This window comes from Phyllobates terribilis, unplaced genomic scaffold, assembly GCF_046119375.1.
Source record: "Phyllobates terribilis strain yellow unplaced genomic scaffold, ASM4611937v1 Scaffold_8__6_contigs__length_399053987, whole genome shotgun sequence".
NCBI classification, from domain to species: domain Eukaryota; kingdom Metazoa; phylum Chordata; class Amphibia; order Anura; family Dendrobatidae; genus Phyllobates; species Phyllobates terribilis.
In genome coordinates, this window is record NW_027362768.1 from 226,559,654 (window position 1) to 226,703,832 (window position 144,179).

A 144,179-nucleotide genomic window follows, 5' to 3' on the forward strand; every position below is an offset into this window, starting at 1 on the left:
CTCCAGAAAAATGACTAAGTCCAAAAAAAAATGTTTTTAAACTTTTTTCAATTTTACCCCCGTGGGATATATATTCTACCCACACACATTTGGAACTCTCCTGGGGTACCCTCACACATATTATTCCCTCATTTAGTGGATATTTTCACAAAAAAAGTGAAATTTTCAAAAATCCAGAAAATTGGCTGAAAACGACTAAATATCAAGGACTCATTGGGTGAATCGCTCTGGAACTGAAATCGGAACGCCCACTGACATTTGGCTATCTGAAAGTCTGATAAACGCCGGAAAAATGACTGAGTCCAAAAAAAAATTTTTTTAAACTTTTTTCAATTTTACCCCCGTGGGATATATATTCTACCCACACACATTTGGAACTCTCCTGGGGTACCCTCACACATATTATTCCCTCATTTAGTGGATATTTTCACAAAAAAAGTGTAATTTTCAAAAATCCAGAAAATTGGCTGAAAACGACTAAATATCAAGGACTCATTGGGCGAATCGCTCTGGAACTGAAATCGGAATGCTGACTAACATTTACCCTATCTGAAAGTCTGATAAACGCCGGAAAAATGACTGAGTCCAAAAAAATTTTTTTTTCAACTTTTTTCAATTTTACCCCCGTGGGATATATATTCTACCAACACACATTTGGAACTCTCCTGGGGTACCCTCACACATATTCTTCCCTCATTTAGTGGATATTTTCACAAAAAAAATGAAATTTTCAAAAATCCAGAATATTGGCTGAAAACGACTAAATATCAAGGACCCATTGGGCGAATCACTCTGGAACTGAAATCGGAACGCTCACTGACATTTGCCCTATCTGAAAGTCTGATAAACGCTGGAAAAATGACTAAGTTCCCAAAAAATTTTTTTTCAACTTTTTTTAATTTTACCCCCGTGGGATATATATTCTACCCACACACATTTGGAACTCTCCTGGGGTACCCTCACACATATTATTCCCTCATTTAGTGGATATTTTCACAAAAAAGTGAAATTTTCCAAATCCCAGAAAATTGGCTGAAAACGACTAAATATCAAGGACTCATTGGGCGAATCGCTCTGGAACTTAAATCGGAACGCTCACTGACATTGCCCCTATCTGAAAGTCTGATAAACGCCGGAAAAATGACTGAGTCCAAAAAAAAATATTTTTCAACTTTTTTCAATTTTACCCCCGTGGGATATATTTTCTACCCACACACATTTGGTACTCTCCTGGGGTACCCTCACACATATTATTCCCTCATTTAGTGGATATTTTCACAAAAAAAGTGTAATTTTCAAAAATCCAGAAAATTGGCTGAAAACGACTAAATATCAAGGACTCATTGGGCGAATCGCTCTGGAACTGAAATCGGAACGATCACTAGCATTTACCCTATCTGAAAGTCTGATAAACGCCGGAAAAATGACTAAGTGCCAAAAAAAAATTTTTTTCAACTTTTTTGAATTTTACCCCCGTGGGATATATATTCTACCCACACACATTTGGAACTCTCTGGGGTACCCTCACACATATTATTCCCTCATTTAGTGGATATTTTCACAAAAAAGTGAAATTTTCAAAAATCCAGAAAATTGGCTGAAACCGACTAAATATCAAGGACTCATTGGGCGAATCGCTCTGGAACTGAAATCGGAACACTCACTGACATTTCCACTATCTGAAAGTCTGATAAACGCCGGAAAAATGACTAAGTCCAAAAAAAAATTTTTTTCAACTTTTTTCAATTTTACCCCCGTGGGAAATATTTTCTACCCACACACATTTGGAACTCTCCTGGGGTACCCTCACACATATTATTCCCTCATTAGTGGATATTTTCACAAAAAAGTGAAATTTTCAAAAATCCAGAAAATTGGCTGAAAACGACTAAATATCAAGGACTCATCGGGCGAATCGCTCTGGAACTGAAATCAGAATGCTCACTGACATTTGCCCTATCTGAAAGTCTGATAAAAGCCGGAAAAATGACTAAGTACAAAAAAAAATTTTTTTAAACTTTTTTCAATTTTACCCCCGTGGGATATATATTCTACCCACACACATTTGAAACTCTCCTGGGGTACCCTCACACATATTATTCCCTCATTTAGTGGATATTTTCACAAAAAAGTGAAATTTTCAAAAATCCAGAAAATTGGCTGAAAACGAATAAATATCAAGGACTAATTGGGCGAATCGCTCTGGAACTGAAATCGGAACGCTCACTGACATTTGCCCTATCTGAAAGTCTGATAAACGCTGGAAAAATGACTAAGTCCCCAAAAAAATTTTTTTCAACTTTTTTTAATTTTACCCCCGTGGGATATATATTCTACCCACACACATTTGGAACTCTCCTGGGGTACCCTCACACATATTATTCCCTCATTTAGCGGATATTTTCACAAAAAAGTGAAATTTTCAAAAATCCAGAAAATTGGCTGAAAACGACTAAATATCAAGGACTCATTGGGCGAATCGCTCTGGAACTTAAATCGGAACGCTCACTGACATTGCCCCTATCTGAAAGTCTGATAAACGCCGGAAAAATGACTGAGTCCAAAAAAAAATATTTTTCAACTTTTTTCAATTTTACCCCCGTGGGATATATTTTCTACCCACACACATTTGGTACTCTCCTGGGGTACCCTCACACATATTATTCCCTCATTTAGTGGATATTTTCACAAAAAAAGTGTAATTTTCAAAAATCCAGAAAATTGGCTGAAAACGACTAAATATCAAGGACTCATTGGGCGAATCGCTCTGGAACTGAAATCGGAACGATCACTAGCATTTACCCTATCTGAAAGTCTGATAAACGCCGGAAAAATGACTAAGTACAAAAAAAAATTTTTTTAAACTTTTTTCAATTTTACCCCCGTGGGATATATATTCTACCCACACACATTTGAAACTCTCCTGGGGTACCCTCACACATATTATTCCCTCATTTAGTGGATATTTTCACAAAAAAGTGAAATTTTCAAAAATCCAGAAAATTGGCTGAAAACGAATAAATATCAAGGACTAATTGGGCGAATCGCTCTGGAACTGAAATCGGAACGCTCACTGACATTTGCCCTATCTGAAAGTCTGATAAACGCTGGAAAAATGACTAAGTCCCCAAAAAATTTTTTTTCAACTTTTTTTAATTTTACCCCCGTGGGATATATATTCTACCCACACACATTTGGAACTCTCCTGGGGTACCCTCACACATATTATTCCCTCATTTAGCGGATATTTTCACAAAAAAGTGAAATTTTCAAAAATCCAGAAAATTGGCTGAAAACGACTAAATATCAAGGACTCATTGGGCGAATCGCTCTGGAACTTAAATCGGAACGCTCACTGACATTGCCCCTATCTGAAAGTCTGATAAACGCCGGAAAAATGACTGAGTCCAAAAAAAAATATTTTTCAACTTTTTTCAATTTTACCCCCGTGGGATATATTTTCTACCCACACACATTTGGTACTCTCCTGGGGTACCCTCACACATATTATTCCCTCATTTAGTGGATATTTTCACAAAAAAAGTGTAATTTTCAAAAATCCAGAAAATTGGCTGAAAACGACTAAATATCAAGGACTCATTGGGCGAATCGCTCTGGAACTGAAATCGGAACGATCACTAGCATTTACCCTATCTGAAAGTCTGATAAACGCCGGAAAAATGACTGAGTCCAAAAAAAAAATTTTTTTTAACTTTTTTCAATTTTCCCCCCGTGGGATATATATTCTACCCACACACATTTGGAACTCTCCTGGGGTACCCTCACACATATTATTCCCTCATTTAGTGGATATTTTCACAAAAAAGTGAAATTTTCAAAAATCCAGAAAATTGGCTGAAAACGAATAAATATCAAGGACTAATTGGGCAAATCGCTCTGGAACTGAAATCGGAACGCTCACTGACATTTGCCCTATCTGAAAGTCTGATAAACGCCGGAAAAATGACTTGAGTCCAAAAAAAAAATTTTTTCAACTTTTTTCAATTTTACCCCCGTGGGAAATATTTTCTACCCACACACATTTGGAACTCTCCTGGGGTACCCTCACACATATTATTCCCTCATTTAGTGGATATTTTCACAAAAAAGTGAAATTTTCAAAAATCCAGAAAATTGGCTGAAAACGACTAAATATCAAGGACTCATCGGGCGAATCGCTCTGGAACTGAAATCGGTACGCTCACTGACATTTCCCCTATCTGAAAGTCTGATAAAAGCCGGAAAAATGACTAAGTACAAAAAAAAATTTTTTTAAACTTTTTTCAATTTTACCCCCGTGGGATATATATTCTACCCACACACATTTGGAACTCTCCTGGGGTACCCTCACACATATTATTCCCTCATTTAGTGGATATTTTCACAAAAAAGTGAAATTTTCAAAAATCCAGAAAATTGGCTGAAAACGAATAAATATCAAGGACTAATTGGGCAAATCGCTCTGGAACTGAAATCGGAACGCTCACTGACATTTCCCCTATCTGAAAGTCTGATAAACGCCGGAAAAATGAATTGAGTCCAAAAAAAATTTTTTTTCAACTTTTTTCAATTTTACCCCCGTGGGAAATATTTTCTACCCACACACATTTGGAACTCTCCTGGGGTACCCTCACACATATTATTCCCTCATTTAGTGGATATTTTCACAAAAAAAGTGAAATTTTCAAAAATCCAGAAAATTGGCTGAAAACGACTAAATATCAAGGACTCATCGGGCGAATCGCTCTGGAACTGAAGTCGGAACGCTCACTGACATTTCTCCTATCTGAAAGTCTGATAAACGCCGGAAAAATGACTAAGTGCCAAAAAAAAAATTTTTTCAACTTTTTTGAATTTTACCCCCGTGGGATATATATTCTACCCACACACATTTGTAACTCTCTGGGGTACCCTCACACATATTATTTCCTCATTTAGTGGATATTTTCACAAAAAAGTGAAATTTTCAAAAATCCAGAAAATTGGCTGAAACCGACTAAATATCAAGGACTCATTGGGCGAATCGCTCTGGAACTGAAATCGGAACACTCACTGACATTTCCACTATCTGAAAGTCTGATAAACACCGGAAAAATGACTAAGTCCAAAATAAAAAATTTTTAAACTTTTTTCAATTTTACCCCCGTGGAATATATATTCTACCCACACACATTTATAACTCTCCTGGGGTACCCTCACACATATTATTCCCTCATTTAGTGGATATTTTCACAAAAAAGTGAAATTTTCAAAAATCCAGAAAATTGGCTGAAAACGACTAAATATCAAGGACTCATTGGGCGAATCACTCTGGAACTGAAATCAGAATGCTCACTGACATTTGCCCTATCTGAAAGTCTGATAAACGCTGGAAAAATGACTGAGTCCAAAAAAAATTTTTTTTCAATTTTACCCCCGTGGGATATATTTTCTACCCACACACATTTGGTACTCTCCTGGGGTACCCTCACACATATTATTCCCTCATTTAGTGGATATTTTCACAAAAAAAGTGTAATTTTCAAAAATCCAGAAAATTGGCTGAAAACGACTAAATATCAAGGACTCATTGGGCGAATCGCTCTGGAACTGAAATCGGAACGATCACTAACATTTACCCTATCTGAAAGTCTGATAAACGCCGGAAAAATGACTGAGTCCAAAAAAAAATTTTTTTCAACTTTTTTCAATTTTACCCCCGTGGGATATGTATTCTACCAACACACATTTGGAACTCTCCTGGGGTACCCTCACACATATTCTTCCCTCATTTAGTGGATACTTTCACAAAAAAAATGAAATTTTCAAAAATCCAGAATATTGGCTGAAAACGACTAAATATCAAGGACTCATTGGGCGAATCACTCTGGAACTGAAATCGGAATGCTCACTGACATTTACCCTATCTGAAAGTCTGATAAACGCCGGAAAAATGACTAAGTACAAAAAAAAATTTTTTTCAACTTTTTTCAATTTTACCCCCGTGGGATATATATTCTACCCACACACATTTGGAACTCTCCTGGGGTACCCTCACACATATTATTCCCTCATTTAGTGGATATTTTCACAAAAAAGTGAAATTTTCAAAAATCCAGAAAATTGGCTGAAAACGACTAAATATCAAGGACTCATCGGGCGAATCGCTCTGGAACTGAAATCGGAACGATCACTGACATTTCCCCTATCTGAAAGTCTGATAAAAGCCGGAAAAATGACTAAGTACAAAAAAAAATTTTTTTAAACTTTTTTCAATTTTACCCCCGTGGGATATATATTCTACCCACACACATTTGAAACTCTCCTGGGGTACCCTCACACATATTATTCCCTCATTTAGTGGATATTTTCACAAAAAAGTGAAATTTTCAAAAATCCAGAAAATTGGCTGAAAACGAATAAATATCAAGGACTAATTGGGCAAATCGCTCTGGAACTGAAATCGGAACGCTCACTGACATTTGCCCTATCTGAAAGTCTGATAAACGCCGGAAAAATGACTTGAGTCCAAAAAAAAAATTTTTTCAACTTTTTTCAATTTTACCCCCGTGGGAAATATTTTCTACCCACACACATTTGGAACTCTCCTGGGGTACCCTCACACATATTATTCCCTCATTTAGTGGATATTTTCACAAAAAAGTGAAATTTTCAAAAATCCAGAAAATTGGCTGAAAACGACTAAATATCAAGGACTCATCGGGCGAATCGCTCTGGAACTGAAATCGGTACGCTCACTGACATTTCCCCTATCTGAAAGTCTGATAAAAGCCGGAAAAATGACTAAGTACAAAAAAAAATTTTTTTAAACTTTTTTCAATTTTACCCCCGTGGGATATATATTCTACCCACACACATTTGGAACTCTCCTGGGGTACCCTCACACATATTATTCCCTCATTTAGTGGATATTTTCACAAAAAAGTGAAATTTTCAAAAATCCAGAAAATTGGCTGAAAACGAATAAATATCAAGGACTAATTGGGCGAATCGCTCTGGAACTGAAATCGGAACGCTCACTGACATTTCCCCTATCTGAAAGTCTGATAAACGCCGGAAAAATGAATTGAGTCCAAAAAAAATTTTTTTTCAACTTTTTTCAATTTTACCCCCGTGGGAAATATTTTCTACCCACACACATTTGGAACTCTCCTGGGGTACCCTCACACATATTATTCCCTCATTTAGTGGATATTTTCACAAAAAAAGTGAAATTTTCAAAAATCCAGAAAATTGGCTGAAAACGACTAAATATCAAGGACTCATCGGGCGAATCGCTCTGGAACTGAAATCGGAACGCTCACTGACATTTCTCCTATCTGAAAGTCTGATAAACGCCGGAAAAATGACTAAGTGCCAAAAAAAAATTTTTTTCAACTTTTTTGAATTTTACCCCCGTGGGATATATATTCTACCCACACACATTTGTAACTCTCTGGGGTACCCTCACACATATTATTTCCTCATTTAGTGGATATTTTCACAAAAAAGTGAAATTTTCAAAAATCCAGAAAATTGGCTGAAACCGACTAAATATCAAGGACTCATTGGGCGAATCGCTCTGGAACTGAAATCGGAACACTCACTGACATTTCCACTATCTGAAAGTCTGATAAACACCGGAAAAATGACTAAGTCCAAAATAAAAAATTTTTAAACTTTTTTCAATTTTACCCCCGTGGAATATATATTCTACCCACACACATTTATAACTCTCCTGGGGTACCCTCACACATATTATTCCCTCATTTAGTGGATATTTTCACAAAAAAGTGAAATTTTCAAAAATCCAGAAAATTGGCTGAAAACGACTAAATATCAAGGACTCATTGGGCGAATCACTCTGGAACTGAAATCAGAATGCTCACTGACATTTGCCCTATCTGAAAGTCTGATAAACGCTGGAAAAATGACTGAGTCCAAAAAAAATTTTTTTTCAATTTTACCCCCGTGGGATATATTTTCTACCCACACACATTTGGTACTCTCCTGGGGTACCCTCACACATATTATTCCCTCATTTAGTGGATATTTTCACAAAAAAAGTGTAATTTTCAAAAATCCAGAAAATTGGCTGAAAACGACTAAATATCAAGGACTCATTGGGCGAATCGCTCTGGAACTGAAATCGGAACGATCACTAACATTTACCCTATCTGAAAGTCTGATAAACGCCGGAAAAATGACTGAGTCCAAAAAAAAATTTTTTTCAACTTTTTTCAATTTTACCCCCGTGGGATATGTATTCTACCAACACACATTTGGAACTCTCCTGGGGTACCCTCACACATATTCTTCCCTCATTTAGTGGATACTTTCACAAAAAAAATGAAATTTTCAAAAATCCAGAATATTGGCTGAAAACGACTAAATATCAAGGACTCATTGGGCGAATCACTCTGGAACTGAAATCGGAATGCTCACTGACATTTACCCTATCTGAAAGTCTGATAAAATCCGGAAAAATGACTAAGTACAAAAAAAAATTTTTTTAAACTTTTTTCAATTTTACCCCCGTGGGATATATATTCTACCCACACACATTTGGAACTCTCCTGGGGTACCCTCACACATATTATTCCCTCATTTAGTGGATATTTTCACAAAAAAGTTAAATTTTCAAAAATCCAGAAAATTGGCTGAAAACGAATAAATATCAAGGACTAATTGGGCGAATCGCTCTGGAACTGAAATCGGAACGCTCACTGACATTTGCCCTATCTGAAAGTCTGATAAACGCCGGAAAAATGACTTGAGTCCAAAAAAAAAATTTTTTCAACTTTTTTCAATTTTACCCCCGTGGGAAATATTTTCTACCCACACACATTTGGAACTCTCCTGGGGTACCCTCACACATATTATTCCCTCATTTAGTGGATATTTTCACAAAAAAGTGAAATTTTCAAAAATCCAGAAAATTGGCTGAAAACGACTAAATATCAAGGACTCATCGGGCGAATCGCTCTGGAACTGAAATCGGAATGCTCACTGACATTTCCCCTATCTGAAAGTCTGATAAAAGCCGGAAAAATTACTAAGTACAAAAAAAAATTTTTTTAAACTTTTTTCAATTTTACCCCCGTGGGATATATATTCTACCCACACACATTTGGAACTCTCCTGGGGTACCCTCACACATATTATTCCCTCATTTAGTGGATATTTTCACAAAAAAGTGAAATTTTCAAAAATCCAGAAAATTGGCTGAAAACGAATAAATATCAAGGACTAATTGGGCGAATCGCTCTGGAACTGAAATCGGAACGCTCACAGACATTTGCTCTATCTGAAAGTCTGATAAACGCCGGAAAAATGACTTGAGTCCAAAAAAAAAATTTTATCAACTTTTTTCAATTTTACCCCCGTGGGAAATATTTTCTACCCACACACATTTGGAACTCTCCTGGGGTACCCTCACACATATTATTCCCTCATTTAGTGGATATTTTCACAAAAAAGTGAAATTTTCAAAAATCCAGAAAATTGGCTGAAAACGACTAAATATCAAGGACTCATTGGGCGAATCGCTCTGGAACTGAAATCGGAACGCTCACTGACATTTCCCCTATCTGAAAGTCTGATAAAAGCCGGAAAAATGACTCAGTACAAAAAACATTTTTTGAAACTTTTTTCAATTTTACCCCCGTGGGATATATATTCTACCCACACACATTTGGAACTCTCCTGGGGTACCCTCACACATATTATTCCCTCATTTAGTGGATATTTTCACAAAAAAGTGAAATTTTCAAAAATCCAGAAAATTGGCTGAAAACGAATAAATATCAAGGACTAATTGGGCGAATCGCTCTGGAACTGAAATCGGAACGCTCACTGACATTTGCCCTATCTGAAAGTCTGATAAACGCCGGAAAAATGACTTGAGTCCAAAAAAAAAATTTTTTCAACTTTTTTCAATTTTACCCCCGTGGGAAATATTTTCTACCCACACACATTTGGAACTCTCCTGGGGTACCCTCACACATATTATTCCCTCATTTAGTGGATATTTTCACAAAAAAGTGAAATTTTCAAAAATCCAGAAAATTGGCTGAAAACGACTAAATATCAAGGACTCATCGGGCGAATCGCTCTGGAACTGAAATCGGAACGCTCACTGACATTTGCCCTATCTGAAAGTCTGATAAACGCTGGAAAAATGACTAAGTCCCCAAAAAAATTTTTTTCAACTTTTTTTAATTTTACCCCCGTGGGATATATATTCTACCCACACACATTTGGAACTCTCCTGGGGTACCCTCACACATAATATTCCCTCATTTAGCGGATATTTTCACAAAAAAGTGAAATTTTCAAAAATCCAGAAAATTGGCTGAAAACGACTAAATATCAAGGACTCATTGGGCGAATCGCTCTGGAACTTAAATCGGAATGCTCACTGACATTGCCCCTATCTGAAAGTCTGATAAACGCCGGAAAAATGACTGAGTCCAAAAAAAAATATTTTTCAACTTTTTTCAATTTTACCCCCGTGGGATATATTTTCTACCGACACACAATTGGTACTCTCCTGGGGTACCCTCACACATATTATTCCCTCATTTAGTGGATATTTTCACAAAAAAGTGAAATTTTCCAAATCCCAGAAAATTGGCTGAAAACGACTAAATATCAAGGACTCATTGGGCGAATCGCTCTGGAACTTAAATCGGAACGCTCACTGACATTGCCCCTATCTGAAAGTCTGATAAACGCTGGAAAAATCACTGAGTCCAAAAAAAATTTTTTTTCAATTTTACCCCCGTGGGATATATTTTCTACCCACACACATTTGGTACTCTCCTGGGGTACCCTCACACATATTATTCCCTCATTTAGTGGATATTTTCACAAAAAAAGTGTAATTTTCAAAAATCCAGAAAATTGGCTGAAAACGACTAAATATCAAGGACTCATTGGGCGAATCGCTCTGGAACTGAAATCGGAACGATCACTAACATTTACCCTATCTGAAAGTCTGATAAACGCCGGAAAAATGACTGAGTCCAAAAAAATTTTTTTTTCAACTTTTTTCAATTTTACCCCCTTGGGATATATATTCTACCAACACAAATTTGGAACTCTCCTGGGGTACCCTCACACATATTCTTCCCTCATTTAGTGGATATTTTCACAAAAAAAATTAAATTTTCAAAAATCCAGAATATTGGCTGAAAACGACTAAATATCAAGGACTCATTGGGCGAATCACTCTGGAACTGAAATCGGAATGCTCACTGACATTTGCCCTATCTGAAAGTCTGATAAACGCTGGAAAAATGACTAAGTCCCAAAAAAAATTTTTTTCAACTTTTTTTAATTTTACCCCCGTGGGATATATATTCTACCCACACACATTTGGAACTCTCCTGGGGTACCCACACGCATATTATTCCCTCATTTAGTGGATATTTTCACAAAAAAGTGAAATTTTCAAAAATCCAGAAAATTGGCTGAAAACGACTAAATATCAAGGACTCTTTGGGCGAATCGCTCTGGAACTAAAATCGGAACGCTCACTGACATTTGCACTATCTGAAAGTCTGATAAACGCCGGAAAAATGACTGAGTCCAAAAAAAAATTTTTTTAAACTTTTTTCAATTTTACCCCCGTGGGATATATATTCTACCCACACACATTTGGAACTCTCCTGGGGTACCCTCACACATATTATTCCCTCATTTAGTGGATATTTTCACTAAAAAGTGAAATTTTCAAAAATCCAGAAAATTGGCTGAAAACGACTAAATATCAAGGACTCATTGGGCGAATCGCTCTGGAACTGAAATCGGAACGCTCACTGACATTTCCACTATCTGAAAGTCTGATAAACGCCGGAAAAATGACTAAGTCCAAAATAAAAATTTTTTAAACTTTTTTCAATTTTACCCCCGTGGAATATATATTCTACCCACACACATTTATAACTCTCCTGGGGTACCCTCACACATATTATTCCCTCATTTAGTGGATATTTTCACAAAAAAGTGAAATTTTCAAAAATCCAGAAAATTGGCTGAAAACGACTAAATATCAAGGACTCATTGGGCGAATCACTCTGGAACTGAAATCGGAATGCTCACTGACATTTACCCTATCTGAAAGTCTGATAAACGCCGGAAAAATGACTGAGTCCAAAAAAAAATTTTTTTCAACTTTTTTCAATTTTACCCCCGTGGGATATGTATTCTACCAACACACATTTGGAACTCTCCTGGGGTACCCTCACACATATTCTTCCCTCATTTAGTGGATATTTTCACAAAAAAGTGAAATTTTCAAAAATCCAGAAAATTGGCTGAAAACGACTAAATATCAAGGACTCTTTGGGCGAATCGCTCTGGAACTAAAATCGGAACGCTCACTGACATTTCCCCTATCTGAAAGTCTGATAAAATCCGGAAAAATGACTAAGTACAAAAAAAAATTTTTTTAAACTTTTTTCAATTTTACCCCCGTGGGATATATATTCTACCCACACACATTTGGAACTCTCCTGGGGTACCCTCACACATATTATTCCCTCATTTAGTGGATATTTTCACAAAAAAGTTAAATTTTCAAAAATCCAGAAAATTGGCTGAAAACGAATAAATATCAAGGACTAATTGGGCGAATCGCTCTGGAACTGAAATCGGAACGCTCACTGACATTTGCCCTATCTGAAAGTCTGATAAACGCCGGAAAAATGACTTGAGTCCAAAAAAAAAATTTTTTCAACTTTTTTCAATTTTACCCCCGTGGGAAATATTTTCTACCCACACACATTTGGAACTCTCCTGGGGTACCCTCACACATATTATTCCCTCATTTAGTGGATATTTTCACAAAAAAGTGAAATTTTCAAAAATCCAGAAAATTGGCTGAAAACGACTAAATATCAAGGACTCATCGGGCGAATCGCTCTGGAACTGAAATCGGAATGCTCACTGACATTTCCCCTATCTGAAAGTCTGATAAAAGCCGGAAAAATTACTAAGTACAAAAAAAAATTTTTTTAAACTTTTTTCAATTTTACCCCCGTGGGATATATATTCTACCCACACACATTTGGAACTCTCCTGGGGTACCCTCTAACATATTATTCCCTCATTAGTGGATATTTTCACAAAAAAGTGAAATTTTCAAAAATCCAGAAAATTGGCTGAAAACGAATAAATATCAAGGTCTAATTGGGCGAATCGCTCTGGAACTGAACTCGGAACGCTCACTGACATTTGCCCTATCTGAAAGTCTGATAGACGCCGGAAAAATGACTTGAGTCCAAAAAAAAATTTTTTTAAACTTTTTTCAATTTTACCCCCGTGGGATATATATTCTACCCACACACATTTGGAACTCTCCTGGGGTACCCTCACACATATTATTCCCTCATTTAGTGGATATTTTCACAAAAAAAGTGAAATTTTCAAAAATCCAGAAAATTGGCTGAAAACGAATAAATATCAAGGACTAATTGGGCGAATCGCTCTGGAACTGAAATCGGAACGCTCACTGACATTTGCCCTATCTGAAAGTCTGATAAACGCCGGAAAAATGACTTGAGTCCAAAAAAAAAATTTTTTCAACTTTTTTCAATTTTACCCCCGTGGGAAATATTTTCTACCCACACACATTTGGAACTCTCCTGGGGTACCCTCACACATATTATTCCCTCATTTAGTGGATATTTTCACAAAAAAGTGAAATTTTCAAAAATCCAGAAAATTGGCTGAAAACGACTAAATATCAAGGACTCATCGGGCGAATCGCTCTGGAACTGAAATCGGAATGCTCACTGACATTTCCCCTATCTGAAAGTCTGATAAAAGCCGGAAAAATTACTAAGTCCAAAAAAAAATTTTTTTCAACTTTTTTCAATTTTACCCCCGTGGGATATATATTCTACCCACACACATTTGGAACTCTCCTGGGGTACCCTCTAACATATTATTCCCTCATTAGTGGATATTTTCACAAAAAAGTGAAATTTTCAAAAATCCAGAAAATTGGCTGAAAACGAATAAATATCAAGGTCTAATTGGGCGAATCGCTCTGGAACTGAACTCGGAACGCTCACTGACATTTGCCCTATCTGAAAGTCTGATAGACGCCGGAAAAATGACTTGAGTCCAAAAAAAAATTTTTTTAAACTTTTTTCAATTTTACCCCCGTGGGATATATATTCTACCCACACACATTTGGAACTCTCCTGGGGTACCCTCACACATATTATTCCCTCATTTAGTGGATATTTTCACAAAAAAAGTGAAATTTTCAAAAATCCAGAAAATTGGCTGAAAACGACTAAATATCAAGGACTCATTGGGCGAATCGCTCTGGAACTGAAATCGGAACGCCCACTGACATTTGCCTATCTGAAAGTCTGATAAACGCCGGAAAAAATGACTGAGTCCAAAAAAAAATTTTTTTAAACTTTTTTCAATTTTACCCCCGTGGGATATATATTCTACCCACACACATTTGGAACTCTCCTGGGGTACCCTCACACATATTTTTCCCTCATTTAGTGAATATTTTCACAAAAAAGTGAAATTTTCAAAAATCCAGAAAATTGGCTGAAAACGACTAAATATCAAGGACTCTTTGGGCGAATCTCTCTGGAACTGAAATCAGAATGCTCACTGACATTTGCCCTATCTGAAAGTCTGATAAACGCCAGAAAAATGACTAAGTCCAAGAAAAATTTTTTTTTAACTTTTTTCAATTTTACCCCCGTGGAATATATATTCTACCCACACACATTTATAACTCTCCTGGGGTACCCTCACACATATTATTCCCTCATTTAGTGGATATTTTCACAAAAAAGTGAAATTTTCAAAAATCCAGAAAATTGGCTGAAAACGACTAAATATCAAGGACTCATTGGGCGAATCACTCTGGAACTGAAATCAGAATGCTCACTGACATTTGCCCTATCTGAAAGTCTGATAAACGCTGGAAAAATGACTGAGTCCAAAAAAAATTTTTTTTCAATTTTACCCCCGTGGGATATATTTTCTACCCACACACATTTGGTACTCTCCTGGGGTACCCTCACACATATTATTCCCTCATTTAGTGGATATTTTCACAAAAAAAGTGTAATTTTCAAAAATCCAGAAAATTGGCTGAAAACGACTAAATATCAAGGACTCATTGGGCGAATCGCTCTGGAACTGAAATCGGAACGATCACTAACATTTACCCTATCTGAAAGTCTGATAAACGCCGGAAAAATGACTGAGTCCAAAAAAAAATTTTTTTCAACTTTTTTCAATTTTACCCCCGTGGGATATGTATTCTACCAACACACATTTGGAACTCTCCTGGGGTACCCTCACACATATTCTTCCCTCATTTAGTGGATACTTTCACAAAAAAAATGAAATTTTCAAAAATCCAGAATATTGGCTGAAAACGACTAAATATCAAGGACTCATTGGGCGAATCACTCTGGAACTGAAATCGGAATGCTCACTGACATTTACCCTATCTGAAAGTCTGATAAACGCCGGAAAAATTACTGAGTCCAAAAAAAAATTTTTTTCAACTTTTTTCAATTTTACCCCCGTGGGATATGTATTCTACCAACACACATTTGGAACTCTCCTGGGGTACCCTCACACATATTCTTCCCTCATTTAGTGGATATTTTCACAAAAAAGTGAAATTTTCAAAAATCCAGAAAATTGGCTGAAAACGACTAAATATCAAGGACTCTTTGGGCGAATCGCTCTGGAACTAAAATCGGAACGCTCACTGACATTTCCCCTATCTGAAAGTCTGATAAAATCCGGAAAAATGACTAAGTACAAAAAAAAATTTTTTTAAACTTTTTTCAATTTTACCCCCGTGGGATATATATTCTACCCACACACATTTGGAACTCTCCTGGGGTACCCTCACACATATTATTCCCTCATTTAGTGGATATTTTCACAAAAAAGTTAAATTTTCAAAAATCCAGAAAATTGGCTGAAAACGAATAAATATCAAGGACTAATTGGGCGAATCGCTCTGGAACTGAAATCGGAACGCTCACTGACATTTGCCCTATCTGAAAGTCTGATAAACGCCGGAAAAATGACTTGAGTCCAAAAAAAAAATTTTTTCAACTTTTTTCAATTTTACCCCCGTGGGAAATATTTTCTACCCACACACATTTGGAACTCTCCTGGGGTACCCTCACACATATTATTCCCTCATTTAGTGGATATTTTCACAAAAAAGTGAAATTTTCAAAAATCCAGAAAATTGGCTGAAAACGACTAAATATCAAGGACTCATCGGGCGAATCGCTCTGGAACTGAAATCGGAATGCTCACTGACATTTCCCCTATCTGAAAGTCTGATAAAAGCCGGAAAAATTACTAAGTACAAAAAAAAATTTTTTTAAACTTTTTTCAATTTTACCCCCGTGGGATATATATTCTACCCACACACATTTGGAACTCTCCTGGGGTACCCTCACACATATTATTCCCTCATTTAGTGGATATTTTCACAAAAAAGTGAAATTTTCAAAAATCCAGAAAATTGGCTGAAAACGAATAAATATCAAGGACTAATTGGGCGAATCGCTCTGGAACTGAAATCGGAACGCTCACAGACATTTGCTCTATCTGAAAGTCTGATAAACGCCGGAAAAATGACTTGAGTCCAAAAAAAAAATTTTATCAACTTTTTTCAATTTTACCCCCGTGGGAAATATTTTCTACCCACACACATTTGGAACTCTCCTGGGGTACCCTCACACATATTATTCCCTCATTTAGTGGATATTTTCACAAAAAAGTGAAATTTTCAAAAATCCAGAAAATTGGCTGAAAACGACTAAATATCAAGGACTCATTGGGCGAATCGCTCTGGAACTGAAATCGGAACGCTCACTGACATTTCCCCTATCTGAAAGTCTGATAAAAGCCGGAAAAATGACTCAGTACAAAAAAAATTTTTTGAAACTTTTTTCAATTTTACCCCCGTGGGATATATATTCTACCCACACACATTTGGAACTCTCCTGGGGTACCCTCACACATATTATTCCCTCATTTAGTGGATATTTTCACAAAAAAGTGAAATTTTCAAAAATCCAGAAAATTGGCTGAAAACGAATAAATATCAAGGACTAATTGGGCGAATCGCTCTGGAACTGAAATCGGAACGCTCACTGACATTTGCCCTATCTGAAAGTCTGATAAACGCCGGAAAAATGACTTGAGTCCAAAAAAAAAATTTTTTCAACTTTTTTCAATTTTACCCCCGTGGGAAATATTTTCTACCCACACACATTTGGAACTCTCCTGGGGTACCCTCACACATATTATTCCCTCATTTAGTGGATATTTTCACAAAAAAGTGAAATTTTCAAAAATCCAGAAAATTGGCTGAAAACGACTAAATATCAAGGACTCATCGGGCGAATCGCTCTGGAACTGAAATCGGAACGCTCACTGACATTTGCCCTATCTGAAAGTCTGATAAACGCTGGAAAAATGACTAAGTCCCCAAAAAAATTTTTTTCAACTTTTTTTAATTTTACCCCCGTGGGATATATATTCTACCCACACACATTTGGAACTCTCCTGGGGTACCCACACGCATATTATTCCCTCATTTAGTGGATATTTTCACAAAAAAGTGAAATTTTCAAAAATCCAGAAAATTGGCTGAAAACGACTAAATATCAAGGACTCTTTGGGCGAATCGCTCTGGAACTAAAATCGGAACGCTCACTGACATTTGCACTATCTGAAAGTCTGATAAACGCCGGAAAAATGACTGAGTCCAAAAAAAAATTTTTTTAAACTTTTTTCAATTTTACCCCCGTGGGATATATATTCTACCCACACACATTTGGAACTCTCCTGGGGTACCCTCACACATATTATTCCCTCATTTAGTGGATATTTTCACAAAAAAGTGAAATTTTCAAAAATCCAGAAAATTGGCTGAAAACGACTAAATATCAAGGACTCATCGGGCGAATCGCTCTGGAACTGAAATCGGAACGCTCACTGACATTTCCCCTATCTGAAAGTCTAATAAAAGCCGGAAAAATGACTAAGTACAAAAAAAAATTTTTTTCAACTTTTTTCAATTTTACCCCCGTGGGATATATATTCTACCCACACACATTTGGAACTCTCTGGGGTACCCTCACACATATTATTCCCTCATTTAGTGGATATTTTCACAAAAAAGTGAAATTTTCAAAAATCCAGAAAATTGGCTGAAACCGACTAAATATCAAGGACTCATTGGGCGAATCGCTCTGGAACTGAAATCGGAACGCTCACTGACATTTCCACTATCTGAAAGTCTGATAAACGCCGGAAAAATGACTAAGTCCAAAATAAAAATTTTTTAAACTTTTTTCAATTTTACCCCCGTGGAATATATATTCTACCCACACACATTTATAACTCTCCTGGGGTACCCTCACACATATTATTCCCTCATTTAGTGGATATTTTCACAAAAAAGTGAAATTTTCAAAAATCCAGAAAATTGGCTGAAAACGACTAAATATCAAGGACTCATCGGGCGAATCGCTCTGGAACTGAAATCAGAATGCTCACTGACATTTGCCCTATCTGAAAGTCTGATAAACGCCAGAAAAATGACTAAGTCCAAAAAAAAAATTTTTTCAACTTTTTTTAATTTTACCCCCGTGGGATATATATTCTACCCACACACATTTGGAACTCTCCTGGGGTACCCTCACACATATTATTCCCTCATTTAGTGGATATTTTCACAAAAAAGTGAAATTTTCCAAATCCCAGAAAATTGGCTGAAAACGACTAAATATCAAGGACTCATTGGGCGAATCGCTCTGGAACTTAAATCGGAACGCTCACTGACATTGCCCCTATCTGAAAGTCTGATAAACGCTGGAAAAATGACTGAGTCCAAAAAAAATTTTTTTTCAATTTTACCCCCGTGGGATATATATTCTACCCACACACATTTGGAACTCTCCTGGGGTACCCTCACACATATTATTCCCTCATTTAGTGGATATTTTCACAAAAAAGTGAAATTTTCAAAAATCCAGAAAATTGGCTGAAAACGAATAAATATCAAGGACTAATTGGGCGAATCGCTCTGGAACTGAAATCGGAACGCTCACTGACATTTGCCCTATCTGAAAGTCTGATAAACGCCGGAAAAATGACGAGTCCAAAAAAAAAATTTTTTCAACTTTTTTCAATTTTACCCCCGTGGGAAATATTTTCTACCCACACACATTTGGAACTCTCCTGGGGTACCCTCACACATATTATTCCCTCATTTAGTGGATATTTTCACAAAAAAGTGAAATTTTCAAAAATCCAGAAAATTGGCTGAAAACGAATACATATCAAGGACTAATTGGGCGAATCGCTCTGGAACTGAAATCGGAACGCTCACAGACATTTGCCCTATCTGAAAGTCTGATAAACGCCGGAAAAATGACTTGAGTCCAAAAAAAAAATTTTTTCAACTTTTTTCAATTTTACCCCCGTGGGAAATATTTTCTACCCAGACACATTTGGAAATCTCCTGGGGTACCCTCACACATATTATTCCCTCATTTAGTGGATATTTTCACAAAAAAGTGAAATTTTCAAAAATCCAGAAAATTGGCTGAAAACGACTAAATATCAAGGACTCATCGGGAGAATCGCTCTGGAACTGAAATCGGAACGCTCACTGACATTTCCCCTATCTGAAAGTCTGATAAACGCCGGAAAAATGACTAAGTGCCAAAAAAAAATTTTTTTCAACTTTTTTGAATTTTACCCCCGTGGGATATATATTCTACCCACACACATTTGGAACTCTCTGGGGTACCCTCACACATATTATTCCCTCATTTAGTGGATATTTTCACAAAAAAAGTGAAATTTTCAAAAATCCAGAAAATTGGCTGAAACCGACTAAATATCAAGGACTCATTGGGCGAATCGCTCTGGAACTGAAATCGGAACACTCACTGACATTTCCACTATCTGAAAGTCTGATAAATGCCGAAAAAATGACTAAGTCCAAAATAAAAAATTTTTCAACTTTTTTCAATTTTACCCCCGTGGAATATATATTCTACCCACACACATTTATAACTCTCCTGGGGTACCCTCACACATATTATTCCCTCATTTAGTGGATATTTTCACAAAAAAGTGAAATTTTCAAAAATCCAGAAAATTGGCTGAAAACGACTAAATATCAAGGACTCATCGGGCGAATCGCTCTGGAACTGAAATCAGAATGCTCACTGACATTTGCCCTATCTGAAAGTCTGATAAACGCCAGAAAAATGACTAAGTCCAAAAAAAAATTTTTTAAACTTTTTTCAATTTTACCCCCGTGGGATATATATTCTACCCACACACATTTGGAACTCTCCTGGGGTACCCTCACACATATTATTCCCTCATTTAGTGGATATTTTCACAAAAAAAGTGAAATTTTCAAAAATCCAGAAAATTGGCTGAAAACGACTAAATATCAAGGACTCATTGGGTGAATCGCTCTGGAACTGAAATCGGAACGCCCACTGACATTTGCCTATCTAAAAGTCTGATAAACGCCGGAAAAATGACTGAGTCCAAAAAAAAATTTTTTTAAACTTTTTTCAATTTTACCCCCGTGGGATATATATTCTACCCACACACATTTGGAACTCTCCTGGGGTACCCTCACACATATTATTCCCTCATTTAGTGGATATTTTCACAAAAAAAGTGAAATTTTCAAAAATCCAGAAAATTGGCTGAAAACGACTAAATATCAAGGACTCATTGGGTGAATCGCTCTGGAACTGAAATCAGAATGCTCACTGACATTTGCCCTATCTGAAAGTCTGATAAACGCCAGAAAAATGACTAAGTCCAAAAAAAAATTTTTTTAAACTTTTTTCAATTTTACCCCCGTGGGATATATATTCTACCCACACACATTTGGAACTCTCCTGGGGTACCCTCACACATATTATTCCCTCATTTAGTGGATATTTTCACAAAAAAAGTGAAATTTTCAAAAATCCAGAAAATTGGCTGAAAACGACTAAATATCAAGGACTCATTGGGTGAATCGCTCTGGAACTGAAATCAGAACGCTCACTGACATTTGCCCTATCTGAAAGTCTGATAAACGCCAGAAAAATGACTAAGTCCAAAAAAAAATTTTTTTAAACTTTTTTCAATTTTACCCCCGTGGGATATATATTCTACCCACACACATTTGGAACTCTCCTGGGGTACCCTCACACATATTATTCCCTCATTTAGTGGATATTTTCACAAAAAAGTGAAATTTTCAAAAATCCAGAAAATTGGCTGAAAATGACTAAATATCAAGGACTCATCGGGCAAATCGCTCTGGAACTGAAATCCGAATGCTCACTGACATTTGCCCTATCTGAAAGTCTGATAAACGCCAGAAAAATGACTAAGTCCAAAAAAAAATTTTTTAAACTTTTTTCAATTTTACCCCCGTGGGATATATATTCTACCCACACACATTTGGAACTCTCCTGGGGTACCCTCACACATATTATTCCCTCATTTAGTGGATATTTTCACAAAAAAAGTGAAATTTTCAAAAATCCAGAAAATTGGCTGAAAACGACTAAATATCAAGGACTCATTGGGTGAATCGCTCTGGAACTGAAATCGGAACGCCCACTGACATTTGCCTATCTAAAAGTCTGATAAACGCCGGAAAAATGATTGAGTCCAAAAAAAAATTTTTTTAAACTTTTTTCAATTTTACCCCCGTGGGATATATATTCTATCCACACACATTTGGAACTCTCTGGGGTACCCTCACACATATTATTCCCTCATTTAGTGGATATTTTCACAAAAAAAGTGAAATTTTCAAAAATCCAGAAAATTGGCTGAAAACGACTAAATATCAAGGACTCATTGGGTGAATCGCTCTGGAACTGAAATCAGAATGCTCACTGACATTTGCCCTATCTGAAAGTCTGATAAACGCCAGAAAAATGACTAAGTCCAAAAAAAAATTTTTTTAAACTTTTTTCAATTTTACCCCCGTGGGATATATATTCTACCCACACACATTTGGAACTCTCCTGGGGTACCCTCACACATATTATTCCCTCATTTAGTGGATATTTTCACAAAAAAAGTGAAATTTTCAAAAATCCAGAAAATTGGCTGAAAACGACTAAATATCAAGGACTCATTGGGTGAATCGCTCTGGAACTGAAATCAGAATGCTCACTGACATTTGCCCTATCTGAAAGTCTGATAAACGCCAGAAAAATGACTAAGTCCAAAAAAAAATTTTTTTAAACTTTTTTCAATTTTACCCCCGTGGGATATATATTCTACCCACACACATTTGGAACTCTCCTGGGGTACCCTCACACATATTATTCCCTCATTTAGTGGATATTTTCACAAAAAAGTGAAATTTTCAAAAATCCAGAAAATTGGCTGAAAATGACTAAATATCAAGGACTCATCGGGCAAATCGCTCTGGAACTGAAATCCGAATGCTCACTGACATTTGCCCTATCTGAAAGTCTGATAAACGCCAGAAAAATGACTAAGTCCAAAAAAAAATTTTTTAAACTTTTTTCAATTTTACCCCCGTGGGATATATATTCTACCCACACACATTTGGAACTCTCCTGGGGTACCCTCACACATATTATTCCCTCATTTAGTGGATATTTTCACAAAAAAAGTGAAATTTTCAAAAATCCAGAAAATTGGCTGAAAACGACTAAATATCAAGGACTCATTGGGTGAATCGCTCTGGAACTGAAATCGGAACGCCCACTGACATTTGCCTATCTAAAAGTCTGATAAACGCCGGAAAAATGATTGAGTCCAAAAAAAAATTTTTTTAAACTTTTTTCAATTTTACCCCCGTGGGATATATATTCTATCCACACACATTTGGAACTCTCTGGGGTACCCTCACACATATTATTCCCTCATTTAGTGGATATTTTCACAAAAAAGTGAAATTTTCAAAAATCCAGAAAATTGGCTGAAAACGACTAAATATCAAGGACTCATCGGGCAAATCGCTCTGGAACTGAAATCCGAATGCTCACTGACATTTGCCCTATCTGAAAGTCTGATAAACGCCAGAAAAATGACTAAGTCCAAAAAAAAATTTTTTAAACTTTTTTCAATTTTACCCCCGTGGGATATATATTCTACCCACACACATTTGGAACTCTCCTGGGGTACCCTCACACATATTATTCCCTCATTTAGTGGATATTTTCACAAAAAAAGTGAAATTTTCAAAAATCCAGAAAATTGGCTGAAAACGACTAAATATCAAGGACTCATTGGGTGAATCGCTCTGGAACTGAAATCGGAACGCCCACTGACATTTGCCTATCTAAAAGTCTGATAAACGCCGGAAAAATGATTGAGTCCAAAAAAAAATTTTTTTAAACTTTTTTCAATTTTACCCCCGTGGGATATATATTCTATCCACACACATTTGGAACTCTCTGGGGTACCCTCACACATATTATTCCCTCATTTAGTGGATATTTTCACAAAAAAGTGAAATTTTCAAAAATCCAGAAAATTGGCTGAAAACGACTAAATATCAAGGACTCATCGGGCGAATCGCTCTGGAACTGAAATCGGAACGCTCACTGACATTTCCCCTATTTGAAAGTCTGATAAAAGCCAGAAAAATGACTAAGTACAAAAAAAAATTTTTTTAAACTTTTTTCAATTTTACCCCCGTGGGATATATATTCTACCCACACACATTTGGAACTCTCCTGGGGTACCCTCACACATATTATTCCCTCATTTAGTGGATATTTTCACAAAAAAAGTGAAATTTTCAAAAATCCAGAAAATTGGCTGAAAACGACTAAATATCAAGGACACATTGGGCGTATCGCTCTGGAACTGAAATCGGAACGCCCACTGACATTTGCCTATCTGAAAGTCTGATAAACGCCGGAAAAATGACTGAGTCCAAAAAATAATTTTTTTAAACTTTTTTCAATTTTACCCCCGTGGGATATATATTCTACCCACACACATTTGGAACTCTCCTGGGGTACCCTCACACATATTATTCCCTCATTTAGTGGATATTTTCACAAAAAAAGTGAAATTTTCCAAAATCCAGGAAACTGGCTGAAAACGACTAAATATCAAGGACTCATCGGGCGAATCGCTCTGGAACTGAAATCGGAACGCTCACTGACATTTCCCCTATATGAAAGTCTGATAAAAGCCGGAAAAATGACTAAGTCCAAAAAAAAATTTTTTTCAACTTTTTTCAATTTTACCCCCGTGGGATATATATTCTACCCACACACATTTGGAACTCTCCTGGGGTACCCTCTAACATATTATTCCCTCATTTAGTGGATATTTTCACAAAAAAGTGAAATTTTCAAAAATCCAGAAAATTGGCTGAAAACGAATAAATATCAAGGTCTAATTGGGCGAATCGCTCTGGAACTGAACTCGGAACGCTCACTGACATTTGCCCTATCTGAAAGTCTGATAGACGCCGGAAAAATGACTTGAGTCCAAAAAAAAATTTTTTTAAACTTTTTTCAATTTTACCCCCGTGGGATATATATTCTACCCACACACATTTGGAACTCTCCTGGGGTACCCTCACACATATTATTCCCTCATTTATTGGATATTTTCACAAAAAAAGTGAAATTTTCAAAAATCCAGAAAATTGGCTGAAAACGACTAAATATCAAGGACTCATTGGGCGAATCGCTCTGGAACTGAAATCGGAACGCCCACTGACATTTGCCTATCTGAAAGTCTGATAAACGCCGGAAAAAATGACTGAGTCCAAAAAAAAATTTTTTTAAACTTTTTTCAATTTTACCCCCGTGGGATATATATTCTACCCACACACATTTGGAACTCTCCTGGGGTACCCTCACACATATTTTTCCCTCATTTAGTGAATATTTTCACAAAAAAGTGAAATTTTCAAAAATCCAGAAAATTGGCTGAAAACGACTAAATATCAAGGACTCTTTGGGCGAATCGCTCTGGAACTGAAATCAGAATGCTCACTGACATTTGCCCTATCTGAAAGTCTGATAAACGCCAGAAAAATGACTAAGTCCAAGAAAAATTTTTTTTTAACTTTTTTCAATTTTACCCCCGTGGGATATATATTCTACCCACACACATTTGGAACTCTCCTGGGGTACCCTCACACATATTATTCCCTCATTTAGTGGATATTTTCACAAAAAAAGTGAAATTTTCAAAAATCCAGAAAATTGGCTGAAAACGACTAAATATCAAGGACTCAATGGGCGAATCGCTCTGGAACTGAAATCGGAACGCCCACTGACATTTGCCTATCTGAAAGTCTGATAAAAGCCGGAAAAATGACTAAGTCCAAAAAAAAAATTTTTTCACCTTTTTTCAATTTTACCCCCGTGGGATATATATTCTACCCACACACATTTGGAACTCTCCTGGGGTACCCTCACACATATTATTCCCTCATTTAGTGGATATTTTCACAAAAAAGTGAAATTTCCAAAAATCCAGAAAATTGGCTGAAAACGACTAAATATCAAGGACTCATCGGGCGAATCGCTCTGGAACTGAAATCAGAATGTTCACTGACATTTGCCCTATCTGAAAGTCTGATAAACGCCAGAAAAATGACTAAGTCGAAAAAAAAATTTTTTTAAACTTTTTTCAATTTTACCCCCGTGGGATATATATTCTACCCACACACATTTGGACTCTCCTGGGGTACCCTCACACATATTATTCCCTCATTTAGTGGATATTTTCACAAAAAAAGTGAAATTTTCAAAAATCCAGAAAATTGGCTGAAAACGACTAAATATCAAGGACACATTGGGCGAATCGCTCTGGAACTGAAATCGGAACGCCCACTGACATTTGCCTATCTGAAAGTCTGATAAACGCGGGAAAAATGACTGAGTCCAAAAAAAAATTTTTTTAAACTTTTTTCAATTTTACCCCCGTGGGATATATATTCTACCCACATACATTTGGAACTCTCCTGGGGTACCCTCACACATATTATTCCCTCATTTAGTGGATATTTTCACAAAAAAGTGAAATTTTCAAAAATCCAGAAAATTGGCTGAAAACGACTAAATATCAAGGACTCATCGGGCGAATCGCTCTGGAACTGAAATCAGAATGCTCACTGACATTTGCCCTATCTGAAAGTCTGATAAACGCCAGAAAAATGACTAAGTCCAAAAAAAAATTTTTTTAAACTTTTTTCAATTTTACCCCCGTGGGATATATATTCTACCCACACACATTTGGAACTCTCCTGGGGTACCCTCACACATATTATTCCCTCATTTAGTGGATATTTTCACAAAAAAAGTGAAATTTTCAAAAATCCAGAAAATTGGCTGAAAACGACTAAATATCAAGGACACATTGGGCGAATCGCTCTGGAACTGAAATCGGAACGCCCACTGACATTTGCCTATCTGAAAGTCTGATAAACGCCGGAAAAATGACTGAGTCCAAAAAAAAATTTTTTTAAACTTTTTTCAATTTTACCCCCGTGGGATATATATTCTACCCACACACATTTGGAACTCTCCTGGGGTACCCTCACACATATTATTCCCTCATTTAGTGGATATTTTCACAAAAAAGTGAAATTTTCAAAAGTCCAGAAAATTGGCTGAAAACGACTAAATATCAAGGACTCTTTGGGCGAATCGCTCTGAAACTAAAATTGGAACGCTCACTGACATTTGCACTATCTGAAAGTCTGATAAACACCGGAAAAATGACTGAGTCCAAAAAAAAATTTTTTTAAACTTTTTTCAATTTTACCCCCGTGGGATATATATTCTACCCACACACATTTGGAACGCTCCTGGGGTACCCTCACACATATTATTCCCTCATTTAGTGGATATTTTCACAAAAAAGTGAAATTTTCAAAAATCCAGAAAATTGGCTGAAAACGACTAAATATCAAGGACTCATCGGGCGAATCGCTCTGGAACTGAAATCAGAATGCTCACTGACATTTGCCCTATCTGAAAGTCTGATAAACGCCAGAAAAATGACTAAGTCCAAAAAAAAATTTTTTTAAACTTTTTTCAATTTTACCCCCGTGGGATATATATTCTACCCACACACATTTGGAACTCTCCTGGGGTACCCTCACACATATTATTCCCTCATTTAGTGGATATTTTCACAAAAAAAGTGAAATTTTCAAAAATCCAGAAAATTGGCTGAAAACGACTAAATATCAAGGACACATTGGGCGAATCGCTCTGGAACTGAAATCGGAACGCCCACTGACATTTGCCTATCTGAAAGTCTGATAAACGCCGGAAAAATGACTGAGTCCAAAAAAAAATTTTTTTAAACTTTTTTCAATTTTACCCCCGTGGGATATATATTCTACCCACACACATTTGGAACTCTCCTGGGGTACCCTCACACATATTATTCCCTCATTTAGTGGATATTTTCACAAAAAAAGTGAAATTTTCAAAAATCCAGAAAATTGGCTGAAAACGACTAAATATCAAGGACACATTGGGCGAATCGCTCTGGAACTAAAATCGGAACGCCCACTGACATTTGCCTATCTGAAAGTCTGATAAACGCCGGAAAAATGACTGAGTCCAAAAAAAAATTTTTTTAAACTTTTTTCAATTTTACCCCCGTGGGATATATATTCTACCCACACACATTTGGAACTCTCCTGGGGTACCCTCACACATATTATTCCCTCATTTAGTGGATATTTTCACAAAAAAGTGAAATTTTCAAAAGTCCAGAAAATTGGCTGAAAACGACTAAATATCAAGGACTCTTTGGGCGAATCGCTCTGGAAATAAAATTGGAACGCTCACTGACATTTGCACTATCTGAAAGTCTGATAAACGCCGGAAAAATGACTGAGTCCAAAAAAAAATTTTTTTAAACTTTTTTCAATTTTACCCCCGTGGGATATATATTCTACCCACACACATTTGGAACTCTCCTGGGGTACCCTCACACATATTATTCCCTCATTTAGTGGATATTTTCACAAAAAAGTGAAATTTTCAAAAATCCAGAAAATTGGCTTAAAACGACTAAATATCAAGGACTCATTGGGCGAATCGCTCTGGAACTGAAATCGGAATGCTCACTGACATTTCCCCTATCTGAAAGTCTGATAAAAGCCGGAAAAATGACTAAGTCCAAAAAAAAATTTTTTTCAACTTTTTTCAATTTTACCCCCGTGGGATATATATTCTACCCACACACATTTGGAACTCTCCTGGGGTACCCTCACACATATTATTCCCTCATTTAGTGGATATTTTCACAAAAAAAGTGAAATTTTCAAAAATCCAGAAAATTGGCTGAAAACGACTAAATATCAAGGACACATTGGGCGAATCGCTCTGGAACTGAAATCGGAACGCCCACTGACATTTGCCTATCTGAAAGTCTGATAAACGCTGGAAAAATGACTGAGTCCAAAAAAAAATTTTTTTAAACTTTTTTCAATTTTACCCCCGTGGGATATATATTCTACCCACACACATTTGGAACTCTCCTGGGGTACCCTCACACATATTATTCCCTCATTTAGTGGATATTTTCACAAAAAAGTGAAATTTTCAAAAGTCCAGAAAATTGGCTGAAAACGACTAAATATCAAGGACTCTTTGGGCGAATCGCTCTGGAACTAAAATTGGAACGCTCACTGACATTTGCACTATCTGAAAGTCTGATAAACGCCGGAAAAATGACTGAGTCCAAAAAAAATTTTTTTTAAACTTTTTTCAATTTTACCCCCGTGGGATATATATTCTACCCACACACATTTGGAACTCTCCTGGGGTACCCTCACACATATTATTCCCTCATTTAGTGGATATTTTCACAAAAAAGTGAAATTTTCAAAAATCCAGAAAATTGGCTGAAAACGACTAAATATCAAGGACTCATCGGGCGAATCGCTCTGGAACTGAAATCGGAATGCTCACTGACATTTCCCCTATCTGAAAGTCTGATAAAAGCCGGAAAAATGACTAAGTCCAAAAAAAAATTTTTTTAAACTTTTTTCAATTTTACCCCCGTGGGATATATATTCTACCCACACACATTTGGAACTCTCCTGGGGTACCCTCACACATATTATTCCCTCATTTAGTGGATATTTTCACAAAAAAAGTGAAATTTTCAAAAATCCAGAAAATTGGCTGAAAACGACTAAATATCAAGGACACATTGGGCGAATCGCTCTGGAACTGAAATCGGAACGCCCACTGACATTTGCCTATCTGAAAGTCTGATAAACGCCGGAAAAATGACTGAGTCCAAAAAAAAATTTTTTTAAACTTTTTTCAATTTTACCCCCGTGGGATATATATTCTACCCACACACATTTGGAACTCTCCTGGGGTACCCTCACACATATTATTCCCTCATTTAGTGCATATTTTCACAAAAAAGTGAAATTTTCAAAAGTCCAGAAAATTGGCTGAAAACGACTAAATATCAAGGACTCTTTGGGCGAATCGCTCTGGAACTAAAATTGGAACGCTCACTGACATTTGCACTATCTGAAAGTCTGATAAACGCCGGAAAAATGACTGAGTCCAAAAAAAATTTTTTTTAAACTTTTTTCAATTTTACCCCCGTGGGATATATATTCTACCCACACACATTTGGAACTCTCCTGGGGTACCCTCACACATATTATTCCCTCATTTAGTGGATATTTTCACAAAAAAGTGAAATTTTCAAAAATCCAGAAAATTGGCTGAAAACGACTAAATATCAAGGACTCATCGGGCGAATCGCTCTGGAACTGAAATCGGAATGCTCACTGACATTTCCCGTATCTGAAAGTCTGATAAAAGCCGGAAAAATGACTAAGTCCAAAAAAAAATTTTTTTAAACTTTTTTCAATTTTACCCCCGTGGGATATATATTCTACCCACACACATTTGGAACTCTCCTGGGGTACCCTCACACATATTATTCCCTCATTTAGTGGATATTTTCACAAAAAAAGTGAAATTTTCAAAAATCCAGAAAATTGGCTGAAAACGACTAAATATCAAGGACACATTGGGCGAATCGCTCTGGAACTGAAATCGGAACGCCCACTGACATTTGCCTATCTGAAAGTCTGATAAACGCCGGAAAAATGACTGAGTCCAAAAAAAAATTTTTTTAAACTTTTTTCAATTTTACCCCCGTGGGATATATATTCTACCCACACACATTTGGAACTCTCCTGGGGTACCCTCACACATATTATTCCCTCATTTAGTGGATATTTTCACAAAAAAGTGAAATTTTCAAAAGTCCAGAAAATTGGCTGAAAACGACTAAATATCAAGGACTCTTTGGGCGAATCGCTCTGGAACTAAAATTGGAACGCTCACTGACATTTGCACTATCTGAAAGTCTGATAAACGCCGGAAAAATGACTGAGTCCAAAAAAAATTTTTTTTAAACTTTTTTCAATTTTACCCCCGTGGGATATATATTCTACCCACACACATTTGGAACTCTCCTTGGGTACCCTCACACACATTATTCCCTCATTTAGTGGATATTTTCACAAAAAAAAAGTGAAATTTTCAAAAATCCAGAAAATTGGCTGAAAACGACTAAATATCAAGGACTCATTGGGCGAATCGCTCTGGAACTGAAATCGGAATGCCCACTGACATTTGCCTATCTGAAAGTCTGATAAACGCCGGAAAAATGACTAAGTCCAAAAAAAAATTTTTTTAAACTTTTTTCAATTTTACCCCCGTGGGATATATATTCTACCCACACACATTTGGAACTCTCCTGGGGTACCCTCACACATATTATTCCCTCATTTAGTGGATATTTTCACAAAAAAAGTGAAATTTTCAAAAATCCAGAAAATTGGCTGAAAACGACTAAATATCAAGGACACATTGGGCGAATCGCTCTGGAACTGAAATCGGAACGCCCACTGACATTTGCCTATCTGAAAGTCTGATAAACGCCGGAAAAATGACTGAGTCCAAAAAAAAATTTTTTTAAACTTTTTTCAATTTTACCCCCGTGGGATATATATTCTACCCACACACATTTGGAACTCTCCTGGGGTACCCTCACACATATTATTCCCTCATTTAGTGGATATTTTCACAAAAAAGTGAAATTTTCAAAAGTCCAGAAAATTGGCTGAAAACGACTAAATATCAAGGACTCTTTGGGCGAATCGCTCTGGAACTAAAATTGGAACGCTCACTGACATTTGCACTATCTGAAAGTCTGATAAACGCCGGAAAAATGACTAAGTCCAAAAAAAAAAATTTTTCAACTTTTTTCAATTTTACCCCCGTGGAATATATATTCTACCCACCCACATTTATAACTCTCCTGGGGTACCCTCACACATATTATTCCCTCATTTAGTGGATATTTTCACAAAAAAGTGAAATTTTCAAAAATCCAGAAAATTGGCTGAAAACGACTAAATATCAAGGACTCATCAGGCGAATCGCTCTGGAACTGAAATCAGAATGCTCACTGACATTTGCCCTATCTGAAAGTCTGATAAACGCCAGAAAAATGACTAAGTCCAAAAAAAAATTTTTTTAAACTTTTTCAATTTTACCCCCGTGGGATATATATTCTACCCACACACATTTGGAACTCTCCTGGGGTACCCTCACACACATTATTCCCTCATTTAGTGGATATTTTCACAAAAAAAGTGAAATTTTCAAAAATCCAGAAAATTGGCTGAAAACGACTAAATATCAAGGACTCATTGGGCGAATCGCTCTGGAACTGAAATCGGAACGCCCACTGACATTTGCCTATCTGAAAGTCTGATAAACGCCGGAAAAATGACTGAGTCCAAAAAAAAATTTTTTTAAACTTTTTTCAATTTTACCCCCGTGGGATATATATTCTACCCACACACATTTGGAACTCTCCTGGGGTACCCTCACACATATTATTCCCTCATTTAGTGGATATTTTCACAAAAAAGTGAAATTTTCAAAAATCCAGAAAATTGGCTGAAAACGAATAAATATCAAGGTCTAATTGGGCGAATCGCTCTGGAACTGAACTCGGAACGCTCACTGACATTTGCCCTATCTGAAAGTCTGATAGACGCCGGAAAAATGACTTGAGTCCAAAAAAAAATTATTTTAAACTTTTTTCAATTTTACCCCCGTGGGATATATATTCTACCCACACACATTTGGAACTCTCCTGGGGTACCCTCACACATATTATTCCCTCATTTAGTGGATATTTTCACAAAAAAAGTGAAATTTTCAAAAATCCAGAAAATTGGCTGAAAACGACTAAATATCAAGGACTCATTGGGCGAATCGCTCTGGAACTGAAATCGGAACGCCCACTGACATTTGCCTATCTGAAAGTCTGATAAACGCCGGAAAAAATGACTGAGTCCAAAAAAAAATTTTTTTAAACTTTTTTCAATTTTACCCCCGTGGGATATATATTCTACCCACACACATTTGGAACTCTCCTGGGGTACCCTCACACATATTTTTCCCTCATTTAGTGAATATTTTCACAAAAAAGTGAAATTTTCAAAAATCCAGAAAATTGGCTGAAAACGACTAAATATCAAGGACTCTTTGGGCGAATCGCTCTGGAACTGAAATCAGAATGCTCACTGACATTTGCCCTATCTGAAAGTCTGATAAACGCCAGAAAAATGACTAAGTCCAAGAAAAATTTTTTTTTAACTTTTTTCAATTTTACCCCCGTGGGATATATATTCTACCCACACACATTTGGAACTCTCCTGGGGTACCCTCACACATATTATTCCCTCATTTAGTGGATATTTTCACAAAAAAAGTGAAATTTTCAAAAATCCAGAAAATTGGCTGAAAACGACTAAATATCAAGGACTCAATGGGCGAATCGCTCTGGAACTGAAATCGGAACGCCCACTGACATTTGCCTATCTGAAAGTCTGATAAAAGCCGGAAAAATGACTAAGTCCAAAAAAAAAATTTTTTCACCTTTTTTCAATTTTACCCCCGTGGGATATATATTCTACCCACACACATTTGGAACTCTCCTGGGGTACCCTCACACATATTATTCCCTCATTTAGTGGATATTTTCACAAAAAAAGTGAAATTTTCAAAAATCCAGAAAATTGGCTGAAAACGACTAAATATCAAGGACACATTGGGCGAATCGCTCTGGAACTGAAATCGGAACGCCCACTGACATTTGCCTATCTGAAAGTCTGATAAACGCCGGAAAAATGACTGAGTCCAAAAAAAAATTTTTTTAAACTTTTTTCAATTTTACCCCCGTGGGATATATATTCTACCCACATACATTTGGAACTCTCCTGGGGTACCCTCACACATATTATTCCCTCATTTAGTGGATATTTTCACAAAAAAGTGAAATTTTCAAAAATCCAGAAAATTGGCTGAAAACGACTAAATATCAAGGACTCATCGGGCGAATCGCTCTGGAACTGAAATCAGAATGCTCACTGACATTTGCCCTATCTGAAAGTCTGATAAACGCCAGAAAAATGACTAAGTCCAAAAAAAAATTTTTTTAAACTTTTTTCAATTTTACCCCCGTGGGATATATATTCTACCCACACACATTTGGAACTCTCCTGGGGTACCCTCACACATATTATTCCCTCATTTAGTGGATATTTTCACAAAAAAAGTGAAATTTTCAAAAATCCAGAAAATTGGCTGAAAACGACTAAATATCAAGGACACATTGGGCGAATCGCTCTGGAACTGAAATCGGAACGCCCACTGACATTTGCCTATCTGAAAGTCTGATAAACGCCGGAAAAATGACTGAGTCCAAAAAAAAATTTTTTTAAACTTTTTTCAATTTTACCCCCGTGGGATATATATTCTACCCACACACATTTGGAACTCTCCTGGGGTACCCTCACACATATTATTCCCTCATTTAGTGGATATTTTCACAAAAAAGTGAAATTTTCAAAAGTCCAGAAAATTGGCTGAAAACGACTAAATATCAAGGACTCTTTGGGCGAATCGCTCTGGAACTAAAATTGGAACGCTCACTGACATTTGCACTATCTGAAAGTCTGATAAACACCGGAAAAATGACTGAGTCCAAAAAAAAATTTTTTTAAACTTTTTTCAATTTTACCCCCGTGGGATATATATTCTACCCACACACATTTGGAACTCTCCTGGGGTACCCTCACACATATTATTCCCTCATTTAGTGGATATTTTCACAAAAAAGTGAAATTTTCAAAAATCCAGAAAATTGGCTGAAAACGACTAAATATCAAGGACTCATCGGGCGAATCGCTCTGGAACTGAAATCAGAATGCTCACTGACATTTGCCCTATCTGAAAGTCTGATAAACGCCAGAAAAATGACTAAGTCCAAAAAAAATTTTTTTTAAACTTTTTTCAATTTTACCCCCGTGGGATATATATTCTACCCACACACATTTGGAACTCTCCTGGGGTACCCTCACACATATTATTCCCTCATTTAGTGGATATTTTCACAAAAAAAGTGAAATTTTCAAAAATCCAGAAAATTGGCTGAAAACGACTAAATATCAAGGACACATTGGGCGAATCGCTCTGGAACTAAAATCGGAACGCCCACTGACATTTGCCTATCTGAAAGTCTGATAAACGCCGGAAAAATGACTGAGTCCAAAAAAAAATTTTTTTAAACTTTTTTCAATTTTACCCCCGTGGGATATATATTCTACCCACACACATTTGGAACTCTCCTGGGGTACCCTCACACATATTATTCCCTCATTTAGTGGATATTTTCACAAAAAAGTGAAATTTTCAAAAGTCCAGAAAATTGGCTGAAAACGACTAAATATCAAGGACTCTTTGGGCGAATCGCTCTGGAAATAAAATTGGAACGCTCACTGACATTTGCACTATCTGAAAGTCTGATAAACGCCGGAAAAATGACTGAGTCCAAAAAAAAATTTTTTTAAACTTTTTTCAATTTTACCCCCGTGGGATATATATTCTACCCACACACATTTGGAACTCTCCTGGGGTACCCTCACACATATTATTCCCTCATTTAGTGGATATTTTCACAAAAAAGTGAAATTTTCAAAAATCCAGAAAATTGGCTGAAAACGACTAAATATCAAGGACTCATCGGGCGAATCGCTCTGGAACTGAAATCAGAATGCTCACTGACATTTGCCCTATTTGAAAGTCTGATAAACGCCAGAAAAATGACTAAGTCCAAAAAAAATTTTTTTTAAACTTTTTTCAATTTTACCCCCGTGGGATATATATTCTACCCACACACATTTGGAACTCTCCTGGGGTACCCTCACACATATTATTCCCTCATTTAGTGGATATTTTCACAAAAAAAGTGAAATTTTCAAAAATCCAGAAAATTGGCTGAAAACGACTAAATATCAAGGACACATTGGGCGAATCGCTCTGGAACTAAAATCGGAACGCCCACTGACATTTGCCTATCTGAAAGTCTGATAAACGCCGGAAAAATGACTGAGTCCAAAAAAAAATTTTTTTAAACTTTTTTCAATTTTACCCCCGTGGGATATATATTCTACCCACACACATTTGGAACTCTCCTGGGGTACCCTCACACATATTATTCCCTCATTTAGTGGATATTTTCACAAAAAAGTGAAATTTTCAAAAGTCCAGAAAATTGGCTGAAAACGACTAAATATCAAGGACTCTTTGGGCGAATCGCTCTGGAAATAAAATTGGAACGCTCACTGACATTTGCACTATCTGAAAGTCTGATAAACGCCGGAAAAATGACTGAGTCCAAAAAAAAATTTTTTTAAACTTTTTTCAATTTTACCCCCGTGGGATATACATTCTACCCACACACATTTGGAACTCTCCTGGGGTACCCTCACACATATTATTCCCTCATTTAGTGGATATTTTCACAAAAAAGTGAAATTTTCAAAAATCCAGAAAATTGGCTTAAAACGACTAAATATCAAGGACTCATTGGGCGAATCGCTCTGGAACTGAAATCGGAATGCTCACTGACATTTCCCCTATCTGAAAGTCTGATAAAAGCCGGAAAAATGACTAAGTCCAAAAAAAAATTTTTTTAAACTTTTTTCAATTTTACCCCCGTGGGATATATATTCTACCCACACACATTTGGAACTCTCCTGGGGTACCCTCACACATATTATTCCCTCATTTAGTGGATATTTTCACAAAAAAAGTGAAATTTTCAAAAATCCAGAAAATTGGCTGAAAACGACTAAATATCAAGGACACATTGGGCGAATCGCTCTGGAACTGAAATCGGAACGCCCACTGACATTTGCCTATCTGAAAGTCTGATAAACGCTGGAAAAATGACTGAGTCCAAAAAAAAATTTTTTTAAACTTTTTTCAATTTTACCCCCGTGGGATATATATTCTACCCACACACATTTGGAACTCTCCTGGGGTACCCTCACACATATTATTCCCTCATTTAGTGGATATTTTCACAAAAAAGTGAAATTTTCAAAAGTCCAGAAAATTGGCTGAAAACGACTAAATATCAAGGACTCTTTGGGCGAATCGCTCTGGAACTAAAATTGGAACGCTCACTGACATTTGCACTATCTGAAAGTCTGATAAACACCGGAAAAATGACTGAGTCCAAAAAAAAATTTTTTTAAACTTTTTTCAATTTTACCCCCGTGGGATATATATTCTACCCACACACATTTGGAACTCTCCTGGGGTACCCTCACACATATTATTCCCTCATTTAGTGGATATTTTCACAAAAAAGTGAAATTTTCAAAAATCCAGAAAATTGGCTGAAAACGACTAAATATCAAGGACTCATCGGGCGAATCGCTCTGGAACTGAAATCAGAATGCTCACTGACATTTGCCCTATCTGAAAGTCTGATAAACGCCAGAAAAATGACTAAGTCCAAAAAAAATTTTTTTTAAACTTTTTTCAATTTTACCCCCGTGGGATATATATTCTACCCACACACATTTGGAACTCTCCTGGGGTACCCTCACACATATTATTCCCTCATTTAGTGGATATTTTCACAAAAAAAGTGAAATTTTCAAAAATCCAGAAAATTGGCTGAAAACGACTAAATATCAAGGACACATTGGGCGAATCGCTCTGGAACTAAAATCGGAACGCCCACTGACATTTGCCTATCTGAAAGTCTGATAAACGCCGGAAAAATGACTGAGTCCAAAAAAAAATTTTTTTAAACTTTTTTCAATTTTACCCCCGTGGGATATATATTCTACCCACACACATTTGGAACTCTCCTGGGGTACCCTCACACATATTATTCCCTCATTTAGTGGATATTTTCACAAAAAAGTGAAATTTTCAAAAGTCCAGAAAATTGGCTGAAAACGACTAAATATCAAGGACTCTTTGGGCGAATCGCTCTGGAAATAAAATTGGAACGCTCACTGACATTTGCACTATCTGAAAGTCTGATAAACGCCGGAAAAATGACTGAGTCCAAAAAAAAATTTTTTTAAACTTTTTTCAATTTTACCCCCGTGGGATATATATTCTACCCACACACATTTGGAACTCTCCTGGGGTACCCTCACACATATTATTCCCTCATTTAGTGGATATTTTCACAAAAAAGTGAAATTTTCAAAAATCCAGAAAATTGGCTGAAAACGACTAAATATCAAGGACTCATCGGGCGAATCGCTCTGGAACTGAAATCAGAATGCTCACTGACATTTGCCCTATTTGAAAGTCTGATAAACGCCAGAAAAATGACTAAGTCCAAAAAAAATTTTTTTTAAACTTTTTTCAATTTTACCCCCGTGGGATATATATTCTACCCACACACATTTGGAACTCTCCTGGGGTACCCTCACACATATTATTCCCTCATTTAGTGGATATTTTCACAAAAAAAGTGAAATTTTCAAAAATCCAGAAAATTGGCTGAAAACGACTAAATATCAAGGACACATTGGGCGAATCGCTCTGGAACTAAAATCGGAACGCCCACTGACATTTGCCTATCTGAAAGTCTGATAAACGCCGGAAAAATGACTGAGTCCAAAAAAAAATTTTTTTAAACTTTTTTCAATTTTACCCCCGTGGGATATATATTCTACCCACACACATTTGGAACTCTCCTGGGGTACCCTCACACATATTATTCCCTCATTTAGTGGATATTTTCACAAAAAAGTGAAATTTTCAAAAGTCCAGAAAATTGGCTGAAAACGACTAAATATCAAGGACTCTTTGGGCGAATCGCTCTGGAAATAAAATTGGAACGCTCACTGACATTTGCACTATCTGAAAGTCTGATAAACGCCGGAAAAATGACTGAGTCCAAAAAAAAATTTTTTTAAACTTTTTTCAATTTTACCCCCGTGGGATATACATTCTACCCACACACATTTGGAACTCTCCTGGGGTACCCTCACACATATTATTCCCTCATTTAGTGGATATTTTCACAAAAAAGTGAAATTTTCAAAAATCCAGAAAATTGGCTTAAAACGACTAAATATCAAGGACTCATTGGGCGAATCGCTCTGGAACTGAAATCGGAATGCTCACTGACATTTCCCCTATCTGAAAGTCTGATAAAAGCCGGAAAAATGACTAAGTCCAAAAAAAAATTTTTTTAAACTTTTTTCAATTTTACCCCCGTGGGATATATATTCTACCCACACACATTTGGAACTCTCCTGGGGTACCCTCACACATATTATTCCCTCATTTAGTGGATATTTTCACAAAAAAAGTGAAATTTTCAAAAATCCAGAAAATTGGCTGAAAACGACTAAATATCAAGGACACATTGGGCGAATCGCTCTGGAACTGAAATCGGAACGCCCACTGACATTTGCCTATCTGAAAGTCTGATAAACGCTGGAAAAATGACTGAGTCCAAAAAAAAAATTTTTTTAAACTTTTTTCAATTTTACCCCCGTGGGATATATATTCTACCCACACACATTTGGAACTCTCCTGGGGTACCCTCACACATATTATTCCCTCATTTAGTGGATATTTTCACAAAAAAGTGAAATTTTCAAAAGTCCAGAAAATTGGCTGAAAACGACTAAATATCAAGGACTCTTTGGGCGAATCGCTCTGGAACTAAAATTGGAACGCTCACTGACATTTGCACTATCTGAAAGTCTGATAAACGCCGGAAAAATGACTGAGTCCAAAAAAAATTTTTTTTAAACTTTTTTCAATTTTACCCCCGTGGGATATATATTCTACCCACACACATTTGGAACTCTCCTGGGGTACCCTCACACATATTATTCCCTCATTTAGTGGATATTTTCACAAAAAAGTGAAATTTTCAAAAATCCAGAAAATTGGCTGAAAACGACTAAATATCAAGGACTCATCGGGCGAATCGCTCTGGAACTGAAATCGGAATGCTCACTGACATTTCCCCTATCTGAAAGTCTGATAAAAGCCGGAAAAATGACTAAGTCCAAAAAAAAATTTTTTTAAACTTTTTTCAATTTTACCCCCGTGGGATATATATTCTACCCACACACATTTGGAACTCTCCTGGGGTACCCTCACACATATTATTCCCTCATTTAGTGGATATTTTCACAAAAAAAGTGAAATTTTCAAAAATCCAGAAAATTGGCTGAAAACGACTAAATATCAAGGACACATTGGGCGAATCGCTCTGGAACTGAAATCGGAACGCCCACTGACATTTGCCTATCTGAAAGTCTGATAAACGCCGGAAAAATGACTGAGTCCAAAAAAAAATTTTTTTAAACTTTTTTCAATTTTACCCCCGTGGGATATATATTCTACCCACACACATTTGGAACTCTCCTGGGGTACCCTCACACATATTATTCCCTCATTTAGTGCATATTTTCACAAAAAAGTGAAATTTTCAAAAGTCCAGAAAATTGGCTGAAAACGACTAAATATCAAGGACTCTTTGGGCGAATCGCTCTGGAACTAAAATTGGAACGCTCACTGACATTTGCACTATCTGAAAGTCTGATAAACGCCGGAAAAATGACTGAGTCCAAAAAAAATTTTTTTTAAACTTTTTTCAATTTTACCCCCGTGGGATATATATTCTACCCACACACATTTGGAACTCTCCTGGGGTACCCTCACACATATTATTCCCTCATTTAGTGGATATTTTCACAAAAAAGTGAAATTTTCAAAAATCCAGAAAATTGGCTGAAAACGACTAAATATCAAGGACTCATCGGGCGAATCGCTCTGGAACTGAAATCGGAATGCTCACTGACATTTCCCGTATCTGAAAGTCTGATAAAAGCCGGAAAAATGACTAAGTCCAAAAAAAAATTTTTTTAAACTTTTTTCAATTTTACCCCCGTGGGATATATATTCTACCCACACACATTTGGAACTCTCCTGGGGTACCCTCACACATATTATTCCCTCATTTAGTGGATATTTTCACAAAAAAAGTGAAATTTTCAAAAATCCAGAAAATTGGCTGAAAACGACTAAATATCAAGGACACATTGGGCGAATCGCTCTGGAACTGAAATCGGAACGCCCACTGACATTTGCCTATCTGAAAGTCTGATAAACGCCGGAAAAATGACTGAGTCCAAAAAAAAATTTTTTTAAACTTTTTTCAATTTTACCCCCGTGGGATATATATTCTACCCACACACATTTGGAACTCTCCTGGGGTACCCTCACACATATTATTCCCTCATTTAGTGGATATTTTCACAAAAAAGTGAAATTTTCAAAAGTCCAGAAAATTGGCTGAAAACGACTAAATATCAAGGACTCTTTGGGCGAATCGCTCTGGAACTAAAATTGGAACGCTCACTGACATTTGCACTATCTGAAAGTCTGATAAACGCCGGAAAAATGACTGAGTCCAAAAAAAATTTTTTTTAAACTTTTTTCAATTTTACCCCCGTGGGATATATATTCTACCCACACACATTTGGAACTCTCCTGGGGTACCCTCACACATATTATTCCCTCATTTAGTGGATATTTTCACAAAAAAGTGAAATTTTCAAAAATCCAGAAAATTGGCTGAAAACGACTAAATATCAAGGACTCATCGGGCGAATCGCTCTGGAACTGAAATCGGAATGCTCACTGACATTTCCCCTATCTGAAAGTCTGATAAAAGCCGGAAAAATGACTAAGTCCAAAAAAAAATTTTTTTAAACTTTTTTCAATTTTACCCCCGTGGGATATATATTCTACCCACACACATTTGGAACTCTCCTGGGGTACCCTCACACATATTATTCCCTCATTTAGTGGATATTTTCACAAAAAAAGTGAAATTTTCAAAAATCCAGAAAATTGGCTGAAAACGACTAAATATCAAGGACTCATCGGGCGAATCGCTCTGGAACTGAAATCAGAATGCTCACTGACATTTGCCCTATTTGAAAGTCTGATAAACGCCAGAAAAATGACTAAGTCCAAAAAAAATTTTTTTTAAACTTTTTTCAATTTTACCCCCGTGGGATATATATTCTACCCACACACATTTGGAACTCTCCTGGGGTACCCTCACACATATTATTCCCTCATTTAGTGGATATTTTCACAAAAAAAGTGAAATTTTCAAAAATCCAGAAAATTGGCTGAAAACGACTAAATATCAAGGACACATTGGGCGAATCGCTCTGGAACTAAAATCGGAACGCCCACTGACATTTGCCTATCTGAAAGTCTGATAAACGCCGGAAAAATGACTGAGTCCAAAAAAAAATTTTTTTAAACTTTTTTCAATTTTACCCCCGTGGGATATATATTCTACCCACACACATTTGGAACTCTCCTGGGGTACCCTCACACATATTATTCCCTCATTTAGTGGATATTTTCACAAAAAAGTGAAATTTTCAAAAGTCCAGAAAATTGGCTGAAAACGACTAAATATCAAGGACTCTTTGGGCGAATCGCTCTGGAAATAAAATTGGAACGCTCACTGACATTTGCACTATCTGAAAGTCTGATAAACGCCGGAAAAATGACTGAGTCCAAAAAAAAATTTTTTTAAACTTTTTTCAATTTTACCCCCGTGGGATATACATTCTACCCACACACATTTGGAACTCTCCTGGGGTACCCTCACACATATTATTCCCTCATTTAGTGGATATTTTCACAAAAAAGTGAAATTTTCAAAAATCCAGAAAATTGGCTTAAAACGACTAAATATCAAGGACTCATTGGGCGAATCGCTCTGGAACTGAAATCGGAATGCTCACTGACATTTCCCCTATCTGAAAGTCTGATAAAAGCCGGAAAAATGACTAAGTCCAAAAAAAAATTTTTTTAAACTTTTTTCAATTTTACCCCCGTGGGATATATATTCTACCCACACACATTTGGAACTCTCCTGGGGTACCCTCACACATATTATTCCCTCATTTAGTGGATATTTTCACAAAAAAAGTGAAATTTTCAAAAATCCAGAAAATTGGCTGAAAACGACTAAATATCAAGGACACATTGGGCGAATCGCTCTGGAACTGAAATCGGAACGCCCACTGACATTTGCCTATCTGAAAGTCTGATAAACGCTGGAAAAATGACTGAGTCCAAAAAAAAATTTTTTTAAACTTTTTTCAATTTTACCCCCGTGGGATATATATTCTACCCACACACATTTGGAACTCTCCTGGGGTACCCTCACACATATTATTCCCTCATTTAGTGGATATTTTCACAAAAAAGTGAAATTTTCAAAAGTCCAGAAAATTGGCTGAAAACGACTAAATATCAAGGACTCTTTGGGCGAATCGCTCTGGAACTAAAATTGGAACGCTCACTGACATTTGCACTATCTGAAAGTCTGATAAACGCCGGAAAAATGACTGAGTCCAAAAAAAATTTTTTTTAAACTTTTTTCAATTTTACCCCCGTGGGATATATATTCTACCCACACACATTTGGAACTCTCCTGGGGTACCCTCACACATATTATTCCCTCATTTAGTGGATATTTTCACAAAAAAGTGAAATTTTCAAAAATCCAGAAAATTGGCTGAAAACGACTAAATATCAAGGACTCATCGGGCGAATCGCTCTGGAACTGAAATCGGAATGCTCACTGACATTTCCCCTATCTGAAAGTCTGATAAAAGCCGGAAAAATGACTAAGTCCAAAAAAAAATTTTTTTAAACTTTTTTCAATTTTACCCCCGTGGGATATATATTCTACCCACACACATTTGGAACTCTCCTGGGGTACCCTCACACATATTATTCCCTCATTTAGTGGATATTTTCACAAAAAAAGTGAAATTTTCAAAAATCCAGAAAATTGGCTGAAAACGACTAAATATCAAGGACACATTGGGCGAATCGCTCTGGAACTGAAATCGGAACGCCCACTGACATTTGCCTATCTGAAAGTCTGATAAACGCCGGAAAAATGACTGAGTCCAAAAAAAAATTTTTTTAAACTTTTTTCAATTTTACCCCCGTGGGATATATATTCTACCCACACACATTTGGAACTCTCCTGGGGTACCCTCACACATATTATTCCCTCATTTAGTGCATATTTTCACAAAAAAGTGAAATTTTCAAAAGTCCAGAAAATTGGCTGAAAACGACTAAATATCAAGGACTCTTTGGGCGAATCGCTCTGGAACTAAAATTGGAACGCTCACTGACATTTGCACTATCTGAAAGTCTGATAAACGCCGGAAAAATGACTGAGTCCAAAAAAAATTTTTTTTAAACTTTTTTCAATTTTACCCCCGTGGGATATATATTCTACCCACACACATTTGGAACTCTCCTGGGGTACCCTCACACATATTATTCCCTCATTTAGTGGATATTTTCACAAAAAAGTGAAATTTTCAAAAATCCAGAAAATTGGCTGAAAACGACTAAATATCAAGGACTCATCGGGCGAATCGCTCTGGAACTGAAATCGGAATGCTCACTGACATTTCCCGTATCTGAAAGTCTGATAAAAGCCGGAAAAATGACTAAGTCCAAAAAAAAATTTTTTTAAACTTTTTTCAATTTTACCCCCGTGGGATATATATTCTACCCACACACATTTGGAACTCTCCTGGGGTACCCTCACACATATTATTCCCTCATTTAGTGGATATTTTCACAAAAAAAGTGAAATTTTCAAAAATCCAGAAAATTGGCTGAAAACGACTAAATATCAAGGACACATTGGGCGAATCGCTCTGGAACTGAAATCGGAACGCCCACTGACATTTGCCTATCTGAAAGTCTGATAAACGCCGGAAAAATGACTGAGTCCAAAAAAAAATTTTTTTAAACTTTTTTCAATTTTACCCCCGTGGGATATATATTCTACCCACACACATTTGGAACTCTCCTGGGGTACCCTCACACATATTATTCCCTCATTTAGTGGATATTTTCACAAAAAAGTGAAATTTTCAAAAGTCCAGAAAATTGGCTGAAAACGACTAAATATCAAGGACTCTTTGGGCGAATCGCTCTGGAACTAAAATTGGAACGCTCACTGACATTTGCACTATCTGAAAGTCTGATAAACGCCGGAAAAATGACTGAGTCCAAAAAAAATTTTTTTTAAACTTTTTTCAATTTTACCCCCGTGGGATATATATTCTACCCACACACATTTGGAACTCTCCTGGGGTACCCTCACACATATTATTCCCTCATTTAGTGGATATTTTCACAAAAAAGTGAAATTTTCAAAAATCCAGAAAATTGGCTGAAAACGACTAAATATCAAGGACTCATCGGGCGAATCGCTCTGGAACTGAAATCGGAATGCTCACTGACATTTCCCCTATCTGAAAGTCTGATAAAAGCCGGAAAAATGACTAAGTCCAAAAAAAAATTTTTTTAAACTTTTTTCAATTTTACCCCCGTGGGATATATATTCTACCCACACACATTTGGAACTCTCCTGGGGTACCCTCACACATATTATTCCCTCATTTAGTGGATATTTTCACAAAAAAAGTGAAATTTTCAAAAATCCAGAAAATTGGCTGAAAACGACTAAATATCAAGGACACATTGGGCGAATCGCTCTGGAACTGAAATCGGAACGCCCACTGACATTTGCCTATCTGAAAGTCTGATAAACGCCGGAAAAATGACTGAGTCCAAAAAAAAATTTTTTTAAACTTTTTTCAATTTTACCCCCGTGGGATATATATTCTACCCACACACATTTGGAACTCTCCTGGGGTACCCTCACACATATTATTCCCTCATTTAGTGCATATTTTCACAAAAAAGTGAAATTTTCAAAAGTCCAGAAAATTGGCTGAAAACGACTAAATATCAAGGACTCTTTGGGCGAATCGCTCTGGAACTAAAATTGGAACGCTCACTGACATTTGCACTATCTGAAAGTCTGATAAACGCCGGAAAAATGACTGAGTCCAAAAAAAATTTTTTTTAAACTTTTTTCAATTTTACCCCCGTGGGATATATATTCTACCCACACACATTTGGAACTCTCCTGGGGTACCCTCACACATATTATTCCCTCATTTAGTGGATATTTTCACAAAAAAGTGAAATTTTCAAAAATCCAGAAAATTGGCTGAAAACGACTAAATATCAAGGACTCATCGGGCGAATCGCTCTGGAACTGAAATCGGAATGCTCACTGACATTTCCCGTATCTGAAAGTCTGATAAAAGCCGGAAAAATGACTAAGTCCAAAAAAAAATTTTTTTAAACTTTTTTCAATTTTACCCCCGTGGGATATATATTCTACCCACACACATTTGGAACTCTCCTGGGGTACCCTCACACATATTATTCCCTCATTTAGTGGATATTTTCACAAAAAAAGTGAAATTTTCAAAAATCCAGAAAATTGGCTGAAAACGACTAAATATCAAGGACACATTGGGCGAATCGCTCTGGAACTGAAATCGGAACGCCCACTGACATTTGCCTATCTGAAAGTCTGATAAACGCCGGAAAAATGACTGAGTCCAAAAAAAAATTTTTTTAAACTTTTTTCAATTTTACCCCCGTGGGATATATATTCTACCCACACACATTTGGAACTCTCCTGGGGTACCCTCACACATATTATTCCCTCATTTAGTGGATATTTTCACAAAAAAGTGAAATTTTCAAAAGTCCAGAAAATTGGCTGAAAACGACTAAATATCAAGGACTCTTTGGGCGAATCGCTCTGGAACTAAAATTGGAACGCTCACTGACATTTGCACTATCTGAAAGTCTGATAAACGCCGGAAAAATGACTGAGTCCAAAAAAAATTTTTTTTAAACTTTTTTCAATTTTACCCCCGTGGGATATATATTCTACCCACACACATTTGGAACTCTCCTTGGGTACCCTCACACACATTATTCCCTCATTTAGTGGATATTTTCACAAAAAAAAAGTGAAATTTTCAAAAATCCAGAAAATTGGCTGAAAACGACTAAATATCAAGGACTCATTGGGCGAATCGCTCTGGAACTGAAATCGGAATGCCCACTGACATTTGCCTATCTGAAAGTCTGATAAACGCCGGAAAAATGACTGAGTCCAAAAAAAAATTTTTTTAAACTTTTTTGAATTTTACCCCCGTGGGATATATATTCTACCCACACACATTTGGAACTCTCCTGGGGTACCCTCACACATATTATTCCCTCATTTAGTGGATATTTTCACAAAAAAGTGAAATTTTCAAAAATCCAGAAAATTGGCTGAAAACGACTAAATATCAAGGACTCATTGGGCGAATCGCTCTGGAACTGAAATCGGAACGCCCACTGACATTTGCCTATCTGAAAGTCTGATAAACGCCGGAAAAAATGACTGAGTCCAAAAAAAAATTTTTTTTAACTTTTTTCAATTTTACCCCCGTGGGATATATATTCTACCCACACACATTTGGAACTCTCCTGGGGTACCCTCACACATATTATTCCCTCATTTAGTGGATATTTTCACAAAAAAGTGAAATTTTCAAAAATCCAGAAAATTGGCTGAAAACGACTAAATATCAAGGACTCATCGGGTGAATCGCTCTGGAACTGAAATCGGAACACTCACTGACATTTCCACTATTTGAAAGTCTGATAAACGCCGGAAAAATGACTAAGTCCAAAAAAAAAAATTTTTCAACTTTTTTCAATTTTACCCCCGTGGAATATATATTCTACCCACCCACATTTATAACTCTCCTGGGGTACCCTCACACATATTATTCCCTCATTTAGTGGATATTTTCACAAAAAAGTGAAATTTTCAAAAATCCAGAAAATTGGCTGAAAACGACTAAATATCAAGGACTCATCAGGCGAATCGCTCTGGAACTGAAATCAGAATGCTCACTGACATTTGCCCTATCTGAAAGTCTGATAAACGCCAGAAAAATGACTAAGTCCAAAAAAAAATTTTTTTAAACTTTTTTCAATTTTACCCCCGTGGGATATATATTCTACCCACACACATTTGGAACTCTCCTGGGGTACCCTCACACATATTATTCCCTCATTTAGTGGATATTTTCACAAAAAAGTGAAATTTTCAAAAATCCAGAAAATTGGCTGAAAACGACTAAATATCAAGGACTCATTGGGCGAATCGCTCTGGAACTGAAATCGGAACGCCCACTGACATTTGCCTATCTGAAAGTCTGATAAACGCCGGAAAAAATGACTGAGTCCAAAAAAAAAATTTTTTCACCTTTTTTCAATTTTACCCCCGTGGGATATATATTCTACCCACACACATTTGGAACTCTCCTGGGGTACCCTCACACATATTATTCCCTCATTTAGTGGATATTTTCACAAAAAAGTGAAATTTTCAAAAATCCAGAAAATTGGCTGAAAACGACTAAATATCAAGGACTCATCGGGCGAATCGCTCTGGAACTGAAATCAGAATGCTCACTGACATTTGCCCTATCTGAAAGTCTGATAAACGCCAGAAAAATGACTAAGTCCAAAAAAAAATTTTTTTAAACTTTTTTCAATTTTACCCCCGTGGGATATATATTCTACCCACACACATTTGGAACTCTCCTGGGGTACCCTCACACATATTATTCCCTCATTTACTGGATATTTTCACAAAAAAGTGAAATTTTCAAAAATCCAGAAAATTGGCTGAACACGACTAAATATCAAGGACTCATCAGGCGAATCGCTCTGGAACTGAAATCAGAACGCTCACTGACATTTCCCCTATATGAAAGTCTGATAAAAGCCGGAAAAATGACTAAGTCCAAAAAAAAAATTTTTTCACCTTTTTTCAATTTTACCCCCGTGGGATATATATTCTACCCACACACATTTGGAACTCTCCTGGGGTACCCTCACACATATTATTCCCTCATTTAGTGGATATTTTCACAAAAAAGTGAAATTTTCAAAAATCCAGAAAATTGGCTGAAAACGACTAAATATCAAGGACTCATCGGGTGAATCGCTCTGGAACTGAAATCGGAACACTCACTGACATTTCCACTATTTGAAAGTCTGATAAACGCCGGAAAAATGACTAAGTCCAAAAAAAAAAATTTTTCAACTTTTTTCAATTTTACCCCCGTGGAATATATATTCTACCCACCCACATTTATAACTCTCCTGGGGTACCCTCACACATATTATTCCCTCATTTAGTGGATATTTTCACAAAAAAGTGAAATTTTCAAAAATCCAGAAAATTGGCTGAAAACGACTAAATATCAAGGACTCATCGGGCGAATCGCTCTGGAACTGAAATCAGAATGCTCACTGACATTTGCCCTATCTGAAAGTCTGATAAACGCCAGAAAAATGACTAAGTCCAAAAAAAAATTTTTTTAAACTTTTTCAATTTTACCCCCGTGGGATATATATTCTACCCACACACATTTGGAACTCTCCTGGGGTACCCTCACACACATTATTCCCTCATTTAGTGGATATTTTCACAAAAAAAGTGAAATTTTCAAAAATCCAGAAAATTGGCTGAAAACGACTAAATATCAAGGACTCATTGGGCGAATCGCTCTGGAACTGAAATCGGAATGCCCACTGACATTTGCCTATCTGAAAGTCTGATAAACGCCGGAAAAATGACTGAGTCCAAAAAAAAATTTTTTTAAACTTTTTTCAATTTTACCCCCGTGGGATATATATTCTACCCACACACATTTGGAACTCTCCTGGGGTACCCTCACACATATTATTCCCTCATTTAGTGGATATTTTCACAAAAAAGTGAAATTTTCAAAAATCCAGAACATTGGCTGAAAACGACTAAATATCAAGGACTCATCGGGCGAATCGCTCTGGAACTGAAATCAGAATGCTCACTGACATTTGCCCTATCTGAAAGTCTGATAAACGCCAGAAAAATGACTAAGTCCAAAAAAAAATTTTTTTAAACTTTTTTCAATTTTACCCCCGTGGGATATATATTCTACCCACACACATTTGGAACTCTCCTGGGGTACCCTCACACATATTATTCCCTCATTTAGTGGATATTTTCACAAAAAAGTGAAATTTTCAAAAGTCCAGAAAATTGGCTGAAAACGACTAAATATCAAGGACTCATCGGGTGAATCGCTCTGGAACTGAAATCGGAACACTCACTGACATTTCCACTATTTGAAAGTCTGGTAAACGCCGGAAAAATGACTAAGTCCAAAAAAAAAAATTTTTCAACTTTTTTCAATTTTACCCCCGTGGAATATATGTTCTACCCACCCACATTTATAACTCTCCTGGGGTACCCTCACACATATTATTCCCTCATTTAGTGGATATTTTCACAAAAAAAGTGAAATTTTCAAAAATCCAGAAAATTGGCTGAAAACGACTAAATATCAAGGACACATTGGGCGAATCGCTCTGGAACTGAAATCGGAACGCCCACTGACATTTGCCTATCTGAAAGTCTGATAAACGCCGGAAAAATGACTGAGTCCAAAAAAAAATTTTTTTAAACTTTTTTCAATTTTACCCCCGTGGGATATATATTCTACCCACACACATTTGGAACTCTCCTGGGGTACCCTCACACATATTATTCCCTCATTTAGTGGATATTTTCACAAAAAAGTGAAATTTTCAAAAGTCCAGAAAATTGGCTGAAAACGACTAAATATCAAGGACTCATCGGGCGAATCGCTCTGGAACTGAAATCAGAATGCTCACTGACATTTGCCCTATCTGAAAGTCTGATAAACGCCAGAAAAATGACTAAGTCCAAAAAAAAATTTTTTTAAACTTTTTTCAATTTTACCCCCGTGGGATATATATTCTACCCACACACATTTGGAACTCTCCTGGGGTACCCTCACACACATTATTCCCTCATTTAGTGGATATTTTCACAAAAAAAGTGAAATTTTCAAAAATCCAGAAAATTGGCGGAAAACGACTAAATATCAAGGACTCATTGGGCGAATCGCTCTGGAACTGAAATCGGAATGCCCACTGACATTTGCCTATCTGAAAGTCTGATAAACGCCGGAAAAATGACTGAGTCCCAAAAAAAAATTTTTTAAACTTTTTTCAATTTTACCCCCGTGGGATATATATTCTACCCACACACATTTGGAACTCTCCTGGGGTACCCTCACACATATTATTCCCTCATTTAGTGGATATTTTCACAAAAAAGTGAAATTTTCAAAAATCCAGAAAATTGGCTGAAAACGACTAAATATCAAGGACTCATCGGGCGAATCGCTCTGGAACTGAAATCAGAATGCTCACTGACATTTGCCCTATCTGAAAGTCTGATAAACGCCAGAAAAATGACTAAGTCCAAAAAAAAATTTTTTTAAACTTTTTTTAATTTTACCCCCGTGGGATATATATTCTACCCACACACATTTGGAACTCTCCTGGGGTACCCTCACATATTATTCCCTCATTTACTGGATATTTTCACAAAAAAGTGAAATTTTCAAAAATCCAGAAAATTGGCTGAAAACGACTAAATATCAAGGACTCATCAGGCGAATCGCTCTGGAACTGAAATCAGAACGCTCACTAACATTTCCCCTATATGAAAGTCTGATAAAAGCCGGAAAAATGACTAAGTCCCAAAAAAAAATGTTTTCACCTTTTTTCAATTTTACCCCCGTGGGATATATATTCTACCCACACACATTTGGAACTCTCCTGGGGTACCCTCACACATATTATTCCCTCATTTAGTGGATATTTTCACAAAAAAGTGAAATTTTCAAAAATCCAGAAAATTGGCTGAAAACGACTAAATATCAAGGACTCATTGGGCGAATCGCTCTGGAACTGAAATCGGAACGCCCACTGACATTTGCCTATCTGAAAGTCTGATAAACGCCGGAAAAAATGACTGAGTCCAAAAAAAAATTTTTTTTAACTTTTTTCAATTTTACCCCCGTGGGATATATATTCTACCCACACACATTTGGAACTCTCCTGGGGTACCCTCACACATATTATTCCCTCATTTAGTGGATATTTTCACAAAAAAAGTGTAATTTTCAAAAGTCCAGAAAATTGGCTGAAAACGACTAAATATCAAGGACTCATCGGGTGAATCGCTCTGGAACTGAAATCGGAACACTCACTGACATTTCCACTATTTGAAAGTCTGGTAAACGCCGGAAAAATGACTAAGTCCAAAAAAAAAAATTTTTCAACTTTTTTCAATTTTACCCCCGTGGAATATATATTCTACCCACCCACATTTATAACTCTCCTGGGGTACCCTCACACATATTATTCCCTCATTTAGTGGATATTTTCACAAAAAAGTGAAATTTTCAAAAATCCAGAAAATTGGCTGAAAACGACTAAATATCAAGGACTCATCGGGCGAATCGCTCTGGAACTGAAATCAGAATGCTCACTGACATTTGCCCTATCTGAAAGTCTGATAAACGCCAGAAAAATGACTAAGTCCAAAAAAAATTTTTTTTAAACTTTTTTCAATTTTACCCCCGTGGGATATATATTCTACCCACACACATTTGGAACTCTCCTGGGGTACCCTCACACATATTATTCCCTCATTTACTGGATATTTTCACAAAAAAGTGAAATTTTCAAAAATCCAGAAAATTGGCTGAACACGACTAAATATCAAGGACTCATCAGGCGAATCGCTCTGGAACTGAAATCAGAATGCTCACTGACATTTCCCCTATATGAAAGTCTGATAAAAGCCGGAAAAATGACTAAGTCCAAAAAAAAAATTTTTTCACCTTTTTTCAATTTTACCCCCGTGGGATATATATTCTACCCACACACATTTGGAACTCTCCTGGGGTACCCTCACACATATTATTCCCTCATTTAGTGGATATTTTCACAAAAAAGTGAAATTTTCAAAAATCCAGAAAATTGGCTGAAAATGACTAAATATCAAGGACTCATTGGGCGAATCGCTCTGGAACTGAAATCGGAACGCCCACTGACATTTGCCTATCTGAAAGTCTGATAAACGCCGGAAAAAATGACTGAGTCCAAAAAAAAATTTTTTTTAACTTTTTTCAATTTTACCCCCGTGGGATATATATTCTACCCACACACATTTGGAACTCTCCTGGGGTACCCTCACACATATTATTCCCTCATTTAGTGGATATTTTCACAAAAAAGTGAAATTTTCAAAAATCCAGAAAATTGGCTGAAAACGACTAAATATCAAGGACTCATCGGGCGAATCGCTCTGGAACTGAAATCAGAATGCTCACTGACATTTGCCCTATCTGAAAGTCTGATAAACGCCAGAAAAATGACTAAGTCCAAAAAAAAATTTTTTTTAACTTTTTTCAATTTTACCCCCGTGGGATATATATTCTACCCACACACATTTGGAACTCTCCTGGGGTACCCTCACACACATTATTCCCTCATTTAGTGGATATTTTCACAAAAAAAGTGAAATTTTCAAAAATCCAGAAAATTGGCTGAAAACGACTAAATATCAAGGACTCATTGGGCGAATCGCTCTGGAACTGAAATCGGAATGCCCACTGACATTTGCCTATCTGAAAGTCTGATAAACGCCGGAAAAATGACTGAGTCCAAAAAAAAATTTTTTTAAACTTTTTTTAATTTTACCCCCGTGGGATATATATTCTACCCACACACATTTGGAACTCTCCTGGGGTACCCTCACACATATTATTCCCTCATTTACTGGATATTTTCACAAAAAAGTGAAATTTTCAAAAATCCAGAAAATTGGCTGAAAACGACTAAATATCAAGGACTCATCAGGCGAATCGCTCTGGAACTGAAATCAGAACGCTCACTAACATTTCCCCTATATGAAAGTCTGATAAAAGCCGGAAAAATGACTAAGTCCCAAAAAAAAATTTTTTCACCTTTTTTCAATTTTACCCCCGTGGGATATATATTCTACCCACACACATTTGGAACTCTCCTGGGGTACCCTCACACATATTATTCCCTCATTTAGTGGATATTTTCACAAAAAAGTGAAATTTTCAAAAATCCAGAAAATTGGCTGAAAACGACTAAATATCAAGGACTCATTGGGCGAATCGCTCTGGAACTGAAATCGGAACGCCCACTGACATTTGCCTATCTGAAAGTCTGATAAACGCCGGAAAAAATGACTGAGTCCAAAAAAAAATTTTTTTTAACTTTTTTCAATTTTACCCCCGTGGGATATATATTCTACCCACACACATTTGGAACTCTCCTGGGGTACCCTCACACATATTTTTCCCTCATTTAGTGAATATTTTCACAAAAAAGTGAAATTTTCAAAAATCCAGAACATTGGCTGAAAACGACTAAATATCAAGGACTCTTTGGGCGAATCGCTCTGGTACTAAAATCGGAACGCTCACTGACATTTGCACTATCTGAAAGTCTGATAAACGCCAGAAAAATGACTGAGTCCAAAAAAAATTTTTTTCAACTTTTTTCAATTTTACCCCCGTGGGATATATATTCTACCCACACACATTTGGAACTCTCCTGGGGTACCCTCACACATATTATTCCCTCATTTAGTGGATATTTTCACAAAAAAGTGAAATTTTCAAAAATCCAGAAAATTGGCTGAAAACGACTAAATATCAAGGACTCATCGGGCGAATCGCTCTGGAACTGAAATCAGAATGCTCACTGACATTTGCCCTATCTGAAAGTCTGATAAACGCCAGAAAAATGACTAAGTCCAAAAAAAAATTTTTTTAAACTTTTTTCAATTTTACCCCCGTGGGATATATATTCTACCCACACACATTTGGAACTCTCCTGGGGTACCCTCACACACATTATTCCCTCATTTAGTGGATATTTTCACAAAAAAAGTGAAATTTTCAAAAATCCAGAAAATTGGCTGAAAACGAATAAATATCAAGGAATCATTGGGTGAATCGCTCTGGAACTGAAATCGGAATGCTCACTGACATTTGCCCTATCTGAAAGTCTGATAAACGCCGGAAAAATGACTAAGTCCCCCCAAAAAATTTTTTTCAACTTTTTTCAATTTTACCCCCGTGGGATATATATTCTACCCACACACATTTGGAACTCTCCTGGGGTACCCTCACACATTTTATTCCCTCATTTATTGGATATTTTCACAAAAAAGTGAAATTTTCAAAAATCCAGAAAATTGGCTGAAAACGACTAAATATCAACGACTCATCGGGCGAATCGCTCTGGAACTGAAATCAGAATGCTCACTGACATTTGCCCTATCTGAAAGTCTGATAAACGCCAGAAAAATGACTAAGTCCAAAAAAAATTTTTTTTAAACTTTTTTCAATTTTACCCCGTGGGATATATATTCTACCCACACACATTTGGAACTCTCCTGGGGTACCCTCACACATATTATTCCCTCATTTAGTGGATATTTTTACAAAAAAAGTGAAATTTTCAAAAATCCAGAAAATTGGCTGAAAACGACTAAATATCAAGGACTCATTGGGCGAATCACTCTGGAACTGAAATCGGAACGCCCACTGACATTTGCCTATCTGAAAGTCTGATAAACGCCGGAAAAATGACTGAGTCCAAAAAAAAATTTTTTTAAACTTTTTTCAATTTTACCCCCGTGGGATATATATATTCTACCCACACACATTTGGAACTCTCCTGGGGTACCCTCACACATATTATTCCCTCATTTAGTGGATATTTTCACAAAAAAGTGAAATTTTCAAAAATCCAGAAAATTGGCTGAAAACGACTAAATATCAAGGACTCATCGGGCGAATCGCTCTGGAACTGAAATCGGAACGCTCACTGACATTTTCACTGTCTGAAAGTCTGATAAACGCCGGAAAAATGACTAAGTCCAAAAAAAAATTTTTTTCAACTTTTTTCAATTTTACCCCCGTGGGATATATTTTCTACCCACACACATTTGGAACTCTCCTGGGGTACCCTCACACATATTATTCCCTCATTTAGTGGATATTTTCACAAAAAAGTTAAAAGTTTCAAAAATCCAGAAAATTGGCTGAAAACGAATAAATATCAAGGACTCATTGGGTGAATCAGTCTGGAACTGAAATCGGAATGCTCACTGACATTTGCCTATCTGAAAGTCTGATAAACGCCGGAAAAATGACTGAGTCCAAAAAAAAATTTTTTTAAACTTTTTTTAATTTTACCCCCGTGGGATATATATTCTACCCACACACATTTGGAACTCTCCTGGGGTACCCTCACACATATTATTCCCTCATTTACTGGATATTTTCACAAAAAAGTGAAATTTTCAAAAATCCAGAAAATTGGCTGAAAACGACTAAATATCAAGGACTCATCAGGCGAATCGCTCTGGAACTGAAATCAGAACGCTCACTAACATTTCCCCTATATGAAAGTCTGATAAAAGCCGGAAAAATGACTAAGTCCCAAAAAAAAATTTTTTCACCTTTTTTCAATTTTACCCCCGTGGGATATATATTCTACCCACACACATTTGGAACTCTCCTGGGGTACCCTCACACATATTATTCCCTCATTTAGTGGATATTTTCACAAAAAAGTGAAATTTTCAAAAATCCAGAAAATTGGCTGAAAACGACTAAATATCAAGGACTCATTGGGCGAATCGCTCTGGAACTGAAATCGGAACGCCCACTGACATTTGCCTATCTGAAAGTCTGATAAACGCCGGAAAAAATGACTGAGTCCAAAAAAAAATTTTTTTTAACTTTTTTCAATTTTACCCCCGTGGGATATATATTCTACCCACACACATTTGGAACTCTCCTGGGGTACCCTCACACATATTTTTCCCTCATTTAGTGAATATTTTCACAAAAAAGTGAAATTTTCAAAAATCCAGAACATTGGCTGAAAACGACTAAATATCAAGGACTCTTTGGGCGAATCGCTCTGGTACTAAAATCGGAACGCTCACTGACATTTGCACTATCTGAAAGTCTGATAAACGCCAGAAAAATGACTGAGTCCAAAAAAAATTTTTTTCAACTTTTTTCAATTTTACCCCCGTGGGATATATATTCTACCCACACACATTTGGAACTCTCCTGGGGTACCCTCACACATATTATTCCCTCATTTAGTGGATATTTTCACAAAAAAGTGAAATTTTCAAAAATCCAGAAAATTGGCTGAAAACGACTAAATATCAAGGACTCATCGGGCGAATCGCTCTGGAACTGAAATCAGAATGCTCACTGACATTTGCCCTATCTGAAAGTCTGATAAACGCCAGAAAAATGACTAAGTCCAAAAAAAAATTTTTTTAAACTTTTTTCAATTTTACCCCCGTGGGATATATATTCTACCCACACACATTTGGAACTCTCCTGGGGTACCCTCACACACATTATTCCCTCATTTAGTGGATATTTTCACAAAAAAAGTGAAATTTTCAAAAATCCAGAAAATTGGCTGAAAACGACTAAATATCAAGGACTCATTGGGCGAATCGCTCTGGAACTGAAATCGGAATGCCCACTGACATTTGCCTAACTGAAAGTCTGATAAACGCCGGAAAAATGACTGAGTCCAAAAAAAAATTTTTTTAAACTTTTTTCAATTTTACCCCCGTGGGATATATATTCTACCCACACACATTTGGAACTCTCCTGGGGTACCCTCACACATATTATTCCCTCATTTACTGGATATTTTCACAAAAAAGTGAAATTTTCAAAAATCCAGAAAATTGGCTGAAAACGACTAAATATCAAGGACTCATCAGGCGAATCGCTCTGGAACTGAAATCAGAACGCTCACTGACATTTCCCCTATATGAAAGTCTGATAAAAGCCAGAAAAATGACTAAGTCCAAAAAAAAATTTTTTTCACCTTTTTTCAATTTTACCCCCGTGGGATATATATTCTACCCACACACATTTGGAACTCTCCTGGGGTACCCTCACACATATTATTCCCTCATTTAGTGGATATTTTCACAAAAAAGTGAAATTTTCAAAAATCCAGAAAATTGGCTGAAAACGACTAAACATCAAGGACTCTTTGGGCGAATCGCTCTGAAACTAAAATCGGAACACTCACTGACATTTGCACTATCTGAAAGTCTGATAAACGCCGGAAAAATGACTGAGTCCAAAAAAAAATTTTTTTAAACTTTTTTCAATTTTACCCCCGTGGGATATATATTCTACCCACACACATTTGGAACTCTCCTGGGGTACCCTCACACATATTATTCCCTCATTCAGTGGATATTTTCACAAAAAAGTGAAATTTTCAAAAATCCAGAAAATTGGCTGAAAACGAATAAATATCAAGGAATCATTGGGTGAATCGCTCTGGAACTGAAATCGGAATGCTCACTGACATTTGCCCTATCTGAAAGTCTGATAAACGCCGGAAAAATGACTAAGTCCCCCCAAAAAATTTTTTTCAACTTTTTTCAATTTTACCCCCGTGGGATATATATTCTACCCACACACATTTGGAACTCTCCTGGGGTACCCTCACACATATTATTCCCTCATTTATTGGATATTTTCACAAAAAAGTGAAATTTTCAAAAATCCAGAAAATTGGCTGAAAACGACTAAATATCAACGACTCATCGGGCGAATCGCTCTGGAACTGAAATCAGAATGCTCACTGACATTTGCCCTATCTGAAAGTCTGATAAACGCCAGAAAAATGACTAAGTCCAAAAAAAATTTTTTTTAAACTTTTTTCAATTTTACCCCGTGGGATATATATTCTACCCACACACATTTGGAACTCTCCTGGGGTACCCTCACACATATTATTCCCTCATTTAGTGGATATTTTTACAAAAAAAGTGAAATTTTCAAAAATCCAGAAAATTGGCTGAAAACGACTAAATATCAAGGACTCATTGGGCGAATCACTCTGGAACTGAAATCGGAACGCCCACTGACATTTGCCTATCTGAAAGTCTGATAAACGCCGGAAAAATGACTGAGTCCAAAAAAAAATTTTTTTAAACTTTTTTCAATTTTACCCCCGTGGGATATATATATTCTACCCACACACATTTGGAACTCTCCTGGGGTACCCTCACACATATTATTCCCTCATTTAGTGGATATTTTCACAAAAAAGTGAAATTTTCAAAAATCCAGAAAATTGGCTGAAAACGACTAAATATCAAGGACTCATCGGGCGAATCGCTCTGGAACTGAAATCGGAACGCTCACTGACATTTTCACTGTCTGAAAGTCTGATAAACGCCGGAAAAATGACTAAGTCCAAAAAAAAATTTTTTTCAACTTTTTTCAATTTTACCCCCGTGGGATATATTTTCTACCCACACACATTTGGAACTCTCCTGGGGTACCCTCACACATATTATTCCCTCATTTAGTGGATATTTTCACAAAAAAGTTAAAAGTTTCAAAAATCTAGAAAATTGGCTGAAAACGAATAAATATCAAGGACTCATTGGGTGAATCGGTCTGGAACTGAAATCGGAATGCTCACTGACATTTGCCCTATCTGAAAGTCTGATCAACGCCGGAAAAATGACTAAGTCCCAAAAAAAAATTTTTTTCAACTTTTTTGAATTTTACCCCCGTGGGATATATATTCTACCCACACACATTTGGAACTCTCTGGGGTACCCTCACACTTATTATTCCCTCATTTAGTGGATATTTTCACAAAAAAGTGAAATTTTCAAAAATCCAGAAAATTGGCTGAAAACGACTAAATATCAAGGACTCATTGGGCGAATCGCTCTGGAACTGAAATCGGAACACTCACTGACATTTCCACTATCTGAAAGTCTGATAAACGCCGGAAAAATGACTAAGTCCAAAAAAAAAAATTTTTCAACTTTTTTCAATTTTACCCCCGTGGAATATATATTCTACCCAGAAACATTTATAACTCTCCTGGGGTACCCTCACACATATTATTCCCTCATTTAGTGGATATTTTCACAAAAAAGTGAAATTTTCAAAAATCCAGAAAATTGGCTGAAAACGACTAAATATCAAGGACTCATCGGGCGAATCGCTCTGGAACTGAAATCAGCATGCTCACTGACATTTGCCCTATCTGAAAGTCTGATAAACGCCAGAAAAATGACTAAGTCCAAAAAAAAATTGTTTAAAACTTTTTTCAATTTTACCCCCGTGTGATATATATTCTACCCACACACATTTGGAACTCTCCTGGGGTACCCTCACACATATTATTCCCTCATTTAGTGGATATTTTCACAAAAAAGTGAAATTTTCAAAAATCCAGAAAATTGGCTGAAAACGACTAAATATCAAGGACTCATTGGGCGAATGGCTCTGGAACTGAAATAGGAACACTCACTGACATTTTCACTGTCTGAAAGTCTGATAAACGCCGGAAAAATGACTAAGTCCCAAAAAAAAATTTTTTTCAACTTTTTTCAATTTTACCCCCGTGGGATATATATATTCTACCCACACACATTTGGAACTCTCCTGGGGTACCCTCACACATATTATTCCCTCATTTAGTGGATATTTTTACAAAAAAAGTGAAATTTTCAAAAATCCAGAAAATTGGCTGAAAACGACTAAATATCAAGGACTCATTGGGCGAATCACTCTGGAACTGAAATCGGAACGCCCACTGACATTTGCCTATCTGAAAGTCTGATAAACGCCGGAAAAATGACTGAGTCCAAAAAAAAATTTTTTTAAACTTTTTTCAATTTTACCCCCGTGGGATATATATATTCTACCCACACACATTTGGAACTCTCCTGGGGTACCCTCACACATATTATTCCCTCATTTAGTGGATATTTTCACAAAAAAGTGAAATTTTCAAAAATCCAGAAAATTGGCTGAAAACGACTAAATATCAAGGACTCATTGGGCGAATGGCTCTGGAACTGAAATAGGAACACTCACTGACATTTTCACTGTCTGAAAGTCTGATAAACGCCGGAAAAATGACTAAGTCCCAAAAAAAATTTTTTTTCAACTTTTTTGAATTTTACCCCCGTGGGATATATATTCTACCCACACACATTTGGAACTCTCCTGGGGTACCCTCACACATATTATTCCCTCATTCAGTGGATATTTTCACAAAAAAGTGAAATTTTCAAAAATCCAGAAAATTGGCTGAAAACGAATAAATATCAAGGAATCATTGGGTGAATCGCTCTGGAACTGAAATCGGAATGCTCACTGACATTTGCCCTATCTGAAAGTCTGATAAACGCCAGAAAAATGACTAAGTCCAAAAAAAATTTTTTTTAAACTTTTTTCAATTTTACCCCGTGGGATATATATTCTACCCACACACATTTGGAACTCTCCTGGGGTACCCTCACACATATTTTTCCCTCATTTAGTGAATATTTTCACAAAAAAGTGAAATTTTCAAAAATCCAGAACATTGGCTGAAAACGACTAAATATCAAGGACTCTTTGGGCGAATCGCTCTGGTACTAAAATCGGAACGCTCACTGACATTTGCACTATCTGAAAGTCTGATAAACGCCAGAAAAATGACTGAGTCCAAAAAAAATTTTTTTCAACTTTTTTCAATTTTACCCCCGTGGGATATATATTCTACCCACACACATTTGGAACTCTCCTGGGGTACCCTCACACATATTATTCCCTCATTTAGTGGATATTTTCACAAAAAAGTGAAATTTTCAAAAATCCAGAAAATTGGCTGAAAACGACTAAATATCAAGGACTCATCGGGCGAATCGCTCTGGAACTGAAATCAGAATGCTCACTGACATTTGCCCTATCTGAAAGTCTGATAAACGCCAGAAAAATGACTAAGTCCAAAAAAAAATTTTTTTAAACTTTTTTCAATTTTACCCCCGTGGGATATATATTCTACCCACACACATTTGGAACTCTCCTGGGGTACCCTCACACACATTATTCCCTCATTTAGTGGATATTTTCACAAAAAAAGTGAAATTTTCAAAAATCCAGAAAATTGGCTGAAAACGACTAAATATCAAGGACTCATTGGGCGAATCGCTCTGGAACTGAAATCGGAATGCCCACTGACATTTGCCTAACTGAAAGTCTGATAAACGCCGGAAAAATGACTGAGTCCAAAAAAAAATTTTTTTAAACTTTTTTCAATTTTACCCCCGTGGGATATATATTCTACCCACACACATTTGGAACTCTCCTGGGGTACCCTCACACATATTATTCCCTCATTTACTGGATATTTTCACAAAAAAGTGAAATTTTCAAAAATCCAGAAAATTGGCTGAAAACGACTAAATATCAAGGACTCATCAGGCGAATCGCTCTGGAACTGAAATCAGAACGCTCACTGACATTTCCCCTATATGAAAGTCTGATAAAAGCCAGAAAAATGACTAAGTCCAAAAAAAAATTTTTTTCACCTTTTTTCAATTTTACCCCCGTGGGATATATATTCTACCCACACACATTTGGAACTCTCCTGGGGTACCCTCACACATATTATTCCCTCATTCAGTGGATATTTTCACAAAAAAGTGAAATTTTCAAAAATCCAGAAAATTGGCTGAAAACGAATAAATATCAAGGAATCATTGGGTGAATCGCTCTGGAACTAAAATCGGAACACTCACTGACATTTGCCCTATCTGAAAGTCTGATAAACGCCGGAAAAATGACTAAGTCCCCCCAAAAAATTTTTTTCAACTTTTTTCAATTTTACCCCCGTGGGATATATATTCTACCCACACACATTTGGAACTCTCCTGGGGTACCCTCACACATATTATTCCCTCATTTATTGGATATTTTCACAAAAAAGTGAAATTTTCAAAAATCCAGAAAATTGGCTGAAAACGACTAAATATCAACGACTCATCGGGCGAATCGCTCTGGAACTGAAATCAGAATGCTCACTGACATTTGCCCTATCTGAAAGTCTGATAAACGCCAGAAAAATGACTAAGTCCAAAAAAAATTTTTTTTAAACTTTTTTCAATTTTACCCCGTGGGATATATATTCTACCCACACACATTTGGAACTCTCCTGGGGTACCCTCACACATATTATTCCCTCATTTAGTGGATATTTTTACAAAAAAAGTGAAATTTTCAAAAATCCAGAAAATTGGCTGAAAACGACTAAATATCAAGGACTCATTGGGCGAATCACTCTGGAACTGAAATCGGAACGCCCACTGACATTTGCCTATCTGAAAGTCTGATAAACGCCGGAAAAATGACTGAGTCCAAAAAAAAATTTTTTTAAACTTTTTTCAATTTTACCCCCGTGGGATATATATATTCTACCCACACACATTTGGAACTCTCCTGGGGTACCCTCACACATATTATTCCCTCATTTAGTGGATATTTTCACAAAAAAGTGAAATTTTCAAAAATCCAGAAAATTGGCTGAAAACGACTAAATATCAAGGACTCATCGGGCGAATCGCTCTGGAACTGAAATCGGAACGCTCACTGACATTTTCACTGTCTGAAAGTCTGATAAACGCCGGAAAAATGACTAAGTCCAAAAAAAAATTTTTTTCAACTTTTTTCAATTTTACCCCCGTGGGATATATTTTCTACCCACACACATTTGGAACTCTCCTGGGGTACCCTCACACATATTATTCCCTCATTTAGTGGATATTTTCACAAAAAAGTTAAAAGTTTCAAAAATCCAGAAAATTGGCTGAAAACGAATAAATATCAAGGACTCATTGGGTGAATCGGTCTGGAACTGAAATCGGAATGCTCACTGACATTTGCCCTATCTGAAAGTCTGATCAACGCCGGAAAAATGACTAAGTCCCAAAAAAAAATTTTTTTCAACTTTTTTGAATTTTACCCCCGTGGGATATATATTCTACCCACACACATTTGGAACTCTCTGGGGTACCCTCACACTTATTATTCCCTCATTTAGTGGATATTTTCACAAAAAAGTGAAATTTTCAAAAATCCAGAAAATTGGCTGAAAACGACTAAATATCAAGGACTCATTGGGCGAATCGCTCTGGAACTGAAATCGGAACACTCACTGACATTTCCACTATCTGAAAGTCTGATAAACGCCGGAAAAATGACTAAGTCCAAAAAAAAAAATTTTTCAACTTTTTTCAATTTTACCCCCGTGGAATATATATTCTACCCAGAAACATTTATAACTCTCCTGGGGTACCCTCACACATATTATTCCCTCATTTAGTGGATATTTTCACAAAAAAGTGAAATTTTCAAAAATCCAGAAAATTGGCTGAAAACGACTAAATATCAAGGACTCATCGGGCGAATCGCTCTGGAACTGAAATCAGCATGCTCACTGACATTTGCCCTATCTGAAAGTCTGATAAACGCCAGAAAAATGACTAAGTCCAAAAAAAAATTGTTTAAAACTTTTTTCAATTTTACCCCCGTGTGATATATATTCTACCCACACACATTTGGAACTCTCCTGGGGTACCCTCACACATATTATTCCCTCATTTAGTGGATATTTTCACAAAAAAGTGAAATTTTCAAAAATCCAGAAAATTGGCTGAAAACGACTAAATATCAAGGGCTCATTGGGCGAATGGCTCTGGAACTGAAATAGGAACACTCACTGACATTTTCACTGTCTGAAAGTCTGATAAACGCCGGAAAAATGACTAAGTCCCAAAAAAAAATTTTTTTCAACTTTTTTCAATTTTACCCCCGTGGGATATATATATTCTACCCACACACATTTGGAACTCTCCTGGGGTACCCTCACACATATTATTCCCTCATTTAGTGGATATTTTTACAAAAAAGGTGAAATTTTCAAAAATCCAGAAAATTGGCTGAAAACGACTAAATATCAAGGACTCATTGGGCGAATCACTCTGGAACTGAAATCGGAACGCCCACTGACATTTGCCTATCTGAAAGTCTGATAAACGCCGGAAAAATGACTGAGTCCAAAAAAAAATTTTTTTAAACTTTTTTCAATTTTACCCCCGTGGGATATATATATTCTACCCACACACATTTGGAACTCTCCTGGGGTACCCTCACACATATTATTCCCTCATTTAGTGGATATTTTCACAAAAAAGTGAAATTTTCAAAAATCCAGAAAATTGGCTGAAAACGACTAAATATCAAGGACTCATTGGGCGAATGGCTCTGGAACTGAAATAGGAACACTCACTGACATTTTCACTGTCTGAAAGTCTGATAAACGCCGGAAAAATGACTAAGTCCCAAAAAAAATTTTTTTTCAACTTTTTTGAATTTTACCCCCGTGGGATATATATTCTACCCACACACATTTGGAACTCTCTGGGGTACCCTCACACTTATTATTCCCTCATTTAGTGGATATTTTCACAAAAAAGTGAAATTTTCAAAAATCCAGAATATTGGCTGAAAACGACTAAATATCAAGGACTCATTTGGTGAATCGCTCTGGAACTGAAATCGGAACACTCACTGACATTTCCACTATCTGAAAGTCTGATAAACGCCGGAAAAATGACTAAGTCCAAAAAAAAAAATTTTTCAACTTTTTTCAATTTTACCCCCGTGGAATATATATTCTACCCAGAAACATTTATAACTCTCCTGGGGTACCCTCACACATATTATTCCCTCATTTAGTGGATATTTTCACAAAAAAGTGAAATTTTCAAAAATCCAGAAAATTGGCTGAAAACGACTAAATATCAAGGACTCATCGGGCGAATCGCTCTGGAACTGAAATCAGCATGCTCACTGACATTTGCCCTATCTGAAAGTCTGATAAACGCCAGAAAAATGACTAAGTCCAAAAAAAAATTGTTTAAAACTTTTTTCAATTTTACCCCCGTGGGATATATATTCTACCCACACACATTTGGAACTCTCCTGGGGTACCCTCACACATATTATTCCCTCATTTAGTGGATATTTTCACAAAAAAGTGAAATTTTCAAAAATACAGAAAATTGGCTGAAAACGACTAAATATCAAGGACTCATTGGGCGAATCACTCTGGAACTGAAATCGGAATGCCCACTGACATTTGCCTATCTGAAAGTCTGATAAATGCCGGAAAAATGACTGAGTCCCAAAAAAAATTTTTTTCAACTCTTTTCAATTTTACCCCGTGGGATATATATTCTACCCACACACATTTGGAACTCTCCTGGGGTACCCTCACACATATTATTCCTTCATTTAGTGGATATTTTCACAAAAAAGTGAAATTTTCAAAAATCCAGAAAATTGGCTGAAAACGACTAAATATCAAGGACTCTTTGGGCGAATCGCTCTGGAACTAAAATCGGAATGCTCACTGACATTTGCACTATCTGAAAGTCTGATAAACGCCGGAAAAATGACTAAGTCCCCCCAAAAAATTTTTTTCAACTTTTTTCAATTTTACCCCCGTGGGATATATATTCTACCCACACACATTTGGAACTCTCCTGGGGTACCCTCACACATATTATTCCCTCATTTAGTGGATATTTTCACAAAAAAGTGAAATTTTCAAAAATCCAGAAAATTGGCTGAAAACGACTAAATATCAAGGATTCATTGTCTGAATCGCTCTGGAACTGAAATCGGAATGCTCACTGACATTTGTCCTATCTGAAAGTCTGATAAACGCCGGAAAAATGACTGATTTCCAGAAAAAAAATTTTTTCAACTTTTTTCAATTTTACCCCCGTGGGATATATATTCTACCCACACACATTTGGAACTCTCCTGGGGTACCCTCACACATATTATTCCCTCATTTAGTGGATATTTTCACAAAAAAGTGAAATTTTCAAAAATCCAGAAAATTGGTTGAAAATGACTAAATATCAAGGACTCATTGGGTGAATCGCTCTGGAACTAAAATCGGAATGCTCACTGACATTTGCCCTATCTGAAAGTCTGATAAACGCCGTAAAAATGACTGAGTCTAAAAAAAATTTTTTTTCAACTTTTTTCAATTTTACCCCCGTGGGATATATATTCTACCCACACACATTTGGAACTCTCCTGGGGTACCCTCACACATATTATTCCCTCATTTAGTGGATATTTTCACAAAAAAGTGAAATTTTCAAAAATCCAGAAAATTGGTTGAAAATGACTAAATATCAAGGACTCACCGGGCGAATCGCTCTGGAACTGAAATCGGAACGCTCACTGACATTTGCCCTTTCTGAAAGTCTGATAAACGCTGGAAAAATGACTGAGTCCAAAAAAAAATTTTTTTCAACTTTTTTTCAATTTTACCCCCGTGGGATATATATTCTACCCACACACATTTGGAACTCTCCTGGGGTACCCTCACACATATTATTCCCTCATTTAGTGAATATTTTCACAAAAAAGTGAAATTTTCAAAAATCCAGAAAATTGGCTGAAAACGACTAAATATCAAGGACTCTTTGGGCGAATCGCTCTGGAACTAAAATCGGAATGCTCACTGACATTTGCACTATCTGAAAGTCTGATAAACGCCGGAAAAATGACTAAGTCCCCCCAAAAAAATTTTTTAACTTTTTTCAATTTTACCCCCGTGGGATATATATTCTACCCACACAGATTTGGAACTCTCCTGGGGTACCCTCACACATATTATTCCCTCATTGAGTGGATATTTTCACAAAAAAGTGAAATTTTCAAAAAATCCAGAAAATTGGCTGAAAATGACTAAATATCAAGGACTCACCGGGCGAATCGCTCTGGAACTGAAATCGGAACGCTCACTGACATTTGCCCTATCTGAAAGTCTGATAAACGCCGGAAAAATGACTAAGTCCCCCAAAAAAATTTTTTCAACTTTTTTCAATTTTACCCCCGTGGGATATATATTCTACCCACACACATTTGGAACTCTCCTGGGGTACCCTCACACATATTATTCCCTCATTTAGTTGACATTTTCACAAAAAAGTGAAATTTTCAAAAATCCAGAAAATTGGCTGAAAACGACTAAATATCAAGGATTCATTGTCTGAATCGCTCTGGAACTGAAATCGGAATGCTCACTGACATTTGCCCTATCTGAAAGTCTGATAAACGCCGGAAAAATGACTGAGTCTAAAAAAAATTTTTTTTCAACTTTTTTCAATTTTACCTCCGTGGGATATATATTCTACTCACACACATTTGGAACTCTCATGGGGTACCCTCACACATATTATTCCCTCATTTAGTGGATATTTTCACAAAAAAGTGAAATTTTCAAAAATCAAGAAAATTGGCTGAAAACGACTAAATATCAAGGACTCATTGGGTGAATCCCTCTGGAACTGAAATCGGAACGCTCACTGACATTTGCCCTATCTGAAAGTCTGATAAACGCCGGAAAAATGACTGAGTCCAAAAAAAATTTTTTTTCAACTTTTTTCAATTTTACCTCCGTGGGATATATATTCTACTCACACACATTTGGAACTCTCCTGGGGTACCCTCACACATATTATTCCCTCATTTAGTGGATATTTTCACAAAAAAGTGAAATTTTCAAAAATCAAGAAAATTGGCTGAAAACGACTAAATATCAAGGACTCATTGGGTGAATCCCTCTGGAACTGAAATCGGAACGCTCACTGACATTTGCCCTATCTGAAAGTCTGATAAACGCCGGAAAAATGACTGAGTCCAAAAAAAATTTTTTTTCAACTTTTTTCAATTTTACCCCCGTGGGATATATATTCTACCCACACACATTTGGAACTCTCCTGGGGTACCCTCACACATATTATTCCCTCATTTAGTGAATATTTTCACAAAAAAGTGAAATTTTCAAAAATCCAGAAAATTGGCTGAAAACGACTAAATATCAAGGACTCATCGGGCGAATCGCTCTGGAACTGAAATCGGAATGCTCACTGACATTTGCCCTTTCTGAAAGTCTGATAAACGCCGGAAAAATGACTGAGTCCAAAAAAAATTTTTTTTCAACTTTTTTCAATTTTACCTCCGTGGGATATATATTCTACTCACACACATTTGGAACTCTCCTGGGGTACCCTCACACATATTATTCCCTCATTTAGTGGATATTTTCACAAAAAAGTGAAATTTTCAAAAATCAAGAAAATTGGCTGAAAACGACTAAATATCAAGGACTCATTGGGTGAATCCCTCTGGAACTGAAATCGGAACGCTCACTGACATTTGCCCTATCTGAAAGTCTGATAAACGCCGGAAAAATGACTGAGTCCAAAAAAAATTTTTTTTCAACTTTTTTCAATTTTACCCCCGTGGGATATATATTCTACCCACACACATTTGGAACTCTCCTGGGGTACCCTCACACATATTATTCCCTCATTTAGTGAATATTTTCACAAAAAAGTGAAATTTTCAAAAATCCAGAAAATTGGCTGAAAATGACTAAATATCAAGGACTCATCGGGCGAATCGCTCTGGAACTGAAATCGGAACGCTCACTGACATTTGACCTATCTGAAAGTCTGATAAACGCCGGAAAAATGACTAAGTCCAAAAGAAAATTTTTTTCAACTTTTTTCCATTTTACCCCCGTGGGATATATATTCTACCCACACACATTTGGAACTCTCCTGGGGTACCCTCACACATATTATTCCCTCATTTAGTGGATATTTTCACAAAAAAGTGAAATTTTCAAAAATCCAGAAAATTGGCTGAAAACGACTAAATATCAAGGATTCATTGTCTGAATCGCTCTGGAACTGAAATCGGAATGCTCACTGACATTTGCCCTATCTGAAAGTCTGATAAACGCCGGAAAAATGACTGAGTCTAAAAAAAATTTTTTTTCAACTTTTTTCAATTTTACCTCCGTGGGATATATATTCTACTCACACACATTTGGAACTCTCATGGGGTACCCTCACACATATTATTCCCTCATTTAGTGGATATTTTCACAAAAAAGTGAAATTTTCAAAAATCAAGAAAATTGGCTGAAAACGACTAAATATCAAGGACTCATTGGGTGAATCCCTCTGGAACTGAAATCGGAACGCTCACTGACATTTGCCCTATCTGAAAGTCTGATAAACGCCGGAAAAATGACTGAGTCCAAAAAAAATTTTTTTTCAACTTTTTTCAATTTTACCTCCGTGGGATATATATTCTACTCACACACATTTGGAACTCTCCTGGGGTACCCTCACACATATTATTCCCTCATTTAGTGGATATTTTCACAAAAAAGTGAAATTTTCAAAAATCAAGAAAATTGGCTGAAAACGACTAAATATCAAGGACTCATTGGGTGAATCCCTCTGGAACTGAAATCGGAACGCTCACTGACATTTGCCCTATCTGAAAGTCTGATAAACGCCGGAAAAATGACTGAGTCCAAAAAAAATTTTTTTTCAACTTTTTTCAATTTTACCCCCGTGGGATATATATTCTACCCACACACATTTGGAACTCTCCTGGGGTACCCTCACACATATTATTCCCTCATTTAGTGAATATTTTCACAAAAAAGTGAAATTTTCAAACATCCAGAAAATTGGCTGAAAACGACTAAATATCAAGGACTCATCGGGCGAATCGCTCTGGAACTGAAATCGGAACGCTCACTGACATTTCACCTATCTGAAAGTCTGATAAACGCCGGAAAAATGACTAAGTCCAAAAGAAAATTTTTTTCAACTTTTTTCCATTTTACCCCCGCGGGATATATATTCTACCCACACACATTTGGAACTCTCCTGGGGTACCTTCACACATATTATTCCCTCATTTAGTGGATATTTTCACAAAAAAGTGAAATTTTCAAAAATCCAGAAAATTGGCTGAAAACGACTAAATATCAAGGATTCATTGTCTGAATCGCTCTGGAACTGAAATCGGAATGCTCACTGACATTTGCCCTATCTGAAAGTCTGATAAACGCCGGAAAAATGACTGAGTCTAAAAAAAATTTTTTTTCAACTTTTTTCAATTTTACCTCCGTGGGATATATATTCTACTCACACACATTTGGAACTCTCATGGGGTACCCTCACACATATTATTCCCTCATTTAGTGGATATTTTCACAAAAAAGTGAAATTTTCAAAAATCAAGAAAATTGGCTGAAAACGACTAAATATCAAGGACTCATTGGGTGAATCCCTCTGGAACTGAAATCGGAACGCTCACTGACATTTGCCCTATCTGAAAGTCTGATAAACGCCGGAAAAATGACTGAGTCCAAAAAAAATTTTTTTTCAACTTTTTTCAATTTTACCTCCGTGGGATATATATTCTACTCACACACATTTGGAACTCTCCTGGGGTACCCTCACACATATTATTCCCTCATTTAGTGGATATTTTCACAAAAAAGTGAAATTTTCAAAAATCAAGAAAATTGGCTGAAAACGACTAAATATCAAGGACTCATTGGGTGAATCCCTCTGGAACTGAAATCGGAACGCTCACTGACATTTGCCCTATCTGAAAGTCTGATAAACGCCGGAAAAATGACTGAGTCCAAAAAAAATTTTTTTTCAACTTTTTTCAATTTTACCCCCGTGGGATATATATTCTACCCACACACATTTGGAACTCTCCTGGGGTACCCTCACACATATTATTCCCTCATTTAGTGAATATTTTCACAAAAAAGTGAAATTTTCAAACATCCAGAAAATTGGCTGAAAACGACTAAATATCAAGGACTCATCGGGCGAATCGCTCTGGAACTGAAATCGGAACGCTCACTGACATTTGACCTATCTGAAAGTCTGATAAACGCCGGAAAAATGACTAAGTCCAAAAGAAAATTTTTTTCAACTTTTTTCCATTTTACCCCCGTGGGATATATATTCTACCCACACACATTTGGAACTCTCCTGGGGTACCCTCACACATATTATTCCCTCATTTAGTGGATATTTTCACAAAAAAGTGAAATTTTCAAAAATCCAGAAAATTGGCTGAAAACGACTAAATATCAAGGATTCATTGTCTGAATCGCTCTGGAACTGAAATCGGAATGCTCACTGACATTTGCCCTATCTGAAAGTCTGATAAACGCCGGAAAAATGACTGAGCCTAAAAAAAATTTTTTTTCAACTTTTTTCAATTTTACCTCCGTGGGATATATATTCTACTCACACACATTTGGAACTCTCATGGGGTACCCTCACACATATTATTCCCTCATTTAGTGGATATTTTCACAAAAAAGTGAAATTTTCAAAAATCAAGAAAATTGGCTGAAAACGACTAAATATCAAGGACTCATTGGGTGAATCCCTCTGGAACTGAAATCGGAACGCTCACTGACATTTGCCCTATCTGAAAGTCTGATAAACGCCGGAAAAATGACTGAGTCCAAAAAAAATTTTTTTTCAACTTTTTTCAATTTTACCCCCGTGGGATATATATTCTACCCACACACATTTGGAACTCTCCTGGGGTACCCTCACACATATTATTCCCTCATTTAGTGGATATTTTCACAAAAAAGTGAAATTTTCAAAAATCAAGAAAATTGGCTGAAAACGACTAAATATCAAGGACTCATTGGGTGAATCCCTCTGGAACTGAAATCGAAGCGCTCACTGACATTTGCCCTATCTGAAAGTCTGATAAACGCCGGAAAAATGACTGAGTCCAAAAAAAATTTTTTTTAAACTTTTTTCAATTTTACCCCCGTGGGATATATATTCTACCCACACACATTTGGAACTCTCCTGGGGTACCCTCACACATATTATTCCCTCATTTAGTGAATATTTTCACAAAAAAGTGAAATTTTCAAAAATCCAGAAAATTGGCTGAAAACGACTAAATATCAAGGACTCATTGGGCGAATCGCTCTGGAACTGAAATCGGAACGCTCACTGACATTTGCCCTATCTGAAAGTCTGATAAACGCCGGAAAAATGACTAAGTCCAAAAGAAAATTTTTTTCAACTTTTTTCAATTTTACCCCCGTGGGATATATATTCTACCCACACACATTTGGAACTCTCCTGGGGTACCCTCACACATATTATTCCCTCATTTAGTGGATATTTTCACAAAAAAGTGAAATTTTCAAAAATCCAGTAAATTGGCTGAAAACGACTAAATATCAAGGATTCATTGTCTGAATCGCTCTGGAACTGAAATCGGAATGCTCACTGACATTTTCCCTATCTGAAAGTCTGATAAACGCCGGAAAAATGACTGAGTCCAAAAAAAATTTTTTTTCAACTTTTTTCAATTTTACCCCCGTGGGATATATATTCTACCCACACACATTTGGAACTCTCCTGGGGTACCCTCACACATATTATTCCCTCATTTAGTGGATATTTTCACAAAAAAGTGAAATTTTCAAAAATCCAGAAAATTGGCTGAAAATGACTAAATATCAAGGACTCATCGGGCGAATTGCTCTGGAACTGAAATCGGAACACTCACTGACATTTGCCCTATCTGAAAGTCTGATAAACGCCGGAAAAATGACTGAGTCCAAAAAAAAATTTTTTTCAACTTTTTTCAATTTTACCCCCGTGGGATATATATTCTACCCACACACATTTGGAACTCTCCTGGGGTACCCTCACACATATTATTCCCTCATTTAGTGGATATTTTCACAAAAAAGTGAAATTTTCAAAAATCCAGAAAATTGGCTGAAAACGACTAAATATCAAGAACTCATTGGGTGAATCGCTCTGGAACTGAATTCGGAACGCTCACTGACATTTGCCCTTTCTGAAAGTCTGATCAACGCCGGAAAAATGACTGAGTCCAAAAAAAATTTTTTTTCAACTTTTTTCCATTTTACCCCCGTGGGATATATATTCTACCCACACACATTTGGAACTCTCCTGGGGTACCCTCACACATATTATTCCCTCATTTAGTGGATATTTTCACAAAAAAGTGAAATTTTCAAAAATCCAGAAAATTGGCTGAAAACGACTAAATATCAAGGATTCATTGTCTGAATCGCTCTGGAACTGAAATCGGAATGCTCACTGACATTTTCCCTATCTGAAAGTCTGATAAACGCCGGAAAAATGACTGAGTCCAAAAAAATTTTTTTTCAACTTTTTTCAATTTTACCTCCGTGGGATATATATTCTACTCACACACATTTGGAACTCTCCTGGGGTACCCTCACACATATTATTCCCTCATTTAGTGGATATTTTCACAAAAAAGTGAAATTTTCAAAAATCAAGAAAATTGGCTGAAAACGACTAAATATCAAGGACTCATTGGGTGAATCCCTCTGGAACTGAAATCGGAATGCTCACTGACATTTGCCCTATCTGAAAGTCTGATAAACACCGGAAAAATGACTGAGTCCAAAAAATATTTTTTTTCAACTTTTTTCAATTTTACCCCCGTGGGATATATATTCTACCCACACACATTTGGAACTCTCCTGGGGTACCCTCACACATATTATTCCCTCATTTAGTGGATATTTTCACAAAAAAATGAAATTTTCAAAAATCCAGAAAATTGGCTGAAAACGACTAAATATCAAGGACTCATCGGGCGAATTGCTCTGGAACTGAAATCGGAACACTCACTGACATTTGCCCTATCTGAAAGTCTGATAAACGCCGGAAAAATGACTGAGTCCAAAAAAATTTTTTTTTCAACTTTTTTCAATTTTACCTCCGTGGGATATATATTCTACTCACACACATTTGGAACTCTCCTGGGGTACCCTCACACATATTATTCCCTCATTTAGTGGATATTTTCACAAAAAAGTGAAATTTTCAAAAATCAAGAAAATTGGCTGAAAACGACTAAATATCAAGGACTCATTGGGTGAATCGCTCTGGAACTGAATTCGGAACGCTCACTGACATTTGCCCTTTCTGAAAGTCTGATAAACGCCGGAAAAATGACTGAGTCCAAAAAAAATTTTTTTTCAACTTTTTTCAATTTTACCCCCGTGGGATATATATTCTAACCACACACATTTGGAACTCTCCTGGGGTACCCTCACACATATTATTCCCTCATTTAGTGAATATTTTCACAAAAAAGTGAAATTTTCAAAAATCCAGAAAATTGGCTGAAAACGACTAAATATCAAGGACTCATTGGGCGAATCGCTCTGGAACTGAAATCGGAACGCTCACTGACATTTGCCCTATCTGAAAGTCTGATAAACGCCGGAAAAATGACTGAGTCCAAAAAAAATTTTTTTTCAACTTTTTTCAATTTTACCCCCGTGGGATATATATTCTACCCACACACATTTGGAACTCTCCTGGGGTACCCTCACACAGATTATTCCCTCATTTAGTGGATATTTTCACAAAAAAGTGAAATTTTCAAAAATCCAGAAAATTGGCTGAAAACGACTAAATATCAAGGACTCATTGGGTGAATCGCTCTGGAACTGAAATCGGAACGCTCACTGACATTTGCCCTTTCTGAAAGTCTGATAAACGCCGGAAAAATGACTGAGTCCAAAAAAAATTTTTTTTCAACTTTTTTCAATTTTACCCCCGTGGGATATATATTCTACCCACACACATTTGGAACTCTCCTGGGGTACCCTCACACATATTATTCCCTCATTTAGTGGATATTTTCACAAAAAAGTGAAATTTTCTAAAATCCAGAAAATTGGCTGAAAATGACTAAATATCAAGGACTCATCGGGCAAATTGCTCTGGAACTGAAATCGGAACACTCACTGACATTTGCCCTTTCTGAAAGTCTGATAAACGCCGGAAAAATGACTGAGTCCAAAAAAAATTTTTTTTCAACTTTTTTCAATTTTACCCCCGTGGGATATATATTCTACCCACACACATTTGGAACTCTCCTGGGGTACCCTCACACATATTATTCCCTCATTTAGTGGATATTTTCACAAAAAAGTGAAATTTTCAAAAATCCAGAAAATTGGCTGAAAACGACTAAATATCAAGAACTCATTGGGCGAATCGCTCTGGAACTGAATTCGGAACGCTCACTGACATTTGCCCTTTCTGAAAGTCTGATCAACGCCGGAAAAATGACTGAGTCCAAAAAAAATTTTTTTTCAACTTTTTTCAATTTTACCCCCGTGGGATATATATTCTACCCACACACATTTGGAACTCTCCTGGGGTACCCTCACACATATTATTCCCTCATTTAGTGAATATTTTCACAAAAAAGTGAAATTTTCAAAAATCCAGAAAATTGGCTGAAAACGACTAAATATCAAGGACTCATTGGGCGAATCGCTCTGGAACTGAAATCGGAATGCTCACTGACATTTGCCCTATCTGAAAGTCTGATAAACGCCGGAAAAATGACTAAGTCCAAAAGAAAATTTTTTTCAACTTTTTTCCATTTTACCCCCGTGGGATATATATTCTACCCACACACATTTGGAACTCTCCTGGGGTACCCTCACACATATTATTCCCTCATTTAGTGGATATTTTCACAAAAAAGTGAAATTTTCAAAAATCCAGAAAATTGGCTGAAAACGACTAAATATCAAGGATTCATTGTCTGAATCGCTCTGGAACTGAAATCGGAATGCTCACTGACATTTTCCCTATCTGAAAGTCTGATAAACGCCGGAAAAATGACTGAGTCCAAAAAAATTTTTTTTCAACTTTTTTCAATTTTACCTCCGTGGGATATATATTCTACTCACACACATTTGGAACTCTCCTGGGGTACCCTCACACATATTATTCCCTCATTTAGTGGATATTTTCACAAAAAAGTGAAATTTTCAAAAATCAAGAAAATTGGCTGAAAACGACTAAATATCAAGGACTCATTGGGTGAATCCCTCTGGAACTGAAATCGGAATGCTCACTGACATTTGCCCTATCTGAAAGTCTGATAAACACCGGAAAAATGACTGAGTCCAAAAAATATTTTTTTTCAACTTTTTTCAATTTTACCCCCGTGGGATATATATTCTACCCACACACATTTGGAACTCTCCTGGGGTACCCTCACACATATTATTCCCTCATTTAGTGGATATTTTCACAAAAAAATGAAATTTTCAAAAATCCAGAAAATTGGCTGAAAACGACTAAATATCAAGGACTCATCGGGCGAATTGCTCTGGAACTGAAATCGGAACACTCACTGACATTTGCCCTATCTGAAAGTCTGATAAACGCCGGAAAAATGACTGAGTCCAAAAAAAAATTTTTTTCAACTTTTTTCAATTTTACCCCCGTGGGATATATATTCTACCCACACACATTTGGAACTCTCCTGGGGTACCCTCACACATATTATTCCCTCATTTAGTGGATATTTTCACAAAAAAGTGAAATTTTCAAAAATCCAGAAAATTGGCTGAAAACGACTAAATATCAAGAACTCATTGGGTGAATCGCTCTGGAACTGAATTCGGAACGCTCACTGACATTTGCCCTTTCTGAAAGTCTGATCAACGCCGGAAAAATGACTGAGTCCAAAAAAAATTTTTTTTCAACTTTTTTCAATTTTACCCCCGTGGGATATATATTCTACCCACACACATTTGGAACTCTCCTGGGGTACCCTCACACATATTATTCCCTCATTTAGTGAATATTTTCACAAAAAAGTGAAATTTTCAAAAATCCAGAAAATTGGCTGAAAACGACTAAATATCAAGGACTCATTGGGCGAATCGCTCTGGAACTGAAATCGGAATGCTCACTGACATTTGCCCTATCTGAAAGTCTGATAAACGCCGGAAAAATGACTAAGTCCAAAAGAAAATTTTTTTCAACTTTTTTCCATTTTACCCCCGTGGGATATATATTCTACCCACACACATTTGGAACTCTCCTGGGGTACCCTCACACATATTATTCCCTCATTTAGTGGATATTTTCACAAAAAAGTGAAATTTTCAAAAATCCAGAAAATTGGCTGAAAACGACTAAATATCAAGGATTCATTGTCTGAATCGCTCTGGAACTGAAATCGGAATGCTCACTGACATTTTCCCTATCTGAAAGTCTGATAAACGCCGGAAAAATGACTGAGTCCAAAAAAATTTTTTTTCAACTTTTTTCAATTTTACCTCCGTGGGATATATATTCTACTCACACACATTTGGAACTCTCCTGGGGTACCCTCACACATATTATTCCCTCATTTAGTGGATATTTTCACAAAAAAGTGAAATTTTCAAAAATCAAGAAAATTGGCTGAAAACGACTAAATATCAAGGACTCATTGGGTGAATCCCTCTGGAACTGAAATCGGAATGCTCACTGACATTTGCCCTATCTGAAAGTCTGATAAACACCGGAAAAATGACTGAGTCCAAAAAATATTTTTTTTCAACTTTTTTCAATTTTACCCCCGTGGGATATATATTCTACCCACACACATTTGGAACTCTCCTGGGGTACCCTCACACATATTATTCCCTCATTTAGTGGATATTTTCACAAAAAAATGAAATTTTCAAAAATCCAGAAAATTGGCTGAAAACGACTAAATATCAAGGACTCATCGGGCGAATTGCTCTGGAACTGAAATCGGAACACTCACTGACATTTGCCCTATCTGAAAGTCTGATAAACGCCGGAAAAATGACTGAGTCCAAAAAAATTTTTTTTTCAACTTTTTTCAATTTTACCTCCGTGGGATATATATTCTACTCACACACATTTGGAACTCTCCTGGGGTACCCTCACACATATTATTCCCTCATTTAGTGGATATTTTCACAAAAAAGTGAAATTTTCAAAAATCAAGAAAATTGGCTGAAAACGACTAAATATCAAGGACTCATTGGGTGAATCGCTCTGGAACTGAATTCGGAACGCTCACTGACATTTGCCCTTTCTGAAAGTCTGATAAACGCCGGAAAAATGACTGAGTCCAAAAAAAATTTTTTTTCAACTTTTTTCAATTTTACCCCCGTGGGATATATATTCTACCCACACACATTTGGAACTCTCCTGGGGTACCCTCACACATATTATTCCCTCATTTAGTGAATATTTTCACAAAAAAGTGAAATTTTCAAAAATCCAGAAAATTGGCTGAAAACGACTAAATATCAAGGACTCATTGGGCGAATCGCTCTGGAACTGAAATCGGAACGCTCACTGACATTTGCCCTATCTGAAAGTCTGATAAACGCCGGAAAAATGACTGAGTCCAAAAAAAATTTTTTTTCAACTTTTTTCAATTTTACCCCCGTGGGATATATATTCTACCCACACACATTTGGAACTCTCCTGGGGTACCCTCACACAGATTATTCCCTCATTTAGTGGATATTTTCACAAAAAAGTGAAATTTTCAAAAATCCAGAAAATTGGCTGAAAACGACTAAATATCAAGGACTCATTGGGTGAATCGCTCTGGAACTGAAATCGGAACGCTCACTGACATTTGCCCTTTCTGAAAGTCTGATAAACGCCGGAAAAATGACTGAGTCCCAAAAAAATTTTTTTTCAACTTTTTTCAATTTTACCCCCGTGGGATATATATTCTACCCACACACATTTGGAACTCTCCTGGGGTACCCTCACACATATTATTCCCTCATTTAGTGGATATTTTCACAAAAAAGTGAAATTTTCAAAAATCCAGAAAATTGGCTGAAAACGACTAAATATCAAGGACTCATCGGGCAAATTGCTCTGGAACTGAAATCGGAACACTCACTGACATTTGCCCTATCTGAAAGTCTGATAAACGCCGGAAAAATGACTGAGTCCAAAAAAAAATGTTTTTAAACTTTTTTCAATTTTACCTCCGTGGGATATATATTCTACTCACACACATTTGGAACTCTCCTGGGGTACCCTCACACATATTATTCCCTCATTTAGTGGATATTTTCACAAAAAAGTGAAATTTTCAAAAATCAAGAAAATTGGCTGAAAACGACTAAATATCAAGGACTCATTGGGTGAATCGCTCTGGAACTGAATTCGGAACGCTCACTGACATTTGCCCTTTCTGAAAGTCTGATAAACGCCGGAAAAATGACTGAGTCCAAAAAAAATTTTTTTTCAACTTTTTTCAATTTTACCCCCGTGGGATATATATTCTACCCACACACATTTGGAACTCTCCTGGGGTACCCTCACACATATTATTCCCTCATTTAGTGGATATTTTCACAAAAAAGTGAAATTTTCAAAAATCCAGAAAATTGGCTGAAAACGACTAAATATCAAGGACTTATCGGGCGAATCGCTCTGGAACTGAAATCAGAACGCTCACTGACATTTGCCCTGTCTGAAAGTCTGATAAACACCGGAAAAATGACTAAGTCCAAAAAAAAATTTTTTCAACTTTTTTCAATTTTACCCCCATGGGATATATATTCTACTCACACACATTTGGAACTCTCCTGGGGTACCCTCACACATATTATTCCCTCATTTAGTGGATATTTCCACAAAAAAGTGAAATTTTCAAAAATCCAGAAAATTGGCTGAAAACGACTAAATATCAAGGACTCATTGGGTGAATCGCTCTGGAACTGAAATCGGAACGCTCACTGACATTTGCCCTTTCTGAAAGTCTGATAAACGCCGGAAAAATGACTGAGTCCCAAAAAAATTTTTTTTTCAACTTTTTTCAATTTTACCGCCGTGGGATATATATTCTACCCACACACATTTGGAACTCTCCTGGGGTACACTCACACATATTATTCCCTCATTTAGTGGATATTTTCACAAAAAAGTGAAATTTTCAAAAATCCAGAAAATTGGCTGAAAACGACTAAATATCAAGGACTCATCGGGCGAATTGCTCTGGAACTGAAATCGGAACGCTCACTGACATTTGCCCTATCTGAAAGTCTGATAAATGCCGGAAAAATGACTAAGTCCCAAAAAAAATTTTTTTTCAACTTTTTTGAATTTTACCCCCGTGGGATATATATTCTACCCACACACATTTGGAACTCTCCTAGGGTACCCTCACACATATTATTCCCTCATTTAGTGGATATTTTCACAAAAAAGTGAAATTTTCAAAAATCCAGAAAATTGGCTGAAAACGACTAAATATCAAGGACTCATCGGGCGAATTGCTCTGGAACTGAAATCGGAACACTCACTGACATTTGCCCTATCTGAAAGTCTGATAAACGCCGGAAAAATGACTGAGTCCAAAAAAAATTTTTTTTCAACTTTTTTCAATTTTACCTCCGTGGGATATATATTCTACTCACACACATTTGGAACTCTCCTGGGGTACCCTCACACATATTATTCCCTCATTTAGTGGATATTTTCACAAAAAAGTGAAATTTTCAAAAATCAAGAAAATTGGCTGAAAACGACTAAATATCAAGGACTCATCGGGCGAATTGCTCTGGAACTGAAATCGGAACACTCACTGACATTTGCCCTATCTGAAAGTCTGATAAACGCCGGAAAAATGACTGAGTCCAAAAAAAATTTTTTTTCAACTTTTTTCAATTTTACCTCCGTGGGATATATATTCTACTCACACACATTTGGAACTCTCCTGGGGTACCCTCACACATATTATTCCCTCATTTAGTGGATATTTTCACAAAAAAGTGAAATTTTCAAAAATCAAGAAAATTGGCTGAAAACGACTAAATATCAAGGACTCATTGGGTGAATCGCTCTGGAACTGAATTCGGAACGCTCACTGACATTTGCCCTTTCTGAAAGTCTGATAAACGCCGGAAAAATGACTGAGTCCAAAAAAAATTTTTTTTCAACTTTTTTCAATTTTACCCCCGTGGGATATATATTCTACCCACACACATTTGGAACTCTCCTGGGGTACCCTCACACATATTATTCCCTCATTTAGTGAATATTTTCACAAAAAAGTGAAATTTTCAAAAATCCAGAAAATTGGCTGAAAATGACTAAATATCAAGGACTCATTGGGTGAATCGCTCTGGAACTGAAATCGGAACGCTCACTGACATTTGCCCTTTCTGAAAGTCTGATAAACGCCGGAAAAATGACTGAGTCCAAAAAAAATTTTTTTTTCAACTTTTTTCAATTTTACCGCCGTGGGATATATATTCTACCCACACACATTTGGAACTCTCCTGGGGTACCCTCACACATATTATTCCCTCATTTAGTGGATATTTTCACAAAAAAGTGAAATTTTCAAAAATCCAGAAAATTGGCTGAAAACGACTAAATATCAAGGACTCATCGGGCGAATTGCTCTGGAACTGAAATCGGAACACTCACTGACATTTGCCCTATCTGAAAGTCTGATAAACGCCGGAAAAATGACTGAGTCCAAAAAAAAATTTTTTTCAACTTTTTTCAATTTTACCCCCGTGGGATATATATTCTACCCACACACATTTGGAACTCTCCTGGGGTACCCTCACACATATTATTCCCTCATTTAGTGGATATTTTCACAAAAAAGTGAAATTTTCAAAAATCCAGAAAATTGGCTGAAAACGACTAAATATCAAGGACTCATTGGGTGAATCGCTCTGGAACTGAATTCGGAACGCTCACTGACATTTGCCCTTTCTGAAAGTCTGATCAACGCCGGAAAAATGACTGAGTCCAAAAAAAATTTTTTTTCAACTTTTTTCAATTTTACCCCCGTGGGATATATATTCTACCCACACACATTTGGAACTCTCCTGGGGTACCCTCACACATATTATTCCCTCATTTAGTGAATATTTTCACAAAAAAGTGAAATTTTCAAAAATCCAGAAAATTGGCTGAAAACGACTAAATATCAAGGACTCATTGGGCGAATCGCTCTGGAACTGAAATCGGAATGCTCACTGACATTTGCCCTATCTGAAAGTCTGATAAACGCCGGAAAAATGACTAAGTCCAAAAGAAAATTTTTTTCAACTTTTTTCCATTTTACCCCCGTGGGATATATATTCTACCCACACACATTTGGAACTCTCCTGGGGTACCCTCACACATATTATTCCCTCATTTAGGGGATATTTTCACAAAAAAGTGAAATTTTCAAAAATCCAGAAAATTGGCTGAAAACGACTAAATATCAAGGACTCATTGGGTGAATCGCTCTGGAACTGAAATCGGAACGCTCACTGACATTTGCCCTATCTGAAAGTCTGATAAAAGACGGAAAAATGACTGAGTCCAAAAAAAAAATTTTTTTCAACTTTTTTCAATTTTACCCCCGTGGGATATATATTCTATCCACACAGATTTGGAACTCTCCTGGGGTACCCTCACACATATTATTCCCTCATTGAGTGGATATTTTCACAAAAAAGTGAAATTTTCAAAAAATCCAGAAAATTGGCTGAAAATGACTAAATATCAAGGACTCACCGGGCGAATCGCTCTGGAACTGAAATCGGAATGCTCACTGACATTTGCCCTTTCTGAAAGTCTGATAAACGCCGGAAAAATGACTGAGTCCAAAAAAAATTTTTTTTCAACTTTTTTCAATTTTACCTCCGTGGGATATATATTCTACTCACACACATTTGGAACTCTCCTGGGGTACCCTCACACATATTATTCCCTCATTTAGTGGATATTTTCACAAAAAAGTGAAATTTTCAAAAATCAAGAAAATTGGCTGAAAACGACTAAATATCAAGGACTCATTGGGTGAATCCCTCTGGAACTGAAATCGGAATGCTCACTGACATTTGCCCTATCTGAAAGTCTGATAAACGCCGGAAAAATGACTGAGTCCAAAAAAAATTTTTTTTCAACTTTTTTCAATTTTACCCCCGTGGGATATATATTCTACCCACACACATTTGGAACTCTCCTGGGGTACCCTCACACATATTATTCCCTCATTTAGTGAATATTTTCACAAAAAAGTGAAATTTTCAAAAATCCAGAAAATTGGCTGAAAACGACTAAATATCAAGGACTCATCGGGCGAATCGCTCTGGAACTGAAATCGGAACGCTCACTGACATTTGACCTATCTGAAAGTCTGATAAACGCCGGAAAAATGACTAAGTCCAAAAGAAAATTTTTTTCAACTTTTTTCCATTTTACCCCCGTGGGATATATATTCTACCCACACACATTTGGAACTCTCCTGGGGTACCCTCACACATATTATTCCCTCATTTAGTGGATATTTTCACAAAAAAGTGAAATTTTCAAAAATCCAGAAAATTGGCTGAAAACGACTAAATATCAAGGATTCATTGTCTGAATCGCTCTGGAACTGAAATCGGAATGCTCACTGACATTTGCCCTATCTGAAAGTCTGATAAACGCCGGAAAAATGACTGAGTCTAAAAAAAATTTTTTTTCAACTTTTTTCAATTTTACCTCCGTGGGATATATATTCTACTCACACACATTTGGAACTCTCATGGGGTACCCTCACACATATTATTCCCTCATTTAGTGGATATTTTCACAAAAAAGTGAAATTTTCAAAAATCAAGAAAATTGGCTGAAAACGACTAAATATCAAGGACTCATTGGGTGAATCCCTCTGGAACTGAAATCGGAACGCTCACTGACATTTGCCCTATCTGAAAGTCTGATAAACGCCGGAAAAATGACTGAGTCCAAAAAAAATTTTTTTTCAACTTTTTTCAATTTTACCTCCGTGGGATATATATTCTACTCACACACATTTGGAACTCTCCTGGGGTACCCTCACACATATTATTCCCTCATTTAGTGGATATTTTCACAAAAAAGTGAAATTTTCAAAAATCAAGAAAATTGGCTGAAAACGACTAAATATCAAGGACTCATTGGGTGAATCCCTCTGGAACTGAAATCGGAACGCTCACTGACATTTGCCCTATCTGAAAGTCTGATAAACGCCGGAAAAATGACTGAGTCCAAAAAAAATTTTTTTTCAACTTTTTTCAATTTTACCCCCGTGGGATATATATTCTACCCACACACATTTGGAACTCTCCTGGGGTACCCTCACACATATTATTCCCTCATTTAGTGAATATTTTCACAAAAAAGTGAAATTTTCAAAAATCCAGAAAATTGGCTGAAAACGACTAAATATCAAGGACTCATCGGGCGAATCGCTCTGGAACTGAAATCGGAATGCTCACTGACATTTGCCCTTTCTGAAAGTCTGATAAACGCCGGAAAAATGACTGAGTCCAAAAAAAATTTTTTTTCAACTTTTTTCAATTTTACCTCCGTGGGATATATATTCTACTCACACACATTTGGAACTCTCCTGGGGTACCCTCACACATATTATTCCCTCATTTAGTGAATATTTTCACAAAAAAGTGAAATTTTCAAAAATCCAGAAAATTGGCTGAAAACGACTAAATATCAAGGACTCATCGGGCGAATCGCTCTGGAACTGAAATCGGAACGCTCACTGACATTTGACCTATCTGAAAGTCTGATAAACGCCGGAAAAATGACTAAGTCCAAAAGAAAATTTTTTTCAACTTTTTTCCATTTTACCCCCGTGGGATATATATTCTACCCACACACATTTGGAACTCTCCTGGGGTACCCTCACACATATTATTCCCTCATTTAGTGGATATTTTCACAAAAAAGTGAAATTTTCAAAAATCCAGAAAATTGGCTGAGAACGACTAAATATCAAGGATTCATTGTCTGAATCGCTCTGGAACTGAAATCGGAATGCTCACTGACATTTGCCCTATCTGAAAGTCTGATAAACGCCGGAAAAATGACTGAGTCTAAAAAAAATTTTTTTTCAACTTTTTTCAATTTTACCTCCGTGGGATATATATTCTACTCACACACATTTGGAACTCTCATGGGGTACCCTCACACATATTATTCCCTCATTTAGTGGATATTTTCACAAAAAAGTGAAATTTTCAAAAATCAAGAAAATTGGCTGAAAACGACTAAATATCAAGGACTCATTGGGTGAATCCCTCTGGAACTGAAATCGGAACGCTCACTGACATTTGCCCTATCTGAAAGTCTGATAAACGCCGGAAAAATGACTGAGTCCAAAAAAAATTTTTTTTCAACTTTTTTCAATTTTACCTCCGTGGGATATATATTCTACTCACACACATTTGGAACTCTCCTGGGGTACCCTCACACATATTATTCCCTCATTTAGTGGATATTTTCACAAAAAAGTGAAATTTTCAAAAATCAAGAAAATTGGCTGAAAACGACTAAATATCAAGGACTCATTGGGTGAATCCCTCTGGAACTGAAATCGGAACGCTCACTGACATTTGCCCTATCTGAAAGTCTGATAAACGCCGGAAAAATGACTGAGTCCAAAAAAAATTTTTTTTCAACTTTTTTCAATTTTACCCCCGTGGGATATATATTCTACCCACACACATTTGGAACTCTCCTGGGGTACCCTCACACATATTATTCCCTCATTTAGTGAATATTTTCACAAAAAAGTGAAATTTTCAAAAATCCAGAAAATTGGCTGAAAACGACTAAATATCAAGGACTCATCGGGCGAATCGCTCTGGAACTGAAATCGGAACGCTCACTGACATTTCACCTATCTGAAAGTCTGATAAACGCCGGAAAAATGACTAAGTCCAAAAGAAAATTTTTTTCAACTTTTTTCCATTTTACCCCCGCGGGATATATATTCTACCCACACACATTTGGAACTCTCCTGGGGTACCTTCACACATATTATTCCCTCATTTAGTGGATATTTTCACAAAAAAGTGAAATTTTCAAAAATCCAGAAAATTGGCTGAAAACGACTAAATATCAAGGATTCATTGTCTGATTCGCTCTGGAACTGAAATCGGAATGCTCACTGACATTTGCCCTATCTGAAAGTCTGATAAACGCCGGAAAAATGACTGAGTCTAAAAAAAATTTTTTTTCAACTTTTTTCAATTTTACCTCCGTGGGATATATATTCTACTCACACACATTTGGAACTCTCATGGGGTACCCTCACACATATTATTCCCTCATTTAGTGGATATTTTCACAAAAAAGTGAAATTTTCAAAAATCAAGAAAATTGGCTGAAAACGACTAAATATCAAGGACTCATTGGGTGAATCCCTCTGGAACTGAAATCGGAACGCTCACTGACATTTGCCCTATCTGAAAGTCTGATAAACGCCGGAAAAATGACTGAGTCCAAAAAAAAATTTTTTTCAACTTTTTTCAATTTTACCCCCGTGGGATATATATTCTACCCACACACATTTGGAACTCTCCTGGGGTACCCTCACACATATTATTCCCTCATTTAGTGGATATTTTCACAAAAAAGTGAAATTTTCAAAAATCAAGAAAATTGGCTGAAAACGACTAAATATCAAGGACTCATTGGGTGAATCCCTCTGGAACTGAAATCGAAGCGCTCACTGACATTTGCCCTATCTGAAAGTCTGATAAACGCCGGAAAAATGACTGAGTCCAAAAAAAATTTTTTTTAAACTTTTTTCAATTTTACCCCCGTGGGATATATATTCTACCCACACACATTTGGAACTCTCCTGGGGTACCCTCACACATATTATTCCCTCATTTAGTGAATATTTTCACAAAAAAGTGAAATTTTCAAAAATCCAGAAAATTGGCTGAAAACGACTAAATATCAAGGACTCATTGGGCGAATCGCTCTGGAACTGAAATCGGAACGCTCACTGACATTTGCCCTATCTGAAAGTCTGATAAACGCCGGAAAAATGACTAAGTCCAAAAGAAAATTTTTTTCAACTTTTTTCAATTTTACCCCCGTGGGATATATATTCTACCCACACACATTTGGAACTCTCCTGGGGTACCCTCACACATATTATTCCCTCATTTAGTGGATATTTTCACAAAAAAGTGAAATTTTCAAAAATCCAGTAAATTGGCTGAAAACGACTAAATATCAAGGACTCATTGGGTGAATCGCTCTGGAACTGAATTCGGAACGCTCACTGACATTTGCCCTTTCTGAAAGTCTGATCAACGCCGGAAAAATGACTGAGTCCAAAAAAAATTTTTTTTCAACTTTTTTCAATTTTACCCCCGTGGGATATATATTCTACCCACACACATTTGGAACTCTCCTGGGGTACCCTCACACATATTATTCCCTCATTTAGTGAATATTTTCACAAAAAAGTGAAATTTTCAAAAATCCAGAAAATTGGCTGAAAACGACTAAATATCAAGGACTCATTGGGCGAATCGCTCTGGAACTGAAATCGGAATGCTCACTGACATTTGCCCTATCTGAAAGTCTGATAAACGCCGGAAAAATGACTAAGTCCAAAAGAAAATTTTTTTCAACTTTTTTCCATTTTACCCCCGTGGGATATATATTCTACCCACACACATTTGGAACTCTCCTGGGGTACCCTCACACACATTATTCCCTCATTTAGGGGATATTTTCACAAAAAAGTGAAATTTTCAAAAATCCAGAAAATTGGCTGAAAACGACTAAATATCAAGGACTCATTGGGTGAATCGCTCTGGAACTGAAATCGGAACGCTCACTGACATTTGCCCTATCTGAAAGTCTGATAAAAGACGGAAAAATGACTGAGTCCAAAAAAAAAATTTTTTTCAACTTTTTTCAATTTTACCCCCGTGGGATATATATTCTATCCACACAGATTTGGAACTCTCCTGGGGTACCCTCACACATATTATTCCCTCATTGAGTGGATATTTTCACAAAAAAGTGAAATTTTCAAAAAATCCAGAAAATTGGCTGAAAATGACTAAATATCAAGGACTCACCGGGCGAATCGCTCTGGAACTGAAATCGGAATGCTCACTGACATTTGCCCTTTCTGAAAGTCTGATAAACGCCGGAAAAATGACTGAGTCCAAAAAAAATTTTTTTTCAACTTTTTTCAATTTTACCTCCGTGGGATATATATTCTACTCACACACATTTGGAACTCTCCTGGGGTACCCTCACACATATTATTCCCTCATTTAGTGGATATTTTCACAAAAAAGTGAAATTTTCAAAAATCAAGAAAATTGGCTGAAAACGACTAAATATCAAGGACTCATTGGGTGAATCCCTCTGGAACTGAAATCGGAACGCTCACTGACATTTGCCCTATCTGAAAGTCTGATAAACGCCGGAAAAATGACTGAGTCCAAAAAAAATTTTTTTTCAACTTTTTTCAATTTTACCCCCGTGGGATATATATTCTACCCACACACATTTGGAACTCTCCTGGGGTACCCTCACACATATTATTCCCTCATTTAGTGAATATTTTCACAAAAAAGTGAAATTTTCAAAAATCCAGAAAATTGGCTGAAAACGACTAAATATCAAGGACTCATCGGGCGAATCGCTCTGGAACTGAAATCGGAACGCTCACTGACATTTGACCTATCTGAAAGTCTGATAAACGCCGGAAAAATGACTAAGTCCAAAAGAAAATTTTTTTCAACTTTTTTCCATTTTACCCCCGTGGGATATATATTCTACCCACACACATTTGGAACTCTCCTGGGGTACCCTCACACATATTGTTCCCTCATTTAGTGGATATTTTCACAAAAAAGTGAAATTTTCAAAAATCCAGAAAATTGGCTGAAAACGACTAAATATCAAGGATTCATTGTCTGAATCGCTCTGGAACTGAAATCGGAATGCTCACTGACATTTGCCCTATCTGAAAGTCTGATAAACGCCGGAAAAATGACTGAGTCTAAAAAAAATTTTTTTTCAACTTTTTTCAATTTTACCTCCGTGGGATATATATTCTACTCACACACATTTGGAACTCTCATGGGGTACCCTCACACATATTATTCCCTCATTTAGTGGATATTTTCACAAAAAAGTGAAATTTTCAAAAATCAAGAAAATTGGCTGAAAACGACTAAATATCAAGGACTCATTGGGTGAATCCCTCTGGAACTGAAATCGGAACGCTCACTGACATTTGCCCTATCTGAAAGTCTGATAAACGCCGGAAAAATGACTGAGTCCAAAAAAAAATTTTTTTCAACTTTTTTCAATTTTACCCCCGTGGGATATATATTCTACCCACACACATTTGGAACTCTCCTGGGGTACCCTCACACATATTATTCCCTCATTTAGTGGATATTTTCACAAAAAAGTGAAATTTTCAAAAATCAAGAAAATTGGCTGAAAACGACTAAATATCAAGGACTCATTGGGTGAATCCCTCTGGAACTGAAATCGAAGCGCTCACTGACATTTGCCCTATCTGAAAGTCTGATAAACGCCGGAAAAATGACTGAGTCCAAAAAAAATTTTTTTTAAACTTTTTTCAATTTTACCCCCGTGGGATATATATTCTACCCACACACATTTGGAACTCTCCTGGGGTACCCTCACACATATTATTCCCTCATTTAGTGAATATTTTCACAAAAAAGTGAAATTTTCAAAAATCCAGAAAATTGGCTGAAAACGACTAAATATCAAGGACTCATTGGGCGAATCGCTCTGGAACTGAAATCGGAACGCTCACTGACATTTGCCCTATCTGAAAGTCTGATAAACGCCGGAAAAATGACTAAGTCCAAAAGAAAATTTTTTTCAACTTTTTTCAATTTTACCCCCGTGGGATATATATTCTACCCACACACATTTGGAACTCTCCTGGGGTACCCTCACACATATTATTCCCTCATTTAGTGGATATTTTCACAAAAAAGTGAAATTTTCAAAAATCCAGTAAATTGGCTGAAAACGACTAAATATCAAGGACTCATTGGGTGAATCGCTCTGGAACTGAATTCGGAACGCTCACTGACATTTGCCCTTTCTGAAAGTCTGATCAACGCCGGAAAAATGACTGAGTCCAAAAAAAATTTTTTTTCAACTTTTTTCAATTTTACCCCCGTGGGATATATATTCTACCCACACACATTTGGAACTCTCCTGGGGTACCCTCACACATATTATTCCCTCATTTAGTGAATATTTTCACAAAAAAGTGAAATTTTCAAAAATCCAGAAAATTGGCTGAAAACGACTAAATATCAAGGACTCATTGGGCGAATCGCTCTGGAACTGAAATCGGAATGCTCACTGACATTTGCCCTATCTGAAAGTCTGATAAACGCCGGAAAAATGACTAAGTCCAAAAGAAAATTTTTTTCAACTTTTTTCCATTTTACCCCCGTGGGATATATATTCTACCCACACACATTTGGAACTCTCCTGGGGTACCCTCACACACATTATTCCCTCATTTAGGGGATATTTTCACAAAAAAGTGAAATTTTCAAAAATCCAGAAAATTGGCTGAAAACGACTAAATATCAAGGACTCATTGGGTGAATCGCTCTGGAACTGAAATCGGAACGCTCACTGACATTTGCCCTATCTGAAAGTCTGATAAAAGACGGAAAAATGACTGAGTCCAAAAAAAAAATTTTTTTCAACTTTTTTCAATTTTACCCCCGTGGGATATATATTCTATCCACACAGATTTGGAACTCTCCTGGGGTACCCTCACACATATTATTCCCTCATTGAGTGGATATTTTCACAAAAAAGTGAAATTTTCAAAAAATCCAGAAAATTGGCTGAAAATGACTAAATATCAAGGACTCACCGGGCGAATCGCTCTGGAACTGAAATCGGAATGCTCACTGACATTTGCCCTTTCTGAAAGTCTGATAAACGCCGGAAAAATGACTGAGTCCAAAAAAAATTTTTTTTCAACTTTTTTCAATTTTACCTCCGTGGGATATATATTCTACTCACACACATTTGGAACTCTCCTGGGGTACCCTCACACATATTATTCCCTCATTTAGTGGATATTTTCACAAAAAAGTGAAATTTTCAAAAATCAAGAAAATTGGCTGAAAACGACTAAATATCAAGGACTCATTGGGTGAATCCCTCTGGAACTGAAATCGGAACGCTCACTGACATTTGCCCTATCTGAAAGTCTGATAAACGCCGGAAAAATGACTGAGTCCAAAAAAAATTTTTTTTCAACTTTTTTCAATTTTACCCCCGTGGGATATATATTCTACCCACACACATTTGGAACTCTCCTGGGGTACCCTCACACATATTATTCCCTCATTTAGTGAATATTTTCACAAAAAAGTGAAATTTTCAAAAATCCAGAAAATTGGCTGAAAACGACTAAATATCAAGGACTCATCGGGCGAATCGCTCTGGAACTGAAATCGGAACGCTCACTGACATTTGACCTATCTGAAAGTCTGATAAACGCCGGAAAAATGACTAAGTCCAAAAGAAAATTTTTTTCAACTTTTTTCCATTTTACCCCCGTGGGATATATATTCTACCCACACACATTTGGAACTCTCCTGGGGTACCCTCACACATATTGTTCCCTCATTTAGTGGATATTTTCACAAAAAAGTGAAATTTTCAAAAATCCAGAAAATTGGCTGAAAACGACTAAATATCAAGGATTCATTGTCTGAATCGCTCTGGAACTGAAATCGGAATGCTCACTGACATTTGCCCTATCTGAAAGTCTGATAAACGCCGGAAAAATGACTGAGTCTAAAAAAAATTTTTTTTCAACTTTTTTCAATTTTACCTCCGTGGGATATATATTCTACTCACACACATTTGGAACTCTCATGGGGTACCCTCACACATATTATTCCCTCATTTAGTGGATATTTTCACAAAAAAGTGAAATTTTCAAAAATCAAGAAAATTGGCTGAAAACGACTAAATATCAAGGACTCATTGGGTGAATCCCTCTGGAACTGAAATCGGAACGCTCACTGACATTTGCCCTATCTGAAAGTCTGATAAACGCCGGAAAAATGACTGAGTCCAAAAAAAATTTTTTTTCAACTTTTTTCAATTTTACCTCCGTGGGATATATATTCTACTCACACACATTTGGAACTCTCCTGGGGTACCCTCACACATATTATTCCCTCATTTAGTGGATATTTTCACAAAAAAGTGAAATTTTCAAAAATCAAGAAAATTGGCTGAAAACGACTAAATATCAAGGACTCATTGGGTGAATCCCTCTGGAACTGAAATCGGAACGCTCACTGACATTTGCCCTATCTGAAAGTCTGATAAACGCCGGAAAAATGACTGAGTCCAAAAAAAATTTTTTTTCAACTTTTTTCAATTTTACCCCCGTGGGATATATATTCTACCCACACACATTTGGAACTCTCCTGGGGTACCCTCACACATATTATTCCCTCATTTAGTGAATATTTTCACAAAAAAGTGAAATTTTCAAAAATCCAGAAAATTGGCTGAAAACGACTAAATATCAAGGACTCATCGGGCGAATCGCTCTGGAACTGAAATCGGAATGCTCACTGACATTTGCCCTTTCTGAAAGTCTGATAAACGCCGGAAAAATGACTGAGTCCAAAAAAAATTTTTTTTCAACTTTTTTCAATTTTACCTCCGTGGGATATATATTCTACTCACACACATTTGGAACTCTCCTGGGGTACCCTCACACATATTATTCCCTCATTTAGTGAATATTTTCACAAAAAAGTGAAATTTTCAAAAATCCAGAAAATTGGCTGAAAACGACTAAATATCAAGGACTCATCGGGCGAATCGCTCTGGAACTGAAATCGGAACGCTCACTGACATTTGACCTATCTGAAAGTCTGATAAACGCCGGAAAAATGACTAAGTCCAAAAGAAAATTTTTTTCAACTTTTTTCCATTTTACCCCCGTGGGATATATATTCTACCCACACACATTTGGAACTCTCCTGGGGTACCCTCACACATATTATTCCCTCATTTAGTGGATATTTTCACAAAAAAGTGAAATTTTCAAAAATCCAGAAAATTGGCTGAGAACGACTAAATATCAAGGATTCATTGTCTGAATCGCTCTGGAACTGAAATCGGAATGCTCACTGACATTTGCCCTATCTGAAAGTCTGATAAACGCCGGAAAAATGACTGAGTCTAAAAAAAATTTTTTTTCAACTTTTTTCAATTTTACCTCCGTGGGATATATATTCTACTCACACACATTTGGAACTCTCATGGGGTACCCTCACACATATTATTCCCTCATTTAGTGGATATTTTCACAAAAAAGTGAAATTTTCAAAAATCAAGAAAATTGGCTGAAAACGACTAAATATCAAGGACTCATTGGGTGAATCCCTCTGGAACTGAAATCGGAACGCTCACTGACATTTGCCCTATCTGAAAGTCTGATAAACGCCGGAAAAATGACTGAGTCCAAAAAAAAATTTTTTTCAACTTTTTTCAATTTTACCCCCGTGGGATATATATTCTACCCACACACATTTGGAACTCTCCTGGGGTACCCTCACACATATTATTCCCTCATTTAGTGGATATTTTCACAAAAAAGTGAAATTTTCAAAAATCAAGAAAATTGGCTGAAAACGACTAAATATCAAGGACTCATTGGGTGAATCCCTCTGGAACTGAAATCGAAGCGCTCACTGACATTTGCCCTATCTGAAAGTCTGATAAACGCCGGAAAAATGACTGAGTCCAAAAAAAATTTTTTTTAAACTTTTTTCAATTTTACCCCCGTGGGATATATATTCTACCCACACACATTTGGAACTCTCCTGGGGTACCCTCACACATATTATTCCCTCATTTAGTGAATATTTTCACAAAAAAGTGAAATTTTCAAAAATCCAGAAAATTGGCTGAAAACGACTAAATATCAAGGACTCATTGGGCGAATCGCTCTGGAACTGAAATCGGAACGCTCACTGACATTTGCCCTATCTGAAAGTCTGATAAACGCCGGAAAAATGACTAAGTCCAAAAGAAAATTTTTTTCAACTTTTTTCAATTTTACCCCCGTGGGATATATATTCTACCCACACACATTTGGAACTCTCCTGGGGTACCCTCACACATATTATTCCCTCATTTAGTGGATATTTTCACAAAAAAGTGAAATTTTCAAAAATCCAGTAAATTGGCTGAAAACGACTAAATATCAAGGATTCATTGTCTGAATCGCTCTGGAACTGAAATCGGAATGCTCACTGACATTTTCCCTATCTGAAAGTCTGATAAACGCCGGAAAAATGACTGAGTCCAAAAAAAATTTTTTTTCAACTTTTTTCAATTTTACCCCCGTGGGATATATATTCTACCCACACACATTTGGAACTCTCCTGGGGTACCCTCACACATATTATTCCCTCATTTAGTGGATATTTTCACAAAAAAGTGAAATTTTCAAAAATCCAGAAAATTGGCTGAAAATGACTAAATATCAAGGACTCATCGGGCGAATTGCTCTGGAACTGAAATCGGAACACTCACTGACATTTGCCCTATCTGAAAGTCTGATAAACGCCGGAAAAATGACTGAGTCCAAAAAAAAATTTTTTTCAACTTTTTTCAATTTTACCCCCGTGGGATATATATTCTACCCACACACATTTGGAACTCTCCTGGGGTACCCTCACACATATTATTCCCTCATTTAGTGGATATTTTCACAAAAAAGTGAAATTTTCAAAAATCCAGAAAATTGGCTGAAAACGACTAAATATCAAGAACTCATTGGGTGAATCGCTCTGGAACTGAATTCGGAACGCTCACTGACATTTGCCCTTTCTGAAAGTCTGATCAACGCCGGAAAAATGACTGAGTCCAAAAAAAATTTTTTTTCAACTTTTTTCAATTTTACCCCCGTGGGATATATATTCTACCCACACACATTTGGAACTCTCCTGGGGTACCCTCACACATATTATTCCCTCATTTAGTGAATATTTTCACAAAAAAGTGAAATTTTCAAAAATCCAGAAAATTGGCTGAAAACGACTAAATATCAAGGACTCATTGGGCGAATCGCTCTGGAACTGAAATCGGAATGCTCACTGACATTTGCCCTATCTGAAAGTCTGATAAACGCCGGAAAAATGACTAAGTCCAAAAGAAAATTTTTTTCAACTTTTTTCCATTTTACCCCCGTGGGATATATATTCTACCCACACACATTTGGAACTCTCCTGGGGTACCCTCACACAGATTATTCCCTCATTTAGTGGATATTTTCACAAAAAAGTGAAATTTTCAAAAATCCAGAAAATTGGCTGAAAACGACTAAATATCAAGGACTCATTGGGTGAATCGCTCTGGAACTGAAATCGGAACGCTCACTGACATTTGCCCTTTCTGAAAGTCTGATAAACGCCGGAAAAATGACTGAGTCCAAAAAAAATTTTTTTTCAACTTTTTTCAATTTTACCCCCGTGGGATATATATTCTACCCACACACATTTGGAACTCTCCTGGGGTACCCTCACACATATTATTCCCTCATTTAGTGGATATTTTCACAAAAAAGTGAAATTTTCTAAAATCCAGAAAATTGGCTGAAAATGACTAAATATCAAGGACTCATCGGGCAAATTGCTCTGGAACTGAAATCGGAACACTCACTGACATTTGCCCTTTCTGAAAGTCTGATAAACGCCGGAAAAATGACTGAGTCCAAAAAAAATTTTTTTTCAACTTTTTTCAATTTTACCCCCGTGGGATATATATTCTACCCACACACATTTGGAACTCTCCTGGGGTACCCTCACACATATTATTCCCTCATTTAGTGAATATTTTCACAAAAAAGTGAAATTTTCAAAAATCCAGAAAATTGGCTGAAAACGACTAAATATCAAGGACTCATTGGGCGAATCGCTCTGGAACTGAAATCGGAATGCTCACTGACATTTGCCCTATCTGAAAGTCTGATAAACGCCGGAAAAATGACTAAGTCCAAAAGAAAATTTTTTTCAACTTTTTTCCATTTTACCCCCGTGGGATATATATTCTACCCACACACATTTGGAACTCTCCTGGGGTACCCTCACACATATTATTCCCTCATTTAGTGGATATTTTCACAAAAAAGTGAAATTTTCAAAAATCCAGAAAATTGGCTGAAAACGACTAAATATCAAGGATTCATTGTCTGAATCGCTCTGGAACTGAAATCGGAATGCTCACTGACATTTTCCCTATCTGAAAGTCTGATAAACGCCGGAAAAATGACTGAGTCCAAAAAAAATTTTTTTTCAACTTTTTTCAATTTTACCCCCGTGGGATATATATTCTACCCACACACATTTGGAACTCTCCTGGGGTACCCTCACACATATTATTCCCTCATTTAGTGGATATTTTCACAAAAAAGTGAAATTTTCAAAAATCCAGAAAATTGGCTGAAAATGACTAAATATCAAGGACTCATCGGGCGAATTGCTCTGGAACTGAAATCGGAACACTCACTGACATTTGCCCTATCTGAAAGTCTGATAAACGCCGGAAAAATGACTGAGTCCAAAAAAAAATTTTTTTCAACTTTTTTCAATTTTACCCCCGTGGGATATATATTCTACCCACACACATTTGGAACTCTCCTGGGGTACCCTCACACATATTATTCCCTCATTTAGTGGATATTTTCACAAAAAAGTGAAATTTTCAAAAATCCAGAAAATTGGCTGAAAACGACTAAATATCAAGAACTCATTGGGTGAATCGCTCTGGAACTGAATTCGGAACGCTCACTGACATTTGCCCTTTCTGAAAGTCTGATCAACGCCGGAAAAATGACTGAGTCCAAAAAAAATTTTTTTTCAACTTTTTTCAATTTTACCCCCGTGGGATATATATTCTACCCACACACATTTGGAACTCTCCTGGGGTACCCTCACACATATTATTCCCTCATTTAGTGAATATTTTCACAAAAAAGTGAAATTTTCAAAAATCCAGAAAATTGGCTGAAAACGACTAAATATCAAGGACTCATTGGGCGAATCGCTCTGGAACTGAAATCGGAATGCTCACTGACATTTGCCCTATCTGAAAGTCTGATAAACGCCGGAAAAATGACTAAGTCCAAAAGAAAATTTTTTTCAACTTTTTTCCATTTTACCCCCGTGGGATATATATTCTACCCACACACATTTGGAACTCTCCTGGGGTACCCTCACACATATTATTCCCTCATTTAGTGGATATTTTCACAAAAAAGTGAAATTTTCAAAAATCCAGAAAATTGGCTGAAAACGACTAAATATCAAGGATTCATTGTCTGAATCGCTCTGGAACTGAAATCGGAATGCTCACTGACATTTTCCCTATCTGAAAGTCTGATAAACGCCGGAAAAATGACTGAGTCCAAAAAAATTTTTTTTCAACTTTTTTCAATTTTACCTCCGTGGGATATATATTCTACTCACACACATTTGGAACTCTCCTGGGGTACCCTCACACATATTATTCCCTCATTTAGTGGATATTTTCACAAAAAAGTGAAATTTTCAAAAATCAAGAAAATTGGCTGAAAACGACTAAATATCAAGGACTCATTGGGTGAATCCCTCTGGAACTGAAATCGGAATGCTCACTGACATTTGCCCTATCTGAAAGTCTGATAAACACCGGAAAAATGACTGAGTCCAAAAAATATTTTTTTTCAACTTTTTTCAATTTTACCCCCGTGGGATATATATTCTACCCACACACATTTGGAACTCTCCTGGGGTACCCTCACACATATTATTCCCTCATTTAGTGGATATTTTCACAAAAAAATGAAATTTTCAAAAATCCAGAAAATTGGCTGAAAACGACTAAATATCAAAGACTCATCGGGCGAATTGCTCTGGAACTGAAATCGGAACACTCACTGACATTTGCCCTATCTGAAAGTCTGATAAACGCCGGAAAAATGACTGAGTCCAAAAAAATTTTTTTTTCAACTTTTTTCAATTTTACCTCCGTGGGATATATATTCTACTCACACACATTTGGAACTCTCCTGGGGTACCCTCACACATATTATTCCCTCATTTAGTGGATATTTTCACAAAAAAGTGAAATTTTCAAAAATCAAGAAAATTGGCTGAAAACGACTAAATATCAAGGACTCATTGGGTGAATCGCTCTGGAACTGAATTCGGAACGCTCACTGACATTTGCCCTTTCTGAAAGTCTGATAAACGCCGGAAAAATGACTGAGTCCATAAAAAATTTTTTTTCAACTTTTTTCAATTTTACCCCCGTGGGATATATATTCTACCCACACACATTTGGAACTCTCCTGGGGTACCCTCACACATATTATTCCCTCATTTAGTGAATATTTTCACAAAAAAGTGAAATTTTCAAAAATCCAGAAAATTGGCTGAAAACGACTAAATATCAAGGACTCATTGGGCGAATCGCTCTGGAACTGAAATCGGAACGCTCACTGACATTTGCCCTATCTGAAAGTCTGATAAACGCCGGAAAAATGACTGAGTCCAAAAAAAATTTTTTTTCAACTTTTTTCAATTTTACCCCCGTGGGATATATATTCTACCCACACACATTTGGAACTCTCCTGGGGTACCCTCACACAGATTATTCCCTCATTTAGTGGATATTTTCACAAAAAAGTGAAATTTTCAAAAATCCAGAAAATTGGCTGAAAACGACTAAATATCAAGGACTCATTGGGTGAATCGCTCTGGAACTGAAATCGGAACGCTCACTGACATTTGCCCTTTCTGAAAGTCTGATAAACGCCGGAAAAATGACTGAGTCCCAAAAAAATTTTTTTTCAACTTTTTTCAATTTTACCCCCGTGGGATATATATTCTACCCACACACATTTGGAACTCTCCTAGGGTACCCTCACACATATTATTCCCTCATTTAGTGGATATTTTCACAAAAAAGTGAAATTTTCAAAAATCCAGAAAATTGGCTGAAAACGACTAAATATCAAGGACTCATCGGGCGAATTGCTCTGGAACTGAAATCGGAACACTCACTGACATTTGCCCTATCTGAAAGTCTGATAAACGCCGGAAAAATGACTGAGTCCAAAAAAAAATGTTTTTAAACTTTTTTCAATTTTACCTCCGTGGGATATATATTCTACTCACACACATTTGGAACTCTCCTGGGGTACCCTCACACATATTATTCCCTCATTTAGTGGATATTTTCACAAAAAAGTGAAATTTTCAAAAATCAAGAAAATTGGCTGAAAACGACTAAATATCAAGGACTCATTGGGTGAATCGCTCTGGAACTGAATTCGGAACGCTCACTGACATTTGCCCTTTCTGAAAGTCTGATAAACGCCGGAAAAATGACTGAGTCCATAAAAAATTTTTTTTCAACTTTTTTCAATTTTACCCCCGTGGGATATATATTCTACCCACACACATTTGGAACTCTCCTGGGGTACCCTCACACATATTATTCCCTCATTTAGTGAATATTTTCACAAAAAAGTGAAATTTTCAAAAATCCAGAAAATTGGCTGAAAACGACTAAATATCAAGGACTCATTGGGCGAATCGCTCTGGAACTGAAATCGGAACGCTCACTGACATTTGCCCTATCTGAAAGTCTGATAAACGCCGGAAAAATGACTGAGTCCAAAAAAAATTTTTTTTCAACTTTTTTCAATTTTACCCCCGTGGGATATATATTCTACCCACACACATTTGGAACTCTCCTGGGGTACCCTCACACAGATTATTCCCTCATTTAGTGGATATTTTCACAAAAAAGTGAAATTTTCAAAAATCCAGAAAATTGGCTGAAAACGACTAAATATCAAGGACTCATTGGGTGAATCGCTCTGGAACTGAAATCGGAACGCTCACTGACATTTGCCCTTTCTGAAAGTCTGATAAACGCCGGAAAAATGACTGAGTCCCAAAAAAATTTTTTTTCAACTTTTTTCAATTTTACCCCCGTGGGATATATATTCTACCCACACACATTTGGAACTCTCCTAGGGTACCCTCACACATATTATTCCCTCATTTAGTGGATATTTTCACAAAAAAGTGAAATTTTCAAAAATCCAGAAAATTGGCTGAAAACGACTAAATATCAAGGACTCATCGGGCGAATTGCTCTGGAACTGAAATCGGAACACTCACTGACATTTGCCCTATCTGAAAGTCTGATAAACGCCGGAAAAATGACTGAGTCCAAAAAAAAATGTTTTTAAACTTTTTTCAATTTTACCTCCGTGGGATATATATTCTACTCACACACATTTGGAACTCTCCTGGGGTACCCTCACACATATTATTCCCTCATTTAGTGGATATTTTCACAAAAAAGTGAAATTTTCAAAAATCAAGAAAATTGGCTGAAAACGACTAAATATCAAGGACTCATTGGGTGAATCGCTCTGGAACTGAATTCGGAACGCTCACTGACATTTGCCCTTTCTGAAAGTCTGATAAACGCCGGAAAAATGACTGAGTCCAAAAAAAATTTTTTTTCAACTTTTTTCAATTTTACCCCCGTGGGATATATATTCTACCCACACACATTTGGAACTCTCCTGGGGTACCCTCACACATATTATTCCCTCATTTAGTGGATATTTTCACAAAAAAGTGAAATTTTCAAAAATCCAGAAAATTGGCTGAAAACGACTAAATATCAAGGACTTATCGGGCGAATCGCTCTGGAACTGAAATCAGAACGCTCACTGACATTTGCCCTGTCTGAAAGTCTGATAAACACCGGAAAAATGACTAAGTCCAAAAAAAAAATTTTTTCAACTTTTTTCAATTTTACCCCCATGGGATATATATTCTACTCACACACATTTGGAACTCTCCTGGGGTACCCTCACACATATTATTCCCTCATTTAGTGGATATTTCCACAAAAAAGTGAAATTTTCAAAAATCCAGAAAATTGGCTGAAAACGACTAAATATCAAGGACTCATTGGGTGAATCGCTCTGGAACTGAAATCGGAACGCTCACTGACATTTGCCCTTTCTGAAAGTCTGATAAACGCCGGAAAAATGACTGAGTCCCAAAAAAATTTTTTTTTCAACTTTTTTCAATTTTACCGCCGTGGGATATATATTCTACCCACACACATTTGGAACTCTCCTGGGGTACACTCACACATATTATTCCCTCATTTAGTGGATATTTTCACAAAAAAGTGAAATTTTCAAAAATCCAGAAAATTGGCTGAAAACGACTAAATATCAAGGACTCATCGGGCGAATTGCTCTGGAACTGAAATCGGAACACTCACTGACATTTGCCCTATCTGAAAGTCTGATAAACGCCGGAAAAATGACTGAGTCCAAAAAAAATTTTTTTTCAACTTTTTTCAATTTTACCTCCGTGGGATATATATTCTACTCACACACATTTGGAACTCTCCTGGGGTACCCTCACACATATTATTCCCTCATTTAGTGGATATTTTCACAAAAAAGTGAAATTTTCAAAAATCAAGAAAATTGGCTGAAAACGACTAAATATCAAGGACTCATCGGGCGAATTGCTCTGGAACTGAAATCGGAACACTCACTGACATTTGCCCTATCTGAAAGTCTGATAAACGCCGGAAAAATGACTGAGTCCCAAAAAAATTTTTTTTCAACTTTTTTCAATTTTACCTCCGTGGGATATATATTCTACTCACACACATTTGGAACTCTCCTGGGGTACCCTCACACATATTATTCCCTCATTTAGTGGATATTTTCACAAAAAAGTGAAATTTTCAAAAATCAAGAAAATTGGCTGAAAACGACTAAATATCAAGGACTCATTGGGTGAATCGCTCTGGAACTGAATTCGGAACGCTCACTGACATTTGCCCTTTCTGAAAGTCTGATAAACGCCGGAAAAATGACTGAGTCCAAAAAAAATTTTTTTTCAACTTTTTTCAATTTTACCCCCGTGGGATATATATTCTACCCACACACATTTGGAACTCTCCTGGGGTACCCTCACACATATTATTCCCTCATTTAGTGAATATTTTCACAAAAAAGTGAAATTTTCAAAAATCCAGAAAATTGGCTGAAAATGACTAAATATCAAGGACTCATTGGGTGAATCGCTCTGGAACTGAAATCGGAACGCTCACTGACATTTGCCCTTTCTGAAAGTCTGATAAACGCCGGAAAAATGACTGAGTCCAAAAAAAATTTTTTTTTCAACTTTTTTGAATTTTACCGCCGTGGGATATATATTCTACCCACACACATTTGGAACTCTCCTGGGGTACCCTCACACATATTATTCCCTCATTTAGTGGATATTTTCACAAAAAAGTGAAATTTTCAAAAATCCAGAAAATTGGCTGAAAACGACTAAATATCAAGGACTCATCGGGCGAATTGCTCTGGAACTGAAATCGGAACACTCACTGACATTTGCCCTATCTGAAAGTCTGATAAACGCCGGAAAAATGACTGAGTCCAAAAAAAAATTTTTTTCAACTTTTTTCAATTTTACCCCCGTGGGATATATATTCTACCCACACACATTTGGAACTCTCCTGGGGTACCCTCACACATATTATTCCCTCATTTAGTGGATATTTTCACAAAAAAGTGAAATTTTCAAAAATCCAGAAAATTGGCTGAAAACGACTAAATATCAAGGACTCATTGGGTGAATCGCTCTGGAACTGAATTCGGAACGCTCACTGACATTTGCCCTTTCTGAAAGTCTGATCAACGCCGGAAAAATGACTGAGTCCAAAAAAAATTTTTTTTCAACTTTTTTCAATTTTACCCCCGTGGGATATATATTCTACCCACACACATTTGGAACTCTCCTGGGGTACCCTCACACATATTATTCCCTCATTTAGTGAATATTTTCACAAAAAAGTGAAATTTTCAAAAATCCAGAAAATTGGCTGAAAACGACTAAATATCAAGGACTCATTGGGCGAATCGCTCTGGAACTGAAATCGGAATGCTCACTGACATTTGCCCTATCTGAAAGTCTGATAAACGCCGGAAAAATGACTGAGTCCAAAAGAAAATTTTTTTCAACTTTTTTCCATTTTACCCCCGTGGGATATATATTCTACCCACACACATTTGGAACTCTCCTGGGGTACCCTCACACATATTATTCCCTCATTTAGTGGATATTTTCACAAAAAAGTGAAATTTTCAAAAATCCAGAAAATTGGCTGAAAACGACTAAATATCAAGGATTCATTGTCTGAATCGCTCTGGAACTGAAATCGGAATGCTCACTGACATTTTCCCTATCTGAAAGTCTGATAAACGCCGGAAAAATGACTGAGTCCAAAAAAATTTTTTTTCAACTTTTTTCAATTTTACCTCCGTGGGATATATATTCTACTCACACACATTTGGAACTCTCCTGGGGTACCCTCACACATATTATTCCCTCATTTAGTGGATATTTTCACAAAAAAGTGAAATTTTCAAAAATCAAGAAAATTGGCTGAAAACGACTAAATATCAAGGACTCATTGGGTGAATCCCTCTGGAACTGAAATCGGAATGCTCACTGACATTTGCCCTATCTGAAAGTCTGATAAACACCGGAAAAATGACTGAGTCCAAAAAATATTTTTTTTCAACTTTTTTCAATTTTACCCCCGTGGGATATATATTCTACCCACACACATTTGGAACTCTCCTGGGGTACCCTCACACATATTATTCCCTCATTTAGTGGATATTTTCACAAAAAAATGAAATTTTCAAAAATCCAGAAAATTGGCTGAAAACGACTAAATATCAAGGACTCATCGGGCGAATTGCTCTGGAACTGAAATCGGAACACTCACTGACATTTGCCCTATCTGAAAGTCTGATAAACGCCGGAAAAATGACTGAGTCCAAAAAAATTTTTTTTTCAACTTTTTTCAATTTTACCTCCGTGGGATATATATTCTACTCACACACATTTGGAACTCTCCTGGGGTACCCTCACACATATTATTCCCTCATTTAGTGGATATTTTCACAAAAAAGTGAAATTTTCAAAAATCAAGAAAATTGGCTGAAAACGACTAAATATCAAGGACTCATCGGGCGAATTGCTCTGGAACTGAAATCGGAACACTCACTGACATTTGCCCTATCTGAAAGTCTGATAAACGCCGGAAAAATGACTGAGTCCAAAAAAAATTTTTTTCAACTTTTTTCAATTTTACCCCCGTGGGATATATATTCTACCCACACACATTTGGAACTCTCCTGGGGTACCCTCACACATATTATTCCCTCATTTAGTGGATATTTTCACAAAAAAGTGAAATTTTCAAAAATCCAGAAAATTGGCTGAAAACGACTAAATATCAAGGACTCATTGGGTGAATCGCTCTGGAACTGAATTCGGAACGCTCACTGACATTTGCCCTTTCTGAAAGTCTGATCAACGCCGGAAAAATGACTGAGTCCAAAAAAAATTTTTTTTCAACTTTTTTCAATTTTACCCCCGTGGGATATATATTCTACCCACACACATTTGGAACTCTCCTGGGGTACCCTCACACATATTATTCCCTCATTTAGTGAATATTTTCACAAAAAAGTGAAATTTTCAAAAATCCAGAAAATTGGCTGAAAACGACTAAATATCAAGGACTCATTGGGCGAATCGCTCTGGAACTGAAATCGGAATGCTCACTGACATTTGCCCTATCTGAAAGTCTGATAAACGCCGGAAAAATGACTAAGTCCAAAAGAAAATTTTTTTCAACTTTTTTCCATTTTACCCCCGTGGGATATATATTCTACCCACACACATTTGGAACTCTCCTGGGGTACCCTCACACATATTATTCCCTCATTTAGTGGATATTTTCACAAAAAAGTGAAATTTTCAAAAATCCAGAAAATTGGCTGAAAACGACTAAATATCAAGGATTCATTGTCTGAATCGCTCTGGAACTGAAATCGGAATGCTCACTGACATTTTCCCTATCTGAAAGTCTGATAAACGCCGGAAAAATGACTGAGTCCAAAAAAATTTTTTTTCAACTTTTTTCAATTTTACCTCCGTGGGATATATATTCTACTCACACACATTTGGAACTCTCCTGGGGTACCCTCACACATATTATTCCCTCATTTAGTGGATATTTTCACAAAAAAGTGAAATTTTCAAAAATCAAGAAAATTGGCTGAAAACGACTAAATATCAAGGACTCATTGGGTGAATCCCTCTGGAACTGAAATCGGAATGCTCACTGACATTTGCCCTATCTGAAAGTCTGATAAACACCGGAAAAATGACTGAGTCCAAAAAATATTTTTTTTCAACTTTTTTCAATTTTACCCCCGTGGGATATATATTCTACCCACACACATTTGGAACTCTCCTGGGGTACCCTCACACATATTATTCCCTCATTTAGTGGATATTTTCACAAAAAAATGAAATTTTCAAAAATCCAGAAAATTGGCTGAAAACGACTAAATATCAAGGACTCATCGGGCGAATTGCTCTGGAACTGAAATCGGAACACTCACTGACATTTGCCCTATCTGAAAGTCTGATAAACGCCGGAAAAATGACTGAGTCCAAAAAAATTTTTTTTTCAACTTTTTTCAATTTTACCTCCGTGGGATATATATTCTACTCACACACATTTGGAACTCTCCTGGGGTACCCTCACACATATTATTCCCTCATTTAGTGGATATTTTCACAAAAAAGTGAAATTTTCAAAAATCAAGAAAATTGGCTGAAAACGACTAAATATCAAGGACTCATTGGGTGAATCGCTCTGGAACTGAATTCGGAACGCTCACTGACATTTGCCCTTTCTGAAAGTCTGATAAACGCCGGAAAAATGACTGAGTCCAAAAAAAATTTTTTTTCAACTTTTTTCAATTTTACCCCCGTGGGATATATATTCTACCCACACACATTTGGAACTCTCCTGGGGTACCCTCACACATATTATTCCCTCATTTAGTGAATATTTTCACAAAAAAGTGAAATTTTCAAAAATCCAGAAAATTGGCTGAAAACGACTAAATATCAAGGACTCATTGGGCGAATCGCTCTGGAACTGAAATCGGAATGCTCACTGACATTTGCCCTATCTGAAAGTCTGATAAACGCCGGAAAAATGACTGAGTCCAAAAAAAATTTTTTTTCAACTTTTTTCAATTTTACCCCCGTGGGATATATATTCTACCCACACACATTTGGAACTCTCCTGGGGTACCCTCACACAGATTATTCCCTCATTTAGTGGATATTTTCACAAAAAAGTGAAATTTTCAAAAATCCAGAAAATTGGCTGAAAACGACTAAATATCAAGGACTCATTGGGTGAATCGCTCTGGAACTGAAATCGGAACGCTCACTGACATTTGCCCTTTCTGAAAGTCTGATAAACGCCGGAAAAATGACTGAGTCCCAAAAAAATTTTTTTTCAACTTTTTTCAATTTTACCCCCGTGGGATATATATTCTACCCACACACATTTGGAACTCTCCTGGGGTACCCTCACACATATTATTCCCTCATTTAGTGGATATTTTCACAAAAAAGTGAAATTTTCAAAAATCCAGAAAATTGGCTGAAAACGACTAAATATCAAGGACTCATCGGGCGAATTGCTCTGGAACTGAAATCGGAACGCTCACTGACATTTGCCCTATCTGAAAGTCTGATAAACGCCGGAAAAATGACTAAGTCCCAAAAAAAATTTTTTTTCAACTTTTTTGAATTTTACCCCCGTGGGATATATATTCTACCCACACACATTTGGAACTCTCCTAGGGTACCCTCACACATATTATTCCCTCATTTAGTGGATATTTTCACAAAAAAGTGAAATTTTCAAAAATCCAGAAAATTGGCTGAAAACGACTAAATATCAAGGACTCATCGGGCGAATTGCTCTGGAACTGAAATCGGAACACTCACTGACATTTGCCCTATCTGAAAGTCTGATAAACGCCGGAAAAATGACTGAGTCCAAAAAAAAATGTTTTTAAACTTTTTTCAATTTTACCCCCGTGGGATATATATTCTACCCACACACATTTGGAACTCTCCTGGGGTACCCTCACACATATTATTCCCTCATTTAGTGGATATTTCCACAAAAAAGTGAAATTTTCAAAAATCCAGAAAATTGGCTGAAAACGACTAAATATCAAGGACTCATCGGGCGAATTGCTCTGGAACTGAAATCGGAACACTCACTGACATTTGCCCTATCTGAAAGTCTGATAAACGCCGGAAAAATGACTGAGTCCAAAAAAAATTTTTTTTCAACTTTTTTCAATTTTACCTCCGTGGGATATATATTCTACTCACACACATTTGGAACTTTCCTGGGGTACCCTCACACATATTATTCCCTCATTTAGTGAATATTTTCACAAAAAAGTGAAATTTTCAAAAATCCAGAAAATTGGCTGAAAACGACTAAATATCAAGGACTCATTGGGCGAATCGCTCTGGAACTGAAATCGGAATGCTCACTGACATTTGCCCTATCTGAAAGTCTGATAAACGCCGGAAAAATGACTGAGTCCAAAAAAAATTTTTTTTCAACTTTTTTCAATTTTACCCCCGTGGGATATATATTCTACCCACACACATTTGGAACTCTCCTGGGGTACCCTCACACAGATTATTCCCTCATTTAGTGGATATTTTCACAAAAAAGTGAAATTTTCAAAAATCCAGAAAATTGGCTGAAAACGACTAAATATCAAGGACTCATTGGGTGAATCGCTCTGGAACTGAAATCGGAACGCTCACTGACATTTGCCCTTTCTGAAAGTCTGATAAACGCCGGAAAAATGACTGAGTCCCAAAAAAATTTTTTTTCAACTTTTTTCAATTTTACCCCCGTGGGATATATATTCTACCCACACACATTTGGAACTCTCCTGGGGTACCCTCACACATATTATTCCCTCATTTAGTGGATATTTTCACAAAAAAGTGAAATTTTCAAAAATCCAGAAAATTGGCTGAAAACGACTAAATATCAAGGACTCATCGGGCGAATTGCTCTGGAACTGAAATCGGAACGCTCACTGACATTTGCCCTATCTGAAAGTCTGATAAACGCCGGAAAAATGACTAAGTCCCAAAAAAAATTTTTTTTCAACTTTTTTGAATTTTACCCCCGTGGGATATATATTCTACCCACACACATTTGGAACTCTCCTAGGGTACCCTCACACATATTATTCCCTCATTTAGTGGATATTTTCACAAAAAAGTGAAATTTTCAAAAATCCAGAAAATTGGCTGAAAACGACTAAATATCAAGGACTCATCGGGCGAATTGCTCTGGAACTGAAATCGGAACACTCACTGACATTTGCCCTATCTGAAAGTCTGATAAACGCCGGAAAAATGACTGAGTCCAAAAAAAAATGTTTTTAAACTTTTTTCAATTTTACCCCCGTGGGATATATATTCTACCCACACACATTTGGAACTCTCCTGGGGTACCCTCACACATATTATTCCCTCATTTAGTGGATATTTCCACAAAAAAGTGAAATTTTCAAAAATCCAGAAAATTGGCTGAAAACGACTAAATATCAAGGACTCATCGGGCGAATTGCTCTGGAACTGAAATCGGAACACTCACTGACATTTGCCCTATCTGAAAGTCTGATAAACGCCGGAAAAATGACTGAGTCCAAAAAAAATTTTTTTTCAACTTTTTTCAATTTTACCTCCGTGGGATATATATTCTACTCACACACATTTGGAACTCTCCTGGGGTACCCTCACACATATTATTCCCTCATTTAGTGGATATTTTCACAAAAAAGTGAAATTTTCAAAAATCAAGAAAATTGGCTGAAAACGACTAAATATCAAGGACTCATTGGGTGAATCGCTCTGGAACTGAATTCGGAACGCTCACTGACATTTGCCCTTTCTGAAAGTCTGATAAACGCCGGAAAAATGACTGAGTCCAAAAAAAATTTTTTTTCAACTTTTTTCAATTTTACCCCCGTGGGATATATATTCTACCCACACACATTTGGAACTCTCCTGGGGTACCCTCACACATATTATTCCCTCATTTAGTGGATATTTTCACAAAAAAGTGAAATTTTCAAAAATCCAGAAAATTGGCTGAAAACGACTAAATATCAAGGACTTATCGGGCGAATCGCTCTGGAACTGAAATCAGAACGCTCACTGACATTTGCCCTGTCTGAAAGTCTGATAAACACCGGAAAAATGACTAAGTCCAAAAAAAAAATTTTTTCAACTTTTTTCAATTTTACCCCCATGGGATATATATTCTACTCACACACATTTGGAACTCTCCTGGGGTACCCTCACACATATTATTCCCTCATTTAGTGGATATTTCCACAAAAAAGTGAAATTTTCAAAAATCCAGAAAATTGGCTGAAAACGACTAAATATCAAGGACTCATTGGGTGAATCGCTCTGGAACTGAAATCGGAACGCTCACTGACATTTGCCCTTTCTGAAAGTCTGATAAACGCCGGAAAAATGACTAAGTCCCAAAAAAAATTTTTTTTCAACTTTTTTGAATTTTACCCCCGTGGGATATATATTCTACCCACACACATTTGGAACTCTCCTAGGGTACCCTCACACATATTATTCCCTCATTTAGTGGATATTTTCACAAAAAAGTGAAATTTTCAAAAATCCAGAAAATTGGCTGAAAACGACTAAATATCAAGGACTCATCGGGCGAATTGCTCTGGAACTGAAATCGGAACACTCACTGACATTTGCCCTATCTGAAAGTCTGATAAACGCCGGAAAAATGACTGAGTCCAAAAAAAAATTTTTTTAAACTTTTTTCAATTTTACCCCCGTGGGATATATATTCTAGCCACACACATTTGGAACTCTCCTGGGGTACCCTCACACATATTATTCCCTCATTTAGTGGATATTTCCACAAAAAAGTGAAATTTTCAAAAATCCAGAAAATTGGCTGAAAACGACTAAATATCAAGGACTCATCGGGCGAATTGCTCTGGAACTGAAATCGGAACACTCACTGACATTTGCCCTATCTGAAAGTCTGATAAACGCCGGAAAAATGACTGAGTCCAAAAAAAATTTTTTTTCAACTTTTTTCAATTTTACCTCCGTGGGATATATATTCTACTCACACACATTTGGAACTCTCCTGGGGTACCCTCACACATATTATTCCCTCATTTAGTGGATATTTTCACAAAAAAGTGAAATTTTCAAAAATCAAGAAAATTGGCTGAAAACGACTAAATATCAAGGACTCATCGGGCGAATTGCTCTGGAACTGAAATCGGAACACTCACTGACATTTGCCCTATCTGAAAGTCTGATAAACGCCGGAAAAATGACTGAGTCCAAAAAAAATTTTTTTTCAACTTTTTTCAATTTTACCTCCGTGGGATATATATTCTACTCACACACATTTGGAACTCTCCTGGGGTACCCTCACACATATTATTCCCTCATTTAGTGGATATTTTCACAAAAAAGTGAAATTTTCAAAAATCAAGAAAATTGGCTGAAAACGACTAAATATCAAGGACTCATTGGGTGAATCGCTCTGGAACTGAATTCGGAACGCTCACTGACATTTGCCCTTTCTGAAAGTCTGATAAACGCCGGAAAAATGACTGAGTCCAAAAAAAATTTTTTTTCAACTTTTTTCAATTTTACCCCCGTGGGATATATATTCTACCCACACACATTTGGAACTCTCCTGGGGTACCCTCACACATATTATTCCCTCATTTAGTGAATATTTTCACAAAAAAGTGAAATTTTCAAAAATCCAGAAAATTGGCTGAAAATGACTAAATATCAAGGACTCATTGGGTGAATCGCTCTGGAACTGAAATCGGAACGCTCACTGACATTTGCCCTTTCTGAAAGTCTGATAAACGCCGGAAAAATGACTGAGTCCAAAAAAAATTTTTTTTTCAACTTTTTTCAATTTTACCGCCGTGGGATATATATTCTACCCACACACATTTGGAACTCTCCTGGGGTACCCTCACACATATTATTCCCTCATTTAGTGGATATTTTCACAAAAAAGTGAAATTTTCAAAAATCCAGAAAATTGGCTGAAAACGACTAAATATCAAGGACTCATCGGGCGAATTGCTCTGGAACTGAAATCGGAACACTCACTGACATTTGCCCTATCTGAAAGTCTGATAAACGCCGGAAAAATGACTGAGTCCAAAAAAAAATTTTTTTAAACTTTTTTCAATTTTACCCCCGTGGGATATATATTCTACCCACACACATTTGGAACTCTCCTGGGGTACCCTCACACATATTATTCCCTCATTTAGTGGATATTTCCACAAAAAAGTGAAATTTTCAAAAATCCAGAAAATTGGCTGAAAACGACTAAATATCAAGGACTCATCGGGCGAATTGCTCTGGAACTGAAATCGGAACACTCACTGACATTTGCCCTATCTGAAAGTCTGATAAACGCCGGAAAAATGACTGAGTCCAAAAAAAATTTTTTTTCAACTTTTTTCAATTTTACCTCCGTGGGATATATATTCTACTCACACACATTTGGAACTCTCCTGGGGTACCCTCACACATATTATTCCCTCATTTAGTGGATATTTTCACAAAAAAGTGAAATTTTCAAAAATCAAGAAAATTGGCTGAAAACGACTAAATATCAAGGACTCATTGGGTGAATCGCTCTGGAACTGAATTCGGAACGCTCACTGACATTTGCCCTTTCTGAAAGTCTGATAAACGCCGGAAAAATGACTGAGTCCAAAAAAAATTTTTTTTCAACTTTTTTCAATTTTACCCCCGTGGGATATATATTCTACCCACACACATTTGGAACTCTCCTGGGGTACCCTCACACATATTATTCCCTCATTTAGTGAATATTTTCACAAAAAAGTGAAATTTTCAAAAATCCAGAAAATTGGCTGAAAACGACTAAATATCAAGGACTCATTGGGCGAATCGCTCTGGAACTGAAATCGGAACGCTCACTGACATTTGCCCTATCTGAAAGTCTGATAAACGCCGGAAAAATGACTGAGTCCAAAAAAAATTTTTTTTCAACTTTTTTCAATTTTACCCCCGTGGGATATATATTGTACCCACACACATTTGGAACTCTCCTGGGGTACCCTCACACAGATTATTCCCTCATTTAGTGGATATTTTCACAAAAAAGTGAAATTTTCAAAAATCCAGAAAATTGGCTGAAAACGACTAAATATCAAGGACTCATTGGGTGAATCGCTCTGGAACTGAAATCGGAACGCTCACTGACATTTGCCCTTTCTGAAAGTCTGATAAACGCCGGAAAAATGACTGAGTCCCAAAAAAATTTTTTTTCAACTTTTTTCAATTTTACCCCCGTGGGATATATATTCTACCCACACACATTTGGAACTCTCCTGGGGTACCCTCACACATATTATTCCCTCATTTAGTGAATATTTTCACAAAAAAGTGAAATTTTCAAAAATCCAGAAAATTGGCTGAAAACGACTGAATATCAAGGACTCATTGGGCGAATCGCTCTGGAACTGAAATCGGAACGCTCACTGACATTTGCCCTATCTGAAAGTCTGATAAACGCCGGAAAAATGACTAAGTCCAAAAGAAATTTTTTTTCAACTTTTTTCAATTTTACCCCCGTGGGATATATATTCTACCCACACACATTTGGAACTCTCCTGGGGTACCCTCACACATATTATTCCCTCATTTAGTGGATATTTTCACAAAAAAGTGAAATTTTCAAAAATCCAGAAAATTGGCTGAAAACGACTAAATATCAAGGACTCATTGGGTGAATCGCTCTGGAACTGAAATCGGAACGCTCACTGACATTTGCCCTTTCTGAAAGTCTGATAAACGTCGGAAAAATGATTGAGTCCAAAAAAAATTTTTTTTCAACTTTTTTCAATTTTACCCCCGTGGGATATATATTCTACCCACACACATTTGGAACTCTCCTGGGGTACCCTCACACATATTATTCCCTCATTTAGTGAATATTTTCACAAAAAAGTGAAATTTTCAAAAATCCAGAAAATTGGCTGAAAACGACTAAATATCAAGGACTCATTGGGCGAATCGCTCTGGAACTGAAATCGGAACGCTCACTGACATTTGCCCTATCTGAAAGTCTGATAAACGCCGGAAAAATGACTAAGTCCAAAAGAAAATTTTTTTCAACTTTTTTCAATTTTACCCCCATGGGATATATGTTCTACTCACACACATTTGGAACTCTCCTGGGGTACCCTCACACATATTATTCCCTCATTTAGTGGATATTTCCACAAAAAAGTGAAATTTTCAAAAATCCAGAAAATTGGCTGAAAACGACTAAATATCAAGGACTCATTGGGTGAATCGCTCTGGAACTGAAATCGGAACGCTCACTGACATTTGCCCTTTCTGAAAGTCTGATAAACGCCGGAAAAATGACTGAGTCCAAAAAAAATTTTTTTTTCAACTTTTTTCAATTTTACCGCCGTGGGATATATATTCTACCCACACACATTTGGAACTCTCCTGGGGTACCCTCACACATATTATTCCCTCATTTAGTGGATATTTTCACAAAAAAGTGAAATTTTCAAAAATCCAGAAAATTGGCTGAAAACGACTAAATATCAAGGACTCATCGGGCGAATTGCTCTGGAACTGAAATCGGAACGCTCACTGACATTTGCCCTATCTGAAAGTCTGATAAACGCCGGAAAAATGACTAAGTCCCAAAAAAAATTTTTTTTCAACTTTTTTGAATTTTACCCCCGTGGGATATATATTCTACCCACACACATTTGGAACTCTCCTGGGGTACCCTCACAAATATTATTCCCTCATTTAGTGGATATTTTCACAAAAAAGTGAAATTTTCAAAAATCCAGAAAATTGGCTGAAAACGACTAAATATCAAGGACTCATTGGGTGAATCGCTCTGGAACTGAAATCGGAACGCTCACTGACATTTGCCCTTTCTGAAAGTCTGATAAACACCGGAAAAATGACTAAGTCCAAAAAAAAAATGTTTTCAACTTTTTTCAATTTTACCCCCATGGGATATATATTCTACTCACACACATTTGGAACTCTCCTGGGGTACCCTCACACATATTATTCCCTCATTTAGTGGATATTTCCACAAAAAAGTGAAATTTTCAAAAATCCAGAAAATTGGCTGAAAACGACTAAATATCAAGGACTCATTAGGTGAATCGCTCTGGAACTGAAATCGGAACGCTCACTGACATTTGCCCTTTCTGAAAGTCTGATAAACGCCGGAAAAATGACTGAGTCCAAAAAAAATTTTTTTTTCAACTTTTTTCAATTTTACCCCCGTGGGATATATATTCTACCCACACACATTTGGAACTCTCCTGGGGTACCCTCACACATATTATTCCCTCATTTAGTGGATATTTTCACAAAAAAGTGAAATTTTCAAAAATCCAGAAAATTGGCTGAAAACGACTAAATATCAAGGACTTATCGGGCGAATCGCTCTGGAACTGAAATCACAACGCTCACTGACATTTGCCCTGTCTGAAAGTCTGATAAACACCGGAAAAATGACTAAGTCCAAAAAAAAAATGTTTTCAACTTTTTTCAATTTTACCCCCATGGGATATATATTCTACTCACACACATTTGGAACTCTCCTGGGGTACCCTCACACATATTATTCCCTCATTTAGTGGATATTTCCACAAAAAAGTGAAATTTTCAAAAATCCAGAAAATTGGCTGAAAACGACTAAATATCAAGGACTCATTGGGTGAATCGCTCTGGAACTGAAATCGGAACGCTCACTGACATTTGCCCTTTCTGAAAGTCTGATAAACGCCGGAAAAATGACAGTCCAAAAAAAATTTTTTTTTCAATTTTACCCCCGTGGGATATATATTCTACCCACACACATTTGGAACTCTCCTGGGGTACCCTCACACATATTATTCCCTCATTTAGTGAATATTTTCACAAAAAAGTGAAATTTTCAAAAATCCAGAAAGTTGGCTAAAAAAGACTAAATATCAAGGACTCATTGGGCGCATCGCTCTGGAACTGAAATCGGAACGCTCACTGACATTTGCCCTATCTGAAAGTCTGATAAACGTCGGAAAAATGACTGAGTCCAAAAAAAATTTTTTTTCAACTTTTTTCAATTTTACCCCCGTGGGATATATATTCTACCCACACACATTTGGAACTCTCCTGGGGTACCCTCACAAATATTACTCCCTCATTTAGTGGATATTTTCACAAAAAAGTGAAATTTTCAAAAATCAAGAAAATTGGCTGAAAACGACTAAATATCAAGGACTTATCGGGCGAATTGCTCTGGAACTGAAATCGGAACGCTCACTGACATTTGCCCTATCTGAAAGTCTGATAAACGCCGGAAAAATGACTGAGTCCAAAAAAAATTTTTTTTCAACTTTTTTCAATTTTACCCCCGTGGGATATATATTCTACCCACACACATTTGGAACTCTCCTGGGGTACCCTCACACATATTATTCCCTCATTTAGTGGATATTTTCACAAAAAAGTGAAATTTTCAAAAATCCAGAAAATTGGCTGAAAACGACTAAATATCAAGAACTCATCGGGCGAATTGCTCTGGAACTGAAATCGGAACACTCACTGACATTTGCCCTATCTGAAAGTCTGATAAACGCCGGAAAAATGACTAAGTCCCAAAAAAAAATTTTTTTCAACTTTTTTGAATTTTACCCCCGTGGGATATATATTCTACCCACACACATTTGGAACTCTCCTAGGGTACCCTCACACATATTATTCCCTCATTTAGTGGATATTTTCACAAAAAAGTGAAATTTTCAAAAATCCAGAAAATTGGCTGAAAACGACTAAATATCAAGGACTTATCGGGCGAATCGCTCTGGAACTGAAATCAGAACGCTCACTGACATTTGCCCTGTCTGAAAGTCTGATAAACACCGGAAAAATGACTAAGTCCAAAAAAAAAATTTTTTCAACTTTTTTCAATTTTACCCCCATGGGATATATATTCTACTCACACACATTTGGAACTCTCCTGGGGTACCCTCACACATATTATTCCCTCATTTAGTGGATATTTCCACAAAAAAGAGAAATTTTCAAAAATCCAGAAAATTGGCTGAAAACGACTAAATATCAAGGACTCATTGGGTGAATCGCTCTGGAACTGAAATCAGAACGCTCACTGACATTTGCCCTTTCTGAAAGTCTGATAAACACCGGAAAAATGACTGAGTCCAAAAAAAATTTTTTTTTCAACTTTTTTCAATTTTACCCCCGTGGGATATATATTCTACCCACACACATTTGGAACTCTCCTGGGGTACCCTCACACATATTATTCCCTCATTTAGTGGATATTTTCACAAAAAAGTGAAATTTTCAAAAATCCAGAAAATTGGCTGAAAACGACTAAATATCAAGGACTCATTGGGTGAATCGCTCTGGAACTGAAATCGGAACGCTCACTGACATTTGCCCTTTCTGAAAGTCTGATAAACACCGGAAAAATGACTAAGTCCAAAAAAAAAATGTTTTCAACTTTTTTCAATTTTACCCCCATGGGATATATATTCTACTCACACACATTTGGAACTCTCCTGGGGTACCCTCACACATATTATTCCCTCATTTAGTGGATATTTCCACAAAAAAGTGAAATTTTCAAAAATCCAGAAAATTGGCTGAAAACGACTAAATATCAAGGACTCATTAGGTGAATCGCTCTGGAACTGAAATCGGAACGCTCACTGACATTTGCCCTTTCTGAAAGTCTGATAAACGCCGGAAAAATGACTGAGTCCAAAAAAAATTTTTTTTTCAACTTTTTTCAATTTTACCCCCGTGGGATATATATTCTACCCACACACATTTGGAACTCTCCTGGGGTACCCTCACACATATTATTCCCTCATTTAGTGGATATTTTCACAAAAAAGTGAAATTTTCAAAAATCCAGAAAATTGGCTGAAAACGACTAAATATCAAGGACTTATCGGGCGAATCGCTCTGGAACTGAAATCACAACGCTCACTGACATTTGCCCTGTCTGAAAGTCTGATAAACACCGGAAAAATGACTAAGTCCAAAAAAAAAATGTTTTCAACTTTTTTCAATTTTACCCCCATGGGATATATATTCTACTCACACACATTTGGAACTCTCCTGGGGTACCCTCACACATATTATTCCCTCATTTAGTGGATATTTCCACAAAAAAGTGAAATTTTCAAAAATCCAGAAAATTGGCTGAAAACGACTAAATATCAAGGACTCATTGGGTGAATCGCTCTGGAACTGAAATCGGAACGCTCACTGACATTTGCCCTTTCTGAAAGTCTGATAAACGCCGGAAAAATGACTGAGTCCAAAAAAAATTTTTTTTTCAATTTTACCCCCGTGGGATATATATTCTACCCACACACATTTGGAACTCTCCTGGGGTACCCTCACACATATTATTCCCTCATTTAGTGAATATTTTCACAAAAAAGTGAAATTTTCAAAAATCCAGAAAGTTGGCTAAAAAAGACTAAATATCAAGGACTCATTGGGCGCATCGCTCTGGAACTGAAATCGGAACGCTCACTGACATTTGCCCTATCTGAAAGTCTGATAAACGTCGGAAAAATGACTGAGTCCAAAAAAAATTTTTTTTCAACTTTTTTCAATTTTACCCCCGTGGGATATATATTCTACCCACACACATTTGGAACTCTCCTGGGGTACCCTCACAAATATTACTCCCTCATTTAGTGGATATTTTCACAAAAAAGTGAAATTTTCAAAAATCAAGAAAATTGGCTGAAAACGACTAAATATCAAGGACTTATCGGGCGAATTGCTCTGGAACTGAAATCGGAACGCTCACTGACATTTGCCCTATCTGAAAGTCTGATAAACGCCGGAAAAATGACTGAGTCCAAAAAAAATTTTTTTTCAACTTTTTTCAATTTTACCCCCGTGGGATATATATTCTACCCACACACATTTGGAACTCTCCTGGGGTACCCTCACACATATTATTCCCTCATTTAGTGGATATTTTCACAAAAAAGTGAAATTTTCAAAAATCCAGAAAATTGGCTGAAAACGACTAAATATCAAGAACTCATCGGGCGAATTGCTCTGGAACTGAAATCGGAACGCTCACTGACATTTGCCCTATCTGAAAGTCTGATAAACGCCGGAAAAATGACTAAGTCCCAAAAAAAAATTTTTTTCAACTTTTTTGAATTTTACCCCCGTGGGATATATATTCTACCCACACACATTTGGAACTCTCCTAGGGTACCCTCACACATATTATTCCCTCATTTAGTGGATATTTTCACAAAAAAGTGAAATTTTCAAAAATCCAGAAAATTGGCTGAAAACGACTAAATATCAAGGACTTATCGGGCGAATCGCTCTGGAACTGAAATCAGAACGCTCACTGACATTTGCCCTGTCTGAAAGTCTGATAAACACCGGAAAAATGACTAAGTCCAAAAAAAAAATTTTTTAAACTTTTTTCAATTTTACCCCCATGGGATATATATTCTACTCACACACATTTGGAACTCTCCTGGGGTACCCTCACACATATTATTCCCTCATTTAGTGGATATTTCCACAAAAAAGAGAAATTTTCAAAAATCCAGAAAATTGGCTGAAAACGACTAAATATCAAGGACTCATTGGGTGAATCGCTCTGGAACTGAAATCAGAACGCTCACTGACATTTGCCCTTTCTGAAAGTCTGATAAACACCGGAAAAATGACTGAGTCCAAAAAAAATTTTTTTTTCAACTTTTTTCAATTTTACCCCCGTGGGATATATATTCTACCCACACACATTTGGAACTCTCCTGGGGTACCCTCACACATATTATTCCCTCATTTAGTGGATATTTTCACAAAAAAGTGAAATTTTCAAAAATCCAGAAAATTGGCTGAAAACGACTAAATATCAAGGACTTATCGGGCGAATCGCTCTGGAACTGAAATCACAACGCTCACTGACATTTGCCCTGTCTGAAAGTCTGATAAACACCGGAAAAATGACTAAGTCCAAAAAAAAAATGTTTTCAACTTTTTTCAATTTTACCCCCATGGGATATATATTCTACTCACACACATTTGGAACTCTCCTGGGGTACCCTCACACATATTATTCCCTCATTTAGTGGATATTTCCACAAAAAAGTGAAATTTTCAAAAATCCAGAAAATTGGCTGAAAACGACTAAATATCAAGGACTCATTGGGTGAATCGCTCTGGAACTGAAATCGGAACGCTCACTGACATTTGCCCTTTCTGAAAGTCTGATAAACGCCGGAAAAATGACTGAGTCCAAAAAAAATTTTTTTTTCAACTTTTTTCAATTTTACCCCCGTGGGATATATATTCTACCCACACACATTTGGAACTCTCCTGGGGTACCCTCACACATATTATTCCCTCATTTAGTGGATATTTTCACAAAAAAGTGAAATTTTCAAAAATCCAGAAAATTGGCTGAAAACGACTAAATATCAAGGACTCATCAGGCGAATTGCTCTGGAACTGAAATCGGAATGCTCACTGACATTTGCCCTATCTGAAAGTCTGATAAACGCCAGAAAAATGACTGAGTCCAAAAAAAATTTTTTTTCAACTTTTTTCAATTTTACCCCCGTGGGATATATATTCTACCCACACACATTTGGAACTCTCCTGGGGTACCCTCACACATATTATTCCCTCATTTAGTGGATATTTTCACAAAAAAGTGAAATTTTCAAAAATCCAGAAAATTGGCTGAAAACGACTAAATATCAAGGACTCATCGGGCGAATTGCTCTGGAACTGAAATCGGAACACTCACTGACATTTGCCCTATCTGAAAGTCTGATAAACACCGGAAAAATGACTGAGTCCAAAAAAAATTTTTTTTTTAACTTTTTTCAATTTTACCCCCGTGGGATATATATTCTACCCACACACATTTGGAACTCTCCTGGGGTACCCTCACACATATTATTCCCTCATTTAGTGGATATTTTCACAAAAAAGTGAAATTTTCAAAAATCCAGAAAATTGGCTGAAAACGACTAAATATCAAGGACTCATCGGGCGAATTGCTCTGGAACTGAAATCGGAATGCTCACTGACATTTGCCCTATCTGAAAGTCTGATAAACGCCGGAAAAATGACTAAGTTCCAAAAAAAATTTTTTTTCAACTTTTTTGAATTTTACCCCCGTGGGATATATATTCTACCAACACACATTTGGAACTCTCCTAGGGTACCCTCACACATATTATTCCCTCATTTAGTGGATATTTCCACAAAAAAGTGAAATTTTCAAAAATCCAGAAAATTGGCTGAAAACGACTAAATATTAAGGACTCATTGGGTGAATCGCTCTGGAACTGAAATCGGAACGCTCACTGACATTTGCCCTTTCTGAAAGTCTGATAAACGCCGGAAAAATGACTGAGTCCAAAAAAATTTTTTTTTTCAACTTTTTTCAATTTTACCCCCGTGGGATATATATTCTACCCACACACATTTGGAACTCTCCTGGGGTACCCTCACACATATTATTCCCTCATTTAGTGGATATTTTCACAAAAAAGTGAAATTTTCAAAAATCCAGAAAATTGGCTGAAAACGACTAAATATCAAGGACTCATCGGGCGAATTGCTCTGGAACTGAAATCGGATCGCTCACTGACATTTGCCTTATCTGAAAGTCTGATAAACGCCGGAAAAATGACTAAGTCCCCAAAAAAATTTTTTTTCAACTTTTTTGAATTTTACCCCCGTGGGATATATATTCTACCCACACACATTTGGAACTCTCCTAGGGTACCCTCACACATATTATTCCCTCATTTAGTGGATATTTTCACAAAAAAGTGAAATTTTCAAAAATCCAGAAAATTGGCTGAAAACGACTAAATATCAAGGACTCATCGGGCGAATTGCTCTGGAACTGAAATCGGATTGCTCACTGACATTTGCCTTATCTGAAAGTCTGATAAACGCCGGAAAAATGACTAAGTCCCCAAAAAAATTTTTTTTCAACTTTTTTGAATTTTACCCCCGTGGGATATATATTCTACCCACACACATTTGGAACTCTCCTAGGGTACCCTCACACATATTATTCCCTCATTTAGTGGATATTTTCACAAAAAAGTGAAATTTTCAAAAATCCAGAAAATTGGCTGAAAACGACTAAATATCAAGGACTCATCGGGAGAATTGCTCTGGAACTGAAATCGGAACACTCACTGACATTTGCCCTATCTGAAAGTCTGATAAACGCCGGAAAAATGACTGAGTCCAAAAAAAAATTTTTTTCAACTTTTTTCAATTTTACCCCCGTGGGATATATATTCTACCCACACACATTTGGAACTCTCCTGGGGTACCCTCACACGTATTATTCCCTCATTTAGTGGATATTTTCACAAAAAAGTGAAATTTTCAAAAATCCAGAAAATTGGCTGAAAACGACTAAATATCAAGGACTCATTGGGTGAATCGCTCTGGAACTGAATTCGGAACGCTCACTGACATTTGCCCTATCTGAAAGTCTGATAAACGCCGGAAAAATGACTGAGTCCAAAAAAAATTTTTTTTCAACTTTTTTCAATTTTATCCCCCGTGGGATATATATTCTACCCACACACATTTGGAACTCTCCTGGGGTACCCTCACAAATATTATTCCCTCATTTAGTGGATATTTTCACAAAAAAGTGAAATTTTCAAAAATCAAGAAAATTGGCTGAAAACGACTAAATATCAAGGACTCATCGGGCGAATTGCTCTGGAACTGAAATCGGAACGCTCACTGACATTTGCCCTATCTGAAAGTCTGATAAACGCCGGAAAAATGACTGAGTCCAAAAAAATTTTTTTTCAACTTTTTTGAATTTTACCCCCGTGGGATATATATTCTACCCACACACATTTGGAACTCTCCTGGGGTACCCTCACACATATTATTCCCTCATTTAGTGGATATTTTCACAAAAAAGTGAAATTTTCAAAAATCCAGAAAATTGGCTGAAAACGACTAAATATCAAGGACTCATTGGGTGAATTGCTCTGGAACTGAAATCGGAACGCTCACTGACATTTGCCCTTTCTGAAAGTCTGATAAACGCCGGAAAAATGACTGAGTCCAAAAAAAATTTTTTTTTCAACTTTTTTCAATTTTACCCCCGTGGGATATATATTCTACCCACACACATTTGGAACTCTCCTGGGGTACCCTCACACATATTATTCCCTCATTTAGTGGATATTTTCACAAAAAAGTGAAATTTTCAAAAATCCAGAAAATTGGCTGAAAAAGACTAAATATCAAGGACTCATCGGGCGAATTGCTCTGGAACTGAAATCGGAATGCTCACTGACATTTGCCCTATCTGAAAGTCTGATAAACGCCGGAAAAATGACTAAGTTCCAAAAAAAATTTTTTTTCAACTTTTTTGAATTTTACCCCCGTGGGATATATATTCTACCAACACACATTTGGAACTCTCCTAGGGTACCCTCACACATATTATTCCCTCATTTAGTGGATATTTCCACAAAAAAGTGAAATTTTCAAAAATCCAGAAAATTGGCTGAAAACGACTAAATATTAAGGACTCATTGGGTGAATCGCTCTGGAACTGAAATCGGAACGCTCACTGACATTTGCCCTTTCTGAAAGTCTGATAAACGCCGGAAAAATGACTGAGTCCAAAAAAATTTTTTTTTTCAACTTTTTTCAATTTTACCCCCGTGGGATATATATTCTACCCACACACATTTGGAACTCTCCTGGGGTACCCTCACACATATTATTCCCTCATTTAGTGGATATTTTCACAAAAAAGTGAAATTTTCAAAAATCCAGAAAATTGGCTGAAAACGACTAAATATCAAGGACTCATCGGGCGAATTGCTCTGGAACTGAAATCGGATCGCTCACTGACATTTGCCTTATCTGAAAGTCTGATAAACGCCGGAAAAATGACTAAGTCCCCAAAAAAATTTTTTTTCAACTTTTTTGAATTTTACCCCCGTGGGATATATATTCTACCCACACACATTTGGAACTCTCCTAGGGTACCCTCACACATATTATTCCCTCATTTAGTGGATATTTTCACAAAAAAGTGAAATTTTCAAAAATCCAGAAAATTGGCTGAAAACGACTAAATATCAAGGACTCATCAGGCGAATTGCTCTGGAACTGAAATCGGAATGCTCACTGACATTTGCCCTATCTGAAAGTCTGATAAACGCCAGAAAAATGACTGAATCCAAAAAAAATTTTTTTTCAACTTTTTTCAATTTTACCCCCGTGGGATATATATTCTACCCACACACATTTGGAACTCTCCTGGGGTACCCTCACACATATTATTCCCTCATTTAGTGGATATTTTCACAAAAAAGTGAAATTTTCAAAAATCCAGAAAATTGGCTGAAAACGACTAAATATCAAGGACTCATCGGGAGAATTGCTCTGGAACTGAAATCGGAACACTCACTGACATTTGCCCTATCTGAAAGTCTGATAAACGCCGGAAAAATGACTGAGTCCAAAAAAAAATTTTTTTCAACTTTTTTCAATTTTACCCCCGTGGGATATATATTCTACCCACACACATTTGGAACTCTCCTGGGGTACCCTCACACGTATTATTCCCTCATTTAGTGGATATTTTCACAAAAAAGTGAAATTTTCAAAAATCCAGAAAATTGGCTGAAAACGACTAAATATCAAGGACTCATTGGGTGAATCGCTCTGGAACTGAATTCGGAACGCTCACTGACATTTGCCCTATCTGAAAGTCTGATAAACGCCGGAAAAATGACTGAGTCCAAAAAAAATTTTTTTTCAACTTTTTTGAATTTTACCCCCGTGGGATATATATTCTACCCACACACATTTGGAACTCTCCTGGGGTACCCTCACACATATTATTCCCTCATTTAGTGGATATTTTCACAAAAAAGTGAAATTTTCAAAAATCCAGAAAATTGGCTGAAAACGACTAAATATCAAGGACTCATTGGGTGAATTGCTCTGGAACTGAAATCGGAACGCTCACTGACATTTGCCCTTTCTGAAAGTCTGATAAACGCCGGAAAAATGACTGAGTCCAAAAAAAATTTTTTTTTCAACTTTTTTCAATTTTACCCCCGTGGGATATATATTCTACCCACACACATTTGGAACTCTCCTGGGGTACCCTCACACATATTATTCCCTCATTTAGTGGATATTTTCACAAAAAAGTGAAATTTTCAAAAATCCAGAAAATTGGCTGAAAACGACTAAATATCAAGGACTCATCGGGCGAATTGCTCTGGAACTGAAATCGGAATGCTCACTGACATTTGCCCTATCTGAAAGTCTGATAAACGCCGGAAAAATGACTAAGTTCCAAAAAAAATTTTTTTTCAACTTTTTTGAATTTTACCCCCGTGGGATATATATTCTACCAACACACATTTGGAACTCTCCTAGGGTACCCTCACACATATTATTCCCTCATTTAGTGGATATTTCCACAAAAAAGTGAAATTTTCAAAAATCCAGAAAATTGGCTGAAAACGACTAAATATTAAGGACTCATTGGGTGAATCGCTCTGGAACTGAAATCGGAACGCTCACTGACATTTGCCCTTTCTGAAAGTCTGATAAACGCCGGAAAAATGACTGAGTCCAAAAAAATTTTTTTTTTCAACTTTTTTCAATTTTACCCCCGTGGGATATATATTCTACCCACACACATTTGGAACTCTCCTGGGGTACCCTCACACATATTATTCCCTCATTTAGTGGATATTTTCACAAAAAAGTGAAATTTTCAAAAATCCAGAAAATTGGCTGAAAACGACTAAATATCAAGGACTCATCGGGCGAATTGCTCTGGAACTGAAATCGGATCGCTCACTGACATTTGCCTTATCTGAAAGTCTGATAAACGCCGGAAAAATGACTAAGTCCCCAAAAAAATTTTTTTTCAACTTTTTTGAATTTTACCCCCGTGGGATATATATTCTACCCACACACATTTGGAACTCTCCTAGGGTACCCTCACACATATTATTCCCTCATTTAGTGGATATTTTCACAAAAAAGTGAAATTTTCAAAAATCCAGAAAATTGGCTGAAAACGACTAAATATCAAGGACTCATCAGGCGAATTGCTCTGGAACTGAAATCGGAATGCTCACTGACATTTGCCCTATCTGAAAGTCTGATAAACGCCAGAAAAATGACTGAATCCAAAAAAAATTTTTTTTCAACTTTTTTCAATTTTACCCCCGTGGGATATATATTCTACCCACACACATTTGGAACTCTCCTGGGGTACCCTCACACATATTATTCCCTCATTTAGTGGATATTTTCACAAAAAAGTGAAATTTTCAAAAATCCAGAAAATTGGCTGAAAACGACTAAATATCAAGGACTCATCGGGAAAATTGCTCTGGAACTGAAATCGGAACACTCACTGACATTTGCCCTATCTGAAAGTCTGATAAACGCCGGAAAAATGACTGAGTCCAAAAAAAAATTTTTTTCAACTTTTTTCAATTTTACCCCCGTGGGATATATATTCTACCCACACACATTTGGAACTCTCCTGGGGTACCCTCACACGTATTATTCCCTCATTTAGTGGATATTTTCACAAAAAAGTGAAATTTTCAAAAATCCAGAAAATTGGCTGAAAACGACTAAATATCAAGGACTCATTGGGTGAATCGCTCTGGAACTGAATTCGGAACGCTCACTGACATTTGCCCTATCTGAAAGTCTGATAAACGCCGGAAAAATGACTGAGTCCAAAAAAAATTTTTTTTCAACTTTTTTGAATTTTACCCCCGTGGGATATATATTCTACCCACACACATTTGGAACTCTCCTGGGGTACCCTCACACATATTATTCCCTCATTTAGTGGATATTTTCACAAAAAAGTGAAATTTTCAAAAATCCAGAAAATTGGCTGAAAACGACTAAATATCAAGGACTCATTGGGTGAATTGCTCTGGAACTGAAATCGGAACGCTCACTGACATTTGCCCTTTCTGAAAGTCTGATAAACGCCGGAAAAATGACTGAGTCCAAAAAAAATTTTTTTTTCAACTTTTTTCAATTTTACCCCCGTGGGATATATATTCTACCCACACACATTTGGAACTCTCCTGGGGTACCCTCACACATATTATTCCCTCATTTAGTGAATATTTTCACAAAAAAGTGAAATTTTCAAAAATCCAGAAAATTGGCTGAAAACGACTAAATATCAAGGACTCATTGGGCGAATCGCTCTGGAACTGAAATCGGAACGCTCACTGACATTTGCCCTATCTGAAAGTCTGATAAACGCCGGAAAAATGACTGAGTCCCAAAAAAATTTTTTTTCAACTTTTTTCAATTTTACCCCCGTGGGATATATATTCTACCCACACACATTTGGAACTCTCCTGGGGTACCCTCACACATATTATTCCCTCATTTAGTGGATATTTTCACAAAAAAGTGAAATTTTCAAAAATCCAGAAAATTGGCTGAAAACGACTAAATATCAAGGACTCATCGGGCGAATTGCTCTGGAACTGAAATCGGAACACTCACTGACATTTGCCCTATCTGAAAGTCTGATAAACGCCGGAAAAATGACTGAGTCCAAAAAAAATTTTTTTTCAACTTTTTTCAATTTTACCCCCGTGGGATATATATTCTACCCACACACATTTGGAACTCTCCTGGGGTACCCTCACACATATTATTCCCTCATTTAGTGGATATTTTCACAAAAAAGTGAAATTTTCAAAAATCCAGAAAATTGGCTGAAAACGACTAAATATCAAGGACTCATCGGGCGAATTGCTCTGGAACTGAAATCGGAATGCTCACTGACATTTGCCCTATCTGAAAGTCTGATAAACGCCAGAAAAATGACTAAGTCCAAAAAAAAATTTTTTTAAACTTTTTTCAATTTTACCCCCGTGGGATATATATTCTACCCACACACATTTGGAACTCTCCTGGGGTACCCTCACACATATTATTCCCTCATTTAGTGGATATTTTCACAAAAAAGTGAAATTTTCAAAAATCCAGAAAATTGGCTGAAAACAAATAAATATCAACGACTCATTGGGTGAATCGCTCTGGAACTGAAATCGGAACGCTCACTGACATTTGCCCTATCTGAAAATCTGATAAACGCCGGAAAAATGACTAAGTCCCAAAAAAAAATTTTTTTCAACTTTTTTGAATTTTACCCCCGTGGGATATATATTCTACACACACACATTTGGAACTCTCCTAGGGTACCCTCACACATATTATTCCCTCATTTAGTGGATATTTTCACAAAAAAGTGAAATTTTCAAAAATCCAGAAAATTGGCTGAAAACGACTAAATATCAAGGATTCATTGTCTGAATCGCTCTGGAACTGAAATCGGAATGCTCACTGACATTTGCCCTATCTGAAAGTCTGATAAACGCCGGAAAAATGACTGAGTCCAAAAAAAATTTTTTTTCAACTTTTTTCAATTTTACCCCCGTGGGATATATATTCTACCCACACACATTTGGAACTCTCCTGGGGTACCCTCACACATATTATTCCCTCATTTAGTGGATATTTTCACAAAAAAGTGAAATTTTCAAAAATCCAGAAAATTGGCTGAAAACGACTAAATATCAAGGATTCATTGTCTGAATCGCTCTGGAACTGAAATCGGAATGCTCACTGACATTTGCCCTATCTGAAAGTCTGATAAACGCCGGAAAAATGACTGAGTCCAAAAAAAAAATTTTTTTCAACTTTTTTCAATTTTACCCCCGTGGGATATATATTCTACCCACACACATTTGGAACTCTCCTGGGGTACCCTCACACATATTATTCCCTCATTTAGTGGATATTTTCACAAAAAAGTGAAATTTTCAAAAATCCAGAAAATTGGCTGAAAACGACTAAATATCAAGGACTCATTGGGTGAATCGCTCTGGAACTGAAATAGGAACGCTCACTGACATTTGCCCTTTCTGAAAGTCTGATAAACGCCGAAAAAATGACTGAGTCCAAAAAAAATTTTTTTTCAACTTTTTTCAATTTTACCCCCGTGGGATATATATTCTACCCACACACATTTGGAACTCTCCTGGGGTACCCTCACACATATTATTCCCTCATTTAGTGGATATTTTCACAAAAAAGTGAAATTTTCAAAAATCCAGAAAATTGGCTGAAAACGACTAAATATCAAAGACTCATTGTCTGAATCGCTCTGGAACTGAAATCGGAACGCTTACTGACATTTGCCCTATCTGAAAGTCTGATAAACGCCGGAAAAAAGACTAATTCCCCCAAAAAAATTTTTTCAACTTTTTTCAATTTTACCCCCGTGGGATATATATTCTACTCACACACATTTGGAACTCTCCTGGGGTACCCTCTCACATATTATTCCCTCATTTAGTGGATATTTTCACAAAAAAGTGAAATTTTCAAAAATCCAGAAAATTGGCTGAAAACGACTAAATATCAAGGACTCATTGTCTGAATCGCTCTGGAACTGAAATCGGAACGCTCACTGACATTTGCCCTATCTGAAAGTCTGATAAACGCCAGAAAAATGACTGAATCCAAAAAAAATTTTTTTTCAACTTTTTTCAATTTTACCCCCGTGGGATATATATTCTACCCACACACATTTGGAACTCTCCTGGGGTACCCTCACACATATTATTCCCTCATTTAGTGGATATTTTCACAAAAAAGTGAAATTTTCAAAAATCCAGAAAATTGGCTGAAAACGACTAAATATCAAGGACTCATCGGGAGAATTGCTCTGGAACTGAAATCGGAACACTCACTGACATTTGCCCTATCTGAAAGTCTGATAAACGCCGGAAAAATGACTGAGTCCAAAAAAAAATTTTTTTCAACTTTTTTCAATTTTACCCCCGTGGGATATATATTCTACCCACACACATTTGGAACTCTCCTGGGGTACCCTCACACATATTATTCCCTCATTTAGTGGATATTTTCACAAAAAAGTGAAATTTTCAAAAATCCAGAAAATTGGCTGAAAACGACTAAATATCAAGGACTCATTGGGTGAATCGCTCTGGAACTGAATTCGGAACGCTCACTGACATTTGCCCTATCTGAAAGTCTGATAAACGCCGGAAAAATGACTGAGTCCAAAAAAAATTTTTTTTCAACTTTTTTCAATTTTATCCCCCGTGGGATATATATTCTACCCACACACATTTGGAACTCTCCTGGGGTACCCTCACAAATATTATTCCCTCATTTAGTGGATATTTTCACAAAAAAGTGAAATTTTCAAAAATCAAGAAAATTGGCTGAAAACGACTAAATATCAAGGACTCATCGGGCGAATTGCTCTGGAACTGAAATCGGAACGCTCACTGACATTTGCCCTATCTGAAAGTCTGATAAACGCCGGAAAAATGACTGAGTCCAAAAAAATTTTTTTTCAACTTTTTTGAATTTTACCCCCGTGGGATATATATTCTACCCACACACATTTGGAACTCTCCTGGGGTACCCTCACACATATTATTCCCTCATTTAGTGGATATTTTCACAAAAAAGTGAAATTTTCAAAAATCCAGAAAATTGGCTGAAAACGACTAAATATCAAGGACTCATTGGGCGAATTGCTCTGGAACTGAAATCGGAACACTCACTGACATTTGCCCTATCTGAAAGTCTGATAAACGCCGGAAAAATGACTGAGTCCAAAAAAAATTTTTTTTCAACTTTTTTCAATTTTACCCCCGTGGGATATATATTCTACCCACACACATTTGGAACTCTCCTGGGGTACCCTCACACATATTATTCCCTCATTTAGTGGATATTTTCACAAAAAAGTGAAATTTTCAAAAATCCAGAAAATTGGCTGAAAACGACTAAATATCAAGGACTCATCGGGCGAATTGCTCTGGAACTGAAATCGGAATGCTCACTGACATTTGCCCTATCTGAAAGTCTGATAAACGCCAGAAAAATGACTAAGTCCAAAAAAAAATTTTTTTAAACTTTTTTCAATTTTACCCCCGTGGGATATATATTCTACCCACACACATTTGGAACTCTCCTGGGGTACCCTCACACATATTATTCCCTCATTTAGTGGATATTTTCACAAAAAAGTGAAATTTTCAAAAATCCAGAAAATTGGCTGAAAACAAATAAATATCAAGGACTCATTGGGTGAATCGCTCTGGAACTGAAATCGGAACGCTCACTGACATTTGCCCTATCTGAAAATCTGATAAACGCCGGAAAAATGACTAAGTCCCAAAAAAAAATTTTTTTCAACTTTTTTGAATTTTACCCCCGTGGGATATATATTCTACACACACACATTTGGAACTCTCCTAGGGTACCCTCACACATATTATTCCCTCATTTAGTGGATATTTTCACAAAAAAGTGAAATTTTCAAAAATCCAGAAAATTGGCTGAAAACGACTAAATATCAAGGATTCATTGTCTGAATCGCTCTGGAACTGAAATCGGAATGCTCACTGACATTTGCCCTATCTGAAAGTCTGATAAACGCCGGAAAAATGACTGAGTCCAAAAAAAATTTTTTTTCAACTTTTTTCAATTTTACCCCCGTGGGATATATATTCTACCCACACACATTTGGAACTCTCCTGGGGTACCCTCACACATATTATTCCCTCATTTAGTGGATATTTTCACAAAAAAGTGAAATTTTCAAAAATCCAGAAAATTGGCTGAAAACGACTAAATATCAAGGATTCATTGTCTGAATCGCTCTGGAACTGAAATCGGAATGCTCACTGACATTTGCCCTATCTGAAAGTCTGATAAACGCCGGAAAAATGACTGAGTCCAAAAAAAAATTTTTTTCAACTTTTTTCAATTTTACCCCCGTGGGATATATATTCTACCCACACACATTTGGAACTCTCCTGGGGTACCCTCACACATATTATTCCCTCATTTAGTGGATATTTTCACAAAAAAGTGAAATTTTCAAAAATCCAGAAAATTGGCTGAAAACGACTAAATATCAAGGACTCATTGGGTGAATCGCTCTGGAACTGAAATAGGAACGCTCACTGACATTTGCCCTTTCTGAAAGTCTGATAAACGCCGAAAAAATGACTGAGTCCAAAAAAAATTTTTTTTCAACTTTTTTCAATTTTACCCCCGTGGGATATATATTCTACCCACACACATTTGGAACTCTCCTGGGGTACCCTCACACATATTATTCCCTCATTTAGTGGATATTTTCACAAAAAAGTGAAATTTTCAAAAATCCAGAAAATTGGCTGAAAACGACTAAATATCAAAGACTCATTGTCTGAATCGCTCTGGAACTGAAATCGGAACGCTTACTGACATTTGCCCTATCTGAAAGTCTGATAAACGCCGGAAAAAAGACTAATTCCCCCAAAAAAATTTTTTCAACTTTTTTCAATTTTACCCCCGTGGGATATATATTCTACTCACACACATTTGGAACTCTCCTGGGGTACCCTCTCACATATTATTCCCTCATTTAGTGGATATTTTCACAAAAAAGTGAAATTTTCAAAAATCCAGAAAATTGGCTAAAAACGACTAAATATCAAGGACTCATTGTCTGAATCGCTCTGGAACTGAAATCGGAACGCTCACTGACATTTGCCCTATCTGAAAGTCTGATAAACGCCGGAAAAATGACTGAGTCCAAAAAAAATTTTTTTTCAACTTTTTTCAATTTTACTCCCGTGGGATATATATTCTACTCACACACATTTGGAACTCTCCTGGGGTACCCTCACACATATTATTCCCTCATTTAGTGGATATTTTCACAAAAAAGTGAAATTTTCAAAAATCCAGAAAATTGGCTGAAAATGACTAAATATCAAGGACTCATTGGGCGAATCGCTCTGGAAATGAAATCGGAATGCTCACTGACATTTGCCCTATCTGAAAGTCTGATAAACGCCGGAAAAATGACTGAGTCCAAAAAAAATTTTTTTTCAACTTTTTTCAATTTTATCCCCCGTGGGATATATATTCTACCCACACACATTTGGAACTCTCCTGGGGTACCCTCACAAATATTATTCCCTCATTTAGTGGATATTTTCACAAAAAAGTGAAATTTTCAAAAATCAAGAAAATTGGCTGAAAACGACTAAATATCAAGGACTCATCGGGAGAATTGCTCTGGAACTGAAATCGGAACACTCACTGACATTTGCCCTATCTGAAAGTCTGATAAACGCCGGAAAAATGACTGAGTCCAAAAAAAAATTTTTTTCAACTTTTTTCAATTTTACCCCCGTGGGATATATATTCTACCCACACACATTTGGAACTCTCCTGGGGTACCCTCACACGTATTATTCCCTCATTTAGTGGATATTTTCACAAAAAAGTGAAATTTTCAAAAATCCAGAAAATTGGCTGAAAACGACTAAATATCAAGGACTCATTGGGTGAATCGCTCTGGAACTGAATTCGGAACGCTCACTGACATTTGCCCTATCTGAAAGTCTGATAAACGCCGGAAAAATGACTGAGTCCAAAAAAAATTTTTTTTCAACTTTTTTCAATTTTATCCCCCGTGGGATATATATTCTACCCACACACATTTGGAACTCTCCTGGGGTACCCTCACAAATATTATTCCCTCATTTAGTGGATATTTTCACAAAAAAGTGAAATTTTCAAAAATCAAGAAAATTGGCTGAAAACGACTAAATATCAAGGACTCATCGGGCGAATTGCTCTGGAACTGAAATCGGAACGCTCACTGACATTTTCCCTATCTGAAAGTCTGATAAACGCCGGAAAAATGACTGAGTCCAAAAAAAATTTTTTTTCAACTTTTTTCAATTTTACCCCCGTGGGATATATATTCTACCCACACACATTTGGAACTCTCCTGGGGTACCCTCACACATATTATTCCCTCATTTAGTGGATATTTTCACAAAAAAGTGAAATTTTCAAAAATCCAGAAAATTGGCTGAAAACGACTAAATATCAAGGACTCATTGGGCGAATCGCTCTGGAACTGAAATCGGAACGCTCACTGACATTTGCCCTATCTGAAAGTCTGATAAACGCCGGAAAAATGACTAAGTCCAAAAGAAAATTTTTTTCAACTTTTTTCCATTTTACCCCCGTGGGATATATATTCTACCCACACACATTTGGAACTCTCCTGGGGTACCCTCACACATATTATTCCCTCATTTAGTGGATATTTTCACAAAAAAGTGAAATTTTCAAAAATCCAGAAAATTGGCTGAAAATGACTAAATATCAAGGACTCATTGGGCGAATCGCTCTGGAAATGAAATCGGAATGCTCACTGACATTTGCCCTATCTGAAAGTCTGATAAACGCCAGAAAAATGACTGAGTCCAAAAAAAATTTTTTTTCAACTTTTTTCAATTTTACCCCCGTGGGATATATATTCTACCCACACACATTTGGAACTCTCCTGGGGTACCCTCACACATATTATTCCCTCATTTAGTGGATATTTTCACAAAAAAGTGAAATTTTCAAAAATCCAGAAAATTGGCTGAAAACGACTAAATATCAAGGACTCATCGGGCGAATTGCTCTGGAACTGAAATCGGAACACTCACTGACATTTGCCCTATCTGAAAGTCTGATAAACGCCGGAAAAATGACTGAGTCCAAAAAAAATTTTTTTTCAACTTTTTTCAATTTTATCCCCCGTGGGATATATATTCTACCCACACACATTTGGAACTCTCCTGGGGTACCCTCACAAATATTATTCCCTCATTTAGTGGATATTTTCACAAAAAAGTGAAATTTTCAAAAATCAAGAAAATTGGCTGAAAACGACTAAATATCAAGGACTCATCGGGAGAATTGCTCTGGAACTGAAATCGGAACACTCACTGACATTTGCCCTATCTGAAAGTCTGATAAACGCCGGAAAAATGACTGAGTCCAAAAAAAAATTTTTTTCAACTTTTTTCAATTTTACCCCCGTGGGATATATATTCTACCCACACACATTTGGAACTCTCCTGGGGTACCCTCACACGTATTATTCCCTCATTTAGTGGATATTTTCACAAAAAAGTGAAATTTTCAAAAATCCAGAAAATTGGCTGAAAACGACTAAATATCAAGGACTCATTGGGTGAATCGCTCTGGAACTGAATTCGGAACGCTCACTGACATTTGCCCTATCTGAAAGTCTGATAAACGCCGGAAAAATGACTGAGTCCAAAAAAAATTTTTTTTCAACTTTTTTCAATTTTATCCCCCGTGGGATATATATTCTACCCACACACATTTGGAACTCTCCTGGGGTACCCTCACAAATATTATTCCCTCATTTAGTGGATATTTTCACAAAAAAGTGAAATTTTCAAAAATCAAGAAAATTGGCTGAAAACGACTAAATATCAAGGACTCATCGGGCGAATTGCTCTGGAACTGAAATCGGAACGCTCACTGACATTTTCCCTATCTGAAAGTCTGATAAACGCCGGAAAAATGACTGAGTCCAAAAAAAATTTTTTTTCAACTTTTTTCAATTTTACCCCCGTGGGATATATATTCTACCCACACACATTTGGAACTCTCCTGGGGTACCCTCACACATATTATTCCCTCATTTAGTGGATATTTTCACAAAAAAGTGAAATTTTCAAAAATCCAGAAAATTGGCTGAAAACGACTAAATATCAAGGACTCATTGGGCGAATCGCTCTGGAACTGAAATCGGAACGCTCACTGACATTTGCCCTATCTGAAAGTCTGATAAACGCCGGAAAAATGACTGAGTCCAAAAAAAATTTTTTTTCAACTTTTTTCAATTTTACCCCCGTGGGATATATATTCTACTCACACACATTTGGAACTCTCCTGGGGTACCCTCTCACATATTATTCCCTCATTTAGTGGATATTTTCACAAAAAAGTGAAATTTTCAAAAATCCAGAAAATTGGCTGAAAACGACTAAATATCAAGGACTCATTGTCTGAATCGCTCTGGAACTGAAATTGGAATGCTCACTGACATTTGCCCTATCTGAAAGTCTGATAAACGCCGGAAAAATGACTGAGTGAAAAAAAAATTTTTTTTCAACTTTTTTCAATTTTACCCCCATGGGATATATATTCTACCCACACACATTTGGAACTCTCCTGGGGTACCCTCACACATATTATTCCCTCATTTAGTGAATATTTTCACAAAAAAGTGAAATTTTTAAAAATCCAGAAAATTGGCTGAAAACGACTAAATATCAAGGACTCATCGGGCGAATCGCTCTGGAACTGAAATCGGAATGCTCACTGACATTTCCCCTATCTGAAAGTCTGATAAACGCCGGAAAAATGACTAAGTCCAAAAAAAAAAGTTTTTCAACTTTTTTCAATTTTACCCCCGTGGGATATATATTCTACTCACACACATTTGGAACTCTCCTGGGGTACCCTCACACATATTATTCCCTCATTTAGTGGATATTTTCACAAAAAAGTGAAATTTTCAAAAATCCAGAAAATTGGCTGAAAACGACTAAATATCAAGGACTCATTGGGCGAATAGCTCTGGAAATGAAATCGGAATGCTCACTGACATTTGCCCTATCTGAAAGTCTGATAAACGCCGGAAAAAAGAATGAGTCCAAAAAAAAATTTTTTTCAACTTTTTTCAATTTTACCCCCGTGGGATATATATTCTACTCACACACATTTGGAACTCTCCTGGGGTACCTTCACACATATTATTCCCTCATTTAGTGGATATTTTCACAAAAAAGTGAAATTTTCAAAAATCCAGAAAATTGGTTGAAAATGACTAAATATCAAGGAATCATTGGGTGAATCGCTCTGGAACTGAAATCGGAACGCTCACTGACATTTGCCCTATCTGAAAGTCTGATAAACGCCGGAAAAATGACTGAGTCCAAAAAAAATTTTTTTTTCAACTTTTTTCAATTTTACCTCCGTGGGATATATATTCTACCCACACACATTTGGAACTCTCCTGGGGTACCCTCACACATATTATTCCCTCATTTAGTTGACATTTTCACAAAAAAGTGAAATTTTCAAAAATCCAGAAAATTGGCTGAAAACGAATAAATATCAAGGACTCATTGGGCGAATCGCTCTGGAACTGAAATCGGAACGCTCACTGACATTTGCCCTATCTGAAAGTCTGATAAAAGACGGAAAAATGACTGAATCCAAAAAAAATTTTTTTTTAACTTTTTTCAATTTTACCCCAGTGGGCTATATATTCTACCCACACACATTTGGAACTCTCCTGGGGTACCCTCACACATATTATTCCCTCATTGAGTGGATATTTTCACAAAAAAAGTGAAATTTTCAAAAAATCCAGAAAATTGGCTGAAAATGACTAAATATCAAGGACTCGTCGGGCGAATCGCTCTGGAACTGAAATCGGAACGCTCACTGACATTTGCCCTTTCTGAAAGTCTGAGAAACGCCGGAAAAATGACTGAGTCCAAAAAAAATTTTTTTTCAACTTTTTTCAATTTTACCCCCGTGGGATATATATTCTACCCACACACATTTGGAACTCTCCTGGGGTACCCTCACACATATTATTCCCTCATTTAGTGAATATTTTCACAAAAAAGTGAAATTTTCAAAAATCCAGAAAATTGGCTGAAAACGACTAAATATCAAGGACTCATTGGGCGAATCGCTCTGGAACTGAAATCGGAACGCTCACTGACATTTGCCCTATCTGAAAGTCTGATAAACGCCGGAAAAATGACTAAGTCCAAAAGAAAATTTTTTTCAACTTTTTTCAATTTTACCCCCGTGGGATATATATTCTACCCACACACATTTGGAACTCTCCTGGGGTACCCTCACACATATTATTCCCTCATTTAGTGGATATTTTCACAAAAAAGTGAAATTTTCAAAAATCCAGAAAATTGGCTGAAAACGACTAAATATCAAGGACTCATCGGGCGAATCGCTCTGGAACTGAAATCGGAATGCTCACTGACATTTCCCCTATCTGAAAGTCTGATAAACGCCGGAAAAATGACTGAGTCCAAAAAAAATTTTTTTTCAACTTTTTTCAATTTTACCCCGTGGGATATATATTCTACCCACACACATTTGGAACTCTCCTGGGGTACCCTCACACATATTATTCCCTCATTTAGTGGATATTTTCACAAAAAAGTGAAATTTTCAAAAATCCAGAAAATTGGCTGAAAACGACTAAATATCAAGGACACATTGGGCGAATCGCTCTGGAACTGAAATCGGAACGCTCACTGACATTTGCCCTATCTGAAAGTCTGATAAATGCCGGAAAAATGACTAAGTCCCCCCAAAAAAAATTTTTCAACTTTTTTCAATTTTACCCCCGTGGGATATATATTCTACCCACACACATTTGGAACTCTCCTGGGGTACCCTCACACATATTATTCCCTCAATTAGTGGATATTTTCACAAAAAAGTGAAATTTTCAAAAATCCAGAAAATTGGTTGAAAATGACTAAATATCAAGGACTCATTGGGTGAATCGCTCTGGAACTGAAATCGGAACGCTCACTGACATTTGCCCTATCTGAAAGTCTGATAAACGCCGGAAAAATGACTGAGTCCAAAAAAAATTTTTTTTCAACTTTTTTCAATTTTACCCCCGTGGGATATATATTCTACCCACACACATTTGGAACTCTCCTGGGGTACCCTCACACATATTATTCCCTCATTTAGCGGATATTTTCACAAAAAAGTGAAATTTTCAAAAATCCAGAAAATTGGCTGAAAACGACTAAATATCAAGGACTCATTGGGCGAATCGCTCTGGAACTGAAATCGGAACTCTCACTGACATTTGCCCTATCTGAAAGTCTGATAAACGCCAGAAAAATGACTAAGTCCAAAAAAAATTTTTTTTAAACTTTTTTCAATTTTACCCCCGTGGGATGTATATTCTACCCACACATATTTGGAACTCTCCTGGGGTACCCTCACACATATTATTCCCTCATTTAGTGGATATTTTCACAAAAAAGTGAAATTTTCAAAAATCCAGAAAATTGGCTGAAAATGACTAAATATCAAGGACTCATCGGGCGAATCGCTCTGGAACTGAAATCGGAACGCTCACTGACATTTGCCCTTTCTGAAAGTCTGATAAACGCCGGAAAAATGACTGAGTCCAAAAAAAAATTTTTTCAACATTTTTCAATTTTACCCCCTACTCACACACATTTGAAACTCTCCTGGGGTACCCTCACACATATTATTCCCTCAATTAGTGGATATTTTCACAAAAAAGTGAAATTTTCAAAAATCCAGAAAATTGGTTGAAAATGACTAAATATCAAGGACTCATTGGGTGAATCGCTCTGGAACTGAAATCGGAACGCTCACTGACATTTGCCCTATCTGAAAGTCTGATAAACGCCGGAAAAATGACTGAGTCCAAAAAAAATTTTTTTTCAACTTTTTTCAATTTTACCCCCGTGGGATATATATTCTACCCACACACATTTGGAACTCTCCTGGGGTACCCTCACACATATTATTCCCTCATTTAGCGGATATTTTCACAAAAAAGTGAAATTTTCAAAAATCCAGGAAATTGGCTGAAAACGACTAAATATCAAGGACTCATTGGGCGAATCGCTCTGGAACTGAAATCGGAACTCTCACTGACATTTGCCCTATCTGAAAGTCTGATAAACGCCAGAAAAATGACTAAGTCCAAAAAAAATTTTTTTTAAACTTTTTTCAATTTTACCCCCGTGGGATGTATATTCTACCCACACATATTTGGAACTCTCCTGGGGTACCCTCACACATATTATTCCCTCATTTAGTGGATATTTTCACAAAAAAGTGAAATTTTCAAAAATCCAGAAAATTGGCTGAAAGCGAATAAATATCAAGGACTCATTGGGCGAATCGCTCTGGAACTGAAATCGGAACGCTCACTGACATTTGCCCTATCTGAAAGTCTGATAAACGCCGGAAAAATGACTGAGTCCAAAAAAAATTTTTTTTCAACTTTTTTCAATTTTACCCCCGTGGGATATATATTCTACCCACACACATTTGGAACTCTCCTGGGGTACCCTCACACATATTATTCCCTCATTTAGTGGATATTTTCACAAAAAAGTGAAATTTTCAAAAATCCAGAAAATTGGCTGAAAACGACTAAATATCAAGGACTCATCGGGTGAATTGCTCTGGAACTGAAATCGGAACGTTCACTGACATTTGCCCTATCTGAAAGTCTGATAAACGCCGGAAAAATGACTGAGTCCAAAAAAAAATTTTTTTCAACTTTTTTCAATTTTACCCCCGTGGGATATATATTCTACCCACACACATTTGGAACTCTCCTGGGGTACCCTCACACATATTATTCCCTCATTTAGTGGATATTTTCACAAAAGAGTGAAATTTTCAAAAATCCAGAAAATTGGCTGAAAACGACTAAATATCAAGGACTCATCGGGCGAATTGCTCTGGAACTGAAATCGGAACGCTCACTGACATTTGCCCTATCTGAAAGTCTGATAAACGCCGGAAAAATGACTAAGTCCCCCCAAAAAAAATTTTTCAACTTTTTTCAATTTTACCCCCGTGGGATATATATTCTACCCACACACATTTGGAACTCTCCTGGGGTACCCTCACACATATTATTCCCTCATTTAGTTGACATTTTCACAAAAAAGTGAAATTTTCAAAAATCCAGAAAATTGGCTGAAAACGACTAAATATCAAGGACTCATTGGGCGAATCGCTCTGGAACTGAAATCGGAACGCTCACTGACATTTGCCCTATCTGAAAGTCTGATAAAAGACGGAAAAATGACTGAGTCCAAAAAAAATTTTTTTTTAACTTTTTTCAATTTTACCCCCGTGGGCTATATATTCTACCCACACACATTTGGAACTCTCCTGGGGTACCCTCACACATATTATTCCCTCATTGAGTGGATATTTTCACAAAAAAAGTGAAATTTTCAAAAAATCCAGAAAATTGGCTGAAAATGACTAAATATCAAGGACTCATCGGGCGAATCGCTCTGGAACTGAAATCGGAACGCTCACTGACATTTGCCCTTTCTGAAAGTCTGATAAACGCCGGAAAAATGACTGAGTCCAAAAAAAATTTTTTTCAACATTTTTCAATTTTACCCCCTACTCACACACATTTGGAACTCTCCTGGGGTACCCTCACACATATTATTACCTCAATTAGTGGATATTTTCACAAAAAAGTGAAATTTTCAAAAATCCAGAAAATTGGTTGAAAATGACTAAATATCAAGGACTCATTGGGTGAATCGCTCTGGAACTGAAATCGGAACGCTCACTGACATTTGCCCTATCTGAAAGTCTGATAAACGCCGGAAAAATGACTGAGTCCAAAAAAAATTTTTTTTCAACTTTTTTCAATTTTACCCCCGTGGGATATATATTCTACCCACACACATTTGGAACTCTCCTGGGGTACCCTCACACATATTATTCCCTCATTTAGCGGATATTTTCACAAAAAAGTGAAATTTTCAAAAATCCAGAAAATTGGCTGAAAACGACTAAATATCAAGGACTCATTGGGCGAATCGCTCTGGAACTGAAATCGGAACTCTCACTGACATTTTCCCTATCTGAAAGTCTGATAAACGCCAGAAAAATGACTAAGTCCAAAAAAAATTTTTTTTAAACTTTTTTCAATTTTACCCCCGTGGGATGTATATTCTACCCACACATATTTGGAACTCTCCTGGGGTACCCTCACACATATTATTCCCTCATTTAGTGGATATTTTCACAAAAAAGTGAAATTTTCAAAAATCCAGAAAATTGGCTGAAAATGACTAAATATCAAGGACTCATCGGGCGAATCGCTCTGGAACTGAAATCGGAACGCTCACTGACATTTGCCCTTTCTGAAAGTCTGATAAACGCCGGAAAAATGACTGAGTCCAAAAAAAAATTTTTTCAACATTTTTCAATTTTACCCCCTACTCACACACATTTGAAACTCTCCTGGGGTACCCTCACACATATTATTCCCTCAATTAGTGGATATTTTCACAAAAAAGTGAAATTTTCAAAAATCCAGAAAACTGGTTGAAAATGACTAAATATCAAGGACTCATTGGGTGAATCGCTCTGGAACTGAAATCGGAACGCTCACTGACATTTGCCCTATCTGAAAGTCTGATAAACGCCGGAAAAATGACTGAGTCCAAAAAAAATTTTTTTTCAACTTTTTTCAATTTTACCCCCGTGGGATATATATTCTACCCACACACATTTGGAACTCTCCTGGGGTACCCTCACACATATTATTCCCTCATTTAGCGGATATTTTCACAAAAAAGTGAAATTTTCAAAAATCCAGGAAATTGGCTGAAAACGACTAAATATCAAGGACTCATTGGGCGAATCGCTCTGGAACTGAAATCGGAACTCTCACTGACATTTGCCCTATCTGAAAGTCTGATAAACGCCAGAAAAATGACTAAGTCCAAAAAAAATTTTTTTTAAACTTTTTTCAATTTTACCCCCGTGGGATGTATATTCTACCCACACATATTTGGAACTCTCCTGGGGTACCCTCACACATATTATTCCCTCATTTAGTGGATATTTTCACAAAAAAGTGAAATTTTCAAAAATCCAGAAAATTGGCTGAAAGCGAATAAATATCAAGGACTCATTGGGCGAATCGCTCTGGAACTGAAATCGGAACGCTCACTGACATTTGCCCTATCTGAAAGTCTGATAAACGCCGGAAAAATGACTGAGTCCAAAAAAAATTTTTTTTCAACTTTTTTCAATTTTACCCCCGTGGGATATATATTCTACCCACACACATTTGGAACTCTCCTGGGGTACCCTCACACATATTATTCCCTCATTTAGTGGATATTTTCACAAAAAAGTGAAATTTTCAAAAATCCAGAAAATTGGCTGAAAACGACTAAATATCAAGGACTCATCGGGTGAATTGCTCTGGAACTGAAATCGGAACGTTCACTGACATTTGCCCTATCTGAAAGTCTGATAAACGCCGGAAAAATGACTGAGTCCAAAAAAAAATTTTTTTCAACTTTTTTCAATTTTACCCCCGTGGGATATATATTCTACCCACACACATTTGGAACTCTCCTGGGGTACCCTCACACATATTATTCCCTCATTTAGTGGATATTTTCACAAAAGAGTGAAATTTTCAAAAATCCAGAAAATTGGCTGAAAACGACTAAATATCAAGGACTCATCGGGCGAATTGCTCTGGAACTGAAATCGGAACGCTCACTGACATTTGCCCTATCTGAAAGTCTGATAAACGCCGGAAAAATGACTAAGTCCCCCCAAAAAAAATTTTTCAACTTTTTTCAATTTTACCCCCGTGGGATATATATTCTACCCACACACATTTGGAACTCTCCTGGGGTACCCTCACACATATTATTCCCTCATTTAGTTGACATTTTCACAAAAAAGTGAAATTTTCAAAAATCCAGAAAATTGGCTGAAAACGACTAAATATCAAGGACTCATTGGGCGAATCGCTCTGGAACTGAAATCGGAACGCTCACTGACATTTGCCCTATCTGAAAGTCTGATAAAAGACGGAAAAATGACTGAGTCCAAAAAAAATTTTTTTTTAACTTTTTTCAATTTTACCCCCGTGGGCTATATATTCTACCCACACACATTTGGAACTCTCCTGGGGTACCCTCACACATATTATTCCCTCATTGAGTGGATATTTTCACAAAAAAAGTGAAATTTTCAAAAAATCCAGAAAATTGGCTGAAAATGACTAAATATCAAGGACTCATCGGGCGAATCGCTCTGGAACTGAAATCGGAACGCTCACTGACATTTGCCCTTTCTGAAAGTCTGATAAACGCCGGAAAAATGACTGAGTCCAAAAAAAATTTTTTTCAACATTTTTCAATTTTACCCCCTACTCACACACATTTGGAACTCTCCTGGGGTACCCTCACACATATTATTACCTCAATTAGTGGATATTTTCACAAAAAAGTGAAATTTTCAAAAATCCAGAAAATTGGTTGAAAATGACTAAATATCAAGGACTCATTGGGTGAATCGCTCTGGAACTGAAATCGGAACGCTCACTGACATTTGCCCTATCTGAAAGTCTGATAAACGCCGGAAAAATGACTGAGTCCAAAAAAAATTTTTTTTCAACTTTTTTCAATTTTACCCCCGTGGGATATATATTCTACCCACACACATTTGGAACTCTCCTGGGGTACCCTCACACATATTATTCCCTCATTTAGCGGATATTTTCACAAAAAAGTGAAATTTTCAAAAATCCAGAAAATTGGCTGAAAACGACTAAATATCAAGGACTCATTGGGCGAATCGCTCTGGAACTGAAATCGGAACTCTCACTGACATTTTCCCTATCTGAAAGTCTGATAAACGCCAGAAAAATGACTAAGTCCAAAAAAAATTTTTTTTAAACTTTTTTCAATTTTACCCCCGTGGGATGTATATTCTACCCACACACATTTGGAACTCTCCCGGGGTACCCTCACACATATTATTCCCTCATTTAGTGGATATTTTCACAAAAAAGTGAAATTTTCAAAAATCCAGAAAATTGGCTGAAAACGACTAAATATCAAGGACTCTTCGGGCGAATCGCTCTGGAACTGAAATCGGAACGCTCACTGACATTTCCCCTATCTGAAAGTCTGATAAACGCCGGAAAAATGACTAAGTCCCCCAAAAAAATTTTTTCAACTTTTTTCAATTTTACCCCCGTGGGATATATATTCTACTCACACACATTTGGAACTCTCCTGGGGTACCCTCACACATGTTATTCCCTCATTTAGTGGATATTTTCACAAAAAAGTGAAATTTTCAAAAATCCAGAAAATTGGCTGAAAACGACTAAATATCAAGGTCTCATTGGGTGAATCCCTCTGGAACTGAAATCGGAATGGTCACTGACATTTGCCCTATCTGAAAGTCTGATAAACGCCGGAAAAATGACTGAGTCCAAAAAAAATTTTTTTTCAACTTTTTTCAATTTTACCCCCGTGGGATATATATTCTACCCACACACATTTGGAACTCTCCTGGGGTACCCTCACA